General features: G+C 42.6%; 2 protein-coding genes across 5 annotated transcripts in view; both read left to right on the plus strand.

Moving 5' to 3' along the window:
* Positions 1 to 417, plus strand: part of SLC38A11 (solute carrier family 38 member 11) — a 23,254-nt gene extending 22,837 nt beyond the window's left edge. Inside the window, exon 12 of the mRNA XM_035130830.3 lies at positions 30 to 417. Coding sequence (XP_034986721.2) covers positions 30 to 296 — 267 coding nt within the window. The 3' untranslated portion in view covers positions 297 to 417. The remainder of the gene's footprint in view (positions 1 to 29) is intronic.
* Positions 418 to 36,054: 35,637 nt separating this feature from the next.
* COBLL1 (cordon-bleu WH2 repeat protein like 1) lies at positions 36,055 to 121,574 on the plus strand. 4 transcript variants are annotated; one of them, XM_088660966.1, is made up of 16 exons: positions 36,055 to 36,335; positions 36,662 to 36,834; positions 92,858 to 93,043; positions 96,870 to 97,071; positions 98,161 to 98,389; positions 100,392 to 100,430; positions 101,814 to 101,911; positions 102,992 to 103,231; positions 107,783 to 107,933; positions 108,367 to 108,441; positions 109,540 to 109,698; positions 110,918 to 111,158; positions 112,526 to 112,611; positions 113,380 to 114,929; positions 115,128 to 115,307; positions 119,544 to 121,574. In XM_088660966.1, exons 2-16 carry the CDS (start codon positions 36,788 to 36,790, stop codon positions 119,631 to 119,633), a joined length of 3,573 nt encoding a protein of 1,190 aa, XP_088517092.1. In that variant the 5' UTR covers positions 36,055 to 36,335; positions 36,662 to 36,787; the 3' UTR covers positions 119,634 to 121,574. The 4 variants fall into 4 exon arrangements, with proteins under 4 accessions (XP_088517092.1, XP_034988603.2, XP_088517103.1 ...); XM_088660977.1 differs by lacking the exon at positions 36,055 to 36,335 and adding an exon at positions 76,792 to 76,913 and having other exon boundaries at positions 36,819 to 36,834; XM_088660988.1 differs by lacking the exons at positions 36,055 to 36,335; positions 36,662 to 36,834 and adding an exon at positions 37,052 to 37,397.
* The last annotated feature ends 322 nt before the right edge of the window (positions 121,575 to 121,896 follow it).

Below are 121,896 nucleotides of genomic sequence, written 5' to 3' on the forward strand. Positions count from 1 at the left end.
ATATTTAGTGTTTTGCTTCCTGCTTGCAGGGGGTGCTCAGTGCTACTCCACTGGTCTTCATCCTGCCTGCCGCCTGCTACCTGAGGTTCTCCGAGGAGCGATGGACCCATTCAGACAGCCTTCTCTCTGCCCTGATCCTTACCATTGGGGTGCTAGTGATGATAGTTGGCTTCGTTATGACTGTCCTGCACCCCCAGGAATGTAGCCATGGGCAAGAAATGCCATACTGCTTCCTGGGAAATGCCTCGCTCTACAACCAAACAGTCCTGTCTTCTCCGCAAACTCACCAACCCTAGGAGACAGTGCCTCCCAGACAAGATCAAGGCAAATGTTTTAGTGAAGTCCATTGTGTGTTTCAAGTTTTTAAACGTACTCTTTCCCTCTCTCCAAGATATAATAAAAGTTAAACACTGAGCTGCAAATGTTATCATTTTTTTGTGGTTGTGAATTCTTCCTAAATTGCAAAAATGCTGGTCATATATTCTCCAGTATGTAAGCAGACACCCCAGTTCTTTCGACCCAGCTGCTGTATTATTGGACAGCCTAAACTTAAGAGCTGGTTCCCACTAGAAGGAGAGAAACAGTTTTTGTTGTTTACTAGCACCTTCACATTTCCAATAGCATCACAACGGTGGTGTTAAGTTCACCCCAGATTGAGTAAAATCTAGGAAATCAATGAGATATCTTAGCAGATCAAAGGAACTTTCGATCTTTCATACTCAGATGGCTTTTGGGGGGGGGTTTCCCCATCTTTACTTTGATTGATTCTCCTCAAATTCTCCAAAAGATATTGAGACATTTCATTTTTATGTTATAAAACAAGTCATTATTGTATTATGCCCAGGAGGCTAACAAGTAAATAACAGTGCAATACCATTTGTTGTTGTTTAGTCGTTTAGTCGTGTCCGACTCTTCGTGACCCCATGGACCATAGCACGCCAGGCACTCCTGTCTTGCACTGCCTCCCGTAGTTTGGTCAAACTCATGTTCGTAGCTTCGAGAACATTGTCCAACCATCTTGTCCTCTGTCGTCCCCTTCTCCTAGTGCCCTCAATCTTTCCCAACATCAGGGTCTTTTCCAAGGATTCTTCTCTTCTCATGAGGTGGCCAAAGTATTGGAGCCTCAGCTTCACGATCTGTCCTTCCAGGGAGCACTCAGGGCTGATTTCCTTAAGAATTGATAGGTTTGATCTTCTAGCAGTCCATGGGACTCTCAAGAGTCTCCTCCAGCACCATAATTCAAAAGCATCAATTCTTCGGCGATCAGCCTTCTTTATGGTCCAGCTCTCACTTCCATACATCACTACTGGGAAAACCATAGCTTTAACTATACGGACCTTTGTCGGCAAGGTGATGTCTCTGCTTTTTAAGATGCTGTCTAGGTTTGTCATTGCTTTTCTCCCAAGAAGCAGGCGTCTTTTAATTTCGTGACTGCTGTCACCATCTGCAGTGATCAAGGAGCCCAAGAAAGTAAAATCTCTCACTGCCTCCATTTCTTCCCCTTCTATTTGCCAGGAGGTGATGGGACCAGTGGCCATGATCTTGGTTTTTTTGATGTTCAGCTTCAGACCATATTTTGCGCTCTCCTCTTTCACCCTCATTAAAAGGTTCTTTAATTCCTCCTCACTTTCTGCCATCAAGGTTGTGTCATCTGCATATCTGAGGTTGTTGATATTTCTTCCGGCAATCTTAATTCCTGCTTGGGATTCATCTAGTCCAGCCTTTCGCATGATGAATTCTGCATATAAGTTAAATAAGCAGGGAGACAATATACAACCTTGTCGTAATCCTTTCCCAATTTTGAACCAATCAGTTGTTCCATATCCAGTTCTAACTGTAGCTTCTTGTCCCACATAGAGATTTCTCAGGAGACAGATGAGGTGATCAGGCACTCCCATTTCTTTAAGAACTTGCCGTAGTTTGCTGTGGTCGACACAGTCAAAGGCTTTTGCATAGTCAATGAAGCAGAAGTAGACGTTTTTCTGGAACTCTCTAGCTTTCTCCATAATCCAGCGCATGTTTGCTATTTGGTCTCTGGTTCCTCTGCCCTTTCGAAATCCAGCTTGCACTTCTGGGAGTTCTCGGTCCACATACTGCCTAAGCCTGCCTTGTAGAATTTTAAGCATAACCTTGCTAGCGTGTGAAATGAGCGCAATTGTGCGGTAGTTGGAGCATTCTTTGGCACTGCCCTTCTTTGGAATTGGGATGTAGACTGATCTTCTCCAATCCTCTGGCCATTGCTGAGTTTTCCAAACTTGCTGGCATATTGGGTGTAGCACCTTAACAGCATCATCTTTTAAAATTTTAAATAGTTCAGCTGGAATATCATCACTTCCACTGGCTTTGTTATTAGCAGTGCTTTCTAAGGCCCATTTGACTTCACTCTCCAAGATGTCTGGCTCAAGGTCAGCAACCACACTACCTGGGGTGTACGAGACCTCCATATCTTTCTGGTATAATTCCTCTGTGTATTCTTGCCACCTCTTCTTGATGTCTTCTGCTTCCGTTAGGTCCTTACCACTTTTGTCCTTGATTATGGTAATCTTTGTACGAAATGTTCCTTTCATATCTCCAATTTTCTTGAACAGATCTCTGGTTTTCCCCATTCTATTGTTTTCCTCTATTTCTTTGCATTGCTCATTTAAGAAGACCCTCTTATCTCTCCTTGCTGTTTTTTGGAAATCTGCATTCAGTTTCCTGTATCTTTCCCTATCTCCCTTGCATTTTGCTTGCCTCCTCTCCTCCGCTATTCGTAAGGCCTCGTTGGACAGCCATTTTGCCTTCTTGCATTTCCTTTTCCTTGGGATGGTTTTCGTTGCTGCCTCCTGTATAATGTTACGAGCCTCCATCCATAGTTCTTCAGGCACTCTGTCCACCAAATCTAAATCCTTAAACCTGTTCCTCACTTCCACTGTGTATTCATAAGGGATTTGATTCAGATTGTATCTTACTGGCCCAGTGGTTTTTCCTACTTTCTTCAGTTTAAGCTGGAATTTTGCTATAAGAAGCTGATGATCTGAGTTACAGTCAGCTCCAGGTCTTGTTTTTGCTGACTGTATAGAGCTTCTCCATCTTTGGCTGCAGAGAATATAATCAATCTGATTTCGATGCTGCCCATTTGGTGATATCCATGTGTAGAGTCGTCTCTTGTGTTGTTGGAAGAGAGTGTTTGTGATGACCAGCTTGTTCTCTTGACAGAACTCTATTAGCCTTTGCCCTGCTTCATTTTGAACTCCAAGGCCAAACTTGCCAGTTGTTCCTTTTATCTCTTGATTCCCTACTTTAGCATTCCAATCCCCTGTAATGAGAAGAACATCCTTCTTTGGTGTCATTTCTAGAAGGTGTTGTAGGTCTTCATAGAATTGGTCAATTTCACTTTCTTCAGCACCGGTAGTTGGTGCATAAACTTGGATTACTGTGATGTTAAAAGGTCTGCCTTGGATTCGTATCGAGATCATTCTGTCATTTTTGAGATTGCATCCCATTACAGCTTTTGCCACTCTTTTGTTGACTATGAGGGCCACTCCATTTCTTCTACAGGATTCTTGCCCACAGTAGTAGATATGATAGTCACCCGAACTGAATTCACCCATTCCCTTCCATTTTAGTTCACTGATGCCCAGGATGTCGATATTTATTCTTGTCATCTCATTTTTGACCACATCCAGCTTACCTCTATTCATGGTTCTTACATTCCAGGTTCCTATGCAATATTTTTCTTTACAGCATCGGACTTTCCTTTCGCTTCCAGGCATATCCGCAACTGAGCGTCCTTTCGGCTTTGGCCCAGCCGCTTCATCAGCTCTGAATCTACTTGTACTTGTCCTCCGCTCTTCCTCAGTAGCATGTTGGACGCCTTCCGACCTGAGGGGCTCATCTTCCAGCGTCATAACTTTTATATGCCTGTTGTCTTTGTCCATGGAGTTTTCTTGGCAGGGATACTGGAGTGGCTTGCCAGTTCCTTCTCCAGGTGGATCACGTTTAGTCAAAACTCTCCACTATGACCTGTCCATCTTGGGTGGCCCTGCATGGCATAGCTCATAGCTTCTCTGAGTTATTCAAGCCCCTTCGCCACGACAAAGCAATACCATAAACACGCTTATTTAGGACTCAGTGGGAGTTCTGAGCAGAAGTAGATAGGATTGCACAGTAAGAGTATTTATCTGTAATTCACTTTTTATCCTCACAAACTTCGGACAATGAGCTCTGTTTTTATTGAAATCATTTATCCTTGTATAGCTTTAGTTTGAAGCACAATGCCCCCCCTGATGGTAATGTGGAGCCTTTCAGATGTTGTGTGGACTGCAGTTCCCATCAGCCCCGGCAAGCCTAGCCAGTGGCAAGGAATTATGGGATGTAATGTCAGGAAGGCACCATGTTGGGTATCCCTACTGTATCATGTGTGAGTCAAAACTTTTTTTAAAAAAAAACCACCAACAAAAACAAAAACCTATTGCCTGTCTCCAGCATATGTTGACTTCAAAGTAATCCCCATTTATTTCAAAGCAAGTGATATCAAAGCAAGTATGCAGAGGGTAGCAGCTCTCAAGGGCGTAGCCAGGATCAAAACTAGGGGGGGCAAGCCATGATCATTCAGGGGCGGGGCCACAAAGTGGGAACGTGGGCGGGGCTACAGGGCCAGCTGGCCTGACGACATTGTGGTGGCGGCAGCGGCGGCAGCGGCCACCTTGTGCTTCTGGGGCTGGCAACGGCGGCGGCTACCCTGCTTGGCTGGAGAGGACGGGAGGGTCGGGCAGGCAAGAGGGGGTGACAGGGTGGGCGAGGGCAAGGCAAGGCACGGCCGCAGTCACGACGGCTCCGAGGCGTTGCTGCATATCAGCATAATATTTCAACCATGTTGTGGGTTCAAGCCCCACCTTAGGAAAAAATTCCTGCATCGCAGGGGGTTGGACTAGATGACCCTTGTGGTCCCTTCTGACTACAATTCTATGATTCTATTGATATATTGCCATAGCATATGCATCATTCTGCTTTCTTGAATTGTCCTACTCCTAGGCATAGCAGCCAACTCCTAGAGGCCTAGGTGCCTCCCCCCCCCCAAATACTAGTAAATACCGTATGTGAAAGAGTCATCCCCCCCATGTTGATGGGCTTTCTATGTGGGGCATATCTGCCCCCCCATATTTTATTAAGAATGGAAGAGGGAGGGAAGGAAGGAAGAAATAGAGAGAGGGATAACTCATATTTGTGGGTGCCTCTGGGTGACGCTGTGATGCTGGAACTCTGCAGCAAGAGGACGGGAGGGTCGGGCAGGCGAGAGGGGGTGGCAGGGCGGGTGAGGGCGAGGGAAGGCACGGCCGCAGTCACGACAGCTCCGAGGCGTTGCTGCATATCAGCATAATATTTCAACCATGTTGTGGGTTCAAGCCCCACCTTGGGGGGAAAATCCTGTATTGCAGGGGGTTGGACTAGATGACCCTTGTGGTCCCTTCCGACTACAATTCTATGATTCCATTGATATATTACCATAGCATATGCATCATTCTGCTTTCTTGAATTGTCCTACTCCTAGGCATAGCAGCCAAATCCTAGAGGCCTAGGTGCCTCTCTCCCCCCCCCCAATTACTGGTAAATACCGTATTTGAAAGAGTCACCCCCCCCATTTTGATGGGCTTTCTATGTGGGGCTTATCTGCCCCCCCCAGTATTTTATTAAGGATGGAAGAGGGAGGGAAGGAAGGAATAATAGAGAGAGGGATACCTCATATTTGTGGGTGCCTCTGGGTGACGCTGTGATGCTAGAACTCTGCAGCAAGAGGAAGATACCGGTACACCTGTACAGGAGCCTTGTAAGCAGCTTTCTCTCTGCTTGATTTACAGCAGGCACGTCCAACGGGTAGATTGTGATCTACCAGTAGACCACTGGATGTCTGTGGTAGATCACTGCTAGATCACTGGCACCCCTAAAAAAAGCTCACCCAAATTTTTCCTCCTCCCTAAAAAAAGCTGAACTATGACCTGAAGCCCTAAACAAAAATGGGCCTCCCTCCCTCCTAAAAGAAGCTCAACAAGTTTGACCTAAACCCCCCAAAACAGGGCTTCCCTTCCTTAAAAAAACCTCAACAGCTTTGACCTGAACCCCCCAAAAGGGGGTAGATCACTCCCAGTTTTTAACTCTGTGAGTAGATCAGAGTCTCTTGGGAGGTGGCCACCCCTGATTTACAGTATACAGATGCAGGAGGAGGGGCAGACTGGAACACCAATGCTTTTTATAAACATCACTGTGTCTATCAAAGCTACAGCCCCACCCTTCTTATTCACTTCCGTTTAGCCTTGCAGGGCCACCTTAGTCAAATTGAATCCTCTGCACCCTCATTAAATCGCCAATAGAACTGTTAATGCGATCCCTGAATGCCCATTAACAACTCCCACTGAATAACAATAGTGTGAATAGGGTGGACCTTGCCTGAAGGGATATTCTGCTCCATTGTCTTAACTGCTTAAGTACTGGTAGCCACTTTGCTTTATTTATTTGATGTGTTTTTGTTACAGCTGTGTTCCCGCCCCCAGCAAGTGGAGAGCTGCTCTTGCTAAAGCAAAGCCCTTTCCACTTCAGTTTTTGGAGGGGCAAAGTATTGGTTATGGTCTGTAAAATACAATAATTTTTTGTTTCTAGGGGGGGGCAGCTGCCCCCTCCTGCCCCCCCCCCTGTCTACACCCATGGCAGCTCTTCTCTGATTTGTTTTTCTCTTCAGCATGCCAAAGAGGACGGGGTTGGGGGGTGGTGGTGGAGAGTAAATGTGGCAGGAGGAGATCTAAAATGAAGGATATAGCCTAAAGTAATATATTCAGGTTCATTTAATACAGAAGCAAAAGCTGGCAGTGAAACACAAAGAAAACCGAAACACAGGAAATTTTGTCTGAAACACTGTAAATGTTTCTAATCAGCCTCCAAACTCAAGCCAAATGTTAACCATTTATGGGAACAGCTTTCATATCGTAAATTGGAATCAGGCACTGACTCCAGCAGCGTTTAGCGAATGTCTAAAGCAAAGAGTTTCATGGGAGGGCGGGCTTCTCCCTCCTCTTTTGCCTAGTGGAACTGTTCCCCCCCAAAAAAAAATATTAGATTCGTTTGTGGAGCACTTTCCCATTTATGACAAGTGGTTACCTTCACCACGCTGACAAGGCAATTCAATAATAATAATAAAAAAAACCCGTGAGGCAGCTTCCTTATACCACAAAGATCTGTTAAGGGAATTTAGAACACATTTCTGTTGCATTTTAATAGGATTTAACTGGTGGAAACACAGTAGAGAAGCCAAGATGAAATGGCAAGAGCTGTCCTTGGAGAACCATCGGCAAATGAGCTGGAGACTGTTGACGGTCCATGGAATTGCAAACCCCTCAGGAAGAAACATTTTGCCAAGTTACAAACAGCTACTCTTCCCATTACAAATACATTCTCTTTATTCATATTTTGGCAAAGTCACATCCGATTTAATATGTTAATGGAGAAGGCATGCTTCCCTATAGTTTGGTCTTAGTTCAAGGGTAGGGAGCCTCAAGTCTAGTTCCAGCCTCAGGATTCTCGCCAGGCTCCAGACCTCCTCTCTCCAGGTGACATCCCTAACCGGTTCCAATCTGCGTCCACCTGGCTGGAATGTGATAATGCCTCTTTCTTGGGAGTTGTAGTTCAACAACATCTGTAGGTTCAAAGGGTTCTCCACACATGTACTAGGCCAGAGTTTCCCAAACCTGGGTCTCCAGCTGCCTTTGTCTTTCTCATTACCAGTGGATTGAGTGACTGAGGGGGGTGCACCCATTTGCTAGCTGCCACAGAGGCACTTCGTTCGTCACCTTAATGGCCCATATTTAAGAGGACCATTACCTCACCAGGCAGGAAGCAAGCCTGGTCCTTCCAGGAATGGAATCCACACTGGATCCAGGACTTTGAAAGGTCTCAGGCAGGCAGGCAGGCAGCCTACCCCTACCCCACTCCTAACAATTCAGGGCTATAAAGCAGACATCACTTGCCTTCCAGCCTTTTACAACTGCGGCTCACTAAAATGCACCACACCATTATATGAAAGCTTGTAAAATGACTATAGCCGCTTAGAGCACATTTTTAAAACAACCACCATGGTTGAAATGTTTTAGTGCAGAGCAGATGTGGGGAACCAGACCTCCCCCCGCCCCGCCACCCTGGATTCTTAATCTAGCCATACATACCCTTCCCACTATTTCACATGCTGCTCCTCTGTTCCATAGAAATATAGCCATGTAGTCAGGATCAACTGTGTGTTTGATTTGTGTGTGTAGGGCGTGTAAATGCTTGGACTTGTCCACCGCCAATATGCAGACCCCAGCCACATCCCCCTAGGGAGGCATGGCCAAACTTGGCCCTCCAGATGTTTTGGGACTACAGTTCCCATCATCCCTGGCCACTGGTCCTGTTAGCTAGGCCTGATGGGAGTTGTAGTCCCAAAACATCTGGAGGCCATGCCTGCCCTAGGGCCTTTGGTCTTCAGGGAGCCTAATATGAGAAATGTCGCCACAGACCTTACTGAAGCATGCTCATGGTGAGTGACAAAATGTATTTAAAATATACTGGTATTTTCCTTCACCTGTAAATTGGCCATGCCTGCCCATTTCTATTAATAACAGGGGTAGGCAACCTAAGGCCCGTGGGCCGGATGCGGCCCATTGCCTTCTAAATCCGGCCCACGGACGGTCCGGGAATCAGCGTCTTTTTACATGAGTAGAATGAGTCCTTTTATTTAAAATGCATCTCTGGGTTATTTGTGGGGCCTGCTTGGTGTTTTTACATAACAACAACAACAACAACAACAACAACAACAATTTATTATTTATACCCCGCCCATCTGGCTGGGTTTCCCCAGCCACTCTGGGCGGCTTCCAACAGAAAAATGAAATAAAATAATCAATTAAACATTAAAAGCCTCCCTAAACAGGGCTGCCTTCAGATGTCTTCTAAAAATCTGGTAGCTGTTTTTCTCTTTGACATCTGATGGGAGGGCGTTCCACAGGGTGGGCGTCACCACTGAGAAGGCCCTTTGCCTGGTTCCCTGCAACTTGGCTTCTCACAACGAGGGAACCGCCAGAAGGCCCTCGGTACTGGACCTCAGTGTCCGGGCAGAACGATGGGGGTGGAGACACTCCTTCAGGTATACTGGACTGATGTATGCTTTTATTTAAAATGCATTTCTGGGTTATTTGTGGGGCATAGGAATTTGTTCATCCCCCCCCCCAAATATAGTCCAGCCCACCACATGGTCTGAGGGACGGTGGACTGGCCCACGGCTGAAAAAGTTTGCTGACCCCTGATTAATAATGTGGGTTCTGTGTGGGGGTGCTAATATGGGATCTATCCACTGTCGGCTGAAACGAGTGAAAAAAATAGTATTTCCCCTCCCCCCCCAAACTGAACAAAACCACGCACCCAAATTTCAACACCAGCCTCTACCTAATCTTCAGCTCCAGGGGACAGAATAGCACGTACACATGAAGCCAGCAGACGAATCCTGCAAGGGCCCAGCAGCAGTAACCATGGCTACAAACTCACATACTGTATAGACATTGGAGCGGTTGTGGCACAGGCCCCCAGGCTCCTTAGAATGATGTACATCAAAGAGTCAGCCAAAGCTCCCTCTTCTCTTCTCTTTCCCACTTCCCTGGCAGGCTACCAGCACCAGAGAGAACCTCACATAGAACATTAAATGCTGCATCCAAGCTCCAGCAAGAGGAGGTGTCTGGAAGTGCTCAGAGGCCAGGAGGAAAGGGATACACAAACATTCATAAACAAACACACACACACACACACACAGAGAGAGAGAGAGAGAGAGAGCGAGAGAGAGCGAGCCTTTCACAAAACATTAGGGCAACATAAAAAAACATTTGAACACAAAATAAACAATCATACCTACATTAAAACTAGCATTTATTTATTTTTTTAAAAAAAGAACATTAAAATGTCCCACCCGTGCAAAAAGGCCACAGATAGTTAAAAGCCCAAGGCCCCATGAAAAAGGCTTAGTTTCACTAGTCTTGACATGAGGACTAGGGTCTTTGCACCAGCCTTTGCATTTAAGCCCATGGGCATGCCTCTACAATTTGCCTTTGCTTTCTTTAAAACCATGTGACTGGAGCTATTTGTACACATTTGTATTTATAAGACAGCCACAGGCATGCTGAAAAGCAGGAACTACCTCAGCATACCAGAGTCTCCTTTTATGGGCAGCTGTGAAAAAGAAAAGAAAGCAACCCCTTTTATTCCTGTGTTACAATCCCCACCCATGCTGCTATTTTAGACATAGGTGTACCCAACCTGGGAGAGACAACCCAGAAATACTGCATATCTGGTGTTGTCTGCCAGCCCACCCCCCTCTTATTTGCTGTATTAATATATTACATTTCTAAAAGGTTTTTTTTAATTAGCTCTTAGTAGAGATTTGGAGGATTAACCCTGTTTGAAACTAACCTACTTAGTCTGTGAGAAATGTCCAAAAAAAGTAATTAATATGGATTAACTAGGCATAATAACTAAATACTTTTACAGAGAGGGAGAGAGAGAAAAAAACATGCATAGATAATTTTGTATTTGTAATATTCTTTTAATGCTGCAGAATGATTTGAGGCCAAGGAAAGTACACAGAAAGAGCAATTCAGAGCCTAAGAAGGTAAGAACTGCCTTGCTAGATTAGGGTCCACTCCCTACATTTAAAGAACATCGCCTCATCCAAATAACCATGGGAACTGTGATTTGTTATGGGTCCTAGGAGTTGTGAGGGGTAAGCCAGAGCCAGTATCACATACCCTCCCAACATTCCTCAGGTGAAAATACAGTGGTACCTCAGTTTATGAACACAATTGGTTCCGGAAGTCTGTTCATAAACTGAAGCGTTCATAAACTGAAGCGAACTTTCCCATTGAAAGTAATGGAAAGTGAATTAATCCGTTCCAGATGGGTCCGCGGCGTTCGTAAACCGAAAATTCGTAAACCGAGGTGTTCATAAACCGAGGTTCCACTGTAAGGACATTTCTCACTCCCCCTCTCAACTGACCCTCCTCGACTCCCCCCCCCTGCATTTTGTGTCCCTCTGCAGAAGAAGGTGAGTGCCACCACAACCACACCAATGGGACACAACACATACACCCTCCTCTTCCTGAGAAAAACCATTCATCCCTATTTTATTTTATTTTTTCTTTGGTAGATTTACAAAACAACAACAACACACTAATAAATAAATTTTCAAAAGGGGCAAGATTAGACGCGAACACACAAAGCATTTTTAAAATAAAAAAACCACACAATAATCCTTGTGCTCTGCGCCACTCCCCCTTTCTTCCCACCCTCTGCCTGCCCCTGTCACACAAGGCTGGGCCTCGGTGGTGGTGGCTCCTCCTCGCCTGCTCTCACCTGCTCTCCAGCAGCCGCTGCAAGCTGCCCAAGGGAGGAGACTGGCAGCAGCAGCCATGGAGGGGCCATGGAGAGGCAACAGGATGCTCTCTCACTGCTGCCGCCGCCGCTACATACAAGTGCCGGCTCATCCTCCCCCCCAAGTGGCAGCAGCGGCAGGGGAAATAGGGACATTTGTGGATCAAATCAGAAGCCGGGGTGGCTTTCGTAATTCCAGGGCTGGCCCTAGAAAATTGGGACACTTGGAGGGTATGGTATCAGCCAGTGGGCTGGTGATGTTCACCTGGCTTCCCAACTCTGTGTGTCTCTTGCGGGTTACCCAGAATGGTGAGCAAGAAACTTGGCGTGGCGTGGACACGGCAGCAGAGCCAATCCGTTGTCCCCACCACTGTGCCTGCGCTGCGCTGAGCTTCCTGCTATCCATCCCCTCGTGGTGACCAGCACAATGTTGGGAAGCTAGGTGAGCAACACTGCCCTGCTTATGCCACCCTTCTGGCTACCCTTCCCAGGATTCTTTGAGGGAAGCAATTTGCTTTAAATGCATGTGTGGATGTGACCTAGAACAAAGCCACATCCAATCCAGAGATGCATTTCCTGCATCAGTTGGCCAGGTGTCATGGAAAGGATGCTCCTAGCAAAGGCATGATGGTCCTAGGCTTTCCATTTTGCTTGTTTATTACCAACATCTTGCAATGATTTTGTTTGTCTGCTGGGGTATCATCTTAAGGAAAATGGGGGCCGCCAGCTTTCCTGTTGCATTTCAAACCACATGAATGTAGAGGAGCGGGTGGCTGAAACTGGGAATACCGTTTATGAGAATGGAGGGGGGAAAGAGGCAGAATTGGGGTGGCAAAAGAGAACAGGGCTCCTGCACCCTTAATAGTCCTGTAAAAGAGGGATTTTCAGCAGGTGTTGCTTGATTAAAAGTGCAGGAGTGCTTTTTGCACATCATCTCCTGGGATTTGGAATTCTGGTATAAGGATTGTCTGGAGATAGGACTTCACCAAAAGGACTTGCAGGTAACCTATGCCTTCAGCCTCTGAGGGGACAAGTTGAAACAAACTTTGCCACTAAAACAATTTCCTTTTGTGGTCTTAGAGTAGTCCTGCTGCTGCTGCTGCATCGGGTGTTTTCAAACGCTGCATCGACTGTAATGAGCTTCAGGGATACCTAATTAGTTAATTTAAAGGGGCATGTTTGCAGATTATATGGTGCTGGATGAAAAGCAGACTGTCTAGTTTCTGGCCTTTTTTCCCTTTTTTCTTTTTGCTCATCACACACCATTTCACTCAAAACTATAATTTCCCCTGACAAACTGGCAAATGGCTTCAGTCATAATGAGCTAGAATTTACAGGCTGGATGAGATTAGGAAAATGTAGAAATGGCTTCAGCAAGGGTGCGGGGGACCTGAAATAGTCAGCAAATGACAGATTAGAAACATTTTCATTGTTGTGCATTATATCACTGGGTTAGTGGGGGAACAGATCCCTGGGTGGCAGATTTTCCCTTCTTAAGTTCATGGGTGCTGGGGTTTAATCAGAGCTGACAGGCAGTGGTGGAGCTTCATGCTCTGGCACCGGGGGCGGGGGCGGGCGGAGAGCAGGTGGGGGAAGGACTGGCGCATGTCCCAGGGGCGTGGCGCACCACCCACAGGAGCATGACGTGCATCCTGGGGGCGTGGCATGCCGCCGACAGGGATGTGGCGCCCAGCGTGGGCAGGGGACAGCTACGATGGCACCCCACCGGGATCGCACTGCCACGGGCAGTGCGCTCCCCCAACACTCCTCTTCCTCCAGCAGTGCTGACAGGCTGAGCATCTACAAGGCTCTACATAAATATATAGATGCTTAAATTTATGTTCCTCTTCTCCTCTGCCATGAAACCCATGTGGTCATTGACCCAGGCACGGACCACCAGCCCCATATCTGCTTAGTGTCAGCAAAGTGGTGCTTTCAGACTAGGTAAAGGTAAAGGGACCACTGACCATTAGGTCCAGTCGTGACCAACTCTGGGGATGCGCTCATCTCGCATTATTACCCGGGGGAGCCGGCGTATAGCTTCCAGGTCATGTGGCATGACAAAGCTGCTTCTGGCAAACCAGAGCAGCACATGGAAACACTGTTTACCTTCCCGCTGTAGCGGTTCCTATTTATCTACTTGCATTTAGACGTGCTTTCGAACTGCTAGGTTGGCAGGAGCTGGGACCAAGCAATGGGAGCTCACCCCGTCACAGGGATTCGAACCGCCGACCTTCTGATCAGCAAGCCCTAGGCTCAGTGGTTTAACCACAGCGCCACCTGGGTCCCTTTCAGACTACACCCTGGTAAATGGTGTGCAGTCATAATCCTGACCTGCTTTAAGATGCTCCTGGTCTGTCTGCATCACCATCCGTAGACATCGTTCTTCATATTCTTCTTTGTTCAGCGATGCCTTTCTGTATCTTGAAGTGCTCCTTTTAATGACTTCCTGTACAGATGTACTTCCTCCTCCCAAGGTTATCTGGACTTCCTGCCAGGGGCTTCCCTGAAACATCTGTCTGTCCATTGTTTTGGAACAGGATGGTGTGTTTTACTCTCGGCCTGATCCAACGAGGTTGTCTTCTTAAGACCTGCACTTTGGGGTAGTGTAAGCAGCACTGCCTCTGTTGCTGGGGGAGGACTGTAGTTCAGTGGGAGAGAGTTCTGTGTATGTGTGGAAATTCCCAGGTTCTACCTGCAGCATCTCCAGGTAGGGCTGGGAATGTCCCTTGCCTGGAACCCTGGAGAACCACTGCTAATCAGTGTATACAAAAATGTGCTAGACAGACCAATGGTTCTGTGTATGTTCCTATGAGAAACTGAGCATAAATTGGAGAATAGGACAAGGTAGGAGAGGTAGGGGCTTCCTTCCCTTGCGTAAAAGTATGAGAGACTTGGAAACAGCCTTTGCCTTCTGGGAACTGTAGCTTACTCCTCAAAGAGCTATAATTCCCAGCACCCTTAATAAACTACAGTTACTAGGATGCTTTGGGGAAAGCTACGGTAGGTGCTTTAAATATACACTTCACTCCTCCTCAAGCTCTTTAGCTCAGGGGGGCACAGCAGCTAAGCCAAGCCTTGGTTTAGAGCTGTGTTTCCCAAACTTGGGTCTCCACCTGTTTTTGGACTACAATTCCCATCACCCCTGACCACTGGCCTTGCTAGCTAGGGATGATGGGAGTTGTAGTCCCACAACAGCTGGAGACCCAAGTTTGGGAAACAATGGTTTAGAGCAGGCACCCCCAAACTGCGGCCCTCCAGATGTTTTGGCCTACAACTCCCATGATCCCTAGCTAACAGGACCAGTGGTCAGGGATGATGGGAATTGTAGTCCAAAACATCTGGAGTACTGAAGTTTGGGGGTGCCTGGTTTAGAGTGTCATCCAAACCTGGGATCATGGTTAAGGTCTCTCTCCTTCTTCACCATGATCTGTAGTCAAAGCTTTCCATATGGTTACAGCTCATAGTTAAGGAAATACCTTAATCAAGATTATGAATCATAGCTGTCAAGTCTCCCGTTGAAAAATGTGGGATCAGCAGCGATGCAGCACCGGAAGTCGCTTCTACGCATGTCCGGACATGCGTAGAAGCGACTTCTGGTGCTGTGCTACCCATGTCTGGGCACCGGAAATCGGGCGGCGCCAGGACCCAAAATGGAGCCTCCCTGGCAGGTAGGAAATCCGGGGATTTACGGGATTTTTCCTAATCCGGGCTGCCAGTGGGAAACGGTTTAAAATACGGGTGTTTCCCGCGAAAAACGGGAGACTTGGCAGCTATGTTCTGAATTCAGATGATATGCCAAGCCAAACCTTGGCTTACTTGTTATGCACTGAGAAGCAAAACAGCCGCAAACTCCTCTCCAGGAGCCAGCGTATTCACACGGTCCTGATAAACCATACTTTGGTTTTCATGAGATGCGAACAAGGTCAATACTGAATACCGTGTTTCTCATATTATAAGACACGTCTTATATTTATTTTTCCTCAAAAAAACACACTATGGCTTATTTTCAAGGGATGTCTTATTTTTTTCCTCCTCCTCCTGCCGCGGCCGGCATTGCTGCTGCGCCTATCACTATGTCTTATTTTCGGGGTATGGCTTATATTCCTTGAATGCTTAAAAATCCTGCTATGGCTTATTTTATGGGTATGTCTTAAAATATGAGAAACAGGGTAACTAGAAAAAAATCCCATCATGTGTGACATTGGAGCAACTTTTTGAAATAAGAAGACCCAATGTGGAGTGCTTAATCCCCCAAAACAGGTCATATAGAACAGTTGTAATAATCACACTTACACTATTGTTATCATTACTGTTAAATCCTTCTAAAGAAGCTTGCATTCGTTAGTATACAAGTGGTTCTGCAGTGTGTAAGGACATGTGCAAAACCTGTTGCCAGATCTTTGTAACTTTGTGCAGCGAACAGTGGTCTTCACCCTGGAAGACGCTGTCTGCAGCTTTCTCAATTATCACCCATTGTAACCATTTCATTTAACAAACATTCTTAGTAACTCTGGGTTAGATCATCAAAATGCCTCTGCTGGATAGACTCCCAGGTTCGGAGCGTTTGTCTAATTTACTCACCACAATCAGAGTGATGTCAAATAATAATAATAATTGTGCCTTGGCAGGGTGATGTAATGGCCCTGTAAATACATTTCAGAGCAAACTTTTCCAAGTTAATTGGAGATTTCTGCCAGGGCCATTGTAACTAAAAACATGGTGGTCAATGCCACGGGGCACTTGACAATATTATTTAACGGTGGTTTCCCATCCCTTGTGATCTCATCTGTCCTGAGGAACCACAATCCACCTAGCTGCCAATGTGGATCTGATCATTTGGATTCAGGTGCTACAAGCTGTTGGAGTTTTAGTTTTTATCTCTCTCCCACTCCCACCCCCCATGCGCACACATGCATGCGACTAATTTAGACAAGACAGGATTAAGGTGACATCAGTTTCCAATCAGCCAAGGAAACGTTCATTGTATCAAGGCATAACCGGCCATATGTTGTTTCATCAGCAAACTGTATTGTGGGCCCATTTCTCAAAGAGGCTAGGGATAAGCTCTGGGATAAGCGGATTCTGGAGCTTATGAATTCAAATAAACTTTGACGCTGGGCAGCTTTTAAAAGACGGGGCAGAGGTGAGAGAGGGTGTGCGAAAATCACATTGTGGGGGGGAAAGGAGAAGAACGAAGTAGCACGGTAGGCTGTTTTCGTTTGATCTCATTAACCCTCTCTGGCCCACCTAGGGATTAAAGCAGGCATAGCCAACATGGTGCCCTCTGGAAGTTTAGGTCCCATCAGTCCCATCCATCATGACCAACTGTCAAGGACGATGGGAGTTGTAGTCTGATAACATCTAGAGGGCAACTGCATGGACTACCATTACCCTAAAGCTGGGATTCTCAGCCTTTCTCAGTCCACATATCATGAGGCTGGCTAGATGCAGAGGGGTGGTGGGAGGCACCAGCTGGAGAACCCCTTAGGAACCCCCAGGAGAAGAAGGCTCCAAGCCAGGGGATTGGCGGTGGGACGACAATGAGTGATCCGAGGGAGAAGGTGGAGCAGACTGGGAGGTGGGGGTGTCAGCAGAAGTGGTGACAGGGTTTAGTGAGCAGGAAGAGGCTGTGACAGAGAGCAGTTCAGACTCTGGAGTCTGAAGGGGAGGGTGGCCAAGAGGCAGAGCAAAGATAGGCTTTCTGAAGAATCCAGGGAACCCGCCCACCTCCTGCTGCAATCAGACTTCCCCGTCTCCTGGTCTCCTAGAACTTGCAGATAAATGAAAAGGGCAGAGCAGATGGGGGTTGGGCACAGACACAGCCTGAGACTGCACAAGAAAGACCCTGGAGAGGAGGGTTCCTAGTGGGCACTGGGAAGGTGGAGCGCCTTCAGTCCTCTCAACTGCTTCATCGGGGCATGCAAGAGTTGCTGAGACCACTAGGCCAAGAGCTGTGGTTTGTTTCCTTGAATAAAGAGTTGATTTCCCTAACTTCGGTTGATTTATTGTTGCTGACCTATGCCTGACTCCAGCCCTGACACCACAGCTCCCTTGACCAAAGCAGGTAGCTGCAGCTGCGGCTATGCATGTGGAAGGGGCATTGATAATCATTAGAGGAGGGAGGGAGGGAGGGAGATGGGTGCTGCCCATGGCTTCCCCCACCCACAGCTCCCCTGATTATTGTTCAAGGCACCCCGGGAGTGGCCACTCACCAGTTGAGAACCACTGCCCTAAAGAATCTGCAAAGTAACTTTTGAAGCAGTTACAAGAGAGACGTGAAAGCCAGGTTTTGACTGTGGTAGAAACTTACTAATTGTTAAGGAATTATACTGGATAAAATATGCTTACTTGAGATTTCACTTGAAAGCAACACATGAGTGGGGAATATGTTTCAGGGATCCAGTGTGTTAGCAGTTTTGGTATGTTATAATTAGGCCTTGAGGGGCTGTATATTTAATTTCTGTAATAGCTTGGTATTGAATTGATGAAACGTTGAGCTATGGTAAATCTGTAAATGTGGCAAATGTCGACTGTCTTGGATGGATGGGCAGAAGCGTCCAAGTGATGACACTTTTAACTTTGAATCACCTTGTGAAATTAGCAGCAGCTCTGGCTGCTCTTGGGACAGAAACTAACCACCAGGTGGCACTCTATACTTAGACACAGAGCAAATGGGTTGCTACCAACAATTTGGTATCCACATTTAAAAACAGACTTTTCGGTTTGCAAGGCTATTATCTACCACATTGGGCCATTGCTAGTGCATAGATATCACAAATGCTGTCAACCAAATCCAATATTAATGTAATCAGGAATCAAACATTTTAAGAAAGAAATATTTAAACCCTTGCTCAATGAATGAATGAATGAATATTATATATATATATATATATATATATATATATATATATATATATATATATTGCGAGCTGCTTAAAATGCACCCAATATTGTATATAATACACCACCAAGTAAGCAAAGAAATTTGTTTCCATGTAGAAGTGCGTAAAGTTACAGCCTGACTTGGGTTATGTGTAGACCATACCTGCCAAGTCTCCTGTTTTTCGTGGGAAACCCCCGTTTTTAAAGCCGTTTCCCGCTGTTGTCCCGAATGGCGAAATACCCCATAATTTTCCCAGATTTTCAAAAATTGGGCAGAGCGGCACTGGAAGTCGCTTCTACGCATGTCCTGCGTAGAAAAGACTTCCGGTGCCACTCTGCCCATGTCTGGACTGGACTGCTGCTGGTCCCAGATTTTTCAGTCCAGGAGTTGACGGGTATGGTATAGACATGTACAGGGTTGGGGTACATGTCTTGCCCCTGGTTCCAACGCAGAGAAAATTAGCTGCACTTCTTATTCTTGTGGTTCTGGTAGCAGCCTGTGTTTATGCCCTTGGGTTGCATCTATGTGCTCAGTTCTGTTGAAATGACCAAGATGATTTCTTTTTCCTGGTTTAATGTATTCCAGAGCCAGAGTGCCTTAGAGAGGCTTGGTGGGGGCAGTTTAGCTTCTGTTAAGTGTTGAATGTTCTGGGTCAGATTTTTTTTTTTAAAAAAATTAGCTTTATTTTGTGGTAGGGGTGCTGCAGAGTGGTGTGTTGTCCAGCATGTGCCTCTGGGCAAATTAAGATGGTGGGTGAATGAGTGCAACCAACACTGTGCTTTGCGGTGCCCAAATATCAGCCAAGTTTCCTGAAAACAAAAAGTAAGTTTGCAATGAAGCGAACTTTCCCATTGAAAGTAATGGAAAATGGATTAATCCGTTCCAGACGGGTCCACTGAGTCCTTAAACTGAAAGTACTCAAACCGAAAACCGAAGCGTACTTAAACCGAGGTATGACTGTAAACAGCTGCAATCTGTTTTGGGGACCAGTTTGCTGTGGAAGTGAGATACAAATACTGTACTGTATTTCACTGCATACCGCTCGCCACCACGTAATAGTCCCACACCCCTTTTTGGGAAAGGAAAAATCGGCACAAACTACCGGTATGAGACCATTACGCGGTCAAGTACGGTATCTCATAGAATCATAGAATTGTAGAGTGGGAAGAGACCCCTCAGCTAAAGCACCCATGGCAGATGGCCATCCAATCTCTACTTAAAAACCTCTCCAATGAAGGAGAGTCCACAGCCTCCCAAGGCAGTCCTCTCCCCTTAATCTAAAACAGGCTTCCTCAAACTCAGACCTCCAGGTGTTTTGAGACTACAATTCCCATCATCCCTGACCACTGGTCCTGCTAGCTAGGGATCATGGGAGTTGTAGGCCAAAAACATCATGGAGGGCCGAGGTTGAGGAAGCCTGATCTAGAACGTAAATTGATACTGGACATTGTGTTCCTCTTAGTAAATGTACTGTTCAAGCTCCCTTCCATCCAAGCAGCTATTTTGTTTTTGCAATAAGCATGTTTTTTTTAAAAAAAAAAATGTCTGGAAAAAAACAGTTGTTTCCTAATTTTCTTTGCAAGTATGGGTGACCTCTACACATTGTGAGCAGCTACCAAGAGCCCCTTTCCCTTTAAAAACAGGGCAGTTGCTCAAAATAAAACTATTACAGCATTAGACTTTAAAAACAACTTGTCCTTATCTCACCCTTGTGCTTACAACACTGCTATCAGAGAGCTTGATGTAGTGCAGTGCAGGGCGACCAGCACAATAGAAGAATGCCAGTCGCCAATGAGTAGGCCACACACACACACACACACAGAGAGAGAGAGAGACCGGATTGTCAGGATTATTTTATTTTTATTTTTACTCCTCCCTTTCAAATAAAAATTACCCATGGTAGCTCCCACAAGATTCATCAAAAGGAATAGGTATAGGAATGTAAGCTAAAGCAGGAGGAGAGAGACTTGTTCTGACCTCCTTTACCTTTTTCTCTCTGGGAAGTTTTTCTCCTCCTCAGGCAACAGTCCACAAACTTCACAAATAGTGTTTCCATGGGGGAAACTGTTGCTTTGATGTTGGTTGACAACAGGGCTTCTTCATCTTTTTTCAGCTGGAACTTGCCAGAACTCGGTTCACTTCTGGAACTTCTCAGGTGGGCGCCTGAGGTGTTCATGGTGAGTTCCGACGCCTCTTTTTCTAGAAAAATAGCACTGGTTGACAGTACATGCAGGCTGAGCTGTGAACCAAGGAGGGATAGGGCTAGCCCAAGCCATTTTGCTGCCCTCCCTTCCCAGATCAAAGCACATTGTACCCACGGCTGTTCAAGTTAATTTGACGCCTGAGGCAGTATATCCCGCAGCAAATGCCTCTTCCCTTCAAAATATAATAATAATAATAATAATAATAATAATAATAATAATAATAATAATAAATAATAATAATAATAATAATAAATAATTAAGCAGTATTTTTTTTGCCATTTAGGACATCCTAAATCAGCTGCATCAGGCAACTGCTTTACTCTGTCTAATGGTAGGGCCTGCCCTAAGGGGAATACCTTTCAGTTTGTCAGATAGCCGTAAGAGCTGGAATTTCCAGGGAGGCACATTATTGTCTTCTGTCAAAAAGTCGTCTACCTTCAGCATGTAACAATCTCACCCTCTGATTTTACAAGTTCTGATACTGTTTTTAGATTCTATTGTTATTGTGTATGCCATGTTTGTGTTTTAGTATTGTTATTCGCCACCACCGTGGAAAGGCAGAATACAATTCTGAATGACGTAGAAATAAGCCAGTAAATCTTGCCAGCTGCCTTTGGAAAAAGTTCACCAAAGTTCTCCCGTGCATCGGATTTGAGCATGTCAGAGGGAAGGGAGGGGAAGAGGTGAAACGTAAGAGTCAGCCATCTGTTACATTCTTGTGCATATAATAATCAGGCATATCATGGGAGTGGCACATTTCTGCATTCCACCTAGAGAATGCCTCACAGCTTCCCCACTGCAGATACATTTCTGGAACCTATCCTTTCAGAGCGGTTGCTAAATTGCTTGAACAACAGTCTTCCCTTCAGATGCCTCACAAAAAGTTATTGATGGCTTCTCGGTTGGGAAACTGAACATCGTAAATGTTTCGAGGCAATTCCTGAAGATCATTCTCTTTGATATCATTCAGGGGACCTGCTAACTATTCACCCTTCCAAAAAAGAAAGAGCATTTTTAGTGCTACTGTTAAACAGCGAGACCCTGGAAAGGGTGTCCAGGGTGCGGGTGGGGGAGGAGAAATTTCACCCCATTCATATTTTAAAGGGAGCTTACCTAATTTGCTTTTATATGCCTGTTGTCTTTGTCCATGTCCATGGAGTTTTCTTGGCAGAGATACTGGAGTGGCTTGCCAATTCCTTCTCCAGGTGGATCACGTTTGGTCAAAACATAACTTCTCCAAGTTATTTAAGCCCCTTTGCCACGACAAGGCAGTGATCCATGAAGGCGTGCTATGGTCCATGGGGTCACGAAGAGTCGGACACGACTAAACGACTAAACAACAACAACAACACCTAATTTGCTCCCCCTCCCCAAAAAACCCAAGATGTAAAATGAAACACAGCCCTCTGCTGAAATTTCCATTTATCCAAATTTTGCAATTCTTCAGCCAAGTAATGGGTACAAAATTGCACATATTATGCATATATACTAACAGGGCTGGGGCTCAGCAGCCACAGTTTCCTCCTCCTCACCCACCCTCCAGCAGCCACTACAAGCTGCCCAAGGGAGGAAGCCAGCAGTGGCGGTCATGGAGAGGTAATAGGATGTTCCTTTGCAGCAACTGCAGCTGTATCCACCATTGCTCGGGACAAGCGGCGGCTCATTCTCCTCCCTGAGCTTGGCAGCGGTGTCACTGGCAGGGAAAATGGGACATTCCATTTTCAAAACAGAAGACTTTCGTAATTCTGGGGCTGTCCATGGGAAATTGGGGCACTTGAAGGGTATGCAATATATGTGTATGGGGGGAAACCTAAATTGCATACGGTCACCACTCATTCTAACTGGAGCGTGTGTTTATAAAAGTCTAGCTCAGGGGTCCCCTAAGGCCCGGGGGCCGGATCCGGCCCTATCACCTTCTAAATCTGGCCAGCGGATGGTCCAGGAATCAGCATGTTTTTATATGAGTAGAATGTGTCCTTTTATTTAAAATGCATCTCTGGTTTATTAGTGGGCCTGCCTGGTGTTTTTACATGAGTAGAATGTGTCATTTTATTTAAAATGCATCTCTGGTTTATTAGTGGGCCTGCCTGGTGTTTTTACATGAGTAGAATGTGTCCTTTTATTTAAAATGCATCTCTGGTTTATTAGTGGGCCTGCTTGGTGTTTTTACATGAGTAGAATGTGTCATTTTATTTAAAATGCATCTCTGGGTTATTTGTGGGGCATAGGAATTAGTTTATATATTTTTTTCAAAATATAATCCGGCCCCCCACAAGGTCTGAGGGACAGTGGACTGGCCCCCTGCTGAAAAAGTTTGCTGACCCCTGGTCTAGCTCCTTGAACACAAAACACCTTTCACCTTTCACCTAGCATGTTATAACTGAGGGGTTTTTCTTTCTATCTTTGGAATGCAACTTCCCTACCAACATCACGTGAAAAGATAGTTTTACCACATCCTGCAGAACTGCCGTTTTAATGATGCTCTGGTCTCCATATATCTCCACGGACAAGTGACTGTGTTATCTCGAATGTCGCTGCTTAATGGAAGTGGTTTCAAACAGCTAATTCAGAGAAAGGGAGTTGGGGAGATGGATGGAAATAGCTCTGGGTTGTTTTCTGTAACTTCATTTGAAAGGAGTTATAGCTGCTTGGTGTGATTTAGGATACGGCTGTTTTAAGCATCTGGCTCCTGTCTCTGCTTGGGGCTTCAAGTCTAGGAAGAAGCGATAGCTGGTCTGATTCATCATATCTTCTGCTTCTCTCATGTTTGATGCTGGCTGTGAGTCAGGCTTTCTAAGAAGTGCCTCTCAGACAGATGATCATAGCATCTATTACTGCCTTATGGGAGATGCCTGGTATTGATGCCATGCCTGGGTAGAGTTAGCTTTGTCTGCCTCAAGCACCTGAAACATAGAAGGTTCGGTGCAGATGTAGAGCTGTTTATAAATCCACATAGACAGCATTAAACGAAAGCAATTGGGGGTACTGAAAGAAAGAGAGAGAGAAAGAAAGAAAGAAAGAGAGAGAGAGAGAGAGAGAGAGAGAGAGAGAGAGAGAGAGAGAGAGAAAGGGAGGGAAGGAAGGAAGGAAGGAAGGAAGGAAGGAAGGAAGGAAGGAAGGAAGGAAGGAAGGAAGGAAGGAAGGAAGGAAGGAAGGAAAGGCAGGCAGGCAGGCAGACAGACACTGGGTGTGGAATGAACGCAGACCCTCCAAGTGTCCCTCTTTTCCAGGGAAAGTCTCGGGATTTACAGAAGCCTTCCTGATTTCTGATTTGATCCTGCTTTTCCTTAGGATGTCCCTTTTTTCATATGAGAAATGTTGGAGTTATCCAACCCCCAAGCCATCTGAAGGCAGCCCTGTATTAGGGAAGTTTTAAAATGTTTAATGCTTTATTGGATTTTAAAATGTGTTCAAAGCTGCCTGGAGTGGCTGGGGCAACCCAGTCAGGTGGGTGGGGTATAAATAGTAAATTTATTGTTGTTATTATTATCATGGAATAGGACGTCCCTATTTTCACTGGAGAAATGTTGGAGGGTATGGGGCTGCACTGTTAAGAAACTTTCACCAGTGCTGAACCGAATTAATAATTACAACAAGCCTAATTTATGACCTACTATGTTGAACACAACCCACCAGCCAACAATCCCCCAGGCACTAAAACTAAGAGGCTCCTTTTCAGTCTTTAGTGGGCTGCCATAGATGGGTGATGGACTGCTTTTCACTTGTCAAATGACAAGTCATGCAGGCCTTGGTCAGAATGCAAAACCAGTTGCCAAAGCAGCAATGAATCCCAAATGAATCTGACTCTCAACTTTAGTGTGATGAATTCAGGAAAAGGATGCAGTGTAAATTCTGAATATCTTTGTATAACAGCTAAGGTTAAGCACCTGATGCATGAGTCCCTATGTTTTTTGTTTTGTTGATGTGTATGGTATATATATATTTCAGCATCTTAATTCAATACAAATTGAATTAGTGCACATTTTCTAATCGGGCATAAATAACTGAATTCAATAGCAGCAAGAACAATGTAGACTTTGTTTCTAGAGAGAGCAAACAGTACAATTAGCATATGAATACTTTTTTTCTTCTCCATAATAAACAGAGCAAAAAGTAGGTTTTATTTATCATGTTCCTCCCCACCCCACCCCAAATAATTGATGACATGGATAAAATCACTTGCTTCTTAACACTTTTACATAATAGGAGGATATTTTATTATGCTGTTAATGTCATAATTTGGATAGCTACTAACAAGTGACAATTTGGATGTCAAGATGAGTGCCTGGGGCTGCGGTTTACTGGCACCACCTGTTGCTGAATAAATGGAAATCAGAAGATCTATAAGTACTGTAATGCTCTTTCACTTTTGCAAACTTTGTCAACAATATAGGCATTTGAATTAGGTTCGCAAATACAGTACGAACAAGCTAGACTGGACTGAAGCACCCTAATCCAGCAATTTGTTATGGAAATGGTGCCTTTGGGGGCAGGAACGAAGATTGAACTTTTTGGTCCCTTCCAACTCTATAATTCTACGATTCTATGACATTTCAACAGCATATAGTGGATTTTCTTCAGGCACACTAGGGTTGCTTCCAGACAGCGTGCTTATTGAACATTTATCCTGATCCAATGGCACAAAGTTTGCAGAGAGGTTAGACTACATTGGCTATGCATTGAGCTTTTGTTCTGATTTATTTGCAGAGGGGTTAGACCAGTGCCTTTTTTCTAGAAAAAAGGGTGCCGGTACTCTTGCACTCCTTATAGAGGGGGGCTCATGTGCTCCAGCCAGCCCCCGGGTGTGGTGCCAGCAGTGGCCAACCCCGGAGGGGCTTTCCTTATGCCATGGCTCCCCACAAGGCTGAGCGTCTCCGGGCGGGACAGGGGGAGGAAGGTGACAGTATTGCGTACCAGTGAGTACCGCCAGAAGAAAAAAGCACTGGATAAGACAATGTTGTGTCAAGAGAATGTCATGTGCATTTTGCATCCCATCACTTTTCTTAACACAGAAAGTCTGACTTTTGAGGGAGAAGCAGGTTTGTTGTATAAGAGCACCCAATCAATTTTTATTCTGCAACCTGGATTTCCCAGTTTCTGACCTCTGAAAATAGTAATAATCTGGAAGCACCCTAGTACTTTTCCTGTAGAATTGGCGTCTTCTATACATTACCCTATACATGGTGCTGGAGGAGACTCTTGAGAGTCCCATGGACTGCAAGAAGATCAAACCTATCCATTCTTAAGGAAATCAGCCCTGAGCGCTCACTGGAAGGACAGATTGTGAAACTGAGGCTCCAATACTGGAAAAGACCCTGATGTTGGGAAAGATGGAGGGCACTAGGAGAAGGGGACGACAGAGGACGAGATGGTTGGACAGTGTTCTCGAAGCTATGAACATGAGTTTGACCAAACTGCGGGAGGCAGTGCAAGACAGGAGTGGCTGGCGTGCTATGGTCCATGGGGTCACGAAGAGTCAGACACGACTAAACAACAACAACAATACATTACCCTATTTTAGAGAATCCAGGTGACATCTTTTTGAAACTGGATAAGACTTATTTCTGAGTAGACATGTTTAGACGATTCACTTTGACTTGCAAGCAAGAAGCTTTTTGGTAACGCTGGAAGAGAGTTTTGCTGAATGGGGCCTCTCAGCCACATGGAGGACAATACTGGATAGTTTTATTCTACTCTAGCTGTTCTGGTGTGGAAGCAGCCGTGTTTTCCCTTTCATTTAGTGGTGTGAGGCATTGTTTTTGCACAATTAGCTGGAATACGAAAGATTAATTGAAATAATGTATCTGAGAACAGAGGAGTTAATCTCCACTATACCGACTAGTGTGGTTCAGTGGTTAGAGTGGGGAGGCCCGAGTTCAAATCCTCACTCAACCACAAAGGTTAATTGGATAACCTGGGACTGGTTACTATTTCTCAGCCTAATTTACCTTGCATAATTGTTGTGAAGGGCATAAAGGCAGGGGTAGTGTACACTGCCCTGAGCAACTTTAGGGAAGGATAATAATTACTAGTCTTGGTAGAGCTCAGCAGAACAAGTGAGTTTTGTGGAGCAATTTACATGCGGCAGAAGCTGTTCCTGGGATAGGGTGTGACATCTGAGTAGGAATAATGACAGCGGGGGAAAGGGAGCAAAGCGTGTAATAATAACCATTGCCTAATAGACTTAGGCATTGTGTAGTTCAGTGGGAACCCACTGGTCATTTTTTTCTCAAACATTTTGATTTGAAACCAGCAATTCATGTCCAAATTTGAAAATAAAGGAGGAGAGTTTATGTGGGTATTTGTGTTTGGGTTCAAAGTGGTGAATTCAGTATAGCTCTGTTTACAGAACTGAGGTCACAAAGGATTACAGTGGTACCTCTAGTTAATTAGTTCTGGAGGTCCGTTCTTAACCTGAAACTCTTCTTAACTAGAGGCGTATTTCGCTAACAGGTGCCGCCAGCGCACGATTTCCGTTCTCATCCTGGGGCAAAGTTCTCAACTCGAGGTAACTCTTCCTGGTTAGCAGAGTTTGTAACCTGAAGCGTTTGTAACCTGAGGCGTTTGTAACTCAAGGTACTGTAGTATCTGTCATATAGGACGTGGCTGCCTTTGACATACAAGTGGTTGCGACAATCTGCAATCCTTATTTCACTTCTGAAGCACATGCAAAACGTTTACAGGAACAATTATTGTCGTAGTTGGTTACTCCAGGGCATAGCCTTTCCTGATTTGCAAATCACTCACCACTTTTTTTTACAACTCACCAAAGTTTTTCCGTGTTCCTTAGCAAAGGCCTTTCTCTAATATCTCCACAACTGGTTTTTTTTTCCAACTTACACTTAAGCCTACAGGTAATCTGCAGTGGTAGCAATTATAATTTAATGGTTAACAAAAGCCCCATTAATCATCATGGAATTCATTGCACTGATCCTGACCGTGTCTCAACAAGATAACAGGGAAAACATATAAACGTCTCCAATGTTTCTGAGTCAATTTGTTCACTATTGACTTCTTTGGAAGAAGGAAGAAGAAGAAGAAAAAAGACCTTACTAAGCATGTTTACTTAAAGCAACTGCACATGCTGTCCTGCCACTAGGATGCTGCAGAAAATTGTATTATCTTGGGAACTTCACACCCCCTGCTGAAACCTTTACACATCTTTATGTTTTAGAGTGCCTTCATCATGTTGCAAGTAGTCAAGCCACTAGTTCTATACTCTTAGGGATTGAAGGAAGCACCAGGGTGACTCAGCTCAGGGATGCTGGGAAAACTGAGTGCAGTCAGACATGCACTCTGGACTTTAAGAAAGCTGATTTCAAAAAGCATAAGGAACTACTGGGTGAGATCCCATGGTCAGAAATACTCAAAGAGAATGGAGTTCATGATGGACGGGAGTTTCTTAAAGGTCACAATCACAAACAGTTCCAACAAGAAAGAAAATTTGTTGGCATCTGTCCATCTCAGGAGCCAATGGAGGAGTGCGCATTTGAAGGCATCTAAAGAAACTGGCGCGACTGCATAAGGAGCTTTCAGATGAGCTGAGATTTAAAAGGGACATGTTTAAGAAATGGAAAAAGAAGGAAATCATGAAGGAACAATATAAAGGGGTGGCTAGGGAGAGAGAAGGTCAGGTGGGCTAATGTTCGGAATGAATACAGGCTTGCAAGAGAAGTTAAAAATAATAAAAAGGGGTTTTTTCAGGAGGCTATGTTCAAAGATGAGGAAGAACAAGGAATTTGTAGGTCATCTTTGTGAAGAAAGCAGAGCAATGCTATCGGGTGACAGAGAGAAGTCAGAACTGCTCAGCACCTACTTTGCCTCTGTTTTCTCCCAAAAGGAAAACAGTGCCTAACCTGTTGATAATAGAATAAATAATACAAAGAAGGAAAAGATAGGAAAAGAGGCGGTAAGAAAACACATAGCTACTTCAAATTAATTCAGATCTCTAGGGCTGGGTAAACTGCATCCAAGGGTACTAAAGAAACTTGCAGGTGTAATCTCAGAGGCTCCGTCTCCCCAGCCACTCTGGGCGGCTTCCAACAGAAAAAATAGGATGTAGCATATCTTGGTTTCAGGAAGGCTTTCAATGACATTCTTGTGGAGAAACTTGTAAAATGCAGGATAGACCATAGTGGAATCTGCACACATATTTAAAAACTGTTGTGAAAATGCTTAAAAAACATTTTGAAAAAAGCATTGAATTTTGCATAGCTCAGTCTCACCATCTAGTGTCACATTTGTATATTGCACTTTACAACACATTTGGAATGTTTTATTTGCAGCTGTATAGCTGAGTCCTAAGTTACGGTTTAAATGGATCTGTAGCTGGTTGATGGACCGAACCCAGAGTGCTCACCAGGGGTTCTTTCTCATCCTAGAAAAAAGTGGGAAGTGGGGTGGTGCTACAGGGTTTTGCCCCTGTCTTCCTGTAGAAGTAGTTCTCTCTATGCTTTGAGCTGTTTTGCAGTGGTTTGTCACATGGAGAAGCCTCACTAGTGAAATGGAATATATAGATATATAACTACAAGGTGAGGTGAGCAAAAGGAAGAGCTCACCACACAGGTAGGGAGCAATTTAGGAGTCTTTGGTCCTGCTTATTCTCCTTCATCGCTCTTTCCTTTGCAAAGTGCACCTTGAGTAAGAGGACATGAAGTAATAAGGAGGAGCATCCCACCACCACCAAGTACGTTTGAGGCTTAATTAAATGGGTAGATTGCAAATGGGTGAATGATTAAAATGAAGAAATAACTATTGGCTCATTGCAACAATTCATCTGGCGTGTGCCTGTCCCTACTTGTTCCCTGAGAGAGATACTTGGAGTCTAACATGATGGAACAAACTGATTGAACAGAATGCTACAAAAACTATCTGAAAATAATAATAACAATAATGCAAAGCTATTTGGGAGAAGATCCTAGAAGATCTCGACTCATTGTCCTGTGTTTCATCATTGCGCTGCAACAGCAAAATTGTAATGCTGTCTATCTGTACATTATTAATGGAATAAGGCACCTCTATTTTCCACCTAATTAGCTGAGTGAGTCATAATATGAATCTAACAAGGAAAACACCCTTGTCTTTTATAATCCACACCCAGCTTGCACAATGCTATTCCAAAGTCCATTGTACTAAATTTTAAATCATAGAATGTGTTTTAAAGACAACGTTGTGAATGATTCGTGCAAACACACACACACACACACACACACACACACTTCAAGAGACCGTCCTGCACCACAGTGAAATTTGAAGGTGGCAATGAGTACATTTTCTCAAGAAAGTGGACCAAGATACAAGCTGTGGGTAAGTACTTTGGGTAAATGATTGACTACATCACCATTGAGAGTGCTGCAGAAGATAGCACAACTATTAGGTTATGCGTGGTGTTATGCTGAAGCCCGACTTCTTTTGTCAAGAACAAAACAACTTCCAGATCATTTTTTAAAACCTGAGAGGAAACTTGCCGTTTTATCCCTCTTCTCTCAACACACTGGTCCTCTAACATTTTTTCAGCGGAACTGAAGATCCACCTGCTGTTCCTAAACAACACAGCACCTTAACTGCCCAACATCCAGTTCCAAAAATTAACCCCCACAACATCTGGGATGCAATCATCATTTAGGAACGGTGGCTTTTTGACTGGAAGGAAACAAAAAATTCACTTTGGGATAAGTGGCATGAACAACCCCAGAGTTGCAGTGCTTAAAACGTAATATGACAACACATATTTGTGGACAGGGGAGTTCTTTATCAAATGGCTTGTGTAGATTTCTGGGATGAACCCAGCTGAAGCGTCCTGTCTGTTTGTAATAACAACTCTGGAAAGACAGGAAATCCCACCCCATCTCTGCTAAATGTATGGAGTAGTTTGTGCTGCCTCCACAATTCCTGCTCATCCTTCAATACAGTTGTTGCCTCACATTTCAACATGGCTTCCTTCTCTCCCGTTCAAAGCTTAGGCCACAAATGGGTAACCCTGTGGCCCGCCAGATTATGCTCAATTCCAACTCCCATCAGCCCCAGTCAACATGGCGAGTGATGATGGGATTTGTAGTCCAGCAATATCTGGAGGCTCTCCTTAACAGAAGGCAGTTCTCCTTCCGACCTGTTTGTATACATGGGACAAATCAGCCAAAGAGAAGAGTACAGACCCATAACATCTCAGACCCTCCAAGTGTCCCTATTTTCCAAGGATGTCCCTGATTTAGAGAAGCTGTCCTGGTTTCCTATTTAGAATCATAGAATCATAGAATCATAGAGTTGGAAGAGACCACGAGGGCCATCCAGTCCAACTCCCTGCCAAGCAGGAAACACCATCAAAGCATTCTTGACATATGGCTGTCAAACCTCTGCTTAAAGACCTCCAAAGAAGGAGACTCCACCACACTCCTTGGTAGCAAATTCCACTGCCGAACAGCTCTTACTGTCAGGAAGTTCTTCCTAATGTTTAGGTGGAATCTTCTTTCTTGAAGTTTTAATCCATTGCTCCGTGTCCGCTTCTCTGGAGCAACAGAAAACAATCCTTCTCCTTCCTCCATATGACATCCTTTCATATATTTGAACATGGCTATCATATCACCCCTTAACCTTCTCTTCTCCAGGCTAAACATACCCAGCTCCCTAAGCCGTTCCTCATAAGGCATCGTTTCCAGGCCTTTGACCATTTTGGTTGCCCTCTTCTGGACACGTTCCAGCTTGTCAGTATCCTTCTTGAACTGTGGTGCCCAGAACTGGACACAGTACTCCAGGTGAGGTCTGACCAGAGCAGAATACAGTGATACTATTACTTCCCTAGATCTAGATGCTATACTCCTATTGATGCAGCCCAGAATTGCATTGGCTTTTTTAGCTGCTGCATCACACTGCTGACTCATGTCAAGTCTGTGGTCTACCAAGACTCCTAGATCCTTTTCACAGAATATTTGATCCCAGAATTTCCCACTTTTCCTTAGGATGTCCCTATTTTCATTGGAGAATTGCTGGAGGGTATGGTAAGATGTCCCTATTCTCATTAGAGAAATGTTGGTGGGTATGGAGTTATCCAACCCCCAAGCCATCTGAAGTCAATCCTGTATAAGGAAGGTTTTTTATGTTTAATGTTTTTTTAATGTTTTTATATATGTTGGAAGCTGCCCAGAGTGGCTGGAGCAACCCAGTAAGATGTACAGGGTACAAATAGTAAAATTAACATTATGGAATGGGATGTCCCTATTTTCGTCGGAGAGATGTTGGAGGGTATGACACCTGCAATGAATGAACTCTGGGCAAAGGTACAGAATTCAACTCCTTTCTTTTCCTGAATGTGCTAGTTACCCACCCAAAGAAGACACAGAACACCTTCTGTACAATCTGATCAGTAAATGGCTCAATAGTTGGTGGCATATTCAACTCTGAAATAGCCTGTAGCAGTTGGGAAGCGGCTATGGGAAGCAAACCGTCCCTTTGGAAACATGAACAAGACAGGGGGCCTCTGTTCTCTACAAATCCTGTGACTTTTTGCCATTGGAAAGATCACGGGATGAACTTTTTTAAAATCATAGATGTTAGAAATTCCCTTCAAAGCATTTGCTTTAAATTAATATGAATTTGGAATAAAACACTTGCTATCATACTCTACACTGCAAAATGTATTTTAAAAATACGTACCTCTTTTCATCAGCAAATTAAATCCCAAAAGAACTATGCAGCACATTTGGCTTCTACTCAAGAAGTGGCAACTGAATGACCAAATAATGTATGTGGAGATGCCATCAAGGGATAGCTGAAATCTTGCCCCTGTATTTCAGACCACATATGGTTATTCCTCAGGAGCATGGATTACATATCAGATTATTATGGGGCATAAAAATGAACTGATTGCAACAAATGCTCTAAAATTCACTGGTTTTTTGAGTGGGCAATGTAATCCTGAGATGAAAACAAACACTGAGGAGGCAATACAGGCATCGAAGAAAGTGATGTATTATCAGAAGAAGCAATTTTGTAGAATCAATCAAGTAACAGGCTAAAGAGGACATATTTAGAGCTGAAAATAACTGAACATTTTCTAATAGGCTTACAAGTATGTGTACACATGTGCACTGCACACACAGAAAGGCAAATGCAAAGGATTTCAGGAGTAATTTCATGGGAAATTACTTTCACTCTGCACTGAATGGGCACTCAGTTGAGGATTCACTATTTTTTTCTTGCTACCCTGCATTAGAAAATTGGTCATATGTGCCCCCACAAACACCATGAAAAAAGCACAAATCCATTTTACAGAATTGAATTACGGTAATAGAATATTAGTGGAATAGAAGTTGTTTTAATATAAATGATCTGTGCCTGCAGTCCAAAACTGCAAGTGGATGGGACTTGGGAAAACAAGCACACAAGGACTTTTCACTTGCTTATAGCTGACACAGTTGTACTCTCCTGGTTGCAGCTGTGGCTGATGTGTGTTTTGCATTTCCCCACAGCTGGGAATATGGGCACTGCTCCATTAACATGTGATAAAGGAATAATGCCAATGTGTCCCATGCTTCAGGGAACTGTAGCTTAGAGAGCAGCCTAAGTTCACTCACAGTCATGGAAATTTCCCACTGGTCCCTCCTCTGTCTTTATTTTGCCATGAGAAAGAGGAGCCCAAACAGGCACAGGTAGTGTAATTCCACTCAGTGTCAAGTCCTTTTGATTTCAATAGCAGCCAGTGTTCATCAATATAGCCATTGATCAGGTCCAGGGCTGTTCACCTTACATGGACTTAACAGAAACTGTTTTCTTTTTAGGAGCTCAGGCGACAGAGCACCAATGGAAATTCAGCCGATTCTCTAGCAGTTTTTGTCTTGGGCTGGGAACTAGGACAGCTTAGCAGGGTGTTTGCAGAAACAACATGTGATCAGGATGTAGATACCTGGTAAGCAAGCAAGGAGCAAAATGGAGCATCCACCCCCCCCCCCAAAAAAAATCATTCAGTCTTTGAATAATCTGAAAATTCCAGAGAAAGCATTTCATAAGGGGAAGCACGACCCGTCGATTTTTCTCATGCCATCGTTACTTTAAGCAATTCTGCACAGCGGTAGATTCCGGTGCGTTTGTGTGTTTTACCAAAGGAGCAGGCTGAAAAATCAACAAAAGATATAAAAACCATTGTTTGCCCATTTCCTTTTATTATGCAACTTGTATTATGTGGTACGCACTGTAAACGTAAGGAGAACAAAGGCTTACTTATCCATATATGTAATGTGCTGTGCTTTTGATGTGAGATTAGGTACTGTTAAGATCTCTTGAAAGGACAGTTATGTAATACGTAGACAACCAGTCACATTTAGGATCTTCTTGCCAGCTTTAAGGAGACCAAAAAACAAGTCCAACACAAAGCCAGTTTTGGTTATCTGCATTTGTCAGATAAACAGCAATCATATGATGCCAACTGAACATAATAAAAGCCCTGTTGGATCTCACAAAATGCCCATCTACCCCAGCATCCTGCTCTCACAGTGCCCAACCAGATGTCTATCAGAAGCCCACCAGAAAGAAGTATATTTGCAGAGGGTCTGGCTTCTCCAGGGGATTGGGGTCCCCTGATGTCAACACGATGTCCTGACGTCACGAGGAGCCAGGGGGCAGAGCCGAACGTTCTCTGAAAATTTAGGGAGCCCGGCCCCCTAAAAAAATACATTCGGGGCATCTGAAACTGTCTTGGCCCCTGGGAGTCAGTGCCAGGTGCAAATATGTAAGCCACACTTTCATTTAAAAAAGCATGCCCGCAATATAAAAAGGCAGAATGCAACATATAAAAACAAAAGCAACAAAGATCCATAAAAGCGTACCGTAATTAAAAACAATGTTAGATACTGAGTGGATTAAAATGAGAATTCATGTCGCAAAGGCCTGTCAAACAAGTAAGTCTTCAAGAGGCACCTGAATGAAGGGATGGTTCCTACAGTAGGGAGTTCCACAGGGCTTGGCCTGCCACATGAAAAAAAGCTGTCTCTGCTGATGGCCCCAGGGGATTGGGGAACCAACAAAAGTGCCCCATCAAAGGATCTCCGTGATCAAGGTGGAACATAAGGAATCAGGTAGTCCTTGTGACATGAGCACAACAGCAGTCTCCCCATCTGTGTTCTCCACAACTGGTATTAGGAGGCATGTCACCTCCAATACATCTTCGAATACCTGCTCAGTCAGAAAGCTCAATGAATGACCCTGGGCTAGTTCTCAGTTCTCAGCCTAAGCTTCCTCACTGGGTTGTTGTGATAATAATAATAATAGTTTATTATTTATACCCCGCCCATCTGGCTGGGTCTCCCCAGCCACTGTGGGCGGCTTCCAACAGAAAAATAGAACACAGTAATCTATTAAACATTAAAAAGCCTCCCTGAACAGGGCTGCCTTCAGATGTCTTCTAAAAGCCTGGTAGTTGTTTTCCTCTTTGACATCTGTTGGGAGGGCGTTCCACAGGGCAGGCGCCGCCACCTGCCCTGTGGATCATAAGGGCAAGGGGAGGAAAAGCAATGTACCCATTTTAAGGAAAGGTGGAACATAATACAGAGTGAGTCCTTTAAAAGAGGCCCTGTGGATAGAGTACATATGTTCCACGGGGCTTCTTTTAAAAGACGCACCCTGTATAAATGTAATGATAAGTAAACGTCGCCTGGGCTTTTATGGGCTAGAGCAGTAGTTCTCAAAGGTGTGGCAGGAAAAAATGGCAAGTGTGAAGATTCAAGGACCATCAAAGAAACATTTAAACATTTCAGTGTAGTATAGTATCAGATGGATTATTATTTATTTGCAGAATATGGATATTCAGGAGCATTGTCTATTTCTACCGTTCTCCACTGCATATTGTTGTGAATGGGGATCTTCAACTCCCAACAAATATGAAAGATCAGAAAGGAAAAAAGCTTCTTTGTGTTGACAAGATGAGAATCTGTCTGTCTCAAATTGGACCTAAATAAATGAGATTTCCCAGCAAGAGCAAGCTCACACCTCTCATCTAGTTTTTAATATTTGGTTGGAAGCCGCCCAGAGTGGCTGGGGAAACCCAGCCAGATGGGGAGGGTATTATTATAATAATTAATAATAATTTAGACATTCTTAAGGTACATATGTAAGTGGCTCACTTATCATTATATTTTGGGAATGATTCATGCATTGTTTTCTACTTTCTGCAGGTCCCATGATCACATTATAAAGTAGTTGTGCTCTGCGTTCTAAATCAAGCACTGCTAAGAGTTTTTTCTTTTCGTTTCTCAGCGTATTTCTTATCAATAACAAATTGGGCAGTGGCACGAGCAATTTCTTATTCCCAAAGTGTGACGCAAAGAAAAAAAGTTTTAGAACCGCTGGTTCTTCAGGCTGCACGAAGCGTTTTCCTCCAGCAGAAGAGGCGGGAAAAAGAGCAGGAGAGGTCGAAACGAGGAGCGCAGGGCCAGACGCTGCAGGATCAGTCCCTCCAACTCCCCCACCTGCAAGGGGCTCTCGGCCTGCTTGGCTTTCCCGCCCTAGCGGCCGGAATGGGGGACGGCAGCTTGGAGCAGCCCGTTAACGGGAACAGCTGCTGCTGCTCTGGCAGTTCGCTGGTCGAAGAGAAGGGAGACGGCTGAGCCCGGGAAAACGCGCGGTGGGACGGCGGCGTGTGCGCGCGCGTGGCTGCTGGCGAGGCCAGTGCGCGCTAAGGCGGGAAGCCGCGGCGAGGGCTGCCGAAGCGGGAGGAGGAGGAGGAGACGGCGGCCACAGCAGCAGCGCGGAGGAACAGGGAAGCTCTGTTTCCCTCTGGCGTTTGCGTCCGAGAAGGCTCCTCGCTGCCAGTTCCCCACTCCCTGGCGAAGTTTTCCAAGGTGTGGTTTCAAAGGGCAGCCTCCCATCCTTCTGGCGCTCCGTGCCGGGCTCCCGCTGAGCCCCAGGGGAAGCAGCAGCAGGAGGAGGAGGAGGAGGGAAGGAAGGAAGGAAGGAGAGAGAGAGAGAGAGAGGGAGGGAGGGAGGGAGCTTCAGAGCGGACTGTCTGGGCGCGCGCGCGGGCAGCCGCAGCCGGGGAACGAGGCGAAGAATGCGGGGCTGCTGCCTCCCAAGGCGGCGGGACGGTGCGCTCCGTCGGCGGGGGTGCGACAGCCCTTGCCGCCTCCTCTGAGCGCGCTCTGCCCCTCCGCCGCTGCCGCCGCCACAGGTGAGACGGGCGAGCGGCTGCCTTTGCCTGCGTGCCTCGGCGGGGGCGCTTTCCTTCGCGCGCCGCCGGAAAAGACTTCCAAGCTCTTCCACCTGGAGCCTGCAGCCTCAGCCGCCTCGGAGAGGAATGGACGGCCAGACGTGCGCGGTACCGGCTCGCCTCCCTCCTTCCGGGTAAGCAGCACACCAGCAGCCTTTGCCGTCTGCTTCAACGCGCGCGGAAGCAACGCAACCCCCCACCCCCACCCCTTGCAAGCCTCTGCAACTTGGCTAAGTTGCAACAAGTTGCCTTTCTGGCGCGCTCCGCCTCCTTTTCTTCTGCCCTGTCCAAGAGGTCGAGAGTTTCAATAGAGGGGGGAGGGGGTGGGGCGGTGGGGCGTTTGTGTTTAGGGGGTGGTGGTTTTGACTCAACAGAGACCTCAACACATGAAGAACGTGGTCTGTAGAGTTGCTGTGATCATAGAATCAATGAAATGTAGAGTTGGAAGGGTCATCTAGTCCAACCCCCTGCAATGCGAGAATCTCAGCCGAAGAATCCCCGGCAGGTAGTCATCCGATCTCCAAGGAAGGAGAGACCGCCGTGTCCCAAGGGAAACGCGTTCGGCTAAGTCGAACAGGGCATTTCCTCTTTGGATTTAGTTTGATTCTTCCTGACAGTTTTTGGTGTTCTGTTTGGGGATTGCAGTTAAGACTCGCCGGAGTACTTCTGAGTAATCATGCTTGCTAAGACTCTCACTGTAAGAAACACGTATTTCATACTCATGTTATATCTCTATCTGTATACGTGTGTGTCTCTCATAAGCACTGTACTGTATAGTATACTGTACAGACTTGCTTGGGACTGGGAGCAAGCTACCTTGCAGGCTGTGGGGCATTTACTTCGGATTAAACAGATAAGTAGATTTGGGCTTCAGGAGTCAATGAAAAGGCATAAAACCCGAATACCCATTTCCACATAATTTCTACATAAGTGTGCACAGGATTGCAGCCTGGTTTTGTGGAGTTGTTTTTTGTGAGAGGGGTTCTATGATATAATGGAGAGCCAAAGTTTGTGTGTGGGAGAAACCCATCCTTAGAAGTAAAATACAATGTGGAAACACTTGGAGAGGGAAAAGGGAGGGGATGTGGACAGAGTGTTCTGGTGAAGAAATAGTGCACCTTACAAGGCACCCTGTTCAGATTCAGTAAATACACCCATGGAGGTCAGTTCAACTTAGCTTCATAAAAGGCAATTGTTGGGCTCAAGCGTTTGAAAGGCAATACCCGGGAATGCTTAGGAATCTGCACAGAGTTTGAAAATCTCCTTGGCTATGTAGCAAACCATATTTAGCATGTACCGTATGTGACTGTGACGTAGAGTTGAAGGGAAATCTCTCTCTGAACAGGAGTGGGGTGTTAGTGGAGGGAACAGTTGTGCTTCTAATAAAGAAAGCCTTAAAACAAAAACAAAAACGCAGTTTCTGGCTTGTTATAATCTAGTAGTGCAAGGAAGGCACCGCAAGAATACCTCATAAGAGTGCACCTTATCATCCTTGGGTTACTGAAAAGAAAAAGGCACTAAATTGGAAAGTTGAAAGATACCTCCAGTCCATTGGAATGGTTAGGTTCAATCATGCTTCCAAGGGGAATTAAGAGTGAATGTTGTTCCTGTGTCTCCAGTTCTTTTCACTTCCTCCTCAGGGGCTGCATCTGAAGAGTTAACAAGTGTGCTGACTGTACTTAGCGTTTGTGTACACAAAATAAAAGAACAGGTAGTTCAGCACATGGCAGCTAGACAATCTGAAAATATTGTTGGACAAACTCAGGTGCTGGCCTTGTCCAAAGAAATCAGGAGCAATGTAGCCAGGCTAAGTAACACTCTAGTTTCTTCCCCAAGGCATTTCATTGTTCGTTTTGTGCAGGTATAAATGAGGGTGTGTGAAATAGAGTACGCCGCTCTGAAAAATAATCTAATCTGTCTTTTGTGTCGGGTTTGTGTGCAAGTATAGTGGAAGCACAAAAGTGCAGATTTCATTTTCCCCTGTAGATTATGATAGGAATTTACTTTAGCAACAGGCCAGAACCTGTTCTTTCATATCATTGTACGTGAATATGTCTTGGTTATAGGCAGGAAATCTGTTGGGACACCAAGCCTATTTTCAAAGCTTAATTATGTGGAAGAAATATTTCTTAGTAGTCTGGATTAGCTGACAGTATTGCAGAGAGTACTCGCCGTGTCTGCGAGCCAGAAAGAGAAGTTGGAAAGAGAAGAATGGGTCTGCTTCTTGTCTGCTGAAGCCCAGCAAGTAGGGAAACTGTAACGGAAGAAGACCTAATCAGACTTCAAGTGCTGCTTGTTTTAATAATGCGAACAAAGGCTGTTAAATAAAAATAAGATAATAATGCAAAACGCATGTGCTGTGGTTTTGGGATCAGGGCCAAAGGATGTAATGAACACTCCAAAGGGACATGAAGTGGCTCAACAGAGTGAAAAGGCATCTGCCCCTGAACGGTTCCTGGTTGGTAGACCACCTGCAAACCATATGTAAGGCCGCTCTGAGCTCCATGGAGGGAAGACTAGGGTATAAATAGTACAGGGGTGGTTTTTTTTGTTTCAAGGCACCTGGTGCCTCCTAGCAAATTTCATTTAGGTTGAAATCCCTCTGCTTTGTGTGTTTCAGAATGGTGGGATATCCTTTGGCTTTTCATAGGACTCTTAAATCTACAGTCTAAATTGTTTTGAAATGTTTTTAATATGTTTGTATTTTTTATTGTTTTATTTTTTTATGTTTGCTGCCCTGGGAGGAAGGCCAGGATAGAAATTTAATAGAATAAATACCCAGAAAAGTCAGATATAAACCAAGTGACCTTTGTTATGCCCCAGTTCATATATTTCACTTAAAACATATGTGCATTTCCACTCCACTTACTCATAAAATGTCTTAGACATGTCATTTTGGGGGGAAGTGCAAACAAATTGTTATTCCATTTAGGATATGACTGAGTATAGCACTCTTCCAGGTTTTGTTTTGCACGCTGAAGGTCTCAAATTCATTTACCAGTTTCTCTGGGTAGGGCTGCGCGAGATCCCTGTCTAAAACTTTGGGAGAGCTGTTGCCAGCCAGAGTGCAATCCTATACAGGTTTCCTCAGAAGCAAGTCCCACTTTGCTCAGTTAAGCTTCTTTCTAGGTAAGTGTGAATAGGATTATATTGTCAAAGGCGTTTCAGGAACAATACCAAAGAAAATCCCAAAGAAAACATCATTGTCTCTCTTCCCTGACGTGGGAGAGTTGTAGAGACGTTGCAGAGAAGTTTGCTTATAAAGGCCACGGGCACAGAAGCAAAACCAAGGTAGCTTTGCTTTAGGGAAGGGCTGTCACACAACGTAGAACATACGTTCTGCGTGAAGAAGGTCCCAGGTTGGGGCTGGAAAGGATTGCTGGCTGAAACCCTGGAAAACCTCTGTCAGGTTAATGAGCCAGATGGACCCATGTATAAGGTGGAGTTGGTATAAGGGAGTTTTTATATGTTCATATGTAGTATACAAACAGGAGAACAACTATTGGACTTGGAGGAAATGGTGCAAAAGAATACTAGCTTCTCTGGACTGTGCAACTCTCTTTTGTCCCTTGCCAGTGGATGTCAGCTGTGGGGACTAGGTAGGAAATGATGTGAGCTGAAGCACCCTCGAGTTAGGAATGTCCTTTAGGTGCAGTACATTCAGTCCCCTAAATTAGTGCTTTCTGAGATGTGCTGTTAGGGAGGTATGCTTTGAACAAGATGAGAAAACCATTGTAGAGGTCTTTCTGTGACGATACGTGTTGTTAAGATTTCCACCTCCCCCCCCCTTCCATTCTCTAAAATGTGGTGTTGAAAAGGAAATATTTGCTAACTTTCATATCCACGTGGTCCTCAACTCAGTGTTGTGTTTTCATTTGTTTGGGACTGCCATAGTGACCATAGGAAATACTGTAGATATGGGGTGGGGGGTGGGGAGAGATCCATCTGTATGGATCCATCCGTATGAATCAAGTGACTCAGCTAAGTTCCCTTGCTAAGTCATAAATGAGTAACGTGTTGTGTATTTTTGGTGTAAGGTTCAGCCCTGGTTTGTAGTAGCTTGGTATCCACTAATCCTTATTTCCCATATAATTATTATTTTTTAACTGATGGAATTTAACTGGTAAACACGATCCACTGAAACATTTCATTGCAGCACAGCAGTTCCCACGCCTCTGTATCTGAACGAGGTTACTGGAAAGATTGTGTAATCCCCCAAAGGGGACAGTGTTTGTAATAGTAATTTCCTATGAATGAATGAATGAACAACACAATGAAGGCAGTCTCTTCCGTGAACTGATGTTCATATGTTCTTAGAATGGATGTGCCAGTTAAACCCCACGCTAGCTGAAAGCAATTGATTTTTGAATGAAATATGCATGTGCATTCTTTTACTGTAACATCAAAATGCAGATGCTCCGGCTGTAAACATCATCTGGAGGCTGGAATGAGAAACAGTAGGGATCATATGACTGCTGACAGGAGTAGCAACTGAAATGTATGGTGTGATGCCATTGCATTGCTCATTTCTCCATTCCACTTTATTAGCTTCTGTTTCTGGGGGTGGCGGAAATTCATGGTGCGATGAGACATGGTTTAGTTTCTTGGATATTACTGGGGAGAGAAGGGGAGGAAAGAGCTGCTTTAGAGGCGGCTACATGACTTCTGTTGCATTTGATTTCTTTATTATTAAGTTGCAGAAGTACACTCCCCACATAGCCCATGTAACTTCATGTTTTCTAGCAGCTTGTTCATCCTACCACAAGGCTTTATTAACTGAAGCAGCAACTCTCTTGGAGTTGGAGAGAACACAGGGAACAAATATGTTGTTGTTGTTGTTTAGTCGTTTAGTCATGTCCGACTCTTCGTGACCCCATGGACCATAGCACGCCAGGCACTCCTGTCTTCCACTGCCTCCCGCAGTTTGGTCAAACTCATGTTCGTAGCTTCGAGAACACTGTCCAACCATCTCGTCCTCTGTCGTCCCCTTCTCCTAGAGACCTCCATCTTTCCCAACATCAAGGTCTTTTCCAAGGATTCTTCTCTTCTCATGAGGTGGCCAAAGTATTGGAGCCTCAGCTTCACGATCTGTCCTTCCAGGGAGCACTCAGGGCTGATTTCCTTCAGAATGGATAGGTTTGATCTTCTTGCAGTCCATGGGACTCTCAAGAGTCTCCTCCAGCACCATAATTCAAATGTGCGTTGGACTTAAATCATCCTAGTTTCTCTACGTAGCGGAAAATAAAACAGTTTTAAGGTCAGTGTGTTAAGGTCAGTGTTCTAATCACCTTTTCGTCCTTTAGCAAATCCTTGACTCTCTCCCTATCTGAAGGTACAGTTACCCCGCTACTGTAGTCCTTTTGCTGCTTCTAGCGTTTGAAGATTTATTATGATGATCGTTGTGTTGGTCTTAATATTTTTAGTAGTGATAGGCCCCTCTCTCTTTTTGGTATCTGTTATTATCTGTGTGCATTTATTTCCCCCAAGTTTGTGTTCTTTGCAAAAAGCTGTATCCTTATGATGAAAACAATATTGTATAGATAATTACAAACTGATTCAAAGCTGAATAAAATGCACAGAAAAGCACACTTAGGTAAATATGTGATCTGTTTTGCAAGAGAAGTCGGGATAAGATCAGTATAATTGCTTGGGAAGATTGGCATTTCTCAAGAGAAGTGGGAGGTTGGACAGAGGATTGCATGGTTTTACAGATTTTACCATATTGGAATTCTGTTCTGCTTTCATTAAGGTTCAGGTTTTGTTCTTTTGCTCATGTTACCCACCCTGAGCCTTTCAGATTATAAATGATAATTAAGCAGGAACGCTATTGGCTTAACCCTGGCTACAAAAACCCAGTCCAAAGGAAAATGTGTTAAAATGGCTTGAGCTCTGGCCTATCCCCATGAGGACGGGAGGTGAACAGCTGTGAGGCAGACACTAGTCATCTTTCTTTAGGGAAACCTTGCTCTGAAAAAAATATACAGAGAGAAGATATTGGGGTGTATGACGTCGGCTGCCCTTGTAGCATAGTGGTGAGGCAGGGTTTCCCCAAAATTGTTGGGAGGACTACAATTCCCATCATCCCTAGCTAGCAGGAACAGCGGTCAGGGGTGATGGCAATTGTAGTCCAGAAACAGCTGGAGACCCACGTTTGGGGAAACCCTGGGTTAGAGTGTCAGACTTGGACCCAGACCCCCAGGTTCAAAAATCCTGTAAGTCATGAACTCCATTGGAAGCCCTTTGGTGATTTACTCTCTCTCAGCCCACCATACAGGGTTGCAGGGCGAGAACCTTTTTTTACTACTTTGGAATTTATTGAAGAAGGGACAAGATAAAAAATGTAGTAGTAATAACCATAACAAAGATCAGAGAAGTTTGTGTAAAAAATATTGAGAATGGAGAGGAAGAATGATCTAGTAAAATTCTGTAAACCGCTCCTTTCTGCTGCAGCTAAATAATATACATAAAAATATATACATAAAATAAAACAAATACTTTTGCCTTTAAGCCACTTATTGCTCATCCCCGAAAAGAATGCACTGGCTTTTTCTGTGCTTCAGACCCCCTAAATTTCACTATTTATTTACCTGAAGAGAGGCTAGCGAACATCACAGTGCAAAATAAAAAAAACCATCAGTCCGACCTGAAAGCATACGATTATACATTTTAAGTTGGCTGCTCAGAACCAGGTTTAAGCACTTCCCTTTCTCCTGCAAAATTGTTATGCACACCCAGTTGAAATTTGGAAGATGACGGTAAACTGCAGTGTGTGAACATTTCCTTTGAAAATATCTGCAGACATAATTCCAAGCGGGCAGTTTCAAAACCCAGTGTTTCATTTTCTTTTATTGCTTAATTATGGAAGGTGCTAAGATGACCTTGTGGTAAGGCGTGTGGAAAGGAGTGGGATTTTGATAGTTGTAGTACCTCTTCTCTGTTCTGAAACTAAGCTGGCGCCAAGTAGGCCTATGACGCAGGGCTGTAGTGTTTTTAATCCTGCTGTGTCCAGGAATTGGTGTGGTTCCTAGTATAGCTTGCCAGAAATCCTCATTGCGTGTTTGAAATATCTTCAGTGCTGATGTTGTAGCCTTTCACCACTGGAGAGTGTTGCTGTGGGAAGCAGATCAAGGGAGCTTTTGGGGGTTGGGGAATGTAGCTACCAGGGTGGGGGAAAAAAAAAGATGTGTGGGAAAATAATGTGCACATATGGAGCAGAAACAAGGGTTTGCAAGCAGAATTTCGCTCAAGATGAATGCTGTCCTGTCAGAAGTCTATAAACAAATGATAGGGCTTATGGATGACTATGTGTTGAAGGTATATTTTAAGAGAGAAAAGAGGTCCAGAACGTGATAATATTACTGAATGTTATTGTGTATATGTGTGTTCTGCAGGAAAATATGAATGCATTTGGGTGCTTACTGTAATAGTATGGTGCTTTTATTCTTAAAGTTTGAAAACAGCTCTTATTGCTAAGCATTTTTATACTTGGAAAAACTGTTTTGACAATTCAGTGTTGTGATTTTGTTTTAGGTGTGATAAACAGTTAGGAAATGGAAGCAGGTAAAGAGCGAGGACACCATACTATTACAGAAGGCATATTAAATGCATAAATATACAATAAAGCAGTTAGCAATATGTAAATCTGGTGTGCTAGTATGGTGCCCATAGGCAGAACAATGCCCCTAAAAAGCACAGTGCTCTTAGATACCCTCGGTCTCAATATTTTGACCCTTATCCAGCCTACCACTGCATCCAGTCGCTGGCTTAAAACAGTCACAGACTTCTGGTTTGATAGTTCGAAACCATACCGGACCCTGCTAGCAGCTTTATTGCTAGGAGGCAGTCCATCTCAAAGCAATCTTTCCAGTGAAAACTAAGGGGTTGGTTTTCTTTGTGCAGCCTGTTGAGGCCTAAACAACATTTTGGATAAAGCCGGCGACCATTTTGCGTGGGGCTTCCGTTCCCGGCCACCACATGCGTTGGTCCTGCCTCGTTCTGCTCTGCCCCTGTTCTACCTTCTTCCAGATCCAAAAGGACCTGTGCATTGGCGATCATCGCACGTCAGTTGGACGCATCTAAAATGGCCGCCGCCTGAACTTGTAGCGTAAATCTGCAACTTGAAGGCCTGTGTTCTGCATGGCATAAAATATGCCAGCGTTTAAAAGAAAAATGAACAACTGCTACACTAATGCATGAGGAAGCATGCCTGGTAGGCAGTGCGGGTTAAAGTATTTAGTGCGTAAGTAGTTTTATGTCATATAGATAACAGTGGCTCTATGCCAGTTGTTTATATAGAAACACTGTTACATTGTGGTTTTTTTCTTTAAGAAGGATCTGAAGGTTCTGCGGCGATTAAGGGAAGAATCTTCATCTATCTGTGAGGTGTTGCCCTAGGGAGCCTGAATGTTTGTCAGCTGCTGAATATGATGAAAAATTGTTTTCTTTTGTTGATTTGGCTGAGTGCAGCAGGACTCTCATGAACTCTTTAAAAAAATTATACTGAGAACTATGTGAGAGAGAACGCTTCTTCAGCAAAGACTTGTAGAAGATTGCTGAGTAATATCTGCATTATTCTTCCTTATTCATAAACACGATTAAAATGCAGTGGACAAGAGTTTGCGAATAACACTGGGGCATGTTTGGCATTTGTGGAAAGATTTGTGGCATTGCGAAGGAGGTTCAAACCTGGCAGAAGGCGAGGCCTTTGACAGGGATTTTTACATCCTACAGCAGTTTAAATCCAACTCTAGTCCCTATAACCTCATTTCTTGCAGCGAGGGAACCGCCAGAGCTGGATCTGTTTCCAGAATGAACGATGGAGTTATACAGGGCTGTTTAGGGCTTTAAAGGTCAGCACTTTGAATTGCGCTTGGAAATGAACTGGGAGCCAATGTAGATCTTTTTAGGACCGGTGTTATGGTATATGGTCCCGATGGCTGCTCCCAGTCACCAGTCTGGCAGCCACATTCTGGATTAGTTGTAGTTTCCAAGACACCTGCAGGAGATAATGAGAGCATGTACCATTATGGCGAGACAGTGTGCAGGTGTACCAGATGCAGAAGAGCCGTGGTCAACCCAGTCCCAACATTGTGTTCTCACAGTGGCCAATCAAGATGCCTTTTGGGAAGCACAAAAGCAGGACCTGAACACAACAGAACTCTCCCCTCCTGTGGTTTCTAGCAACTGGTATTCAGAGGCATAGTACCTTTGGCAGTGGAGGTAGTATAGAGAAATCATAGTGTCTCATTATGTAGAATATAAATCACAATAAGGCAGTGAGTAAATATCCAAGTAATGGATAGAAACAATACATGAAAACAATCCAACCACAGAAAAGTGTAAGACAAATCACCAAATGTCAATTCATAATTGCACAATGACAAGGGCAGTGCAAAACAACCCAGAAGCCTAAATAAAACAGTCTCTCCCAACAGGCTGTACAAGAAACACCCAATTAATTCATATTGCAATAAAACCCAAGAACCATTAGTATTACGGTATCCATAAGCTTAAAAACTGCACGATTTAACAGCCTATAAGACAAGACCTGCCGTTTTCCAGGGAGGTGGTGGCAAATCCCAAGATGTGCTGGATGTTAAGTAATCTACTTTGTTAGTATGGGAAACGTGGCTCAGTCTTATTTAAAAGGCGTCTTTGAACAGCCCACAGAGCAGTGTGAACAATGCTTGTTCTGTATTAGACTAACAGAAGCCGTGCTCTGACATTCCTTAAAATACCAGTGGCCGAAAGAATTTCTGATGTGGCCTGATGACTTACCCAAATTCTGCCTCCATTAAATTAGAAACCTAAACAGTGTTGCTTTAAGATGCAGTGCCGTTTTGTTTGTGTGCAGATTCTGAGGAAGACTTTGTGACTTTTCTGTTAATAGTGGTGCATCTGAAGAACACTTGGAATTGTAACAAGAGGGCAGTGAAGGGTCTGGAACTCTTAGTCATTCTGATCCTGAGTTTTGTCTTCTAAGTACAAAGAAATTTTGATTTCCAGTGTCTGTCTCTCTCTCACTCACTCTCTGTAAAATGAATCATTAACTCATCCTATAGAATAAGGCAGCTTCTCCCAACCTGGTTCGATCCAGGCGTTTTGAACTACAGTTCCTATCACCCCCAGATCATTAGCCATGTCTAGCTGGAGCTGATTATAGTCCAAAGCACTTGGGAAAGTTTAGAAAGACTACATAGAAGAAGGCAGCTGAAGCTGAGTTTAGTTAATTCATGCATGCCCATTGCTTGGTAACCTAAGTGACCAAAGAAACCAGTGCAGATCATGCTAACTGTTAGAGTTTCTATACCACATCGTCTCCAGTACATTCCCCTACTCCCAATAGAGACAGTTCACATGTTCAGCATGCACATGAGTCCCTGAGTGGTGTAGGATAAACCATGTGCATGTACATCTAAAGTAGCACATATAGACCAAAAAGAAATCAGAAGATGAACGTTGAAGTGGATCACAAGAGTTTCCATGGTTTCAGTCTAAATGGCTGTATTGCTTAGTTTCAAATATTCCCTGCAAATCGTCTTGTATGTGTATGTGTCACCTGTCCCTTTCTAACTTTGTTGTTTTTAAAATAGAATACTTTCCCTAACCTACCAACATAAAAATGGCATCCCTTTTGGAAAATAATCATATGCTTCTCACAAAACCTATTAGAAATATACTTCCTGTTTGTGTGCCCATTGAGTAAGTAAGCAAAAAATTAAGCAAGCTTTGGGAATCGTTTGCCATAATAGGTTCAGGTTCAGCCACTAATCTTACCAGAAATGTGGTGGGAAGCTTGCAACAGGCTCTTCCTGTTGTACAGATAACAATGAATATTGTTTTCTTTGTTGTCATTGCACTGACTTTCACATGCTTCCAATTTAAATTGTTTGCAGCTGTTTTTCAATCAGAGTTAAATCAGACAATTAAAGAAGGGAGAGGAATACCTGAGTACCTCCCTATTGTTTAGCAAAGCGTTGCAAGTTTACCAACTTTTGCAAAAGCCACTTAATATGTTTAATGTTTAGGCAGACAGGCAGAACAGATCTGATATTGCAGAATGATGCAGATTGTGTCTTTGCTTAGCTATGTTGTGTAATAATGGGAAGTATGTGGGTGCTTTTTATTTTTAAAGTATTAGATGGGTTAATATTTGCAGCCTAGGGAATATATGAAAGTTAAGTGTGTAGTATCTCGGCCAATTCAGGAAAGTGATTTTAAATTCTCCCTTGCGTTCTTGCTCCCTTGCTCCCTTGGTTTGCTGCAGCAAATGTCAGCTGCAGCAAACTGCAGACTTGCATGCTTTCCTTGCTCCAACCCCTGTGTGGCTGAGAGAAGATTGAGAATCTTCTGCTTCCACTTCAGATTGGCTGCAGTTTAGTGTGTTGTTGGAAATGCAAACTGTAGTTAATATTAACCGGATGGTTGTTGTTTTTTAAACCTAGCCAACTTCATATACTACAGTTTGAAATTGGTTTGTTTTGACAAACAACAGTTGTGATTAACCTTAGTTTGTCTGGGTGTGGCTATGAAGAACAAACCATGGCTACTCTAAAATGGAAGCCAAAGCTTCTAAACCTCCTCGTCTTGGAGAAGAACGAGCCAGGTAGGGTGCATGAGCCTCATTCTTGCTGTGATTTGTCCTCATAACACTAAACTATGGTTCAAATTTCAGCTTTATGTGTGAATGAGACCACTGAGTTAGACCATTGACTGTTTAGCTGAGTACTGACTACAGTGACTGGGAGTTGCTCTCTGGGGTTTGAGACAAGAGTGCTATTTGGAGATGACAGGGATTTTTACCTTGGGCCTCTTGATTTTAAAGCGTATACTCTACCACTGATGTATGGCCTATCAGCTGAAATCGCTGCTGTGAATTCATTGACAATCATAAACATTGGTGTCACACATCCAGGCCGCATCAGCTCACCATCATACGTATTTATTTACTCATGAGAATTGGTGGTCTTGTTGAAAGATGAGTCAAAATGTGTGTTACAGAGGACCAGGCTTGTGGTTCTTCTGTTTCTCTCATTTCCAAGTGGTATTGTAGCAGTGGCCCTGCAGCAGTATTGTACAGAAATAGTTGCCACCAAGGTAAAGCCTGATGTGTCTTTTGTCTGTCCAGCTTTATTTCAAGTGGGTTGATGTGCAAAATTGTAAAAAGAGGTGGATATGAGATTTGGAGATTAAACGCTGCAGCTTTATTAAAATAACCGAAATTAGAAATAAATAGTAGGATGAGCAAAGATGGGAGTAATTAAGCTACCTGCACTTGCCAGGGGAACTGGTATGACTGTGCAGCCACAAACAGCCAGGGCTCAAGCCTGAGCCTCCTAAATAGCACCCATGGGCTAATCTGTAAGGAGGTGAGTAGCAGATAAACACATAGCAGCTGGCTAGCTCTGCTGAGTAATGCCTGCCCAGGCCCTACCCCAGAGCCACAGAGCACCATGTAATCCTTACAGTAGTTGCAGAAGCAGGAGTTGCCACCATGATAATATATATAGAATACAGAAATAAGACAACCAGGGTCCTAACTGTATTTGTGCTACCTGGACAGTAGCACAAATATGGTGCTGATAACTATCCTTGACTGCAAGTAAATACAAAACTAGGGTCCTATTCCTGTACTCTTAGATTTATTTAGAACAGGGGTCAGCAAACTTTTTCAGCAGGGGGCCGGTCCACCGTCCCTCAGACCTTGTGGGGGGCCGGACTGTAGTTTGAATTTTTTTAAAAAACGAATTCCTATGCCCCACAAATAACCCAGAGATGCATTTTAAATAAAAGGACACATTCTACTCATGTACAAACACCAGGCAGGCCCCACAAATAACCCAGAGATGCATTTTAAATAAAAGGACACATTCTACTCATGTAAAAACATGCTGATTCCGAGATCATCCGCGGGCCGGATTTAGAAGGCGATTGGGCCGCATCTGGCCCCCGGGCCTTAGTTTGGGAACCCCTGATTTAGAAACACAAAGACTATGCTAACTAAATTTACTTGCGTTTCAAAATTCTGCTCTCTGTTTATCAGAATGGCCAAACACTATGAAGCCGAGGTTCTTACTGGAATATTAATAAGCCTTAACATTCTCTTCCCTTCTGGTTGTGCAAGTATTAAAAATCATTCTCCTGATATTGCTCTTCCAGTCCTTAATAGTGCAGATGTCTTACTGTGCCTGTGAATAAATACTACAAATCACAGGAACGTTACAAGCTTGAGAAATACTCTTCTTTTTCTTGGGATGAAAAGGAACACACCCAAAAATTACCTGACATAAAAACCCACTCTGGCCTCTCTCTCTATTTATAGTGGTGTAGTCCTTGGTTTTTAATTCTTTTCCATCCTCCAAACAGCCAGCTCTTCATTCTGCAGTTCCTTACACTGAAAAGCAGCCAAGAAAAGCACAGGAGAGGGAGGTGGTTGTGGTTGTGGAACGATTTCCAGCTTGCCAAAACTCAACCTAGAGCAAATTTGTTTATGGCATAGTTGTGTAAACCATTGGGAATCGCGTTCATGGAACAGCTGAAAGAATCACCCTTTGCAATATTGCCGGCTGGTAAAGGATAGGCTTTGTGTAGTGTATAGGCAGGGCTTGAATAGTTTACTCAACACCAACAGGTTGGGTTCCCAGAAGAAAGTGCACTTTTGTTGTGACAGCTCAGAGGCTTCCCTCCTTCCTCCTTCTCATTATACAACTAGTCATTACTCTGATGCAGTCATAGAAACTCTGCTTGCTTTCAGAAGGTAAGTAGCTGGGATTTTGTTGGTGTAGTCAGTGCTATCCTTTCAGAGTGAAGACTGCAATAACAACAATACTTTTAAATTATGTTCTGTCCACTGATGAAGTACTGTTGCATATTCATCAAAGATGCCACTTTGAGTTCCTTCAGAATGGAACCAGATCTTTAAAACGTGTAAATTGATGCCTTATATTGATAATCCCCAAAGCATCTTGAGAGTTTGCATTTTCCGTCCTGCTTTTAGGAAACAGAGATATTACTTCACTGGGCACAAATTTAATACAGTAATATACATATGGGTATGCACTGTATTTAAATATTTTATACTGTACCTGATTGGCTGCTTCAGTTCTATTGTGGCCTTTTGTTTAAAATATTGCTCGCCTCTGATTTGGTGATTGAAAACTGATGTGGAAACTTGTGAAATATTTGCTGTTGGGTAAACAAAGGTTAATGTAGTCCTGAAATTATTTCCTAGAATCATAGAATGGTAGAATTGGAAGGTGCCACAAGAGTCTTCAAGTCCCAACAACCCGCAGTGCGGGAATCTTTTGCCCAATAGGGGCTCGAACCCGCGGCCCTCAGATTAAGAGTACTGTGCTCTACAGACTTATTTGACTTTCTCTGCCTACTGATTTAACAGTGAGCTTCTTCAGCCAGGGAAAATGAAAGTGGTTGTTAAACAAAAATTTAAAATGCATCGGTAAAATTAGTAGCTGACTGGTATTCTGTAAACAGCCTTAGGGGCCAACATACTGGCACTGTGTCAGATACTGGTTCGCTAATTGCACTTTTGGTGTTGGTTACGCAGCTAACACCATTCGTTGTGACCTGGTTTCTGGTATGTCAAAAGTTGGCATTTTGGAAAATTTCACACTCATGTATATGAGTTTTTAAATATTTAAATTGGATAAAGCCCTTTAAAATTTAAAAACCAGACATCTGAACTTCTGATGCGAAGCAGATGGCTTTATTTCAACATTTTGTTGTCACATTGCATCCACTTAGATTGTTTAGCTATGTCCTGATTTCTTTCTTTCCTTTTTTTTTCTTTTTGCAAAAGATTGAAGATAAAATCCAGATGCTTCTCAGATAATGCCAACGGATGTTTCTTTCACTGGTATTTTAGAGTAGCCCATCTTTTAGGGTTTGGTGTATTGGAAACAGTGCAGCAGACTGGCGTGACCCAGAGATTTGGAAGAAGCCAAAACATTAAGTAAAATATTTGCATTAACAGGCTACTACTCATTTGGGTGACTTATCAAATTATTCCCGTGGTTACAAATGCAAATGTCATGTTAATGAAAGGTCATCCACAAAACATGTTTAGAAATGGACCTATTTGCTGAAGCTGATTTTTTAAAAAAGCAAATCGACTTGACTTATGGGATTGTATTTGGAAAAAGTGGCATGGATTACTTGCTCCAACAAAACGTATTTGTTCACATGAATCAATCCTGTATCAGTAATCCAGTGTTTCCCAACCAGTGTGCCTCCAGGTGTTTTGGGACTACAACTCCCATCATTCCTGACCACTGGTCTTGCTAGCTAGGGATGATGGGAGTTGTAGTCCCAAAACATCTGGAGGCACACTGGTTGGGAAACACTGCAGTAATCAATCATCATACTGTTCTTTGCTGCTGTCAACAGCAAGGATGATATGGGTTAAACTAGAACCTGGTTTAGGGGGAAAAAAACCTGTCACAGTTAGGTAAATATTGTGTTTCATTGAACCTGTATATTGGTGACAACTGTGGAATGTTGCTAAGAGTTTAGGAGTGGTTTTTGTTGGGTAAGCTAACATGCCCTGCTGGCCTGGTTGCCAAATCATTGGTATCGCTACAGTTACTGCTTATCATAGCTGGCTCTCAGAACGGAGATTAAAATCATGACCCAGTTTCAGTCTGTGGTCTGAGAGCAAACTATGGCCTGCTTTGCATGTCTCGTTAAATAATAGTTAACAACAAACCATGGTTAAATGTTGAATGCACAGTCTGTTGGTGCATACTGTTAAAAGGGTTCTTGCTCCCAAGTGGCCCCTCTTCATGCTGTGGGCAAGTTGCCAGGAAACAAACTAGAGTCCGGCTTGCTGTGATGTCTCTCTAAATAAACCATGTTGACCATGCACAAGCACATTGCTTATTCACACGAAACAATAGTTTGTTTTTAACTGTGGCATAATGCCATTTGGAAACTGAGTTGGTGTAGACTGTCAGCAGTTGTTCCATATCTGGAGTGGATGGATAGAAGAATACTTTGTGGATATTTCTGTTTCTTAAACAGGACGGCATAAGAATGGTATGCGCCCATAAATCGCTGTACAGTGGCACACTTTAATACTTCGGTTCCATGTGTATAATATGACCCACTCTTTGGCTTTGCGTTTTGCAGCGGGGGAGTAGCTGAGACGCAGAAATAGCTGAGAACAATTTTTTTTTTTAAGTGGAATTATTGGTGGACGGAGCCAAGAGAGAGGGTGATGTTGGGACGCATGTGTGTCATGTCTCCATTCCAGAAAATAGTTGGAAGAGAGTTGCATAAGGTCCTTCTCACTGGCTAGCATTTTAATAGAAAAGAAAGAAACTCTTTTATTAGTGAAATCGCAACTCGTTATATATATTTTTACGGAATAGTATATTGGTTGCTTTATATGTAATGAAAATAATACTACCTACATGCACACAAATGCAGACATACATTATTTTTAACTCTGGTTAGACAGCGTCTTTTTTTGGGGGGGGGAAGTGTTCATAAATAAATGTAAAGTTCCTACATTCATCTTAATTCTTAACTATGTGAGATAGACGAAGCTGCTGGCATGCTTAAAGGATGTACATTCTGAGCAGGCTGTCAAACTGCACTGTCCATTGTGCACACTGCCCCCTTCTTCGTTCCATTATTGTTTTTACCTGTTCGTTTCGTTTCAGCTTATCCTTTGTTACCTTAGTGCTGATACCTTTTATGCACATGTGTTGCTTTCTTGCAAGACTTTAGGTTTGGCTTCTTCTTCTTTTTGCCTTGAAAGATGGATGGTTCAGTGGTAAGATGAGGTTGTTGTTGTTGTTGTTGTTTAGTCGTGTCCAACTCTTTGCGTGTGGAGGTCCCCAAACCACCCTTAAATAAATCACAACGTACACAGAATTAAGTTTTTATGGTTTTTGGCTTGAATTTGGCCACAACTTTATTAAATCCAAAACAATGTGAGTGGTTGCGTAGGCATTGGTTCCCAACTGTCACCTAAGGACAGAACTAATAATAGAATAACAAACTTGCCTTGTCAACACGGGGAAATCCCCATAGGGAGAGACGGGGACCGGGTGTACAGAACTCTCCCCTCTCCCTTCAGGCTCCCAGAGGCTTCAATATGCCGTCCCGGCCCCTGCCTAGGGGTTACGGACACAGCATAGAGCCACTGTATTCCTGACCAGGATTTCCCCACCACTCAGGCATAAACTTGGGGCCCACTAATCTTTAAGACCCTTAATACAAACAACATAACCAATGCCTAACCGCCAACCTTACAAGTTGTGACTATTTGCTATGCAGTAGGCGAAAACCCAAATGGCACCAGCCAATCAGCCAGATGGGAAAAATTCCTACCGGCCCCTGAATACAGGCGACCAAGAAAAGTCATAGCAATGTCAACACAGAGGCCTAAAAACAGGGAGGGAGGGTGGGGATCAAAACGCAGCCAAAGAGCAGGGTAAGAAAAAATCCAACGTTCCCACTTATATACCCCCAAAGTTTGATCTTCAAAACGTTACATACAAATATGCCCAACAACAGTCCCTATCCAATCAACAGTGGCCACTCATGCCCCCACCTTTGCACGAAGTGTGGTTTGCCAGCCCCCACCGCAAATCGTGCTCTCTGTAATGGAGAACCCGTCTTATGACCCCATGGACCAGAGCATGCCAGGCACTCCTGTCTTCCACTGCCTCCTGCAGTTTGGTTAAACTCAAATTAGTAGCTTCGAGAACATTGTCCAACCATCTCGTCCTTTGTCGTCCCCTTCTCCTTGTGCCCTCAGTCTTTCCCAACATCAGGGTCTTTTCCAGGGAGTCTTCTCTTCTCATGATGTGGCCAAAGTACTGGAGCCTCAGCTTCAGGATCTGTCCTTCCAGTGAGCACTCGGGGCTGATTTCCTTAAGAATGGATAGGTTTGATCATCTTGCAGTCCATAGGACTCTCAAGAGTCTCCTCCAGCACCATAATTCAAAAGCATCCATTTTTTGGCGATCAGCCTTCTTTATGGTCCAGCTCTCACTTCCATACATCACTACTGGGAAAACCATAGCTTTATCTATACGGACCTTTGTTGGCAAGTGATGTCTCTGCTTTTTAAGATGCTGTCTAGGTTTGTCATCGCTTTTCTCCCAAGAAGCAGGTGTCTTTTAGTTTTGTGACTGCTGTCACCATCTGCAGTGATTATGGAGCCCAAGAAAGTAAATCTCTCACTGCCTCCATTTCTTCCCCTTTGCCAGGAGGTGATGGGACCAGCGGCCATGATCTTAGTTTTTTATGTTGAAAGATGAGGTTATGAAGTGATAAAATTTGTGCAAGGTCAGAAACACTGTCTTCTTTCCTCCCAAAAGAAATTAGGATAATGAATTACTGAGATATATGTAGTGGATGGAAGTGCACTTTGATCTGTCATTCACCACCCAGGCCTAATAATAGAGGAAGTGGCAAATGGATGCGAAGAGGGGAGGGTACAATAAGTTTGTCCAAATGAATCAGAGGATTTTGTTTTGTTTAATGGCAGAACACAGGAGAAGGGGAGCAGATTAGATGGCGTGGTGTGGGCTTCCCTACCTCCACAGATCTTGTGATTTTTAGAAGAAATGAACACACCATCACATTAGAAGGAAACATTTTTTGTGTGTTTAGGGGCGGGAGGGGGGGGGAGTACATTCCACGTAAGTAGAACTGGAATTAGCAGCTCAGCAACTAACACTCCCCAAAATAAAATACTTGCCATGTTGGAGAGTGAAGACTGGAAAGGGTTTGTGGAAACAGTGATACACAAAGCATGCATACTAATTACATAGCTGCATTTACAGGAGGAAAACAGGATGCTGATTCCGTGTTTTTTAAAAAACAAACAAACCCTTACAGTATAAATGAAAGGATGTGTTTCTATTTATAGAAGGAAGTGTTAGACGTTTTGGTCAACTGTATTGCATTGAGTAATAGTAAGTCACCATATTTATTGAGGACATGTTCCTCCTTGGTTTTTTTTTTAAGTGTGGTCTGCTGAGTTTTTCCACAGTGTCTTACTTTCCCACCTTTTTAACGATGACTTGCTCCTGTAATTCCTTAAAATTATAAATGAAAAGATTTGTCTAATAATGTATGTATAGGAGTTTGCTATATACATTGTCTTAAGACTTAAAATCCCACCAAGAGTGATTTTAAAACTTCGCTGTATTTTCTTTTAAATGTTTCCAGCAGGCTTTCTATTAGAAAACACACAAAAAACGATTTACAATCATTAGTATCATATTTAAAAGTCACAATTGTAAAAAGCAAAACAAAAACAAAAAAACCCCAACCCTGTGATATTGAAGATTAAGGATTGGGGAGAAATTAGGTTCAGTTTGCATTTAAAAGTAACCCCCCCCAATTCTCCCTTCCCAAAATGATATGCAAACACAGCCATCATTTGACGTTCCATTCACTCTCCTCCAGATTTTGCAATTAAATTCTCCAACCAAATCATATGTACACAAATGCATATACCAGGGGGGAGTGTGCACAAATGTGTATACCTACTTGAAAAATGAGAGTACATGGGGAAATTGCATATAATAATGTATCGGGAGACATAGGCACTGAAGGGTTGATTATTTTTGCACATCAGAATTTTTTTTTTATTAAAAAAAACCCCCAACACCTCAGACTGATGTGCAAATGTGGAGAACTGAGCTTAAGATTGGAATAATGAGAAATCGAGGGAATCTGAAATTGCTCTATTGAGGACAACCTGTATAGAATATTTATGCAGACGGAACAGACTCCCATTACTTTCAGAAAAATAAAACAAAGTGCTAGTTATTTAATCATCTCCCCTACCAGCTACAATTCTTTTCTTTTTTTTTAGAGAACTTTGTTATATTTTTTAGTCTAGTCCTTATGCTAGATCTATACATGCAGCAAAATATGTGCAAGTACGCACATATTCATTGTTCATTTTTTAAAACCCCTTGCAGGTGGAAAAGAGCACAGTCATGTGCAGTGATGTTGGGATTTGTAGTACTACCTGTTTCTTTTCTGTACTAGTTTTTTGCTTGCAAGGTTTTCTAAACTTAAATAAAAGGGGGAATATCACAGCATGAGGTTCTTCCTCCTCCAGTTTGAAGTGGGGGTGTCCATTTTGTATTAGGGTTGCTAACCAACCGGGGGAGGGGGGGGAAATCCCTGTCCAGCAGGTTTTGTTAGCCTCTAGGCTAGTTGCCAACATTTTTACTGCATAATAAGGCAGAATTTTGGACTTCTTTCCATAATTCTTTGAGTGCTGTGTGTGTGTTTTGAGTGGAAAGCAGCTGCATGATTTCCATTTTAATTTGCTCCAATCTCCACTCATTATTTTTTCTTCTTCACATGTTCCTCCATGAGAAGACTGCAGAACACATCTGTTTGGGACATAGGAAGCTGCCTTATACTGAGCCATACCATTGGTCCATCTAGCTCAGCAGAGTCTGCACTGACCACCAGCAGCTCACCAGGGTCCCAGAAAGGGAACATTCCCAGCCCTGCCTGGAGATGCCTAGGATTTTACCTGGTCCCTTCTGCATGCAAGACACATGCTCTATCATTGAACTGTAGTCTTTCCCGTCAAGGCTATGGGCTTCCTCCATAGGTTTTCCTTAGTGTAGCACTGTGGGGAGGTGCGGTAGCTCTGTGGTAGCTTGCATGCTTCACATCCAAAAGGTCCCATGTTTAATCCAGCAGACCAAAGGGCTCGGTTTGCAGGTGATATGGAAGAATCTCTTCCAGTTAGAGTAGACCAGGGTTTCCCAAACTTGGGTCTCCAGCTGTTGTCGGACTACAACTCCCACCATCCCTAGCTAGCAGGGCTAGTGATCAGGGATATTGGGAATTGTAGTCCAAAAACAGCTCAAGTCTGGGAAACCCAAGAGAAGACAACGCTAAACTAGATGAACAAACAGTCTGACCTGGTACAAAAGCACAGCTTCCCATGTTCCCAGCACCGAAATGCAACTAGGAACAGCACAGTTTGCTCTTGTTATTTAACCCTTGGCATCTTCAGTGGCAAGGATCAAGTGGCGAGCGATGAGAAGGCTCTCTGCCTAAGAACTCGAAGTGCTCCTAACAGTTAGAATAATAATAGGATAGGATAATACAGGACAATACAGGATAATACAGAATAGGATAATACAGGACTAGGTGGACCAAACACTTTCTGTGTGCATATACATACATGGAAATAGGCCATTGCATTCTGCCAAGAAGCACCATCGTTTTGGTTCTCGAGACTTCCTGATTGATAGCTGCACATGCGCAGACTGTCCAGTGGTGGTGATGATGGGGGCATTGCCATATTTTCCGTTGTGTCCTGAGATGGGTCTTTATTCTGCTGGATCAGGAAAGCAGGATGCAAAGGATGCTGATCAGGAACTGTAGCTTCCTTCAGGGGAGGAAGTCCTAGGATGGTCCTTGGCCACCACTTCCCTTTGCTAAAGTTGCTCATGTCACCTCTGCGCAGCTGCAAGATTGGATTTGGGCCCCAGCTATCTTGGTCTCAAGCCCTTTGTAGTTTGGCTATGGCTCTGCTTCATCCACCTGCCCTCCTCGCCCCCTTTGCTATTGGAAATTTTAAAAAATGGTTATAACTTTCTTTAGAGATGAAAGTAGATTAAATCTTCATAGTACAATAGTCCTTGTGGATAAAACCTGCCAGATTATAGATATCTGGGGCATTTGTGCTGGACACATTATTATTTATTATTATTATTATTATTAATTTTAAGGAAACATATAACTTTTTTTTAAAAAAACATTTTTTTGAGGCAAACATGAAAATTGCAGGCAGGATCACATAGTTTACATTGCTTACAGATTTCAAAAATACTAAGTGATTTAGAAATGCTTTTAAGCAAACAAACAAGCTATTGTAAATGTTTATTTTAAGGGTAGTTTTCTCCGGCCATGCAATAACTTTAACAACAACAACAAACAAAAAAACCCCACGTGCAACTGAACCACGTTGTTAACAAGGCCAATCTTGTGATTACAAAACGATAATGATTTTAACTTAATATCTGCCCATCACTCTGTGGGCTACAACAATTTAAAATTCATCATTGAAAACAGTTTTCAAAACTCAATTACAAAAAAAAGTTCAATGAATAAAAATAGGCTTGGTCCTGAAAATATGCATCTCTGTTTTCAAAAGTCAGGGTAAAGAGCCTTGGAGTTGGAAACCGTGTTTGGCAATTTAATTCATTTCTCTGTCTATTTTCAAAATCTAAAACTGTATGTGCTACGGGCAAATAAGCTGTGGGAAACACCCTTTTGGCATGGACATTCAGTGGACAGAGTTTTCCACTTGAAACATCTGTGTGAGTCAGCTTTAAATAGGCATGAGGAAGAATTCTTATTCCTTTTATGATCACGCTATATTTGCATAATTTGAAGCTGCTCCTTGTCAGACATTTGGTTTGCATTTATCTGCTGTTCATCTTCAAAAACATCATCTGCTTTAGAATACAAACTGAGCAGAACAGCAGCTTATCACATATTTAGCTTCTGGATAATGTGGCCTGAATAGCCTTTCACCATGGTGTTTAAAAATAAAAGAAAACCATATGTCCATTTAAAGTGCCATTCAAAATAAGATTTTACATTTTTTTTCCTTTCTGTGGCAGAAAATGAACGCTCGTGATTTTCTGCATACAAAATGCCACCTCCTGGCTCAAATCTTGCTCTTGAACAGCTTACCAATCATTAGTTCTGCATAAAATTTATCTTCGTTCCGGTTACAGAATAAGTATTGTGTGTTCTTCAAAAGAACACAATAGTTTACAACAACTGGGTTTAGTCTATTATTTCTGTTCCTTCTCACCCATTTGTTATTTGCTGCAACATTTGCCAGCCCTCTCTGTAGGCTATGTCACAGGGAAATGAGAGGGGCCACTATATTCTTAACCTGGTAAAATGGCTGGGGATGAGCATAGAGCTCAGTAGGGATAGCTCTTCATGTGTGAGATCGCAGGTGTAATTCCTGATAATTGCTGTTAAATAGGATCAGGTAACATGGCTGAAAGAGACCTTGGAGAGCTTGGGCCAACCTGAATAGAACTGGGATGGGTGTCTTGTGGCTGTCCAAAAGTTGTTGGACTCCAGTTCCCATCAGCCTCAGCCAGTATAGCCAATGGACAAGGATAATGGTGGTTGTAGTGTAACAACATCTGGAGGGTCAAAGGTTTCCCATCTTAGAATAGACAATACTAATGGTCTATCTCAAAACAAGTAAGTAGGTATAACCTTTTTGTTTACTTCTTGTTTCTTTGATGTTTAAGAAGTTCTGGGAATATCCATTAATATTTGTAGCTACATACAGCGGGTGGGGTTTGGTTTCAGATTGTAGATGTTCCCCGGGATATCAGTAGAACTCTGGGCAAATATTTAGTGAAACATTATCTGTTGTATATAATTTCTTTAATTCCTCAGGGTTAAAATGGAAAGAGAACTTAATCAGTGAGAAACAAAAGGAATTGCACAAGATCCCAAACAAAGGCTTTATTTACATATTATATTAAGCTATAGGTTTCGGTTGTTTATTTGAAGGATTTACTTGCTGTCCATCAGCACAGATACCAACCAGGGTGGCACCCAGCATAAAACAAAATATAGATACGTAACTGTAGAACCAGCTAATCAAAAACAGGCAGCTAAAAAAAAAAAAGCCAAGCTTACAAACGCGTAAAATTCACGGGCAAACAAGTTTGGTTGTATCTGACTAAGCCATTCTCTGAGTTGGGCCCATTGACTTTTGTTAGTCAAGTCACTGGTTTCGGTACGTCTATCCCGAGTGCAACTTAATTAACACAACCAACAAATGTTAACTTGGTGCTGAAATGATAACAATGTTGGCACTTATTGTGCTTGTAAGGAGAGGGCATTCTGCAAGTGGGGCACCACCATGGAGAAAGCTTATCGCCACATACGAGTAACAATATTCCCCTAATAGTGCAGTGTAGAAGAGATTTTCATTTGTTCACCACCCAAGCAGGAACGAGCCACTTTAACCTTGGGCTCACATTCCCATGTCCATTTCTAGTGCAGTCAAGAGAATGAGTTTTGTTCCGTGAACCGCCCTGAGACTTCCGCGTATATGGCAGTATATAAATTCAATAAATAAATAAAACAAGTTTGGAAGCTTCAATTTCTGCTTCATCACATCTTGCTGTGTTGCCTGCACAAAGGGTTGTGTTGAATCTTTAAGACAGCATTAGGACCGTACCTAGATTTAGAAGCTGGCTTGTTTGAAACTTGCTGTAGTGAAACTGTGGGGTTGTTTAAAATTGTTTTTGAACGTTATACGTTACTTTGTAGTTTGTATTTGTGGGCTGGGGTATTGTTTAGGGACTTGTCGGAGAATGTATTTTATTAGTTTTTAATTAGTTTTTAATGTATTTATTAGTTTGTGTTCATTTGTGTTGCTGTTTTAATTATTTTTTGTTATGCAATTTGTAGCTTTTTGTTGTAACCTACGGGTATACAAATTTAAATAAATAAATAAAATAAAACAAATATGAAAATCTATCACCTGACAAACTACTGTGAGGGAGCTTTCATCTGTGCTGCTTTTTGCGGTTTTGTTTGCCATGTCACAATGCCCAGAAGAAGTTCAGTGGTGATAACTTTGGGAGGAACCATTATTTAGTCTTTAAGATGTCCTGGGTTCTCCTTCTCATGGGAATCCCCTTCCAAACCAGGCAGGAAAAAAAAATATATGTGATGCACCCACACAGAATATTAATGCCTACTGGAAATTCCACATTATTGCCAAAGGAATATGGCACACACTTAACTGTTAAAACTTCCTTTCTATTGCATGTTTTTAGTTTCTGAGCTTTCTTTCATAGGAAAGTAATCAGACTTACAGTTTGAAAGGAGGGTAACACAGATCTCGGAGAAATAAGTATTCCTTTAAGGAAGCATTTAAGGATGTATGGAAGTTATAGAACAAAATCATGAATTGGTGGGCAACAAGAGAAAGGCTTGGTATACTTATAGTTGTCATGCAGGAATCTGATGCAATTGTCATGCAGGAAGCTCTATTTTTAGTAAGTGCTGTGTGATTCTGCCAAAAAAAGAAATAATGCCTCAAGATTGTCCAGCATCTGGGATGGTCTTAATTGAAACAAATGGTACTCTAAAAGTGGCAAATGGCAATGAGTCCCTGACAACTTTGCCTGATGTGTCTCAAGTCAAAATATCATGTGGTCCTACAGCCTTTGTCTGCATTGTTTTTGTTCGTTTTTACAATGGGAAGAATGGGAGCATGTTAAAGGAGATTTGCCAGTAATGGTGTGATACAGTTAGTCTGGTAACACTACTTCTGAAGATTTTCATTGTACTGATTTATCAAATCCTATTCATTGCAAATGAGCACAGGTTGGTTGCTAGGGGTGCAATTGGTGTTGCTTGTTGGCATCTATCCATCTCTTGGGAGACAATGTGCGCCTTTGGGGGAGAAGGCAAGCTGTTGGATGGTTGCAGCGCTTGCTGTGGCTGTAGAGACCAATGCAGGAGAGACATGTTTTGTTGCAGCTGGGGCAGATGAAGTCATCCAGTTGTGCTGAAGCAGATGTGCAATGGCATTTCTTATCCCAGCGGCCATCCCTCCTCTGGTCACTGCTATGGGTACGCAACTTGACTGCTTGTCTCCAGGTACTGCTGTCATCTGCAAGGGATGCCTACATGGCAGAGTTGATGTTGCCAGCCTTCATGTCACGCTTGCAGCCATCTTGGTATCACAGAGTTGGTCTGCCAACTGGTTTGGTGCCTGAAGCCAGCTCCCCATACAGCTATTGATTACAAATTCAAGTACAGTACTGAATTGTTTATAAATCCCATATAGTAGTTGAAGCTGGGGAGAATGCTGTGTTCCTCTTTTGGTTTGAAAACAATTCCTAGAGTAGCACATAAAAGATTATTCCTTCACCCCTGTGTTTGCCTCTTTTCTGGGTGGTTTGTTTGTTTTGAGAATATTCCTAACAGTCTGGGAATATATAATACATTCTATTGTTTTCAGGTTCTGTGTCTACTCAGAGATATCTCTGGAGACTAATTTTCCTCTTTAGGAGATATGCAGATGTGTGTGGGCAACTGTATTTCAGAGGTACCAAGTAGTCATTCATTAATAGCATTCCAAATATTTCTTTTTGTTCTTTTTGTATTTATCTGATCTTGTGCAAATAAAAAGTATTTTATTTTAAAAGGAAGATGTTTCTGTTCTAGAAACAATAAACAGAGAGCAGATGTACAGCTAAGCTCCCAAGTTCCCATGATTGTTTGTGTGCTGCCTGCATGTGATGGAGATCAAAATTTGTGTACTGTCCAGTATTTCAGTTGGGCATGACGCAAGTAAAACTATGTGGTGGATATTTTATGGTCTCCGGGGGATGTGAGAACAAGTCTTTCAGGTTCTGTCTTCTATTATAATAAGAAAGCTTTTTTAATATTTGGGGACGGATGGGCACATAACCACATTGTTCATTAAAACAGCTTCGTAATATCCTAGATGTTATATTTGATAATTGTAGGCGTGAACAAGATGCTAAGTTAAACGCAAAATAAAATGTGGCTTTGCAGAGAATAGTATAATGTGAAGAGATTCTGTGGTGTGTGTATTCTGACTTCCTAATATCCTAGAAAAATATAGAAGCTATTATGTAGAAGACTTTGTGGGCTCTAAGAAGCAGCAATGAAGAGAAGCCTTGGACAGCTCTTGGACAACTGGTCAGCACTTCTGAACTATTCACTGAAGGTGAAAGCTGACTTTTGTGCCTCACCCTCATTTCATGCGTGTGAAGAATTCTTGGTTAATAGCCTTTAGAGAACGAGGATACGGGAAAGTTGGGGAACCAGGAGTGCCCCAGGTGTTGTGGCCACGTTTGAAAAATAAAAAACAATGTCATGTAAAGGTGCCATATGTAAGTTACCGTAGTTTCTGTGCTGCAAGTCCCTTTTTTACAAAAGAAGCACCACCCATGTTAGGCAGTTTGGCAAAATAGGACTGATCATCTTTAGGGAAGTTGTCAAATACAGTAATCTGTTAGCTTCTTCAACAGGCGAAGGGATATTCTCTCCTCCCCCCCTCTGTTCCCGTATTCCAATTCTGTGAAATAAATATTACGGCCAGTGCAGATTCTTTGCCCAGTTTGGAAGTGTATATGAGCAGCTGTCTGCACTCCGTGGGACGTATGATAGAAATACCATACATAAATAAAATGACATTATTTACCTCGTGGCCCTACCTTTTGAATTTCCCTCTGTGTTCTCTTACCTGAGTTTGGTAGGACACCCCTGGTTAATTTCAACTCACTCAGAATGGGTTTAGAAGCATATCCATATTAATTTTATCCTAGGGCGGTGATAGGAACACAGAACTCCATAATAGTTGAAGGAATTTTCAGGAAAATATGAGGGCACAGCAAGAGGATATGGCCACATGAATACACCTGGAATTTCAGTTTAGTGCATTTTTTATTTTTTATTTGGTAAGGTCAGTCCTTTTAAGTTTTTCGTCTGTTTTCCTGTGCTATGCTTACAGTATTTAAAAATACGTACGGTACATTTCGTAAGATTGTGTAGCCCCATTTCATTGAGTTACCCTGGAAAATAATATTTTCTTTAGCATATGTATAAATGGAATTAGATCTGATATAGCATCCCTGACGTTAGCTGGTTTTCCCCTTGACTTCACTTAGATTTGAATCAGGCCTTCAAAATCCTGGCACCAGTGATCAGGAGCTCCTGTTATTAATTTACCAGCTGATCATTGCCTCTTTAAGATGTTCTTTCCAAAAGACCTCAATTAGTAGCTGGCTGTGCAGTTTAGTCATAATGTAATCTTATAGGGTTGGTGTGTGTGTGTGTTTGGGTTGTTGTTGTTATTGTTTTTGCCCGAGCTTTTTATTTCAACAACCTTTTTACTGGAGAGACTGAAGTTTAGTTGTGAGTTGGCAAGGCAGTACAGTTAACACTGAGCTTTGGAATTTTTTGTTTGACAAAGTAGATTCTGCTTTTCAGAACGACTGCCCCCCTGGGGTAGGAAAAACTAGAAATAGTTTGCCTGACACATTTTAGCTCAATTACCTCATTTTTATGAAGCTTTAACAGTTTAAGTAATATGCTAAAGCAAGTATGCTCTGGGGTGTGTGTGTGTGTGTGTGTGTGTGTGTGTGTGTGTGTGTGTGGAGCAGTTGCATTCATCTATAATTTGGAAATATTTTGGCAAGGCAAAGTGCAAAGAGTACTGAAAAACAAAACAAAAAACCTCCAAACCTAAGTTAAAAGAATGCTGTTACATTTTCAGGTGACTCTTTAAAAGAGTTATGAGTATATTATAATGTGGGGATTTGGAATAACTCCATGAGGTTTATTTTACTACTACTATTTTTTTTTGCCTTTTTAAAAAAATACTCCTTTTCAAGTGAGTGTGGTGAATTGCATCTTTTTGTGAAGCCAGTGCAAAGGAACTATTGCTGTAATATTTGTGGTGTTACCCGTATTGTGGCCCATTTGAAAGCAAGTTTGGTGTACTGGTGTCTGGCTAGGACTGAGAAGACCCAGGTTCAAATGTGTGCTTAGCCACAAAGCTTGTTGGGTTCAAGTCAATTACTTTTACCTTAACCTACCTGACAGAGCTGTTCTGGGAATAAAATAGGGACAGGGGAGCATGTGCACTACCTTGAACTCTGCAATGAAAACAGGGACATCCTCCATAATAATAATGATAATATTGATACCCCAACCATCTGACTGGGGTGCCCTAGTCACTGGGCACCTACACACACACACTCTCTCTCTCTCTCTCCCCCTATACAGGGCTCCCTTCAGATGTCTTCTAAAGGTTATATAATTACTTATCTCCTTGGCTTGGGGGTCAGTTAACTTCTTACCCTCCAACATTTCTCTGATGAAAATAGGGATGTCCTAAGGAAAAGCAGGACATTCCGGGATCAAATTATAAACCTATAATTTATAATTCTATAAATCTGGGACTGGCTCTGAAAAATATAGGGGCAGTTGGAGGGTCTGATATAAGCGTGATAAACCTGCAGCTTAGAAAGAGGAAAGAAAGTTAAGGCCTGAGGTAGGCCAGGGACAGCCCTCTTAGGATTAGCTCCTGCGAAAGTGCAGGAGTTGCAAAGGTAAAGACAATTTCTCCACCTGTGGCTTTTCCGACCACAATGCGTCAGAGGAGGCAGAAACAACTCCTGGTGGGAGTTATCCTTCTTGAACCAACAGAGGTCAGACTTGACAACTCTGGTCACAGTTATACATGCCTAGGCATTATTATTTGCTTATGAATCACTTTCCACGTGAGCGAAACAGGGTATTATTATCCGTAACGCTTTCCTATGTGAGGCTGCCTTCGAAAAGTTTCCGGAGCAGTGCAAATGCAACCCACTAGGTGGCAGCATAGCTAGATGCTGGTTTGAATATATTTGTTTCCTTTTTTAAAAAAATCTATATTAAGTTTCTGTATAGTTTTATTTGGCCAGCAGGATGTCTTGTATGCAGGTTTAATTTTGTGGTGCTAGGTGGTCCGAGCCACCTTTGGGGCTATTTTAGCCAATTAAAATATTAACTAACATGGAGGGGGTGTGTGGAATCCCTAAAATTGTTCTAAAATCAAATTTAAACCAGTTGTTGATACATTTCTTTGAAAGCCTGATAAACTGAGGCGTTTCAGTCAGTTATTTGTGATCTCACATAAGCCCACTATATAAAGAGTCTAGTTCGTCCACTTTTTCATGGGTCCTTATGGAGGGATTATTTGGTTTAATAGTGAGCTCTTATGTTAAACAAGATATTTTGTGCCAGAATCTCAAGAAATAAACACTCCCAATTAGGTATAAGGCACTGAGTTAGTTTGCTGATATGTAATGTGTAGTCTGTGTCTCTGGATGAGGTTTGCTTTGTTGTTGTTCTGTTGAAATTTTAATAATAGTTGCTATAATAAGAATAATTTTTGATGATGACGTCTAGCTTGTGGTAGAAGAAGAGGAGTTTTGATTTGATATCCCGCTTTGTCACTACCTGAAGGAGTCTAAAGGTGGCTAACATTCTCCTTTCCCTTCCTCCCCCACAACAAACACTCTGTGAGGTGAGCGGGGCTGAGAGACTTCAGAGAAGTGTGACTAGCCCAAGGTCACCCAGCAGCTGCATGTGGAGGAGCGGAGACGCGAACCCGGTTCCCCAGATTACGAATCCACCGCTCTTAACCACTACACCCCACTGGCTCTCACCATATACACCAAAACTGAGGAGACTGAAGGTCCAACACCTCATTTAGTCTTGAAGCTAAGCCACTCCTCCACCTAACCTAGCTCACAGGGACGTTGTGAGGAGCAAATGAGGTTGGAAGTGGGAACCATGCATGCAGCTTGCAGGGTGAGGGAGAAGTAGGATAGAAATGTCTGCTAGAAATACTAATTGATGGACTTTCTACACATCAGAAATATATGGATTAGGGACAGAGACAGAATTGGCAAAAACCTTGTTTGCTGATGTGTGTGAATATGCTCGCAACCGAATACAAAGTCATAACGGAGTATCTTTCGGGCTTGTGGTGAAAATTCTTGAGGCATCTAAAGGTGATCTTTGGTCCGTAGCAGTGACTACAAGAATCTGGGCCACGAGACACCCGGGAGCAAGGAACCAGCATTCACCAGCGCTTGCCCTTCTCCTATGTTTAATTTGTCTCTTTGCCATGCCACTAGGAGGCCAAACGAGGTGAAAGAAGCAAGACGGTGCCTTACCCATACCTGAGGCAGTTTAATGAGGCAAAGAAAAGGTGTTTGTCCATAATACCTTTTGGTTGCTGAATATAATAATCTCAGGGGATTGCTCCGAACTTCCAAAAACCAGGCATTTGTGTAATGAAGAACATTAGGCGACGTCTAAGATTACCAAGCTGTCAACTATACTAACTCTTCCTGTAATGGGCGGCAATTCTTAAAACAATTTTGCTGAGGTTTTGCTGAGTTCTGGGGTTTCTAAGTTGGTATGGCCTCCGTTGTAATGTTAGTATTTTGAAAAATACTGTATGAGCACTCCAGCGAAGTCAGGCTGTCAGTTAATGTGGGTCTCTAGCAATATCAGCCAATCAAACACCGACCTGTCAATTCTTGTCCCTCCCTCCCTATGTGCACAGCTACTGCTGCTGCTCTCCTCCAACTGGGAAACAAAACACCACAGTTAGATGCCTGAGGTTGCTTGCCTTCTATCCCAGGCACCTGTCTGTGGGGTGCTTTGTTTCTCAGCCGAAGGAGATGGATGGTGGACAGGCAAGCTGCCAAGGCAAGAGAAGAATTAGGAAGATTTTTGGGAGTCTGTATACCAACTTGCCACCTGTCCTTTCTATGTTTAAACTCTTCCATTTCTTTCTGGTCATCCGTGCTGTCACGCTGGGGGTCCAGAAACAAATCTTTTGCAGTGCTTTCCCATTTTTTTTCCTTTGAAAGTTTTATTTTACACTTGCACTTCTGCATTTCACAATATCCTGCTTGGAGCCAACTCTTTTCTGCTAAAGCTCTGGTACCTTTTCAAAGGACTATGTCAGATCACACAGAGAACACCTCTCCCACATAGGAAATGCACAGTGTACCATGTGGTAGTTAAGGATGTTATTTCCCCCCTCCATAAAAATTCTAGCACCTTGGGCTGAGTGCCTTTTGAGCATGTACTGTTGGCTCTGTTTTGTGGCACTAATACACTAGTGTGTACTGTACTGTACACTAGCGGGAGCTGAGTAGCCCTCCTGGAGTATTCCTGGTAAGCTGTCTTTTGGTTACCAAGAGTTAGTGATGATACCTTATGTATCCTTCCTTACGATGCATACTGAGCTGAGATCTGGAAACTTGCATGAGTGAAATTTCCTTCCACAATCAGAGCTCAAATAAATAGAGATTTCCTTCAATTCCAAATTGTCCAAGTGACATCCAATTCAATAAACTCCAAGCTTTCTGCTGAATTTTAGAGAAGTAACAAATGTGGATTAGTATACACACAGGTCCCGCTTTTACCAGGAAATTGTTCATTAGGCGAGCATTCCTATAACACGCTGCAGATTTCTGTGATTTCCTACAGGAATATTTCTGATCTCCAGTTGCACCATGGTTTCTTCCTAAAATGGCTGGAGCCAACCAGCAAAAGAGAAATGAAAAAAAAAACCTGATTTGTCTAATCTCTCTCCATGGTTTCTTCCTGAAAGTGACCGCTGTTGACCAGCAAACCACAAAAGTAAGGAAGTGGGCAATCTCTGGCTGTTAGGGTATCGGAATCAGCCATGTAGTGAGGTTTGGTCATAATTCTTTGGATAACTGAATTTGTGGATAACAAGTGTCTTATTATGAAAACGTTTTATATCAGTCATTCAATAACTGCAGCCACTGGCATTGGCTCAACCCCATTGGCTCAACACCTTGATCTTGCTGTGGGTGCGGGTTTCAAAATGAATGTTGCCCGCTTTTACCAGGAAATTGTTCGTTAGGCGAGCATTCCTATAACACGCTGCAGATTTCTGTGATTTCCTACAGGAATATTTCTGATCTCCAGTTGCACCATGGTTTCTTCCTAAAATGGCTGGAGCCAACCAGCAAAAGAGAAATGAAAAAAAACCTGATTTGTCTAATCTCTCTCCATGGTTCCTTCCTGAAAGTGACCGCTGTTGACCAGCAAACCACAAAAGTAAGGAAGTGGGCAATCTCTGGCTGTTAGGGTATCGGAATCAGCCATGTAGTGAGGTTTGGTCATAATTCTTTGGATAACTGAATTTGTGGATAACAAGTGTCTTATTATGAAAACGTTTTATATCAGTCATTCAATAACTGCAGCCACTGGCATTGGCTCAACCCCATTGGCTCAACACCTTGATCTTGCTGTGGGTGCGGGTTTCAAAATGAATGTTGCCCATTATTCTGGTTTTGATCTTCTGTTGCCTTTGAGAGTAAGGCAGCAGGCAATGGAGGCTGGTTGATTAGGACAAATGGGGCACTGCCACCTCAACCTTGGTCTGCCGTCTGCCAGCCAGCCCTTACATGTCTGCCTTCTTGTTTACATCCAGTCCCAGGGCTGATACTGGCTGTGAGCTTCCTCCTTCTTAGTCTCACTGTTGCCCTTAGTAGAGAGAGAAGGATGGGGACAGAACAAAAAGGAGTCAGCTCTGCTTTGTCAGTGACTCTGGCGCCACCTGCTGTTAGCTTCCCTGCCTTCTGCCCCACCAGTTCCAATGGGACCAGATGGCAGGTGATCTTTCTCCTAATGTGTTGTCCGTTGATGGGCTTTTGGTTGACCTTGCTGAGCTTGCTCTGCTCTCTCCTTTCTGTGCTTAATTACTCTGCTTGGACTGGCTTTCTACCTTCTTTCCCTACTCAAATAAAAATTCCTGTGCCAAGAATATACATTCATTCCTCCTCCTAAGCATGTCTCTCGCTATCCTTGCCTGTTTGCTGCTTTACATCTACTTTTAAAGCCAACACTTAAGGGCCTCCATTCTTCCACCCTTGACTTTTTCTTGCCCTCGTTTCCTGCCTTGTGCTCTCTGCGCAGGCTCATATGCTTGCAGTTGCCTTGGTCCTCTACTCTCACTCTTGATTTCCAGTATTTTGTTCTGTGAGCTTGGAACAGCATCCATCTCCTTGTCCAGCAAGCCAACTCCCTACACAGGCTTCCAGCTATGTAGAGGACTGGTTCAAGCGTTAACCCTGGTTGAGATGCTGAACACTTTTAGGGGTGGTATTCCTGTTTGCAAATCATACCCATCTTCTGAGGTGGCAAATTTTCCCCCTCCTAATGAGTGAGATTATCTCATGGGAGAACTTTTTAATAAACAGCTCCCCGAGAGGGAAATATCTGAGATGGTTCCGAGTTAAGTTTGAAACAAAAGGTGGTGACGTTTAACAATGCTGCAAATACAGCGGTGCCTCGACTTATGAATTTAATATGTTCCGAAGGCACCTTCGTAGGTCGAAAAATTCGTAAGTCGAAAAAGCGTCATTGGAAACATGATTTCCTATAGGAATGCATTGGAAACGGAAAAATTCGTAAGTAAAAAAAACCCTATCTAAAACCGCCACGGTTTCCGTTCGGATGTCGAGAAATTCATAAGTGTGCGGCCATTTGCCCCATCCGTAAGTTGAAAAATTCGGTTGTTAAGTCGTTTGTAAGTCGAGGTACCACTGTACTTGAAATTGCTTTATGATTCCAGGCCTTTATTCCATTTCACCTTTCTAATGCGTACCCCCTCCTGTTCGTTCTTTTAATAGAGGTACCCAGAATTGAAATTGAGAACATCTGCATCCACATGCATAAGTTCTGTCCCCTCCGCAGTTTACTCACCTGAGTAAAGGGATGATTGAATGCCTTTGTTTCCCAAAGCCTTTCCTGGGCTGCTATCTCTTTGGTATTTTGTGCCTCCTGCCTGCTCAATACACCTTTGTTCACGGTGCTTCTTTTTGTATCCAGCGCCTGTTGGTTCCAAGAAAAATCTCCAACAGTAGAAGCAGTTGATTGAACGCTCAGATTCCTTCAGCACAGGGATACATGGGCTTCTTCGATGTTATTGTCAAGGTATTTAGATGCATACTTAATCTCATGTAAGTACCAGTAGAGGTTTCCATAGCAGGGAGTAGATCTTTCCATTACTAGCAGTTCCCAATGTTTTAAACTTTCAGTTGCAACCCATCAGGTTGCTCTGATTTGTTTTATTCTGTATGAGCTACCAGAAAATATTTAGGCTGCTTAATGCAGTTTCTGGAATTAGCTGAAGCAGACATGTCAGGATTACTGACGATCCAAATCTGTAAATGTGCTATCTAGGTTGTTTTGGTCCAGCAGTGGGATTATAAATAGGAAGGATTAATGATGTAATTAGCTGAAGAGCGATGGATGCGGCGAGATGGTCAGTTCGTCTATATGTGTGCTTTAGGGATTTCTATTGTGGTGGTGGTGAAGAATCAACATGTGTCGAGTTTGGGGTAAGCTGATCATTCAATGCATTTTGATAATTATATTTAACTTGTAAAAAAAAAAGGAAAAAAGATGCGGCGAGATGGTCAGTTCGTCTATATGTGTGCTTTAGGGATTTCTATTGTGGTGGTGGTGAAGAATCAACATGTGTCGAGTTTGGGGTAAGCTGATCATTCAATGCATTTTGATAATTATATTTAACTTGTAAAAAAAAGGAAAAAAGAGGCATTCACATTAAGATTGGGTACACTAAAATTCCAGTGTTTTAAAGCTAGTGTTGATAATGCAGACCTATTTATGTGAGTATACTGTATATCCTAGTAGCTGGAGAGGTCTGGTATCACAGGTTATGAAGTTTATATAGTCAGTATCAATAGTTGTCAGTGTCTCTGTTTAATCTATTCTTTGTTATGGTTTAATGCTACCTTGTAACCATACTTGAGGTGAGTTTATGTTTACATGACAAAAGAAACTTGATATTCAAAGTGTTGGCTGGTTTTTGTATTATTTATTTTGCAACCTTTGAAGCTCTGCTTTAAAAACACAAAACCTCAGTCATTCTTTATTGGTTGTGGATGTTTTAAATATCATATTGCAGACATCTCAGCCGTGGGCTGCAGTCCATGATTCATCCGTGGGATTTAGAGGTTCATAACTGCCTGCCTGGATTATAGCCGTGAACTACAAATAAATTTCTTCTAATATTCCCCAATGCTGAAGTCTGATTTGCTCGTTTTATATTTGGATTGATTTAACTTGCTGAATCTGCTTTTTAAAATGCTACTGGTTGCTTCTGTGTGATATTTCTTAGTTTTTCAATAGTACAGATTGAGCTTTATGTATCTCTTACACTTTTAAAGGAACATTGAGAACAGCTGGAAAACTGGCGGAATAACTGCATCTCTGCTTACTTAAAAATAAGTTCCTCTTAAATCAGTGGTACTTGCTCTTAGGCATCTATCTGTGTGTAGGATTGCAGACTTATTTAAAGTGCTTCCACACTAGGTGTTTAGAACTGCGACTCTATGTTCACTCTTTTTTCATGGAGTACCCAGACAACACCAGCTTCATTGTCGTTCTGTATTTTCCCTGTAGTTATTTTGTCTTTCCTTAGACTACAGAAACGCACCTCACTTTCCAGAACAGAAGAATAGTGCATCTTTACAGGTTTAGGTGCCTTTAGTGCTAATCTTTTGGCATTTTAAAAGGATGGGGTTTTGACATGGTCAGTGACACAATGACTTAGCACACATTCATTATAACCTTTTGCAGGTGATGTCGTTTTATGACCCCGTTTTTGGTTACTAGAACACTTTGCTGGCTATTTTAATGAAAGATCTGCAGTGCTATGCCACCATAATGCTATGATATTATTATTATTTAATTTATTCATTTTTTTTTAAAAAAATCATTTCTGGTTGCTCCCGTTTGAGCAGTGACCAGAAAGTTTCTAAATTCATTTTCAAAAGTATTGTATGATAATGTTGTGGTAGCATTATGCTGTGGTATGCCTTGTTTTCATTAAAAATACAGTTAACACAATAGCAATATAATGCATTTTTTTTTCTTATTATGCTATCATATTCCTGTAATAAAAAGCACAGTAATCCCGATTGCGTGAAAAGTCAGTTGTAATTCTGCTTGCAGTGGATGAACAAGTTTTGGGTAGCACTAGGATCCCCCCCATTGGGAAGCAAATTTAGTCCAGGGATTTTAGTTCTATATTCAGTCAAGCCATAATGAATAAATAGTGAACGCGGCTGGTGGCTAAATTAGTTAAATTTTAATGAATTCATTATACAGTTGTACCTCACTTTTCGAAAGTAATCTGTTCTGGAAGACTGTTTGAGTTCCAAAATACTCAAAAATGGAAAACTCAGTACAGAAGCCTCAAAATGTAAAACTCAATATGGAATCTGCGTTTCATGTTTGACTTCCAAGGCGCATTCAAAAACCGAAGCATTTACTTCTGGCTTTACGGCATTTGAAAACCGAAATGTTCGTCAATGGAAATGTTCGAAAACCGAGGTACCACTGTATTCTAAAAAACATTTAAGCAAATCATATAAATGAATGCTGGGCTAAACTTTACTGAGTGTTTCCCCCCTGTCTAAATATAGATGTTCAGTCTTCAAATGCTATGATTTTTAAAGCACACTGATGTCATAATTTATCAAGAATCTCAACATATCTGAAAATGACTTTGCCAGAGAAACACCCAAGTTGCTTTTTTAACAAAGACCGATTCTTAAAATAACTTGGGTGTAGAGTTCTGTACAATTAGACTACTTTTGTATCAGGCGTGTGTCTTTGTTTCAGAGTCAATACATTCCCCATGGGTAGGTCTTACTAAGTCTGTATGTTTCAAGCCTCTCCCTTCTTTTGATGAAAAGGGGTGGGAGGGGGGAGACAAAAATATGATAAATTGAAGCTGCTAATTTTGTACTACATCCCCAAACTTCAATATTACTTTTTTTCCTCAATAAATTTACATATTGCAATGCTGAAACTTTGAATATAACTTTCTGTTGGATTATTTGTGTTCGTTTCAAGAAGACATGTTAAAAAGATGACAAGCCGGTTGTTTCTTCCTTTACTGCTTATATTGGCTGTTGCTCATACCACAATGATGACAGAGTTCGTTACTTAAGAACAAGGATGATTGAGGCTCAGTAAAGGTGCCGTCTCAGCAGCTGGCGGTGAGTCACAGCAGACTTGGGCTGGTTGACAGGAAAGGAAAGACTAGCCAGGCTAAGTAGCCAGGCTAGAAGCAGTGGCCTAAGTTTGAGTCCGGGGCAAGGCAGTAAAAGAATTGGAGTTGTCCCAATGGGTTGGCATACCCACCCACCAAGCTTTGATAGGCAAGGCAAGCTTACTCACGAGACACCTGTGCTTTGTGAGAAAGTTGGGCATGCAGATGCACACTGTATCACGCAAAGGGTGGATCTTTCCCCAATGAGTGCAGCACCAAATGCCCGGTGACCAGGTCTGACTCCATCCCTTTGCCCCCAGCAGTTGGTTGATGCTCTCCCCGGATTCCATTGATTCTCCTCTCTCCCTGGAAGAGAACAGTGGAGGTGAGAGTTCTGCTTCCCCTTCTAGAACAGCCATATCCTGGGAGAAGAAAGTACCTGTCTCCTCCTGCCTCTGTTCCTTGTTCCTTACAGAGAGCCCCACCCTCCCATTCCCCCCCGCCTCATCCATCTCCACCTGTCATTCCACACCTAAACCCGGTGATGCCTCGAGATACATGACACTCCTTGATGTTTGACTGAAGCATTAGTCACTGGAGGACTTGTGCAGTTTTGTGTCTGCCTTTCTGTCTATTGAGTTGCACCAAGTTAGAGAGCTGAAAGTCCAATAGTGTTTTTGGAGCTCTCCTTATCCTTGATGTGCAGAGGATCGGTGACAGGAGACAGCGGACTCTGTGACTCGATCTCCTGGTTAATGGTCTATGCCTGAAACACTGGGTGCGCTGTGATCTGCGCATCCTGCTCCACATCATCGGAGATGTTTTGTGTATGTGATATGATGGGAGGTGCAATACGGAATCTCCTTTCAACTCATGCATTGCCCATGGCTGGATCTGCTACTCAGGTGTCCAACCTGCTGCTCTTCTTAAGTTGCTGGACTCTCAACAAGCATCAGCCCCAAGCATCAGCATGGCCAGTGGTCAGAGATGATGAGAGTTGCAGCTCGACATTTAGAGGGGAATAGGTTGTTTAGTCAGGATCTAGTATATTCTTTCATAATCTTTGGCAATGGAAATTCCAAAGAACTTTCCTCAATCAAATAAATTGCTGCACACTACAAAGTGACAAAAAATTCCAAATGGATTTTTTTACTGATGGCAGCAGAGAAATAGTGTGTGGGCTCAGTATTTCCTTCCTCTTTCTATCTTATAGCACTGTGTAGTACAATGCAGGAACATTTTTGGGGACCAGAAAAGGAGACGGTGTCCCCTTTCTCTGCTGAAACTCCCCCCGCTCCACAAGCCCTAAATGGGGTTATAAAACTTTCATTTCCTGGTAGACTGAGTCCTGAGCAGAAATATTTCGGTTTGGGGTTAGGATGCAGTAATATTTTATTGGGGATTCCCACTTCCTATCATTGTAATTTTGAACTTCAAATCTGTCTTAGCCTTGTATTTTATTGTGGGTTTCAACTGATAATGTTATATTTTTGGTGTATCTTCTGCATATCACCTTGAATGCTAGGTTGACTTAGCAATTAATAATTGATAGGAATAAACAATCGCTCCACTTCATATTCCTCATCTGTAAAATGTTCTGCATCATTTGTGGATATGTTCTCCCCGCCCCCTTTTGTGTTTTAGATGGCTTATTAAAACGTTGTTTGTTTTATTTATGCTTAACTTTACTTCAAAAGTTCTCATATTGGTGTACTAAAGTGTGAATTAACTATTCACATAACAATAAACACAACTTTTAAACAGACAAATAAACACACTGAAATGCAACACAATCTCCAGAACTAAAAAGAAAACCCCAAACAGAATAAGGCACAGTTCCAAAATCACCTAAGATATTTCCATTTTGATTGAAAATGAATGAGACTCAGGATAATAAACCAACCCTTTTGATAGCAGCTCGCCATTAAATGTCTTCAGATGCAGCACACACCATTTAATCTATCATCTACCTTGGCTGGAGACTGAGTTAAGAAACAGGTGAGTCTCTGCTCTGATGGGGATAGGCTTTCCAACAACCTTGCATAGCTTTCAGCTGCTTCAAAGGTGCTGGCTTGTCAAATTGAAGGAACTTTCCCCCTCTTTTTTCCTTCCTCTTTTTCTACAGGAATTTTAGAAGCAAGTGGGTGTGGTTTATTCGTGCCTCCTTAGAGGCAGGGAATAAATGCTGGCAACTTCCACGCACACTTTCTGTTATTGGGGAAGCATTCTTTCTCTTCTCCAGAAAGGAAGAGAAAACAGAATTTGGGAGGAGATTGTGTCCCTTTCTGAGGGGTTTTCCACAGGTGTAGCTGTAAACACGGGGAGAAGAACTGGGATAAGAGCTACCGGCAACTTAGGAAGCGGCTTGTAATGTTCTGTTTAAAGAGGACTTTGAACTGTGTTTTCCCTCCAGCCCCTTCCATGTACTAAGAGGAGAGTAAAGGTGCTCTTTGTATTCCATGCTTGGAGCTGACTTTAGAGCCATACACCAGAACGGCTGCTGGTGAGGCACCTACTGTTGGAAAAATACCTGAGGTAAGTCTAGTTATGTGGCTTACCTGCGGCATGCAGCTAGAGACATTAAGAGGGGTCTGAGGGTGGGGGTATTTGTGTGTGTGGGGGACTTTTTACCATTGGCTGCTTAGTGCAGTTTCTGTATTTCCAAACTTTAAAATTCTTACAAGTAGAAGAGTAAATATGTAAGGGTTTGGAAGATAGATCGACATTTTCTGCCTTTGAGACCTGTAACAGCAGAAAAATACTGTGCAAATTTTGCATAGGTTTGTGGCATTAAGATTGCTGTCCTGCACATACCGTACGTCCCTAGAAGTAACTCCCGCGGAGTATAGTGAGACTTAGATTTTGAATGAAAAATGCATAGGAATAGCCTGTAAGTGCATTCTTTTGAGCTTCTTCAACCTGAATACTGATTTTGCTTGTGACCTTTGCTGGATTCACATGTGTGTTTTTTTAAAATGTATGCATAAAAATCCATTAGCAAAAGCTTTCAGGTAGCATACTGGAATTTCTTAAGTCAGTCTCAGCAGTTTAATATTTGCTTATTTTCAGAGATATTACAGTGGTTCTTCCTTTATTATTGAACCTGTTGAAATCAATGCAGAACAATCAATAGCTAATATTGGCTAAAAACTATTATCTGACCCAATTTATAGTAGCAATATAGTAGCAAGAAAATGGTGTATCTATCTATCTATCATCTATCTATCTATCTATCTATCTATCTATCTATCTATCTATCTATCTATCTATCTATCTCTATCTTTGCCTTCCTTACTAGTAACATCATAGTATTATAGAGTCCATAGAACATAAGTGGGGTAAAAATAACTTTCTGCTACATTTCAGAAATTATTATTAGGCAACATGCTTTTTTATATGAGGGCAAGCCGAAGGTTGATTGGAATCTTCCAGTGGAATTTAGTCGTTTGGGTAGGGATTTTTGACTCTCAGCTGTTTTAGTAACAACAAAATGTGACCCTCCCCTTATTATTCCATACAAAATAATCGAGGTTGCTGAGAGGACTAAAGGCTTTTTTGCTGGGATGGTTGAGAATGAAGAGAAAGGACCTTAGGGTGTATGAGTGCTGAAAATTCCTACTGAGCATGTTCTCAGAGGCACCCTGTTAATAGCTGGCTTCCCGAGGCACGATTTGACCCCCGACTCTGATTGTTAGACCTCTTGGCACCCAATAATATTTCATTTATAAGCCAGCAATTCGCAAAGTATTTCTAGAAAAGATGTAGCAGAACTGTTGGTGGGGCTTTACTGGACGAGAATACTTGCACTTTACAACATATTTACTTATCTTTGGAATTATAGCCTTGTTGAGGGTTATAGGCAATGAGGGCTTTCTTTTTCTTTTCACATGAAGGAGCATTTACTCATGCGAGACCATGACTAAAATGGTGCTGTCCAGACACAGCTTTACCACTTCAGTGAGAACAAGATAGCTTGGTTGGTAGAGCATGAGGGTTGTGGGTTCCAGCCCCACGTTGGGCAAAAGATTCCTGCATTACCGGGGGTTGGACTAGACAACCCTTGTGATTCCTTCCAGTTCTACGATTCTACTTTCTAGAAGTTGGAAGTAGAGAGCGTATCAGATTTTCTCCAAAAGGGGTGTCCTTTTCCCCATTCTTAGTGGAGGCATTACACACATACACCCCAAAACACTCACATTTGCCAAAGGTGCATGGGATGTTAGTTACCCAAGAGTCACATGAGACAGCCTTGTAGTCTGGATGTGTTACCTGTCAGAGAATTGCCATCCTGCAAGGAACCTGTCTTCTGTGCATCAGGCCGGCAAGGATGCCAGGAGACTGGTAGATGTCTTGTTTGGGAGAGTGGATCGCTTCAGGTGGAGAAGCTTAGCATTCCCCTTTCTCCATTGTCTGGTTTGTAGCCACGTAGTAAGCAAAAGTTGTGCACATCTTGGGCAAACCAGCTCTTTCTTGCAAGCTGCTGGCCTGCTAGTGACAGGGCTGTTGGAGCAAAGGCAGTGTTGCTAGCATTCTTTCTAACATGTTGAGCAATAGTTTCAACACAGAGATGGGCACTGCATTGCGTTGCATTCCTAGTGGTGTCAGCAAACCGAAGATAATCCCGAATAACTCTTAAAGTAATATAATAATGATGATGAATTGCAGCAGCAGGTGGTTGCAAAACATGTGAAATTAAACACACACACACACACACACACACACACACACACACACACAGCCAGGAGAGCAAACACCCCTCCCAACACTCCATGCCTTGATTCCTACATTTAACTCCTTTTTTGTTTGTTTGTTTATCGTAAGCACTAGTTTGCCATCACATAGAGTTCTCTCTCTGTCTCCTCTCCCCACTCCCTCCCAGTTACTGTAACAAAAGTCCAAAACACTGTCCCTCTTAGCCAAATGACAAGGGGCAATGGGTGGAGAAGCAAAAAGAATGTTTATTTCAAAGCTGCAGCTGTTAGTCTCGGTTTGGATATATCCAAAACAACCAGTGGCTTATGCCTGCAATCCAGCTACTCTTGGAGGCTGAGGCTGGCAGATCGCTTGAGCTCAGGTGTTCAGGGCTTCTGAGAGCTCTGCTGATCGGGTGTCCGCACTAAGTTCAGCATCACCTCAACATGTACAGCCTCACATTTTAAACTCACTTAATTTATGGTTTTTCACTTCCCAACTTCGGCCAGTCAACAGGAATCAGCAGGACCTATCTCACACGACTTTTGTGAAGATATAGGAGGTATAAAATAGCTGCAAAACGGGGCTTAGTTCTTGTATTTTAGGCATCTTGTTCTGCTTCCTTTCACCAAAGCAATGTATCTTCGTAAAGGGACATGTTTTGTTCGTCTCCCCATCCTCCACCGGAAAAATTTAAAAGCCAAAAATTTTAAAGTCACATTTTGCACACAATCACTCAGAACACATTAAAAGGTATTTGCTGTGGTGTGCGTAATTTCAGGTTCTGCTCATGCAAATGAATCCAAATGGCATGTTTGCAAACAGTGGGGAGCAACTTCAGACACACACACACACACACACACTTAACCAACTGTTCTAAGCAAAGCCATTCCCTCTGCCAGTCTTCTGTCAGTTTTGTAAATGTGACGGTTATATGTTACAGCAGTGGTCTGGAAGCTGGTTTTCCATGGCTTTACTGTCCTGCTGCAAAGTTTTAAAGGCACAGCCCCATGTAGGCCAGGCAAATCATTATGGCCCTTCCTGTACAATAGTTTCCCCTCCAGATGGTTCTGTTTCCTTGGCCCTTAAACATTACACCAGTACCATGGGATAAAGCCACAAAAAGTGTTTACTCTGCCACTGCTGTAATGTATAAACTGAGCAGCAAAGCCACCACAGATGCATTGGCATTTATGGGTACATGCGTAACCAAATTGGACGTGGTTGGTGCTGTGGTCTAAACCATTGAGATTCTTGGGCTTGCCGATCGGAAGGTCGGCAGTTCGAATCCACGCAACGGGGTGAGCTTGCGTCGCTCTGTCCCAGCTTCTGCCAACCTGGCAGTTTGAAAGCATACCAGTGCAAGTAGATAAATAGGTACCTCTGTGATGGGAAGGTAAATGCCGTTTGCATGCACTCTGGAACTTGTCACAGTCCTCTGTGCACCAGAAGCGGTTTAGTCATGCTGGCCACATGACCTGAAAAGCTGTCAGTGGACAAACGCTGGCTCCCTCGGCCTGAAAAGCAAGATGAGCACCACACCCCATAGTCGCCTTTGACTGGACTTAACCATCCAGGGGTCTTTTACCTTTTACCTTACATGTGGAACCAGTGGTAATCCTGAAACCACTTTTCCTGCTACCTCTGCTCAACGCACTGGCCCATTTCCCTTGCTTGGATTTCCATTTATTGTGTTAAAACAGGTAGGATAGGTAGAGATGAAGAAGGTAATCAAGTTCTGGTTGAAATCTGTAGCCATCAAATTGCAACACAGATTCCTAGTTCACCTTTGTTATCTTCCTCAGGTGAGAAGGAACACAATGAATCACATCTCTAAAAGGCCACATGGCTGAAAAGACATGGGTGTAAATTCAAGAGAAAACCTGTGTTTGTAAAAATCATGCCACAGTACTTTCATTGGCTGTGCTCTACATTCCTTTGGCTGGGCAATATGTTAATCAGTGATTAGTCACATGATTTTGGCTTTGACTGCCAAAAAACAAAACAAAAAATGCAACAATGTGCACACACAATCCCTTATTCATTACTAGCAGAGATATCTTCTCAACATTTGGTTGCTCTTCTGATTTTGCCACTGAGACCATTACTGCTCTCCTGCTTTTTCTGATCCTAACAAAGCGCATCATTTATCATCATTTAAGAGACATGCCTGTCTGGCTAGGTGTAGATATGATGTTACCCCAAACACACACTAACCTCACCAAGAAAATGAAGAGAACAGTGCAATTGCTACATAAAGAGAAACACATATAATTAACAGGTTTGAAATCCAGGAGGCTTATTTATTTAAATTCTAGTATGTATGAACCACTTGCTGTAAATGCATCAAAGCCTATGAGGGTCTTGCCATCAGCCTAGGCTAAATTAGACCGTACCCTACAGTACATTGCTTACAAAAATTTGCATTGGTGAGTGAGCTCTCCTTTGAAGGGCATTTTTTGGCCATTATTACTCATCTAATAAACAGGTATTAGTAACTGGGGAACTCCTGATAAGTTTCTTTGGAACACAGTTTGAAATCTTGACCTCATTCAGATTTTTAAGGATTGTAACATTGCACATATAGTATAGATCATTTTATTTTATTGCTAAGGTAGGTAATGCTGCTCTAGTAATTTGTTACAAGGTCAGAGCATTGTTTCCTGTTTGTCAGGGATCTGTTGGATAAGATCAAAGGGTGCTTGCCCTGCTAGGTAGTAGTTAACACAGTGGCAGCTTGTGGGATGTAATAACTTTTACTGCTTAGGGAGCTTGAGGAAAGGGAACTCTTTTCCCACATCTGCAGAGACGAGTGCTCCGTTTGATTTGTATTATGCGCACTCCTTGGTTTGTGACGAAAACAGGTGCATAGTTTATACTTGTGCAGTTTTTGCTACCTAGAGGAGGCTTTTTCAACATGATTGGCATAAAACTTGTAAAAACAAAAACTTGAAACTTTGCAACCGCAGTTGGCCCCACCCCAACCCTAACCTCTGCCCACATCCCACGATAACTCTTGCTCTCACTCTCGGCTCTCCTCCCACCGAACCCACCGTCTCCCATGCAGTTTTGAAGAAGAAGAGCTTGAATATGTGAAAAAGGCATCCCATTTGAAGTCCATACAGGACAAGGGGACACTGTTCTCCAAAGAAAAAAGGACAATTACGTTTTTCTAGGGATGGATGGCAACCCTACCTGGATAGCATCTCTTCCTTCACCTGCTACCTGGTATATTTGCTACCCTCCTATCTGTCTCTCTGCCTTATCCTTTCAATTTCCAAGGAAGTAGAAACACACACAGAGACCGATCCTATACATGTTTAATCAAGAAAGTCTTACCCCCCACATAGGCATGCGAAGGATTCTCTTCCGGTTCATTTAATGGTTGGTCAGATTTTGTGGCACGTAGTTTGTAAAATGGACTCTCCCCCCTTCTCCCACGACCTTCTTCTTCTTTGGCTATCGCTCGTAGCCAAGTAAGATTGTCTTCCATAAACACTGTTTTAACAATGGGTCCGTAAGTGACTGTGGAGGCCAATTCTGGATCCACACGTCCTTCCACAGTGGGGACATTGGTTTCCAGGTGGGAGTTGATCACGGTGTGGATTTGCCAGGCGTGCCTTCCTGGATGTTAGCAGCTGTACCATCATTCTATATGGTACAAATTGAGTGGTCGGTTGCTTGCTTTCTAAAATAGATTGAAATCTTTGATAAAGTAACTTCGTTTAGACATGTGCAAAATCGACTATTTCCTGTAGCAGTGCTTAGTGAGACAGTGTCTTTTATTTTATTTTTTAAACATACTTTTTATTAATTTTACAGAATACAAAAAAAACAAAGAAAAACGGTACATACATAAACACCTTTTCCACCTCCTTCCTACCCACCCACATGGGTCCTCCCCTGCCACAGAAGTATCCCATGTATGTGAACAGTCAGAGATGTTCCATTTTATGCTTGGATTTCTGTCCTCCTCCCCCTCCCCTGACCCCAAAGCCCCCCCCTGCCACCAGGGAGCTCCAGCAAACCAGGGCAGTACGCAGGAGGCCATCCATCCAACCATCTATTGTCATACCAAAAAAAAGAGAGAAAAATAGAAATAGGAAAAAAGAAAAAAAAGAAAGGGCAAAAAAAGAGAAAAAAACAATACAAAACAGAAAAATTTTTCTTACATTCATGATTGTAAAACCATATTTTGTGGGCTTCCCCTCCCCCCCCTTCCCCGGTTTTCATCCCTTTTTTATCATCTGCAACAGTTTCTTACTTTATAGAAATACACCTTTGTATCTTATACAACTTCAAATCACTGAAAAATCAAACTCCCATTTTATCTTCCCGTGCCTAATTTTTTCTCCCTCTATAAGCCTCCATATTTTCACATTTTCCAAAATCCATTCACTTTTAAAACTATAACTATTCTCAATTTAACCTTACATCCCCGATTACCGGCTCCACCCCCCCAATCCAGCAAATTCCATAATCAGCAGACCAGTTATAAACCTGTTAATCCATCCATGTAATCACAACATCACTTTCCCTTCACCCCACCCCCTGTTTACAGTCTTTTGCCATCCAGGCCACCATACAGGGCCCCTGAATTTCTTCTCTTCTCTGCATATTTTTTCCTTCTTCCCTGTGGGCGTTCTGGAGTTCCAATAATACCAATCGTGCCCCCCTCAAAAGCGGGGCACTCCATCCAACTTTTTGTAGAGTAAAGTCATCATTTTTTTCGTGGTGTGCTTCATTTTGTGTTGAATCATCACAGTCCTCATCTTCCTCTTTTCCTTCCAAATCACAGTCATCATCATTGTCATTCTCACATTCATCTTTTTCAGTGTCAAAAGCTTCATCTCCTAAAAAATCATATTCTGCCATCACCATCTGAAATTTTTTCTGTAACTCTTGCCGTCGTGTCTCCTCTTGACATAGCTCTATTCTTGTTTCCCACATTAAGGTCAAAACAGACCGCTGGAACTCAGGGGAACACTTTTTTGTTGACATAATTCAATCCTGCCAAGGTCAAAACTTGTCACGTGGGGTGGAATATGATCACAGTTTATTTTCTCGACTCCATTTTAACAAGCTGGCTGCATTCTTCAAGTCTTATTAACAATAAAGTTCGAACTCACATTTCACAAACATTTAAACCAGAAAAGAAATTCCACAAAGTCCAGAAATACAAAATGAAATAAAAATTGACTCATAAATCCTGATCAACTCACTGGGTTGCCTGGGCTGCCGGCTCCCGAGGAAAAGAAAGATTTTTCTCAGTCTTTACCTCTTGCTGCAGGGCAGTCATAAACCACAGTCTCTCTCCCCTTCTCACCCTGCATCAAAGGGGAGATTCTCTTTGATGCCTTTGAGGGATCCTTTGAATTGCAAATCTTCTGTTTATGGCTTCGGGTTTCTATTTACTGTCTCTTTTGTTGCCGTGGGGGGGGGGGTGGCTTCCTCTTTTCTCCCCTCTCTCCCAGATCCAAATTGTTTTATAATCCAAATCGTGAGGTTACTTACAATCTTTTCCAATCGTTTTATTTTCGGAAGAATCCAGCGCTCTCCGCCTTCGGCTTGAAGCTTCTCCCTGCTAGAATAACGTTGCCGCTCAAAATGGCCCCCGCGACTTCTACCCTCCTCGCTCCGGAGCTCTTATTAGAGCTAACCGAAGAGTTGGGGAGTCCGGATTTGGGCTGTGCCGAGCAAATTGCCCCCGGGACGCCCTTCCCGAGGTTCTAAGGGTCGCAGCGTCGCTCTCGCTGCCCTCCCCACTCCTAGCAGGGACGGGCCGTTGCTTGCTTTCTAAAATAGATTGAAATCTTTGATAAAGTAACTTCGTTTAGACATGTGCAAAATCGACTATTTCCTGTAGCAGTGCTTAGTGAGACAGTGTCTTTTAAAGCAATGTTATCTGAAGTTATCTGCAAAATGGTTTTGTATTCAGAAGTTTTGGTTTAAATGAATGACAGAGGATACCATGCCATAGATTGTGATGCCCATAGCTAGACTTACCAGCATTGGGGAGGAAATGGTAGTTGTACTTGCCTTTATGAGTTTAAGATCTACAGTGGAAGCCTTTCTATTGGTACCCTGTCAACGGTTGATTTGGTGTCTGACTACTCGGGGAAGGAACTTTTTTCTTGTGGTACTAGACTGTAGAATACTCTCTTTAGAAAATTTCACCTGGTGCCTATTTTAATATTTCATTGTCAGGCAAGAACCTTTTAGCAAAAATTCTAGACATTTTAATCTGATCTGGGTTTTTAAATATATATATATTTGTCTTGCTGTTGTGCTGCTCTTCTAAACTGTGCAATTTTAATATTTTCATTTTCATTGTATTTTACATTGTACTGGGAATTTATTGAAGTATAGGATTCAAATCCTTGAAATAAAATGTGTGCACTAAAAATTTCAGGCTGTGGTAGAAGTCTTGGGCACAATCTAGTAAAAGTTAAGTACCCACATAAGTAACAGGAAAACCCCACATATGTGCTGAAATAAATGGGGTTTAAAAGTGCTTAACTTTTGCTGAATCCATGCCCCTGGCATTGCAGGTTATAATTTATCATTCCCCCCCCACCTCCCCAGAATATGTTCCTTTTGTCTCTTTGAGGCCACAGCACAGCTTAAGTCTACTGCAAGCTTTTGTGCAAGCACAGAACTACTGTGTACCACACATTAAATTTCCGTAGAACACTGCTGGTGTATTTCAAGGGATATTGCTAAATAAACTGGGACTTTGAAACACCATCAAATATAAACATTGCTGGTTTTCTTCTCTCGAACCCTCCTGCAGTTGAAACTGTGTGTGCACGCCAGTTGTCTTCGTTCATAAACTTTTGTAAGGCAAGTTTCCTGCATTCTCTGCTAAGTGCTGTCTCACTCGGAGTAAGTACTGTATAATACTGGGCAGACAACAGGCAGATGACTTGTTCATCCCACACTGGCGCTGGTGCCATTCACTTCCTGTTTGCCTTGTGGGGTGTTTCCTGAAGAAGCCAGCATGTCTGCTGTGCAGGAAGCAGAAGAACTAAAATAGCACAGAGATTCCCAAATGTATCGCTAACCTGGATGTGTTGCTTGTGAGGTTGTACCTTCCTCTGTCTCTGATTCCCCCCCCCCCTTGTGTCTTCAGCCTTACACCTCAGCTGATTCCATAAATCTTTCCAGTTTGTTCAGCTGACTGCAAAGGGGCCAGGCAGTCATTTAAATGGCAAAGCTTCCCATGTTGCTGGCATGCAATTCCCTTCAAACGACACTCATTATTTTTCACTATTATCCCGTGATATTAATAAAACAGAAATTTATGCATGGAATCGTGACCTTTTTTATTTTATTGTTGCCATGTTTATTTCTGCTTTATCTTGAAAGTGCAAGAAAGAGAAGCTTGTAATTCAGAACTCCTGTTTGCACCAAATAAATCCGTCTGTACTTACTTATTTGGATAATGCTTCTGATTCAAAAAAGCAAGATCTAACAAACTGATTTAAAAGATTAAAAGTATTTTGTATAGAAAAGAAATTCCTACTGCCTTTTAGCTTGTTTCTTTTCCTTTCCTTGCTTTTCTGGTGGCAGTCTTAATTTCATTCCTTGTTTTCCTTAGTGAAAGGTACATTTAGGGTCAAACTAGAATTGATGCCAGTAGATACAATTTTGAATGCTATGATTGGGGACCCTCCCCTCTCATATCTATGTAACACCCCTGGCAACTTCTGGGCTGTGGTGTCAGTCCAGATTGGGACTGCCACAGGCAGGATTTATTTAACCCAGTGTTTTCTTAGTTCTCCTGGGATTGACTGTCCTTTTTTTTCTTTTTTTCGTGTTGCAGCACGGAAATGCTCCTGTTCAGAGTGCCTGCCTGCCTGCTATCTATGCCCTTTTCAAGAATATTCCATTTCATAGATGCTTTAGTTGAGATTCCTGCATTGCAGGGGGTTGGACTAGATGACCCTCAAGGTACCTTCCAGCTCAACAATTCTGTGATTCTATGATTCCTCCCTCCTGAGTCTCCTGGATCCCCATTGGGTTATCTTTCAGGGGTCCTCCCCGTTAAGCCCTCTCCCAAGTTTTTCTATTTCTGCAAATGCTTTGGTTCCAAGAAACCTGCTGATAAACCTCCCTCTTGTGCGTGGATGGTGCTATTTTAGCTGCATAATGATAGCTAGTTGGAGAACACGTTTGCTGTTAGTATATATGTTGATTGATCTGCAGTCATGCAACACTGCAGAAGTTCAAGTGTGTTTTAAAAACTGCAGGAGCCTTTTAATTAAATGGCCGAGATGCTAACAGTCGGAGCCTCACTGTTAGTAGCTCACTTCAGCAATGGAATCGGGCAACAAAGGCTTACACAGTGGATTCTCCCCCCCCCCCCCAAAGTTATTGCAGGGTCTGACACACTTTCCTTAGGTGCCATAACGACCCTGGCTGAAAACACGAATATCTGTGACAGATTTGGCTTTAACCTGCTGCTCAAAGTATGCTTTTTTGGCCTTTTGAAGTAAGAAAATGTCATTTGGACTTGGAGCCAGCTGAAAAGCGTTTCTGTTTCCAGGACTGCTGCTGTCCAAAGGTCGTATTATCAGATCTGCAGAAGGGTCAGTGCCAATTGCTTGGAAAAGAAGCAGAGAGGAACCGGGAGAGCTGGCTTCTGGTTTCAGTGTGGTACAAAAAAATGGTTTTCCAGCATTCTGTTTAATTCTCAGCTTAATTATTGTGCTTTATGGGGCCAATCACTCTTTCCTTCAAATGTATAAAAACTATTTAAGGGAAATACTTGATGCATAGCTGCATAGGAAACTCCTTTATACAGAGTTAGACCAGTGGTCCATCTAGCTCTCTGTTGTCTGCACTGGCTGGCAGGGGCTCCCCAGGGTTTCAGACCTTCCTGGACAGGGCCGGCCCTACGGCAAGGCTGGGTGGCCCGGGCCGCCAGGGGGGCGCCGTGCTGCTGAGCCTGTGGCAGCCGCGCTGTGCCCGCCAGACAGCCGCGCTGGGAAACAGGACGGGGGGGGGGCGACGGAGGGATATTCGCACCACAGTGCCAGGGCGCCAAATATGCTTAAGATGGCCCTGTTCCTGGAGAGTCCAGGGGTTCCTTCAGGATTAGAGAGAAATGTTTTCTTTGGCTGGAAGTAAAAAAATAAAAAAGGGCACACACTATCCTATAATCAATGGAGCTCGTTGGTCATTTACAAGAGAGGAATAACACAGTCCTTTACTGCAGTTTACTTTATTACTTACTCATAATACTAGAACCTGCAGCAATCCAATGAAGCTGAACATTGGAAGATTCGGGACAGAAAAAACGAAGTACTTCTTTACACAATGCATGGTTGAACTATGATATGTACTTCTGATATGAAAGATTCGAATTTCATAGAAAGTGATGTGTGTGTATGTGTGTGTGTGTGTGTGTGTGTGTGTGTGTGTGCATGTGCACCTATTTTTAAATTCCATTTTAGAAATCCTTAAATATTCAGTTTACGTTTTATTTTATCGCACGGAATAGGTCGGAATTGGCAGAAAGCAAAGGGGGTGGGGAGAAAGGAAATTGCAGAATTTTAATGTCGGTAATCAATAGGGGCAGAAGATTGCTTTCCTATCCCAAGACCACAGGTATCCATTTGTTGTGCAGCGTTTTCCAGATCTTGCCCACACAGGAATTCATTGGGTGACCAGAAACACCTCACACTGTATCAGAGATGGGAGGGCAGTGCTTGGCTGAATGTGAGAGGAGGGAGAGAAACAGTAGAGGTGGGAAATAGCTGACTTCCCTGTGTTGTGGCTTTACCCCAATCCACCCATTCTACAAGATTGGGGAAAGTTGCAACTTCCTTTTAAGGCAAACCCCCACCCATTCTTCTTTTAAAACAGAGGCCTAATCTCAGGGATTAGAACTCCCCCAATACTTCCTAAATTCTCCATTCATACATACATACACACGCACATATATAAGTCTATAGTTCTGCTGTTTACATAGTTTACATTGAAGTTCTAAAGAGATAAATTCCAATGAGGCACTCCAGGCTGTGGTTGTGCATCTTTAATATTATGCTTTTCTTTTCTTTTTAGCTTTATGCCCTTCTCTGTCCTCAAGGCTCTGGGAACTTTACATAAATATTTATAATTTTTGCCTTTCTAAAAATAGAAGTGTCTGGAGAAAGAACAAAGAAATGGCATCCCTCCTTCCAAATATTCAGTAAATGCTTTCAAAATAGCCAGTGACTAACCATTGTGAGAAAGAAGATGATGAACTAGATGAACTTTTGGTCTGATCCAGTGGGCCTCTTATGCGCCTATTCCTAATGGAGCTCATGGTATAGTGTTAAGATCACAAAAAACTCACTGTCTTTTGTGACAGCATACATACATAATTTTACTTTTGTACCTTTACCTTTCCGTAGTTAAAACCATGCTGAAGGCAGCTTGCGATTACAAACACAGCAAAAGTAGCCATAAACAATAAATTATAAAGCATCAAAAAGTACATAACCAAATCAAACAGTTTCCATATAAATCATAATAAGATCTAAAAGAAAGATACAAAAAAAATCAATATCAAAAACAGCAACAACCACGCTCCCAACCAAAACCCCTAACAATACCCCAACCCAAGAGTGTGTTCAGCAGCTTCAGCTTTTGTAGCTGGAGTCAGTCAGGGCCCTGCCCTCCCAGGCCAGGTGGGAAAAGACCTGTAAGACAGGGAGCAAGTCTTCCAGGACTCACGGCCAAGATGTAGGTGGATGGTGGTCAGAGCACATATCATGTTGACAGTTGCGTGATAATGATTCATTATTTTCATAAATTGGCATTTTTAAAATTTAAGAAATAAACTAAGGACTGAAGTTGGAAAAACCGTCTTCGGAATGCTATGAATTGCCCGGTTGGTTGGTTGGGTTTTTTCTTCTTCTCCCATGCACCATTCATTTGATTTCCCATACTCCTTTTAGAATTACGTTTCTAAATATAAACACTGAAGTTTCACATAACTCAGTACTGTATTCTGTTTGTGGTTTGAAAGTTTTTTCTTTTCAGAGCTTCCTGAATCAAGATGAGCTTTTTGTGTGGCATGTCAGTCATGCAGTCTGTGCAAGGCACAACTCTTTGAATGTCAGATTAGCCTCTAGGTTGGGGGTAGACAACGCAGACTGAAGAAACACCACACATCCACGCAGTCTTCTTCTCACTTGTTTCCTTTCAGTTGTCCGTTCGCTCTTTTTCTCGCACCCAGAAGATAAATCTTATTGACATCTTCATTCTGTAAAGCAGAGGAGGCTAACCTGTGGCTCTCTGGATGCTACTAGATTCAGTCAGCCATCCTTGACCATTGGCCATGGTGGCTGGGGCTACTTGGGATTGTATCTGAAGTAGCTTGGAGTAACTTGTTTCATTTGTGCAGTGGAACTTCTCCTCCCATGTGCCCCCTAAATCTGTTCTAGGGGTTCCACCAACTTACGGGAACAGATTTGAGGTGATGGGGGGGGGAAGAGAGAGGGACAGTCTGTTGCTCAAGTAGAAATCCTTGCATTGAGATGTGTTAGTTGGATACTGCCCTTGGAACTCCATCAACATCTGGGGGGTCCACTGGATCCCCACCCATTATAAAATATGTGCAGCAGCATACTTGTTTTCCCTGCTGTTCCACCACCTTCTTTCCGTGACTTTGAGAATTCTAGTAGTAGGTTTAGGGAGTGGAGTGAGAGTGGAAGCCTGGGCTTTATATATGGAAATCACCTTATTCTCTTCTGGAACCCAGTTTAGTTCTTTGCTGGAAATACTTACTGATGGGGATGACGTCCAGCAGGACATCCTTTCACTCCAATTTTGGTGAATCTGTCACTGTGGGGGCCAGTGTATCAAGTAGTAAGGCTGCCATAAGGGTACCGGAATGCTCTGTGCACACAGGGGTACATACTAAGTGGGTGGCGCTGTGGTCTAAACCACCGAGCCTCTCGGGCTTGCTGATCGGAAGGTCGGCAGTTCGGGTCTGCGTGACGAGGTGAGCCCCTGTTGCTCTGTCCCAGCTTCTGCCAGCCTAGCAGTTCAAAAGAACACCAGTGCAAGTAGACAAATAGGTATTGCTGCGGCAGGAAGGTAAATGGCATTTCTGTGCGCTGTGGAACTCGTCATGGTTATCCATGCGCCAGTAGCGGCTTAGCCATGCTGGCCACATGACCCAGAAAGATAAGCGAGATAAGCGCCACAAACCCATAGTCGCTTTTGACTGGACTTAACCGTCCAGGGGTCCTTTACCTTTACCTTTTACATACTATGCAGATATGGGCTGGGACAATCATCATTTTCTCCCATTGAGTTATTTGCAGTTACAATATGGGGTTGGGAATAATGAGAGGGGAAGGGTAATTTTTTAAAAAGGAATAGATGGACACAAGAGTGCTCTCTACCCTCAACATGAGTCTGGAGGGGCATTCGATGAGATAATTTAATTATCTTCTGGAACCCCCCCCCCCAATCCAAGCTGCCTCAGAATTGCAGCCTTACCCCTGTCTTACTTTTCAAAACAGATGACACATGATTTCCTGCTGTATTCATGTATTTACCTGGTCATTCCTGCTACGTGCATCATGCTGTTCAATTTCATGGCTAAATTGCTTAATAGTTGTGTTTTCTGAGAACATTTTCCCCTCCCTCCCCCATAGGTGTTTACTTAACTTTTGTTAGCTCTAACATTCTGCTAAGTGAGGTTGCATGAAAATGGAGCAGATCCAGTGTTAAGTACTGTGTGTGTATGTGTGTTTTGGGCTGGTAATACTGAAATAACTGAAAGTTATCAAATTACTGTATACTGAATGGAGCACATGCATGTGTTAACTAGCCCTAAGTTGTGTCTTACCACCATCAAGTCCTCCCCCCCTCCCAAAAGAAAATCATTGCCCTTGCAGAGCTGTTCCCATCCCCATGGCTTACTGCGAGATAGAAGGGTTATACCCTGAGCAAAACTAAGTTGTGTATTGCCCATGTTCCTTTACTAGATTTTATAGTGCAACATACTTTAAAGATACCTGGCAGTCTGTTTAAATAAATGTTATAATGTCTGTGTCCAATGCTGTACATTTTAAAATATGTGATGCAGAGCTGATTTAAATATGATTGTGGTATATTTCTGTAATGTTCAGCTTACCATCTCCATGTAAAATGTTGTAAAAAGCAAATACTGTATTAAAAGAGTAGAGAGAAAATTTAAAAATACTGCATTGTTTGATTATGCACTTTGGAGAAGGTTAAATATATCTGTCTCATATATACATAATGTATAATTATCTCAAGCATCACAATCACAGTTGCCCTTGCTTCCAAAAAGTGGGAAGTTTGCAAAGGGATGTCCAAAATCAGACTGGCGAAACTCAAAGGATCAATATCTGTTCCAATCTTATCACAATCCTGTGCATTCAGATGTGAATTCCCAAGTACAATAAGTAAGGACCTGGACTCTTAGATAAACTTGACTTCTTAAAGTGCAGCTTTGCAAAGAAAAGGCAATTGTGTGAACCAGGAGGGGGAAAGAGCTTAATAGAGCGGGGAGGGGGGGGGGCAATTCCAGCATAGTTGTTCAGGAAACCTTGGGGTGCTTGCATAACAATCCTTGAATTGCTTGATCACTGTACTGGTAATTCAGTTTCCCTCAGAATTAACAGACAACTCAGGAACTGCACAGCTCACTTGCATCCAGGACTCCAGCACTGACGCCTTTACCCACTTCCTTGCAGTGTTCAGTACTGTTCTGCTGATACGCTTTTTCCTAATTGTGTTAAATTTATGTTCTATTTCAGACGGAAAGCCAAGCCAAAAGCTCCTCGTCCTCCATCTGAGACAAGGATCACTGACTGTTCTTCTTTTGATGAGTCAGAACTAACTAACTTCACCATGGAGCAAAAAGAAAATATAATCGACAGAGACATTGAGCTGTCTGTGGTTCTCCCAGGTGATGTGATCAAGTCTACTACTGTTAATGGAAGGTACGTTTAAGAAAGAATTCATGCTGTGTTGCAGCAGAAGTGCTTTAGCACGTACTAATTTCAACCTGGATGTTGAACCTGGAAATCCAGTAATGTCTATGTTGTGATCCAAAAACCCTGTTGGTGCCCGCATGATTTTGTTATCTTGCGCCGATGTACATTTTTTGTTTTGTTTTTTAGTTTAAATGAACCTTGTTCCTTTCGTTTTTTGTCCTAGATAACTTAATTGCAGTTCAGCCAGAGCTCTGCAAAGGTCCCCAAAGACAGATTTTTAAGACTTCGTGGAATAGTGAAGCCCTACAGTGGGGCACTGCTCAGGGAAATGCCAAAGCAAAGGGGAGCTAAGCTTGTCTGGCAAAACTCTAGGAAACACTCTTTGGCTGGATTGAGCGAAAATGTAATGCCTTCCTTCCATGTGACTAGGAAAGACTGAGAGTGGGGTTGAGCCACAGTCACATGGCCCAAAGAGAAGGCTTACAGAGAGTAAGGCAGCTTTGCCCTGGTTTCAGCTCAGATTGATATTGGCTCCTCCTCATCCTGGAGAGTAGTGACTAGTGGGCTGCCACAGGGTTCTGTCTTCGGCCCAGTCTTATTCAACATCTTTATCAATGACTTGGATGATGGGCTTGAGGGCATCCTGAGCAAGTTTGCAGATGACACCAAATTGGGAGGGGTGGCTAATACCCCAGAGGACAGGATCACACTTCAAAATGACCTTAACAGATTAGACAACTGGGCCAAAGCAAACAAGATGAATTTTAACAGGGAGAAATGTAAAATACTACACTTGGGCAAAAAAAATGAAAAATGAAAGGCACAAATACAGGATGGGTGACACCTGGCTTGAGAGCTGTACATGTGAAAAGGATCTAGGAGTCTTGGTAGACCACAAACTTGACATGAGTCAACAGTGTGATGTAGCAGCTAAAAAAGCCAATGCAATTCTGGGCTGCATCAATAGGAGTATAGAATCTAGATCAAGGGAAGTAATAGTACCACTGTATTCTGCTCTGGTCAGACCTCACCTGGAATACTGTGTCCAGTTCTGGGCACCACAGTTCAAGAAGGTTACTGAAAAGCTGGAACGTGTCCAGAGGAGGGCAACCAAAATGGTCAAAGGCCTGGAAACGATGCCTTATGAGGAACGGCTTAGGGAGCTGGGTGTGTTTAGCCTGGAGAAGAGAAGGTTAAAGGGTGATATGATAGCCATGTTCAAATATATTAAAGGATGCCATATAGAGGAGGGAGAAAGGTTGTTTTCTGCTGCTCCAGAGAAGGAGACACGGAGCAATGGATTCAAACTACAAGAAAGAAGATTCAACCTAAACATTAGGAAGAACTTCCTGACAGTAAGAGCTGTTCGGCAGTGGAATTTGCTGCCAAGGAGTGTGGTGGAGTCTCCTTCTTTGGAGGTCTTTAAGCAGAGGCTTGACAGCTATCTGTCAGGAATGCTTTGATGGTGTTTCCTGCTTGGCAGGGAGTTGGACTGGATGGCCCTTGTGGTCTCTTCCAACTCTATGATTCTATGATACAAGTCTTGGTCAGGAGCTTCCTTAAGCTGTGAGTTCCTGTGAGCTAGGCCAAAGTTTGCACAGGTCCCTGAAGCCTTTAAAAATGAACATTTGGGGGGCTTATGCACACTTCTTTCTAGTGTGTGGAAATTGGCCCAATTGATAAAATTGAAAGCACAGCAAAAGAAAAAAAAGTAAAAAAAAAGTGGAGGCAGTTCTTGGTAATAATTAACGATAAGCAACAAAAGTGAAAGAAACATTTTCTTGCCTATAAATCTGCCCAGATAATTTCCTTTTTAGAGTGTGACCCTTCAAGGACCCCTAAATTACTCTTTAGATCCTAAAATCTGCAGCAAAACCTGTGAAGATTGGTGTAAAACATGATGGCTGTTTAAGCCATCAGCTACGTAAGAAAAACATCTTGAATAAAGCACTTGGAAGTTGGGCTGGGTATTCTCTCATTTGTGTGGGGTGTGGAGAAAGGAAGGCAAAGTGAGAGTCATTCTTGCTGTTTCTTACCTGCTCCAAAACTTTAGTGGAAATTAGATCTTTCAGTAATGATCTGTGTGGTGCCAGGTATTCTATTTGTTACATATCCCTGGGCAGTGGATTTGCAGATGTCGCTGCTTTAGTTAGGTTTGGCTGTCTGTGTTTCCTCCTCCAAATTTCACTTAGGAATAGGACCCAGTGAGTAATTTTCCAATACGTGGCCTAATTTGAAATACTGGAACCCCCTTGAAAATATGTGCAAACATGATTGGCAGGTTTCTACAATTCAGGTGGAACATTACTTTCAGTTAACAGTTTAAAATTTATATTTACTGCAGAATAGATGCGGAAATAGGGGGAAAAAAGGATCGGTGCAAAATACAGGATTTGGTGACTTGGATGTTTTCACGCTTGAATTTTAGACCGATGAAACAATTATTTATTTGAATTGAATGTTTACTTGAAATGAAATTCCACTCAAGCAGTTGAAATAAAATATAATCCGAATCATAGCTTTTTGGGAGAAAATTTTTATGGTTTTTTTTTGGGGGGGGGTATTTTGGCAAATTTAGCTTTTTAAAATAATTTTTATTTGGGAGCCCATCTAAGTGGAGCCTTTGTACAGGTCATTTAAGTTCAGCATGGTAAGACCTACAAGAATTGATACAGGGTTTGCGGTAGTAAAAGTACTAGTTTGTTTTCACTAGACTAAAACAGCAAAGAAAAGTTGCAAGTGTATTTGCTAGTCTTTAGTTATATCTGGGTGGTCCTTGTTCATGAGCCAGCAGGAATTAGGTACCCGTATGTGTCCTAGCATTTTAAATAAGTAACCATCAGTCTAGTGCTTAACTATTTAATGGGCTGTGTCTCTGCATCCCCTACCCTTCCTGAAGCTGTTTTAGGAGGGAATTGTTTCATTTTATAATACGTTTTGCTCTTTTGTATACTTGCATACAAAAATAAGGTTTACGGTAAGTGATTGAGTAAAATATTTCAGGAAAACCGGTTCTGTTTATTGCAATTCGCTAGTGTGGAACTGTCTTGGTGTGCAAGGCCAAATGGGCCACAAACCCCACAAACCTTCAGAAATGTAGTCGAGACCTGCTATTCCCACTACAGCAACCTGTCACAGGGGAGGAAGCAGTGTGGAAGGCATCCCCCCCCCTTTTAAGTTACTCTTGGCTCTTAGGCTGTTTGGTAGTCTTTTGGTGAAATGTTTTGTTGAGCCTTGATTCAACAAGGCCCTTTTTTACAGTTCAGGGAGGCGTTGTGTAAGCTGTTCCAATTATTCATTATCAGGCTTGACCCAAGAGCAACTTTAAAGCTTCTATGCTGTATGTTACTGTGCAGTAGATTAAACTTGAGTAGGAATGTTGCTTGTTTTTTTTACAGTTTCCGAGACATTCTGCAGGGTTTTAATCTTACGAAAGTGCCACAGTATTTCTTGACAGTGTTGCAGGTGGTTTTTGCCTTAGGCACGCTGCTGAATCCCAATGAAATAAATTAGTCTTGAGAGTGCCTATATCTTCTGAAATGTACTGTACAGGGAATGATCATTTTGCACACAACCAATGCATGTGCGACTGCCAACGCGTGCACTGCTTATGGTCTGCAAGGGGGCAGGGTGGGGCGGGCTGACACTCGCAATGACCTGGATCGCATCCCCCATGCAAATGGGGAGCTGCCTGTACATAATTGTCTTCTGGTCTGCAAGCAAGGCAAGAGTGTCCTCAAGAGCCAGACCTCCACCACAACCAAGTCTTTCTTAATGACCTTTGGGAAATTATATAATAACAATTTATAGTCATATTAACATTTTATTCCAGCAAACCAATGATGGACTTACTGGTATACCTTTGTGCACAATACCGTTTGAATCCTGCCAGCCATACCATAGACCTGATGACAGTCGAGAAAAAGCAGATCAAATTTAAACCAAATACACCCATTGGGATGATTGAAGTCGACAAAGTGATTTTAAAGCCAAAACAGATGGATAAAAAGAAGCCTACTCCTGTCATCCCAGAGGTGAGATATTTTTCAGAAACTTTTTCCACCTCCTAAATACTTTTCATTTAAATTCCAAAGCTTTTGGAGGGGATAGCATCATTCAGAATTTGTTCATAAAATTGCATATGAAAGTCACTGGAAACTAATCTATATTTGTCTTTGGTAGTGCATACCTTGTGACTGCTCTGGGTTCAGAGATGAATTGCTGAGTGGTTAGTTCTGGTTGCCTAGGGAGGCAGATAGGTTTTCATTCTATGGGTTTCTACCTGCTGTGATCTGCTTTAAGGAGGGGTGTGCATGGGTTTTGCCTTAAGCAAGTGTGAAAAGTCCTTTCTCTTATTCTCAGTTCTGTGGCTCTCATTCCCTGTAAGTTCTATGAAGAAGAATGAAGAGCAGAGAAAGTGTTGACAACCAAGGGCAAGACATCACTAGCACATGAGCCATGAGAGCCAGTGTGGTGTAGTGGTTAAGAGCGGTAGACTCGTAATCTGTGGAACCGGGTTCGTGTCTCCGCTCCTCCACATGCAGCTGCTGGGTGACCTTGGGCTAGTCACACTTCATTGAAGTCTCTCAGCCCCACCCACCTCACAGAGTGTTTGTTGTGGGGGAGGAGGGGAAAGGAGAATGTTAGCTGCTTTGAGACTCCTTCAGGTAGTGATAAAGCGGGATATCAAATCCAAAACTACTACTCCTCCTCCTCCTCCTCCTCCTCCTCCTCCTCCTCCTCCTCCTCCTCCTCCTCCTCCTCCTCCTCTTCTTCTTCTTCTTCTTCTTCTTCTTCTTCTTCTTCTTCTTCTTCTTCTTCTTCTTCTTCTTCTTCTTCTTCTTCTTCTTCTTCTTCAATTCATGAGTTCAAATCCTTGTTCATATCCTCTTCCAAGTCTTGAATCTTAATGGTGGGGGCCTAAGCCAAATCTTCATTTCACACTGAGAAGAGCTGGAAGAATATGGGGTATAAATTAGAATTCTGTAGCATCCCCCCCCCGAAATGTTTTGTGAAAGTTATTAGTAGCAATGAACTCAGTGCACTTGATGGGTTGAGTGTCTTTCAGAAAGCAAAAGACTATAATTTTAAAAATCGGTTTTTAAAAAATTCCCTTGTTTCAGCAAACTGTGAGAGTCATTGTAAACTACAAGAAGACACAGAAGACTATTGTCAGAGTTAATCCTCACGCACCACTGCAAGATATCATGCAAATCATCTGCAGCAAATGTGACTTCGACCCTTTACACACTCTGTTACTGAAGACTTACCAATCTCAGGAAACTCTTGACTTGACCAAATCCCTAAATGAGCTTGGGCTCAGAGAATTATATGCTATGGATGTCAGCAGAGGTGAGATTTTACAAACTGGTCTTTTTACCAAAGCTGTTCCTGAAAGTCATGCTGCAAATATCTTCAGAAGCAGTACAACCTGCATGCACTCACTAACTTGTTCTGCATTCATTCAGTCTGCATCAATGTGAGAAACCGATGACTTGGTACCTTGTTTTATTGGTTTAAAAATATGTCGGCCGCAAGGATGAATTGGCTCAGTCGGAGCAACCTGGCCAAGGAAGAGATTGTCAACTCTTTTTTCTCCTTGCACTGTTTTCTCAATCAGAATTGCCCACCCAGAGTTGCTACTGCTGCTCATAGGGTGAAGAGCCAACTAATTCTACTTTTGTCCCCAGAAGTCTCAATGACTTCTACAGGGGCTGTGCTGAAAATAAGGAGGAGGAAACTGACAGCCAATGTTACATCCTAAATTGGTTGAAAGGCAGGGAAGTAGGGGCTGGCTGTGGGTGGGTTGAAGTAGTTGGGACAATGCCCCATTCATCCCAATGGACAAACTTCCATTGCTACTTGTCCTGAAGTGGGGAGTGGGGTGCACCAATTTTGGGTTGTTCAGATAAATAGGTTGACAGATAAACGGGTTTTGTTCCTCCACTCTGGACACACCACATGTACAGAAACTGGGTAGGTCTGCTCAATATATGGGTGTGTCACTTTTTGTGTTTTTGTTTTGGTTAAGTATTCTGGGCTGCTTAGATCAGGGATTTTTGAGTCCCTTATTGAACATTCAATAAAATTCAAACAGAAGTTACTGAAGTCTTTCATCATGGAAGCTATTAATTTGAGGGGTAAGCACCCATTTTCATTTTGTTTACTGCCCTTGGACAAGGGAGACGTTTAATTTATCTTGTTAAGTTTGTACTTTTAAAGTTCTTTTGATCATGGTGTGAGTTCTAGACTAGTTTATTGGATAATTCTAGATGGAGCCAAATACACACCGAAATAAGAGCTTACATTAATTTACCTTCAGACAGCATAAACAAGTTAGCAGTTAGAGATGATGTATCCATTTCCAAAACAAAGTGTTCATTATAATCTTAGTTATATAGATTGCCCTCTTCATTCCATTGTCACATACTGCTGTTCAATTTTTTTAAAGTGCAATAGATTTTTTTTTAAAAAAATAAGTTAATAAACCAAATGTTAGAAGCCCATTTTTTATTAATATTATGTAGCTATCTTCATAATACCAGTGTAGTTTTTAAAAATAACTTTCTAGTCTCAGTTTTGAGTCCATGTTTGAAATTTAAAAAATGACAAAATTGCAGCTGAATTCCATTGTCCAAATACTGACATACTTAGAAATGAATGGTACCGTACTTTGTTCTTTAAAACTGAATGTTTGTTTTACTAATAACAATTGTTAATTGCTGTACTTTTACAGCTGAGGAGGAAACAGCAAAAAACAGCTCTCAAAAGCATGGTTTTGTTATATCCTGCAAGAGATTTGTGTGTGGTAGAAACTTTTAGGAGAGGCATTTTATACAGTAACAAGCAAATATTAAATTTACAAATACAATGCGCCAGCGTCTGAAGTGGTGGTTAATATCACCTGCATGTTCCTTGCTTTTCTACTTAGAATTCTAGCCTTTATTCTTAAAAAGTTTATAGCTAATCAGCCCTTCGTTTCATGATTTATTTCCTATGAAGCATTTGGGTCTGACAATTTGGTCTGGTCGTATGCCAACGGATACCACTATTTTTAGAGGGATAGATTTGAATTTTATTCGTTTTTAATACTTCCAAATTAGAGACTTCCAAATTTAGAGGTGCCTCTGGGGGCAGAACCAGGTGCCTTCTTTGCCCAGTTGGCCATCCTTGCTTAAATTACAATGTTTTCTTTCTTTCCGGGTGAAATTTGATAGAAGGGGATCACTTCACACACTTCTGCATTTTGAGAACTTGCTTTTGGTTCCTTTGCTTGAGACTGATGAAGGAGTTATTTGGGAAGCATTGTCACTATAATTAAGTTTTCATCTTCCTCTCCTCTCCATCTCTCTAGTCACACCGACTGCTGAATTCAGCTTTTCATCTTTACAGGGTGAGTTTGTACATACCTCAGAGCGAATGATGTAGCATTCTTAAACACAGGCATTCCCAGTTAAACAAGTATTAGGACAAACAAGTATCTTCTAATATGAATGAGATTTGTCTGAATTATTGTTAGAAGAGTAAACAACACAGATTTTGGTATGGCATGCAAGTTCTCCTAACTTAGAATAGTCATACTTCCTGAATAGCACCAGAGGAGTTTTTTAAAAAATAAATAAAGGGGGATTAAAATGAGTTATTTCTTTTGTCGTGAATGGCAGCATTGCAAAGGTCTTCATTCTCAAGAAACAGAAAATTGCACTCTTTCCTATTTTCTGACCAGTACGACCACTTAGGAATGGCTACAGAGGAAGAGGAGGCACCCACTTTTTTCTGGAGGCCAGGAAAGGAGTCTAGTTTGATTGAGATGGACTAGAGTTGGCCTGTGGGTTTGCCATCTTTGAATTACAGCATGGCCTGTCTTATGCAAGTTAACATTATATAGTATTTCTTGAACCATTTGTTTCGATTTGGTAGAATTTATCTATATTACATTCACTTGGGCTTATCTGCAAAACCTCTAAAGATGCATGTGACAAACTTCTGGAAACACTTAAAAGCTTATCCACTACCATATTTGGATGGAAAAGAAATTTTCCTCAACTAGATTACTAATTACTTTGTTTATTAAAATATTTATGGTTTGCTTTCCTGCTCACAGGCACCTGAGGTGACTTGCAACTTTTTTTAAAAAATAAAGCAAACTCCAAAACTAAATAATATTGCAAACAAAAAAAAATCAATTTTAAGAATTGTTTTGTTTTCAGTCAGGGTTGTGGGGTTTTGCATTACTGTGGTACCTCAACTTATGAATGACTCAACCTACGAATGTTTCGAGTTCCATCCGCCATTTTGGATGCGGTTTAGATAGGATTTTTTCGACTTACGGATTTTTTTAAAAAAATTCCCCCATTGACTTCGGCTTACGAATTTTTCGACTTATGAAGGTCCATTCGGAACGGATTAAATTCGTAAGTCGAGGTACCACTGTATTACAGTACTTTTGTCTTTTTAATTGCTTGGGGAAGATATCGGTATGTAGATTGCATCTTACTTTTGGTATAGATAAAATGAATTTTCTTTTAAAAAAGAAAATACTACTAAAATCAGACTAAATGTGCTTTGCAGCTTTTATGTTTTTTACCTTGCATAATGAAATGTTTTCCAATACTGCAGTTATGATCATTGAAAGGGAAGCATGTAAAGGAGAGAACATAGTATTCTATAAATTATGTTCTTTTTGAAAGAAATATTTTGTAAACTAAATAGAGATGCAGGAAAGAAAAGAAACAGTCTAGAAATGATGGGATCAGGTAATGTATTTTATTTTTAGACTCTTGCCAAAACTCGCAAAATTCAGATATTTTGAAGGAAAAAGAAAATAAAGGATTCTTCAGCTTTTTTCAGAGAAGCAAGAAGAAACGAGAACAGGTAAGACAACCTAGGTTACAAATATTAATGTATGGTAGAAATCCCCTACAATTGACTCCACTACAGTTCACTCTTGATCCAGATAGTTGCTAGCAGAAGGCAGACTCCAACATCTTTTCTCCCTTCTTGAAATTATTTGGACTGCCCATTAAAATGTGTTGTTAAACTGGCTGCCCCATGACTTTTCAGTTTCTGCCATGAAGCTGTGTGCCCTCTTTTTCCGGATTGATCATATTTCACTTAATACATTTCATGAGGTTTTTTTGGTTCCAGGAGGTATTTCCTTAGATGATTGAACAGTGCAATCATAGATATGCCTACTCAGAAATAAGTGTCATTGTTTTAAATGGCACTTACTACCGAGTACGTGTTTTTAGGATTGCAGCCTAAAGAGAATGTCGTCTGCACGGCCTAAAGGCCCTATTCTCACTTCGATCTGCTTCATCCTTAGATACTTTTAGGTTACAGTTGTGGAGGCTTGACATTCTCCCTGAATAAAGAAAACTGTACAGTGGTACCTCGCAAGACGAATGCCCTGCAAGACGATTTTTTCGCAAGACGAATGCGTCTTGCGATCTGATGGTGACTCGCAAGACGAATTCCTTTTGTGAAAAATTCGTCTTGCGAATCGCGGTTTCCCATAGGAATGCATTGAAATTTAAGTAATGCGTTCCTATGGGCAAAAATAATAATAATTCAATGCATTCCTATGGGAAACTGCGATTTGCAAGATGAATTTTTCGCAAAACAAATTGACTCGTGAAACGAATTAAATTCGTATTGCGAGGCACCACTGTATTCTCAAGGCTGGCTGATGACTGAGTGGCAACAACCCACAGACAGACACACACACACACACACACACACACACACACACACACCATTCAAATGGTACCTGTACTCCGATTACTGTAGTAACCCTAGGATCTTCCCTCAGAGAAACAACTTCTGTGCTGGTAATGGTAAATTTGATTTAAGTCCTATAATGAAGGTTGAGAACCCCTGGCTTAGAGAAGTACGTTGGCTAAAATCTATTCAGATTATTTTTTAATTGTTGACCTCTTTTCCCCTTCTCAAAAGACCGCCAGCGCTCCTGCAACTCCATTAATGAATAAGCCAAGACCAACCTTTGGCATGAGAGCTAATACAATCTCCAAGCAGTATGACTCAAATACCCTTCCCTCTGAAATGCCGAAGAAGCGACGAGCCCCCTTGCCTCCAATGCCTGCTTCCCAAAGTGTGCCCCAGGATCTTGCACAAACCCAGGGCAGACCTATGACATGCGTGGTGAAATCCAGCAGTGTGGATGAAACTGATAAGGTTGGTTCTCAAAAGTCTCATCCTTCCTTTAAATCTTTGCTGTGAGAATAATATCAGAGCAACTTCTGTTTAGCTACGGAACAGATAAGCAAGAACATTTATTGCTTCATACATTCTGAATAAATTGTAGCGGACCACAATTTGGGGCCTAATTTATTGGTTGTCTCTGGAATCGCCGTGGCCTCAAAACCAGTTTCCTTTGTGGTCACATTCCATGTCACATCACATGTAAAAAGAGGGACGTGGGTGGCGCTGTGGTCTAAACCACTGAGCCTCTTGGTCGGCGGTTCAAATGCCCGCAACGGGGTGAGCTCCCGTTGCTCTGTCCAAGCTCCTGCCAACCTAGCAGTTTGAAAGCACACCAGTGCAAGTAGATAAAAACTGTGGCGGAAAGGTAAATGGCATTTCCGTGCACTCTGGTTTCCATCACAGTTTTCTGTTGCTCCAGAAGCGGTTTAGTCATGCTGGCCACATGACCCGGAAAGCTGTTTGTGAAAAACGCCGGCTCTCTCAGCCTGAAAGCGAGTTGAGCGCCGTACCCAATTGTTGCCTTAACCGTCCAGGGGTCGTTTACCTTTTTACCCACCAGCTTGAACACTTTGCCAGTATGACAAGAGATTGCTTGGGAAAGCAGTTGCTGCACTGGGAAAGTGTAAATTAAACCTAACTCGCCCATGCTTTGAAACAGGTTGAATTGAAATAGGTGGGATGTCTGTCTACACTCTGCTTAGGGAGGGGCATGTTACATTAAGTGAAAAGGCTAGTTGGTTATTATCAAAGGGTCCTTTTAAAGTTGAGTTTGGAAATTAAAATTAATCTTTTGCTGGAAGTCCGACATTGTTCAATAATACTAAATCCTGCTATTGAGATAATTTGAAGCAAGTTTAAGCATCAGTGCTTTTAAGTGCAGCCACTCGTTCTAATTTTTTTAAAAAAACTTTTGGGGGGAAAAAGCTTCTTTTAAAACATGTTAATAACAAATTGGAATTGGAACCCTCCGTTCTCTACTGAACTGATAGTCTTTAAACTTGCATTAAATATGGGGAAATTATGATTTGCATTAACATATTCAGTAACTGGAGAAGGATTTGACATTTTATGTCACTACCAAATTGCCTTTCTTAGCCCTTTATTTTAAAAATGCAGTTAAATCTGTTACTGAGAAAAGGTTTCCTTAACAGTTCAAATCTTTGTGTTATGATGAACAAGTTAGAGCTTTAAGGAAATTTAAATTTTACTTCCTGAAAGAACATGGATGTTCAAAACTCATGCTTTTATCTTAATAAAATTGCCTGCTTGTGTAATAATGCATTTTAATGAAGTTATGAAGCAGGCTGCCAGGTCAAATCTATCTATAAATCCCAATATGTGCTGAACTTATTCTAGCACAGTTTTGGGGAAAATTAATGCAGTGGGTAATATCTTGGTAAAGCACAGATTGTCAGTTGTGAATTCCAATTAAAGTTCAAAGCTAAATGTGGCAGTGTAAATTGGAGCACTGCATATTTGTGTTTCAGACATGACTTTGAATCGAGAATGAAAGCCATCGTTTCTAATACGCTAGGCTATGAGCATGCTAGGAAGATGAAGAACAGAACAGGCCCAAGAGATGAGTTGTATGCAAGGCCCTTCAGTTAATATTGTTTTTACTCAAATCAAGAATAACACAGAAATTTATTTTCTGTTAAGTAGTAGCCACCAGAGTGTGCTGTTCAACAGAGGTTTGGGATTTTGTATCTTGTTGAGAAGATCCGCATTCTGAGAAAAGTTACTGGTCCAAATATAATGTGCTCCAAATACAAATTAAGAAGACGGAGTCTTTTTTTCTCTTCTTTTCAGTGTATAAATGTCTGAAGTTTGTCAAATTTGGGCCCAAGTAAAAAACAACAACCACACAGCAGCAACAGCAACAAAAGTAAAAATTCAGAGCATAGAAGCCTATTGAGATTAGTCATGCTAGAGCAGTTTCCATTTTTCTCCCTACTTTGTAGAACAGGGAAACAAACCATAGAATGGCTGGCTTAGCGTTGCACATGAACCAACATGCATGGTTTGTTTCTCTTCAGTGTTACATGCGATTTTGGTTTTAGTTTTTTGAGAGGCATCACCTTGGAAGATAGCATACCTGAAACAATTACAGTTGTACCTCAGAAGTCGAACGGAATCTGTTCCGGAAGTCTGTTCGATTTCCAGAACATCCGGGAACCAAGGCGCGGCTTCCGATTAGCTGCAGGAAGCGCCTACAGCCAATCGGAAGCTGTGACGGACATTCGAGTTCCAAAGAACATTCACAAACCAGAACACTCACTTCCAGGTTTGCGGCGTTCGGGAGCCAAAATGTTTGACTCGCAAGCCGTTTGACTTCCGTTGTACAACTGTATTAGACAGCAGAAGCATGGAAAGTGCACTCCATGGGTGCAAGTTAGGACCCAGGACAATAACCTCCTGCTTTTTAAAAGGTTTCCCCATAAATCTCATTGCAGCCATAAATTACTGTTTTGTATTTCTTGTGCACTGGTTTTGAAACTTCTTGCTAGCCTTTCTTTTCTTTTTTTCTAATCCACTATCAATAATGTTATTTTAGGGCACAGATGAGGAACCTTTTCGGGGGGGGGCAAGGAGCCACATTCCTTTGTGGACCACCTTCCGGGGTGGGGGTTGGTGGGAAATGCCTGTAATGGTCAGAGCCAGAGGCAAAGTTGGTGAAGCAACTGAATGACTTCTACCTTTGTACAATATTCCAGCTACACACAAGCCAGAAGCTTTTAAACGCCAACCCACACCTCCAGGCAAGAAAGAGTTGTAACACAAATTTCAGGCAGACAGGAGGAATTCAGGAGCAAATTGTGATTTGGAAAATGCCCATGCTGCTGTGAGCTAGAAAGGCCTTTTGAATGTAGTTTCTTTTTTTTAAGAAAAAGCTAGTATAAAGAAGTATTTCTAGTTGTTGCAACAAACCATTGTGGTGGCAGAGGCATTTTCCTTGCCAACTTAGACCGGAGTGGCTGGCTGTTCCTTGGCTCTTTCTTGGGACAAGGGTGATCAAGAGGAAAGAGGAGGGTGGTAGCACTACAGGGATCCAGGGGGATCCAGTGGCTGGTGGGGGAACTGGTTTTCGGGGAGCCCTTTGGGATTTTGCTGAGGGCTTCCTGAAGTCTGGCAGTAGCCCTGCCTACATCCCTGTTGTTTGGAATGAAGCCTTTTCACAAAGTTTTGACAGCGCACTAACAATCTGTTGTTAGATAGGAGAAAGCGAACAAAACGTCTCTTGCTGCATTGCCTTTATAGCAGATAACTGAAGCGCCCTTATCCAAACTGAACAATTTGCTCAATTCTGATAAAAGTGCGGCTGTTTATCCATGCCAGAATGGTAATATCAGACAACAGCAAGAAAAAACCCCCAGCCAAAAACAAACACTGACTCTACTGTGTCATTTATTGCAGTCTTAACTGTTTTTAAATGGAAAATATAAGACTTCAGTTACCTTCTTAGTTTCTCCAACGTTCTGGACTGGGCAGTAGCAGAAAATAAAAATAAATAAAAGTTGCTTTGTAACATTCAGGGCTGCTGACATTTTGAGTGTTTGTTCTAAATTTCGGAGCCACAAAGAATCTTAGCGCAAGCCTTGGTGCTTGTTTCCAAGTAACAAATGGGTGCAGCTCTCACAAAGAGCAAATGAGGGGGTAACCATGCCTGAACTGTTCTTCTTCACATTGGAAAAAAGGGGAGAGAGATTTACATGTTTAAATGCTCATCTTATCAACCCACCTACCTATCTCACATAGAGGCAATTCAGAGAGAAAGGAAAAACTACTCTTCTCATTGACATGAGTTTTCTCTATGCAGGGACTATTATTATTATTTTTTGGATGGTGGGCGGTGATGGAGAATTCTGTCCAGGCAGAAGTTGTTTGCGAGAAGTTAAGTCTCCGATAACTGAATGTTTGGTTCATAAGGACACTTGCTGCATCACACTGGACACTGCTAACTCATTGGTATTGCAACAGGAGATTACTGGTTTTGTGGCATTTTCTTTTTCTGCTTCCTAAGAACATATTTTTTAAAGGAGCAATTTAATAATAATAATAATAATAATAATAATAATAATAATATAACAACAACAACTTACTACTTATATCCCACCCATCTGGCCGGGCCTCCCCAGCCACTCTGGGCGGCTTCCAACAGGATATTAAGAACACAATAAAACATCAAACATTAAAAATTTGCGTAAAGGCTCACCACATCTCACTCTCATAATGCTAAGGCTGCCTTCCCCAATAGAGTACCATGTGGTATACTGGACTGCCTTTCCCATAATCCCTGACCACTGGCTAGGGAAGGCTGTGCTAAACCATCGTTCAGCCACCAATTTTAGCTTTACATCTGAACTGGATTTCTGATTCACTTATGAGAAATGTTAAGCGTCTGTTATGGGGCTGCTGAATTGCTCATTCCATTCACATTTTTGCTTTTGCAAATTACTAATCTGTTTGCCGCATCGTTGATGTTTGTTTGTTTGTTTTTACTACCCACCCCCAATTCCCCAGGGACTTTCGGGAATAGGAATAGTGAGAACAGGTTCTCTTCAGCTCAGTGGCACATCTTCCGTCAATTCTTCTCTGAGGCGAGCAAAGCGCAAAGCCCCAACGCCACCTCCCAGAAAATTGCAAGGCCAAAGTGACAACAGCATTGAGACAGGTAATCTTTGCAACAAAAATTAGGTTAGGTTATATTATTTCTGAATTCACAGCTTAATCTTGAAGTGGTTTTGCTCTCTTGGGGAGTAATAGCGTCTAGGTTAAACACATAAGAGAGAGAGAGAGAGAGAGAGAGAGAGAGAGAGAGAGAGAGAGAGAGAGAGAGAGAGAGAGAGAGAGAGAGAGAGAAAGAAAGAAAGAGTCAGAGGACACTCACCATATAACGTGTTCAGGAAAGAAAAGTAGGAATGTCCCATAAGAGAAATATAAAACTGACAATTTTTAATGTCTGTTCATCATTGACAAAATGTATTCAGGTCATTTCCCCCACTCTATAAATTTTAGACCATGTCTATGTATATAATGTTTGTATTTAAAGTACGTTAGAATAGGAAATGTTTCCTCTACTATTCTTAACTGCATTAACATTTCAGGATCGGAGTCTGCAGAATCAATTCATGCAGAAGGCACCATCAAAGGAAGTTACTCAGAAGCACCATCTCCAACAGGTAATTTTTTCATGTGGCATTTAGTGAAAAACAGGCATAGGTCTAGCCACTAGCATGGCCCCAGAATCCCATTCCCATTGCCATTGCTGCTGCCGAGAGTCACTTGCCACACATACGGTTTATAAGAGACCCCAATGGGGGTTAAGAAAAACAGCTAATAACGGTTTTTGCTTCAGCAGTCTGCTGAAGGATCATTTCTTTGCAAACATTAACAGAAGTAACTAAGAACAGCTTTGCATGTAGCTCCCCCTACAGCCACATTTGGGCTGGATCTAGACACACTATGCATGTTTGAACTTGAGTTTAAAGCGTTGTCCATTTGAACAGGGAAAACAGGTAGAGAAAAACAGGACTCCACGCCGTCATCTGGTGGCACAATATTGTATGTGGCACATACAACGCATACAAACCGCTTTTTCTTTACCAGTTAACTGAGTCCCTAGTGTCTGCAATGCCTCCAGTTACTACTACTATTTAATACTGTTACTTCATTCTGCAGTAGGGAAGAAGGCTCATTCCCGGTCACCATGCTGGTGGTAATTCTGAGTAGTAAGATCAAAATATAGTCACAACTCAAGTTCAAACATGCATACAATCTAATATCGGTAGGGCTGTCATACAATTAAATAAACCGTAGTCAATTAAATAATTAAATGTGAATCTGTCTATGAATTTAAAAAAAAAATTGAAGGAAAAGGGATTCTTTTGTTTAGATGATTCATCACCTCTTGCAGAAGGCACGATTTTGGAAAAGGCATTGCTGCCCATGTGAAAGGGAGGGAGGTTTTGCCTCTTTCAAGATGCCGACTTCCTGTAGTTACTTTTGTATTAAAAGTGAATTGTGTTGTTCTTGTTGATGTTTTTTTTTAAAAAAAACCTCTTGATTACGTCTGTAATCAATCAACTTGTTTCAATTTGATTAATCGACTAAATGCTTCAGCCCTGTTAACACGGTGTAACGCAAGCTCCTTTAATGTAACTAACTTGCTAGGGCTGCAATTCTGCTGCATTTATTTTCCCTTCCTCATGTTTTCTTGTGTTTAGTGATCAGATTAATGCGAGCTCACTCATTGTATTGTTTCCTAACCTGCTTCTTAGGCAATGTAATTGATCTAACTGGGACCACAGTGTCAACAACAAATGCCTCGTGCAGCTTGGAGCCAACCAATCATGACATAAACAATACCCTGCAAGTCCCAGATGAAACTAATCTGGCTAATGCTGATAATCCCGATGAATCTGAAGTGTCTCTTAAATGTAGGTGGTGTTTTGCCTTTAGGAGTGGTTTATTTAGATTACGCGTGCAAAAGTTATCATTGTCGGGAAAGCAACCTTTTCTGGGGCAGCCTTCAGGAAACCTGGTGCATTCCCAGGTGTTTTGGATTCCAGTTCCCCCAGCAACCTCAGTGGTCAGGGATGGTGGGAGTTGTAATATGACAACATCTGGAGGACACCAGGTTGGAGGAGCCGGTTCTAGAGCAGCGGATGAGGAACCTGTGGGTGGCGCTCTGAGACTGCAGCTCCACCTGGGTTTTCCATTCAGTTTCATTTCAAGTGCCATGGGTAGGTGGCCACAACAATGGGCCCCCGATGGTACAATTCCATTTAACTCTTCTCTCACTGATGATTTCGGAGATTTATGTCAATTGCCTGCTTTCCAACTACCATGTTTAAAACGTAGCAGATCACCTTTATGCTCAGCTTGTTGGTTTATTAAGGGGGTTCAGAGGAAGCTGATTTCTCCCCAGAATTGTGATCAGGCTGTTAGGCAGCTTTCATAGTCTATGAAACCTATGCCATAATAAGTTTTGTTAGACTTTAAGGTGCCACGTGATTTGTTGTTGCTTTGCTGTAAGAGATTCATGCAAGCGGCCCCCACCCCCGGAATCTAAATAAATCTGAAATATTAAATGAAATAATAATACAAAGAGGACTGTTAATGCGTTGGGAGGCACCGCAGTTTAGTGTCAGAGGTAATGTTTTGCCCGCGGAAGGGACCATCGCTAGCATTGCCAGCTAGGGCTGGGAAAGAGTTCTGCCTGAACCCTGAAGTGTTGCGGCCAGTCAGTGTAGAGAATCAATGGGCTAGATAGGCCAACGAACTGACTCCTGGTATATAAGTCCCCTTCCTATGAGTTCATAATCTTCTGAATGTGGAGACATTATGGTAGCAATGTTTTCAAGTGGTTGCCAGTCTTTCTCTGCTCATACAAGCCCCCAAACACACCTTTGTACTTTTACTCCATAAGAGCAAAACCTACCACCCTGCCCTGCTGATCTATACTCACATTTATCAGAATTTTAAACTATTTGAGCCACAGGGACAAGCATCCCCCTCACCCCACACACCCCAAACTCCTTAAGTAAGCCTGCTTTGATATTCCATTTGGGATGGTATTTTTTTGTTTTTAACAATGCAATGTGATATATTTATCTTGGCTTATTATTGCTCTTTATGCTTTTCTTGGGAGCGCAGCCGACATAGGCTCCGAATATAGTCTAGAGGAGATAGATGAGAAGGAAGAAATACTTGAAGAAAGTGCAGGGGCTCCTCTCACTATGCCAGAGGCCCCCATCTCCTTCAGCACTCCTGAAATTCCACGGGGCGTTCAGAAAAACGAGACTGCTTCATTGGGTTCAGATCCTAGCATTGGGTGTGGCGATACTCTGCAAGACTCAAATGGAGAAGAAGTAGAAAATAAGACTGCACGGGAGAAGTGAGTGCATCAGGCTTCTTTCTGTAAATGGTGGTGGGCCCCCTTTATATCCTAGAAGGAGAGCAATTGATCGCTGAGCCTGTGTTTGTGATTGCAAGGGTGCCCTGCCCACTGTTATGGTATCTTTGTAAATCAATACTTTTATCTATGAGAAGGGGTTGAGAAAAGTGGTGCATTGGTGCTCTGAAGTACAAAGCAATGCACCCAGTGCTTATGCTAAGTTGCGTAGCAGCATTTCTTCTTTGAGTTACTTATGATTAAACAAGTGGTTCACCCTCTTGTTCTAGCGCCGAACAAAATAACTCCAAAAGAAAACTCCACTGTGACACCACTGCATAACTTGAACTGATAGACAGACTTGAACTTGTTCATTTCCATCACACTTGTGGCCTCAATCAAGATAGTGGGTTTTTAAACTCGCTACATGTGATAATTAACTTTGCCAGTGCCTTAATGTTTGTGTTTATCATCAATAGTGCTTTGTGAATGGTCACTAATATTTTTTTTACATAATTCAAATTATAACAGCCTGTGTGTGTGTGTGTGTGTGCATATATATATATATATATATATATATATATATATATATATATACACACACACACACACACACACACAAACACCTGCTAACTTAGGATAACACTTCATGCATCTGAAAGTGGACTCTAGCCCATGAACATTTATACTGAGACTTGGAAACTCAGTGCCCTTGTCTATATTTAATGCTATGGCAAACCATGGCTTAGCCCAGGGCTTGGCAGAAGCCGCCACCAAACCGAGCTGCCTGCCCAGTGAGTCCCCGTGCGCTGCGCTAAACCAGCACGGCGCAGGGATTCGCTTTCACGGCGCCGAAAATGGCGGCTGCGCAGACGCCAGAAGTCCCATCTGTGTAGAGTTGGAAATCGTGGGCGCGCGTGTTCATGCACACCTGCAATCCAGCCCACAGAGGGGGCTCTGCAGCAGTGAACCAGCCCAGGCAAGGTAAGCCTTGCCGACCCCTGGCTTAGCCCAAGCAATCAAATGTGTAGGCTCCAGGGAAAGAGGCTACACCCAATTTTTTTTCCTTCATGGTTTGTTTTGTTGAGTTAAGCCATGGTTTAGCTTATTGTGTCATCCAAACCTTGGCTCATGGTTTTAGCTTTCCCTACCAACCCACAGTCCGTGAACTATGGGATACCTTCGTTTTGGCTCATGGTTTGTCCAGAGTCCTTAACAACTGGTGTTGTTCAGAAGCAGTGGCTGTAATGCATGGGGTGGGGCCAGGATGTAATCACATGAGGAGAAGAATGCCTGAATAGAATTTGAGTGTTGTTCTCAATATGTTACTGATGCCAGTCTATCTATTGTTGTGGTGTGATGTTTTGCAGAGCTCAACATAGTCAAGTGTTCATTGCAAATATCACACTTGGCAGCGCTAAGCCACTTGGAGCATTGCAGCCAAATGCAAGCAATGGTGAGTAAATTTATATTGTTTGTGCAAGATGTATTTTCAGTTGCAGCAGAATCCTGGCAATGTTGTTGGTGTCTGTTCAAACATCCTGGGCGGTATCCGACTACAGTGTCCCATCAGCACAAAAGATTTCTGTTTGCACAATGGGAATTCTCCCTGGAGGTATGCTGGGGAGGCAGATATCCTTGCACTGAAGGAACATTCATGTAGTGTTACATTGGATGCAGCCCATTGTGTGAATGGCGAATGTGAAGGAGTCTTCCACAGTTTTTTCCCTAAGTGGTATTGATGGGTCCTTGCAGTTGCTCAGAGAAACCTGAATATGAAGCATACTATATTTGTAATACAGTGGTACTTTGCAAGACGAATGCCTCGCGCAGTGAAAACTCACAAGACGAAAGGGGTTTGCGATTTTTTTGGTGACTCAAAGGATGAATTTTTCTATGGCCATGCTTCGCAAGACAACCTTTTTTCAATTTTTTTTTGTTTTTGTTTCCTTGGTTTCCATCACGCTTCGCAAGACGAAATTTTCGCAATATGAAGCGACTCAGGGAATGAATTAATTTCATCTTGCGAGGCATCATTGTATTTTAAAAAAACTCTTGTGTCTGTCATATACTTATAGACTGCATAAACTATGTACCAAAAAGCTGTACTCTGAAAGTTTAGCTCCAGTTTAATACAAATTTGAAAGAAAAAGAGTGATTCATGATTCAAACAACTTGATCCTAATGCTAATTTCAAATTTTCGTTTGCCTTTTTTTTATAAAGGTCACAGTGATGCAAAATTTCTTTCTCCAACAGAAGAAAGTAATATTGATGCAAGAGAAAGTAACAAGCTTGAATCATATCAAAATGACATAACTGTAAATCAGGAATGCAGCCCTCAAGCATGTCTAGGGGTGCAAGATAAAAAATGGGATCAGTCCAGTGTGGAGACAGTAAAGACTCAGGATGTTGCAATTCAGGCAACCCCACCCAATGGTAATTTGGGTCAGACTGCACTAAGGGAGAGTACTGGTCCTCAAGGCGGCCAACTGGTCACACGCAAAGATTCAACTCACCTGCACAAATCAGCTCAGGAGAACCAACCCTCAGGGTTCCTCAGCAGGGTACATGAGACCGTAGGAACTATGACAGAGTTCAACCAACAAAGCGAACAGTCGGCACATGACCGAGCAAATTCTAACAACCACCAATATAACACAGTTGAAAAGGATAGTCCCATTTTACCACAGAACGTCATCAAAAGCCCTGCTAGTTCTCCTCCAAAAGGTTACCCACCTCACTGGCAAGACTCTAAACCTAAACCTAAACCTTCCAATGAGATTACAAGAGACTACATACCCAAAGTTGGAATGACTACCTATAAAATAGTGCCTCCAAAATCTCTGGAGATAGTGAAGAATTGGGAGTCGGACCCTGCGGAGGATCGTGAAGCAGCCCACTTGCACATGTCTCCCAAGGAGAATTCCCAGGAATTTGGTACGCAAACAGAAATGCTTAATAACTCCAAAAGCCTGAGCCCAACAGGACCTGTTTTTAGACATGAAGTTACGTTGCTAGGGAACGATTCGCTGCATAAAACATACAGTGTTGATAATGCCACAGTTCCTCTCCCTAATGCCGAAGGGAGGAAAATGGAAGTGGAGCATTACAGACCTGGTCCACAACATGTTGCAGCTCCATTTGTGCTAAGCACGGAAAAGAAAAGTCCGCCCCCACCGGTGCAAGAAAAACCAAGGATCTTAAGTCCTACAGGAAAACCAAGCAACTTCTATTTACAGATGCAAAAGAGGGCTTCTTCTCATTATGTAACGTCTGCAATTGCAAGAAGCAATTCCATTAGTAGCCCTACGCAAAACGAAGCTAAGAGTATGGAGCCAGAAAAAAAGTTGGCCTCGCCAGATCATACTTCTTTTCCATTTCCTAGAACAGTTACTGTTCCTTCTCAATTAGTAGAGGAAAAGACTGAAAACGGACACAGCGAGGAAAAGACAGAAGTCACCACTCCTCCTGTAACAATGCCCAAACCTCTGAATTCCCCCTGCTCCCAGCCTCCTCCCTTAAATCTGAAAACCCTGAGGACTTTCGTTTTGCCGCAGCCGTATTCCAGCTCCAGGCCGTCACCTTTTGCTCTTGCTGTATCTTCGGCAGTTAGGAGGTCGCAGTCGTTCAGTAAAACATGTGCCAGTGCACCCAGGCCACTGAAAGAGCAATTGTCCCTTGACCTTTCCTCATCGGTGTCCAACACGGAGATAAAGAACCATTCTCCTTTACAGAGCCCAACTGGACAGCTGCAACAGAATGTTGCAGAGAAGGTAAAAACCAACAATAACATTTGTCCTCAGCTTCCACGCAGTGCTTTCTTACATGCATATATCTTGGCATTTTGCAAAATAAAATACAGTAGAACTGTTCTGTCATTCACTAAAAGTGTGCATTGCATTGCGTGTTGCTATCTAAGGTAGCGTGAGCTTACTCGGGGCAATGGTTTTCTTTCTTTCTTCTCCCAACAGAAAAATAATTGTGCAACCCATGAGCAAAATAGGCAGGTGCCCTCTCTATCTGGCCACCCAACAACTGCCGTCTGTCAGAGAGGGATTGCTGCGACTCTCCAGCGCCCTGACCCGGAACAGATCCACCAGAGCTTGCTGGCTGCAATCCGCTCGGGAGAAGCTGCTGCCAAATTGAGAAGGGTGAGGTGGTTGGGTTTTTTGTTTTTTTCTCCTCTCCCCTTTCCTTTTTCTTCTCATCATTAAAATAAATAACAATGGATTTACAGTGCTTACTCTCAAAATCACCATAGCAATCGGTGCTGGCATTAATCTTTTGAAGGAATCTCACAAGTGTGCTTTCTGAATAGTGCCAATAGGGGAGATATAAGGACTGGTTGCAAAATGTTCTTGCTGGCTTTGAGTAAAGGAAAGAGTGCATACAGTTTTTCCCTTAAACATACATTTGGCATAAAGTGTATGGGGGTGATTCCCTCTGCTAAATCCTCCATTGAAACTGCTGTTAGGAAGAAGCTTTAAAGATCAAGGTCAAAAGGAACTTGCCTCTCCTACCTGTCTTCAGAATTTGAAAATTCCTTGCTAATGCTCTGCTTTCCTGTCTCAGATTTCAGAAAGGTATTTCAACAGTTAGGGGAAAGAAGGCATCCATATAGAGCTGGAAATTGAATATTCTGGGGTCTTTCTTTTTTAATGAGTGCTTTGTTTGGTTTGTGGCAAGAAGATGAACATTTTTTTCTATTCTGACAGTGCCCCGTCAATGATATTATCCTATTATGAATTGTCCATGACTAGAATATGGTCATGAGAGATGCCTTTTTAAAGCTCTCCAGCCCAAACTGCACGTATATAGTTAGGTATCTCCTTCCTTCTCTGCTTTTGTTATTCCTGTGCTATGCAAAATTTAATCCTACTTTGTCTCTCTCACTTGTCACGTCTGTGCCATCCCACATTTGTTTAATTAATGAATTTATAAATCGCTTCTCAGGAAGCATCATAAGGAGAGCAAGTACCAAAGAATGCAGACAGTCTTGACATAATCAAGTAGAAGTCGTTTTTTTCAGGTGTTTTAAGTTTCCCTGAAGTTATATTCTGTTTAAGAGAACTTTTTTCTTTCTTTCAAAGTAGCATGGTAATGACTGTGCTAACTCACTATCTTACAGTATGAAGAAGTGAAGCTGGGGTGAGAAAAGTGTGGTATCAAATTTATTTTTAAGCCTCTTGTGAAGATGAAGTCAGACAGTGTCTGTAAAAACGTTGCTTCAACTTTTAAATCAAGGCGTATTGCACAGGGAAAGAATTAAACACTTAAGTCAGCAGACCCAAAGCTACTGCATTCACTTGTGTGTGAAGAACAAGTGAAAGGACATTTAACTCCTATTTAAATGGCAAAGTTCGGCTAATGCTTTGTGCTGTTAAATTGGGTAAAAGGTCTGTCAGGTGCTCTCAGCATCCGCCAAGCATTCAAGAAACAAGGCAAAAATTGCCACTGCATTCAGCCAAGCATTTGCTTTAATAACTCGTTAGGGTACAGAGCCAAACTCTGTGGTCTTTTGTGCTGCAGTTTTATTCCTGCTGAATAAAGCTTGCAGTAATTGCTAACCAAATGGGTCAAATGAGGTTGGGGTTTGAAACTATTTCTCTCTCTCCAGAATATTTCCATCATATGACTGAACTCTCCCTGTTAGTTTCCCTTGGGCTCACACATCTTAAGGCATTACTTTCAGTTTAATAATCAAATGAATGCATAGGCCCATTGTATTGTCTTCAGCAGGCATCTGCAAACTTCAGGCTTGCTTGGAACTATTTAAAAAAAAAAAAACTAGAACCTGGAGATTACAGAACCAATTTGAGCCAATTGGAAAACAGTGGCTTGGTGAAGAACAAAGCCAGACGCAAAATGGTGGCTCAATGGGCAGAGCCCAGTTACCTGTGCCCCACCCCACCCCACGAAACATGCACTGGGATGGCAGTCATATACAATGACAAAAAAAATACATCTGAGTAACTTCTAACTTGTTTTTGTTTAGTCGTTTAGTCGTGTCCGACTCTTCGTGACCCCATGGACCATATCACGCCAGGCACTCCTGTCTTCCACTGCCTCCCGCAGTTTGGTCAAACTCATGTTTGTAGCTTCGAGAGCACTGTCCAACCATCTCGTCCTCTGTCGTCCCCTTCTCCTTGTGCCCTCAATCTTTCCCAACATCAGGGTCTTTTCCAGGGAGTCTTCTCTTCTCATGAGGTGGCCAAAGTATTGGAGCCTCAGCTTCAGGATCTGTCCTTCCAGTGAGCGCTTAGGGCTGATTTCCTTAAGAATGGATAGGTTTGATCTTCTTGCAGTCCATGGGACTCTCAAGAGTCTCCTCCAGCACCATAATTCAAAAGCATCAATTCTTCGGCGATCAGCCTTCATTATGGTCCAGCTCTCACTTCCATACATCACTACTGGGAAAACCATAGCTTTAACTATACGGACCTTTGTAGGCAAGGTAATGTCTCTGCTTTTTAAGATGCTGTCTAGGTTTGTCATTGCTTTTCTCCCAAGAAGCAGGCGTCTTTTAATTTCGTGACTGCTGTCACCACCTGCAGTGATCAAGGAGCCCAAGAAAGTAAAATCTCTCACTGCCTCCATTTCTTCCCCTTCTATTTGCCAGGAGGTGATGGGACCAATGGCCATGATCTTGGTTTTTTTGATGTTGAGCTTCAAACCATATTTTGCGCTCTCCTCTTTCACCCTCGTTAAAAGGTTCTTTAATTCCTCCTCACTTTCTGCCATCAAGGTTGTGTCATCTGCATATCTGAGGTTGTTGATATTTCTTCCGGCAGTCTTATTTCCGGCTTGGGATTCATCTAGTCCAGCCTTTCGCATGATGAATTCTGCATATAAGTTAAATAAGCAGGGAGACAATATACAACCTTGTCGTACTCCTTTCCCAATTTTGAACCAATCAGTTGTTCCATATCCAGTTCTAACTGTAGCTTCTTGTCCCACATAGAGATTTCTCAGGAGACAGATGAGGTGATCAGGCACTCCCATTTCTTTAAGAACTTGCCATAGTTTGCTGTGGTCGACACAGTCAAAGGCTTTTGCATAGTCAATGAAACAGAAGTAGACGTTTTTCTGGAACTCTCTAGCTTTCTCCATAATCCAGCGCATATTTGCTATTTGGTCTCTGGTTCCTCTGCCCCTTCGAAATCCAGCTTGCACTTCTGGGAGTTCTCGGTCTAGCCAGAGCCAAATCTACTGCAAGTCATCCAATGATCTGTCAGCGGGTCCAAATTAACCTTCCACCCAGCCCTAGTCTACAGTGCACAGTAAAATTAGTGATGTGGCAAGAAATAAATGTTCTCCAGATGAATAATCACTCGTGTGGTTTGGAAACATGGGTTTTATATATTTTTCATGTGGCTGAGTGCATATTGAACCCTATGTTTGATCAGACTGTTTCAACACAAGCTAGCTTTTACTTAGTGATGTTGAAAACCAGTTGAGCTTTAGCAGACAGGAGCGAGGCAAGTGTGTGGTGACATCATTAAAGTAATCAGCTTTGTGGGGAACATGAAACCACAAATTGGAGCAAGAATTAAAAGAGAAACAAGTAATAAATTTCTATTGCTTGGTGTCCAAACAGCCCCCTAAACAATCACAGCTCAGGCTTTACTCATTGGCTAAAAACACTGACAGGCATATATGCCGTATTTTCCGTGTATAAGATGCCCCCATGTATAAGACACCTATTTTTGGGGACTCCGATTTAAGAAAATGGGGTGACTTATATCCGTGTATAAAACGACCCTAGATTTTAAACATTATTTTAGAGTAAGAAAACCTAGTCTTGTACACAGAAAAGTGTAGTATATAGATGAAAGCTCAGTGTCTGAGTCTCTTTCCTAGGCTGGTCACCATATGAATCCTTACCACACAAACATACCACAATATTACATAAGCTTTGTGAAACCAAGCCACAGGGGTGTAACTCTTCAGTGGCTATCACTCTAGCTCAACAAAGGCAGGCCATGCATTTTTGTGGAACAACCATGCACCTCTCTTAAATTTCTGATGTGCCACAAAGATCCCTAGTAATATGGCAATTGGACCTAAGGCAGAGTAACATCTATTGATGTACCCAGATGGTGAATTGAGTTTCCCAGCATTTTGACACTTAAATTGGTGTAAGGTGCATCAGACCTTTCTGGAGAGGAGGGTGTAAGTAGGGTGTAAGTAGATCTGTTCATGTAGCTGCATTTTATCCCGCCCTTCCTAAGGAACTCTAATTGACTGATGCATAGGCTCAGTTTATTTCAGCTGGTCTACTCTCAGTGACAGCATTTGAAACAGTTGCAATTATAAATTAACTGGTGGGTGACTTCCATTTTGTACCAGGTCTTCCATCTACCTGATTACCTTATTTTCTCTCTCAGGTTGCGCCTCCGTCAAACACTGTTGCCATTAACGGAAGATCCAGTCTCAATTCCTCGGTGTCCGTAGAAGCAAGATACAACGATCACTAGGACTTCATACCAAATATTTTGCACTTTATCCACTACTGCATAAAACTACGGTTAATTGCATATTGCTGAGGACTGTGTGTAAATGCAAGGTTGCGTTGGTATATATTGTCAAGTGAAGCACAGAAACTTCATGGAAGTCCTGAAAGAGTTATTAGAATAGATATAATTTATAGCAATATTTTTTTTGCCCTTTTAAAGCTGAAACTGCTGCTTCAGAACGCATAACATGGCATAAAAGTTTTGTTCTTTTGCTGCTGTGATCGGATAACGTTGATTTCCACTTTAGCCTTAATTACTGATGTTTAGCAATTTGCTGTATGATGCTAATGTATGAAGCTCTTAACTGCCCAATAATAACGTTCACACATGTATGAATTTAAATGCATAGTTCTGACACCTGTTGCCTTGGATCATTTGTATTGGAAATTTATTGCTGTACTCTCTAGAAATGCAGTTGGGCTAGTTTCCTTTCCTTCTGCTAAAAATGCAGGACAAGATCCATCCAAAGTCATGCTGCTTCAGAATCCCATCGGTTGCTTAAGTTCCATGTTCAAATCAGTAGGGTTTAAAAGTGCTTAACTCTGGCTGGATCATGTCTTTGCAGGATAAGCATTATTGGTCTTTGTACATTTTCCAGTACCAAAGTGAAGAAATAAAATAGCAGGTGAGTTTTCTTATAAATACTAGCATTGTTACACGGTGTCATGCACACTAGAAAGTGCCTTAACTGCTGTAAGAATGCTGCAGTTGGCAGCACTGATGAAACCACAGTTGTTTTCCAAAGGCAACAACTTGGTCAGCATCCCAGGCCTCTATAGAAGAATCTGAGCAGCATGTCAAGAGCACTTTTAATCAACCCTTCCTCTAGGACAGGACAGGGAAACTGAGGCCAGATGTGGTTCGATTCCAGCTCCCTTCAGCCCCAGCCAGCATCGCCGATGGTCAGGGGTGGCGGGCGTTCCATCTGGAAGGCCACAGGTTCTCTGGCCCTGCTCTATGAGCTGAATCATTGAGGACAGATCTGCGCAATCTAAAATGTAACAGGTAGTAGGTATGAATAGGAACCAGTGTTTATTTTCTCACTACTGTGCTGACCTCTAGCATACCCCATGCTCCCAGCGTGCTGCAAGTGTGACAGCTGAGCAAAAATAGGGAGGGGGATGTGCTGGCCTGGGCCGGGACGCACAGTTTGGAATCTGCAGGTGAAGCATATGGGAAATTTTGTTAGCTGACATGCAGAGGTCTCTCGAGAGGTAATACAGCTCTGAAGCGCAGTGAGGACTCCAGAACTTTATTTGGCAGTTGATACAAATTTATGGGGGCTGTGGCTCAGGTACAGATTGGGGCATTCTCAAGGGCATTGGCATTGGCCCAGAGCTACCAAGTTTAATTTGAACTTATTTTGTATAGGAGTTGACTGCAGGAGTTCAGTTCACAGATATTCTTGTTCTCAGAAAAAAGCAGTATCTTATTTCACATTTGGGTAACTTTTAAAATATTTCTTTTAAGTTCAAAAAATTAAAGCTAGGGGATGCAAAACAAAACAAAGCCCAAATTCCTCTTTTAGTAAGTAGGAGAAGAGGTGGTGGTGATTTCTGCATTATAAAAGCTTCTTTAATGACACTTTAAACAACATAATGTCAGCGAAGTAGTTTTACAGTCGAATAAATTCTACAGTTGTGAAGTTTAAAAATTGCTACTGAAATAGACATGTTAGGTTCAGCAGCTATGTGCAAGACAGCAAAATGCTCAGCGGCGCTTCTTTTTCTGTTCATCTTTCCCTGTCCAATTAATGTTGCATTTGTGTGACAAGATCTGTTTGTGATCCTAGTTCTGATCAAGCAACTGAATTTGTAGATATATGCTGCAAATACTGGGATATTTTCTAAATAATTACGGTTTTGTTAAATAAAAGTAATTGTATTTAGTTTCATTCTTAAATGATTACGTTGAACGACTTATCATTTTAGAACATTCTTGTTATTCCCCCCACCCCAAAAAAATCAAGTAAGCTCCTACGCTTCCCCCCCTCCCCCCAAGTTGGTAACTAAAGGAATGGCTTTATTACATACCTGACCTTCGGTTGGCCCCATCACTGCTCGTTACTGGCAGTAGGTGGGATGGCAACGAGGTTGGTTTGATGCAAATGCACCAGCAGCAATGCTGTATTGCAGGCATAGGCAAACTCGGCCCTCCAGCTGTTTTGGGGCTACAATTCCCATCATCCCTGGCCACTGGTCCTGTTAGCTAGGGATGATGGGAG

This window comes from Zootoca vivipara, chromosome 1 (genome assembly GCF_965207765.1).
Source record: "Zootoca vivipara chromosome 1, rZooViv2.hap1.1, whole genome shotgun sequence".
Lineage (NCBI taxonomy): Eukaryota > Metazoa > Chordata > Lepidosauria > Squamata > Lacertidae > Zootoca > Zootoca vivipara.

Bases quoted from the DNA above. Each gene is read 5' to 3' on its own strand.
- COBLL1 (XM_088660966.1), top strand. From the start codon at position 36,788: ATGGACGGCCAGACGTGCGCGGTACCGGCTCGCCTCCCTCCTTCCGG. The intron at 103,232-107,782 runs GTTGGTTCTCAA...CCAATTCCCCAG, and splicing joins GTGTGGATGAAACTGATAAG to GGACTTTCGGGAATAGGAAT. The intron at 109,699-110,917 runs GTAGGTGGTGTT...TTGGGAGCGCAG, and splicing joins ATCTGAAGTGTCTCTTAAAT to CCGACATAGGCTCCGAATAT.